Below are 144,179 nucleotides of genomic sequence, written 5' to 3'. Positions count from 1 at the left end.
TTAATTCCATAGAATCTTCAGGACCCAACGTTCCATCTGACAGCTTCCCTTTCCAGCTCTCTTTAAAAACCTTCAGATGCTGTTTAACCAGCAGGGAAAGGCAGAAAATATTATTCACATTCCCCCTCTTTTCTTTCCTTTCTATCTGTTCCTTCTTTTATTTAGTTATTTTATTTCTATCCTTGTTTTTCACTCTGGCTGCTAATGTAAGGGATACGAGAGTGGGGAAGATTTTCCTTAACTTTCAACAGGAGCCCATTGTAGGCACTTCCTCAGGGCAGGGACTACAGTAAAACAACCAAGTTTCATATTAAATTATGGTATGTCAACACTTTTCATTTAATGTTTTAAATATTAATAATGACTAATTATGAAGTTTTTTCCAATACAGATTTAGTAGTGGCAAATATGTATGTGGCAATACGATTTATGATGCTGAACTGGCTAGACAGGAGTGCAAACGTTTTAAAAACTGATAACATTCAGAATTAAATTGTCCTGTCATCTATAATTTTGCTGCCACAGTTTTCCATCATTTTGATACAACAAAGTGTGATCTAACGTCAGGGGTGAAAGTAAGTCTAGGGACTTACCGGCACGGGGCTGGGCTAGAGCCGGCTCTGCCAGGGCGGAGCCTCAGGCGGAAGGGGCGGGGCTGGGGAGGGTCAGAGCTCTGGCAGCGGTTTAAAGGGCCCGGGGCGGTAGCAGAGGCAGGAACCCTGGGCCCTTTAAATCGTCCCCAGAGCCCCACTGCTGCTTCTCCAGGGCTCCAGCAGCAGGGCTCTGGGGACGGGGCTCTGGCTGCCACTACTGCCTCGGGCCCTTTAAATCGTCCCCGGAGCCTACCGGAGCCCTGGGGAAACGGCGGTGGGGCTCTGTGGACGATTTAAAGGGCCCGGGGCTCGGCTGCCACTACCGCCCTGGGCCCTTTAAATTGCCGCCCCCAGCCCCGCTGCCGCTCCCCAGGTCTCTGGCAGCAATTTAAAGGGCCGGGGGCTCCAGCCGCTGCTGGGAGCCATAGGCCCCTTAAATTGCGCCTGGGGAAGCTGATCCACTCCGGTACAGTGCACCGGCTCTTGCCAGTACGCCATACTGGGGCATACTGGCTTACTTTCACCTCTGTCTAACGTCCTTCACAAACATAGCTTTGCAGCAGAAATCTAGATCTTTGGTTTAAATGTTAGAAGAGAAAGAAGGAACTCATGATTACGTTCCATCAGCCACATTTCAGCCTCTTCCTGTTCTGGGCTCAACCTATGACCTTTGCATTTGGGGTCAGTCATTTGGCTAAGAAATAGAAAAGATCCATTGCTCTCTTGAATGTTTTTTTATTTTGTCTTTGGTGGCATTAGTTTTTTGTTAAGAAGTTCAGAACAGTGTTCCACTGAGACTGTGACAGTAACGCACTTTGGTCAGTCTGGTACCTATCAGATTTCTCTTTCAATTTATATTAGTTTAGTGCATTATTGTAAAGCCCCCTTGTTGTGTAAAATACAATCTACGTTTTGCCCAAATTCCTCCTCGTGCTCACTGCAAATTTCAATATATAATTATTGCAGATGTAGAGGACCACTATTCTGTATAAACACAAGCTAATTATCTTTACTTTTAAGACCGTTCACTGCCTAGCTTTGCCTTGCCTATCCTCTCTTATATACTATTACTGACCTGGGCCTTGCCAATAATGCCAGCTCATTGCCCACTAGTCTAGTTTTCCCTTAGGAATCTTTATGCTGTTTCTCATGCTGTCCCTATGCGTGTGAGTTTTTCCTTTAACTTTTTTTTCTTTCTTCACGTGTAGTATCTAGTGTGAACCTGAGAAATTAAATCTTTCTGGAGCAGAATAGCCAGGACAGAGTGTTTCATCCATTTCTTTAAACTGCTCATTTTGTGCTACATTGAGGGGGGATGATATTAGTATAAAAGAATGTTTCAACTTTCTTATCAAGTTCAAATCTTTCTTTCACTGTTTAATGATATAATTAATTACTAATCTTTTCTATTTTTCTTATATAGAGGACAAACAGTTCCTGAATGAAGCTGAAATTGAAAAACTGCTGAAAGGCCTAGAAAAGGGACTTGAATTATCATTGTGGCTATTTTTTTATGATGATCAGAACATCAATAATGTCTCATTTGCAGGGTCAACAGACTTAGTGTTCTGCTTTTCCATTTCAGTACACAATTTCATTCAGTTGAGTTGCACTTTGAAGAATTCAAAGACAATGATTTTCTGCACAGTTGAGATGAGCACAAGTCCTCCCTATCTTGCTACTTAACAAATGTTTACATTTTATTTAGAAAAAATGGTTTTATTACATCAGTCAATTCACTTACTCGTTCCCTACCACTTCCTTCCACCCTACCCACGTTGAATCAGATAAATTATTACATTGATATTTGGTAATCACTGATCACCCATTTGCAACATTGACCAGTAGCTTTCACATTTACTACAGGTATGATGAAAAACAACCCTAGTGAATTCAACATTGTGAAGACGGAAAAAGAAGACAAGCTAGGCAGCTTTACATAGAACCACACTGGGCTTGTCTTCACTAGACTTTACCAATTAACTTGAGGTACCTTTCACATTTATAAAAGCTAATATGGACATCCCCCATGCATTTCATGCAGGCCAGAAACATTTGTTTCTTACCCTAGACTGACTCTAGGGAAAATCTGATGCCCTGCCCACCTTCCAGAAGTATCTAGATTCTAGCAAGTCAAGCCACTCTAGCACATCACAACTCAATGCATTCCCTTCTCTTTGGTATCCATTGCCAGCTGATTTTTATCTACTAGCCACACCTCTCTCCAATAACTAACAGTAGACTTTGTCATGCTTCTGTAATCTGTTTATTGTCACCTAATTTGTCTAAGAGGCATTATAAGAGCTTTGTTCACTTCCCTTTTAACTTTTTAGGATAATTAGTTTTAATTCACAGACTGAAAATGGAGTCTAATGCTTCAGTATAAAAAACTTTCAAATGCAGAAAGTATTTCAGAGTGACACAGATTTTTTTAAAAAATAGATAAAAGCTGGAAATACTAGAAAAAACCTGGGTGGGGAATCCCCCATTGGGCTGGGCTTTCAAGAGGAATAAAACATTCACAATGGGCTTTTCACATTCCTAGTTGACTGTTTTAATAGACCACATTGGATTTTCCATTTTTTTTAATAATGGGTGTTAAACCAAAATTTAAAACCTAATTTTAAAAAAGTTATATAATTTTATAGCCTACAGTGTATGCAAATAAGTTTTGTGTCTTTATTCTCATCTCCAAGGCATACTTTTTCCCAATCCTTTGGGTGCAATTCATTTTTTATTTCACACACAAAAGCAATTTTGTTAATAAAACACAAAGGCGAACACATAATAGTACAGTTATGTAAATAAAAGGACACATGGGCAATTAGGGTATGTGAAGCGTTTTTGAAATAGTTGTAAAGATATTTGTAAAACAGTTCAATCTTTTTACTCAGTAACAGTCACAATATCTGCTTAGTATGTTAATGCTTGATCACACCTTAAAACTTTAAATGTTTGGCAGTGGATTGAAATAGAACCTTTATTGCTTGAGGCTGCTGATACAAAATAAATATTTTTGCAATGTTAATCAACTGGAATGTTCACAGCATACACTATCAATGGGCAATTTTTGGCCAAAAATAATAAGGCTTTATTTATTTATTTGCAGTGTTCCAGTGGAAAAAAACTTCACCTAAAAATATTTGATTGAAAATGTTTCTTTTAAAGAATACTTTTTAAAAAAGTGTCATGTAGCATTATTGTGATTAAAATAAAAGGTGTTGCTGATGAACTCTTATATTGGTGATTTTTTAAAATTAAAATAAAGGATTACATGTAAACCATTCATACTTTAGTATCTTTGTTTCCATAACTTGGAAGAAAGGGTGAAGAAGCACAGAATTTTGATTTGGCTCGGTTGCTCTTTGACTTGAGGCCAGTTCTGATTACCATAGTGATGGAGAGCAGCAGTGGGAAGAAAGGAATCGGGATCTATTATTAAAAGTGGGGAATGACAAATCATGGGAAAGTACACAAAGAACGAAAGCTTTAAGAGAGGACAAAACTTACTTGGGAAAATAATGAAATGAAAAGCAGAAGAAGAGGAGGAAGAGAGGATCAGCTAAGAAGATAAATGTCTGAAATAATTAGATAAGAAGAAAACTTACCCTGAAGATGTCCACTGATGATACTTAACTCAAATTTTCTGATTGTGGTTGGTGCATATCCTCCATCAGCACATCGCAAATTAAATGTTTCCATGAATTTGCCCTTTTTAAAAATGCTTGCATCAAGTCCTGGGATTATATGTACAAAACTGGTTAATAAAGATAATATGAAACTGGAGACAGTACAATAGAAATTAACTAGTAATTCAAGGGTCCTTGGGTCTGATTCAACAAGTTATTTAGGTATTTAGCAAGGTGATGAGCATCTTCAAGTCTTATTCAAGAAAATAGGAGCTAAGGATGCTCAACAATGCACAGGATCAGGCCCTACAATTCGTGGATAAAACACATGAATAGTCCCATTGACTTAGATGAGAGTACACACGAGCTTAAAGTTACACAAGAAACTTGTTGAATTGGGGCCTTAGTAATTCAGTAGGGAAACTATGGGCCCAGGGCCAGCTCCAGGAACCAGCTTTCCAAGCAGGTGCTTGGGGCGGCATTTAGAATGGGGCGGCCATCCGTGTCCCGCAGTGGCAATTCGGCGGCAGCTCCACCACTCTTGCGGTGGCAGCAATTCGGCGGTGACTGCTTGGGGCGGCAAAATTGGTAGAGCCACCCCTGTATGGGCCAAAGTCAGTCCTGGCATAACTAGGCACAAATGCCTTTTACTTACATAGGAGTTACCCACCCATGTATATGAAGCCCGATTTAATGCTAAATATATGTTCTTTGAAGATTGGATGTGGGATTCACTAAAACAGCATTACAAAGAGTGTAGAAAAGAAATATACTATTCCATAGTAAATACAAGAATAGAAGGGATCATGAACTTAAGAAATCAAAGTAGATTTTTATTTACATAGAGGAAATATTAATATTAGAGATGGGCCTGCATCAAAATCCAAGACCAGGACACACCAAATGTTATGGAGAAGGAGTTCTCAGAATCCAAGATCAGATCTGAATCTGAATTTCCTGTCTCATTCCCATCACTATGAAAGGACAAACCTAAACACCTGAATTTTCGTGGGGCTCAAAATATGAATCTTGTTCTCACCTTGAGGTAACTCAGTGCACAGACTAAACTATTGAGGGCAGCATTAGATGCACCCACATACATTGATTTTAAAAATAGGAAGAATATGCTGATCTCATCTGGAATACTGTGTGAAATTCAAAAGGAGAGGCATGGCATAAAGAACTTTTTAACTAACATTTTCCAGCACAAAACATTCCCTCCACTACAGAATAGATATTGCCAGTTGTTTCTTGTCAGGACAGGCTTTGAACTGAACCAACAAGGAAACTGAATTACTTCACCGTTTTAAGTGTGAGATTGCTTTGGGGCAAAGAGTGGAATTTACATCAGTTCTATCACATCTTTTCTCTTTTGCTTGCATATGTAACCAAACACTGAAACCCAATTTTTTGCATAGTTTGTTTTAAGGAATGTTTTATCAGCATTTCACATTTGTTCTGCTTAATGTTTGTGAAGAAATTAGATGCCAAATTAAAAAACAAAGTATCATATTGATCTGTTGTAGTAGCCTGTAGGCAAATGCTAAGTGCCCAAATGCATCTGAGGCCACGTCGACACTACAAACTTTGGCTGACAAAAGTTACATCAGCTTAAAGCTGCTGCAGTTAATATATCACTCATACGCATGCATCCTTGGCTTTTTGTGTCAGTGATGCGCGTACTCACCAGAACTGCTTGAGTCAATGCACAGTGTGGTGCACCATAGGTAGGTATCCCCATGTGCAAATCGAAACCATCCAGAGTTCTATCTTTTGGGATGTTTTGGCAATGTGTGGGGGCAGAAATGAGTCACACGGGGTGACTGGGAGCAAGGGGTCAAGTTTCTAAAACAAATTTTGAAAGAGAAATGTGTTAAAGAGACATAGAGGTAAACGGTAACTAGGAAAAAATACAACATGGTTTTACAAAAGGTAGATTGTGCCAGACCAACCTGATCTCTTTCTTTGAGAAGGTAACTGATTTTTTAGACAAAGCAAATTCACGAGATCTAATCTAAGGATTTCAGTGAGGCATTTGATACAGTTCCACATGGGAAATTATTAGTCAAATTGAGGAAGATGGGGATTAATCTGAGACTTGAAAGGTAGATAAGGAACTGGTTAAAGGGGAGACTACAATGAGTCATACTGAAATGTGAACTGTCAAGCTGGAGGGAGGTTACTAGAGGAGTTCCTCAGGGCTCAATCTTGGGACCAACCTTATTTAACATGTCAATTAGTGACCTTGTCAGAAAAAGTGGGAGTATGCTAATAAAATTTGGAGATGACACAAAGTTGGGAGGTATTGCCAATACGGAGGAAGACCGGAAAATCATACAAGAAGATCTGGACGACGTTGAAAACTGGAGTAATAGAAATGGCATGAAATTTAATAGTGCAAAGTCATGCACTTAGGGACTAACGACAAGAACTTTTGTTATAAACTGGGGACTTAATCAGAGGAGAAGCAACTGAGCAGAAAAAAGACCTGGGTCAACTGGTTGATCAGAGGATGACTATGAGCCACCAATGTGATACGTTTGTGAAAAGGCTAATGCAGTCCTATGATGCATCAGGAGAAGTATTTCCAGTAGAGACAGGGAAATTTTAGTACCATTACACAAGATATTAGAGAGATCTCATTTGGAATACTGTGTGAAATTCTGATCTCCCATGTTTAAGCAAGATGAATTCAAATTGGAACAGAGAAGGGCTACTAGCATGATCAAATAATGGAAAACCTACCTTATAAGAGAAGACTCAAAGAGCTTGGCTTGTTAAGTCTAACCAAAGGAAGGCTGAGGGGAGATATGATTGCTCTCTATAAATACATCCTAGAGATAAATACAATGGAGGATGAAGAGTTATTTAAGTTAAGCACCAATGTTGACACTAGAACAAACGGCTATAAACTGGCCATCAACAAGTTTCGGCTTGAAATTAGACAAAGGTTTCTGACCATCAGAGGCGTGAAAGTCTGGAACAGCCTTCCAGTGGGACAAAAACCCTAACTGGTTTCAAGATTGAGCTTGATAAGTTTATGGAGGGGACGTTATGATGAGACTGCCTACAATCGTATATAGCTGATCTGCGACTGATAGTAGCAAATATCCCCGATGGGTGGTCATGGACACTAGATGGGGTGGGCTCTAAGTTACAACTGAGAATTCTTTCCCATGTGCCTGGCTGCTGGGTCTTGCCAAAATGCTCAGAGTCCAACTGACCTCCATATTTGGGGTTGGGAAGGAATTTTCCCAGGTCAAACTGGCCTGGGTTGTTTGTTTTTTTTCCCCCTTTTTCTGCTGCATGGGGCAGGGTCATGTACAGGTTTAAACTAGTGTAGATGGTGCATTCTCTGTAACTCAAAGTCTTTAAATCATGATTTGAGGACTTCAGTATCTCAGTCAGAGGTTATGGGTCTATTACAGGAGTAGGTGGATGATGTTCTGTGGCTTGCAATGTGCAGGAGGTCAAACTAGGTAAATGGCCTGTGTTACACTGAGGTGGGACATTTGACCAGCTGACTAAGGAAGAACAGGGACTCTGCCCTATTTAGATCTAAAGAATGCCTTTGTTCTCTGGTGAGTCCTTTGCATCCCTCCAGGCGGAATTCCTAGCCATACACTCATCAGCAACAACATAACTCTTCATAAATTATATATAAATGCTTCCTTAATTTACAGGATTAATAAATATTTTAATAGTGGTTAATCAATACTTATACTGTTAGAATCCAGCCAATCAATTGGTTGTTTGTATTCTACTGATGTGCTTACGACCATCTGTACCACAGTACTCATGTCTATAACATGCTTATTATCATCTAATAATATATTAACTCTTGTGATACAGGCGGGCCAGGGAGCTGTGGGACAGTGCTAGAGGGGAAATATATAAGCTCAAGGCTAATTAAGGTGTGGTTCCCTGTAGACTAGGGAAGGTGGCTGCAGGTTAATTGGAGCACCTGCAGTCAATTAAGGCCCTGTTAGGAACCTAATAAAACCCCATGCTTCAGGCAGACAAAGGAGAAGGAGGAGGAAGGAGAGAGGACTGGAGCTTGGAGGTGTGCTGTGAGACTTGGAAAATCAAAGAACTGAAGTAAGGGGGACCCTGCCCCAGTAGGGGAGGGAGACTCCCCTCTCCAGCATTTAAGGACTGCAGGTACCCCACCCAAGGAAGAAGAGGGTAAGAACCTGAAGGGGTTGAGAGGGGCTGGGGCTCAGAGTGAGGAGCAAACCCATACCCCTCCCCTGCTTCCCTCCTTTACCACCTTCCTGGGCCACTAGCGGGGCCATAGATGCCCCAAGAACAGGGGCAATGGGTGGCATCTTAGCTCCCTGCCAAGAAAAGTGCAGGACTCACCAGACTAACATCAGCCATCTTGTCACATGCTGTATAAACTATGTGACCTTTAATATAAATACTACTGAAATAAAAGAATTATAATAAGAAAAGGAGTACTTGTGGCACCTTAGAGACTAACAAATTTATTAGAGGATAAGCTTTCGTGAGCTACAGCTCACTTCATCACGAAAGCTTATGCTCTAATAAATTTGTTAGTCTCTAAGGTGCCACAAGTACTCCTTTTCTTTTTACTGATACAGACTAACATGGCTGCTACTCTGAAACCTAGAATTATAATAGTAACGTTAATATCTAAAATTTCCTGTGAACTCTAATATTGCATGGCTCGTTCACATAGTCGTATTCAGAAAACTACAAGCATGCAACATTCTTCCCCACACCACACACAGTGAATACATTTTTTATCTATAAAGCTCATTTCCAGCTCTTCCAGGAATGCAGCTCCCTTTAAATTAGGACTTTCCTTTCAGCAATATGGAAGTGAAAGCTATTAAAAAAGAAAAATGGTTAAAGCCATCAGAAAACTAGATGTGTAATGAACATAGCCTTGGGCAGTCTTATTAAGTTCCAGCAACATTTAGGACTGCCCAAGTTTATTTGATCTACTTCTTAACCCAAAATGGGTATTTTTGTACTCTTGCTTGATATTACACAGCCATTACTATATATATGTGAGTTCTTTCAACAAAAAGTTATGTAAGAGCTAAGTAGTATTGTTTATGTTTCTTGTTAGAAAATTCCATCCCTTTTCTTCACCATGACTTTCTTTTAATTTCCAAAAGCAGAACAAGATAAAAATGTTCTCCCCACCTTTTGCTTGTGATCTCTCCCTTTGTGTCTGATCATCCTGGAACTGACTAGTCATAGCTCTGAAGAGTACATGGTATCCTTTATGACGATAGATTTTTAGTAGAAAAAAAATCTGAAAGTGGGGATGAGGCTGAACAATTTTGCGTATTTTCTTCCTTTTGGAAATCTGAGAGTAGGATGCATAAAGTAGTAGAGACTTCCAGACCTCTTGGACTCTGAGGTGGATGTCAACATGGATAGATAATGAGACCCTGGCAGGGTGCTTAATTTTATTTATTTATTTTGGAAGTTGAAAAAGGTGGGGTTTGTTCTGGTTTAGATTATAACGTGACCTAGGTTGGATTACAAAGGATTATATCAATGTCACTTGTTGAGGTGACAACTATATTTTCCATTGATTTGAACGATATCCACTAGTGGCTACTGGTTTTTCCTTTTTAATGAAATACAGATAAAATATAACATCAAACAAGATAACACTACCAATCGGACATGTCTCAGATGGAGGTCAGGATAAACTACCCGAACTCTTCTGCCAGATGAGGAGATTATTTTGCCTCTTTTGGGACATCCGTCAATAGTCACTCTCTGAACCTTGGTTTTCTGTTCATACATATCCACTTCTTTTTTTTCAGAGCAATTCCTTCTGCAGTTGCCTGCTCAATCACTGAGGTGAGTTTGACACCCAGAGGGTTTGATTTCTAGTCCTAATGCTTTTCTCTCTCAGAGGGCATATGTTGGTTCTGTTTACCCAGGAGCACTGTCAGTGGCATTCTGGAGGTCCTCAAGAAACAAAGTCAGTGTCCTCCTTGGTTTTGGTTTCTGTTCCTCTTTTAGGTCTGCCTTTAATGGTGGTTATGATGTATGATGATAGCCAACCTCTTTGTTTGGAATTAAAGCAGATGGAGTTACGTCAGGAATGACCTTGACCCTGTATAATCACTAGCCCAACATATGTGGTTAGATATGGAAATGAAGCAGTGTGGTAATAAGCAGCTTGATGAAGAAGAAAAAATAAGTATACTAAATCTATAAGAAGTGATGCACTCAGATATTAAAAATGGTATTCCCTGAGGCCCCCAGGGGCACTGTGTGGTATGGAGGAACAGATCCCTTGAGCTCCAGAGCCATTTGCTGATAGCCACTTCCATCCTAAGCTGCCTCTTGATTCCTGCACCCTCCCCAAACAAAGAATCAGGTACCACAAAACCTTTTACATGCCAGTAAGTAGCTATTTGACCACTGCAGGCTCTCCAAGCGGCTGAAAGATGAGAACAGGCACCTCCCAAGCTCCTGAATGATACGGCTGACATCGAGGGAACTGAGTCTATGATGGCCCTGCTGAAAAGAGTTGCTGCAAACACTTTAGAAATCAAGACCATAATGGCCACTGTGCAATCCACTCTTATGTCAATTGATTCCTCTCTGCAATCACCAACAGGATGGCTGAAGCAAGATATAAGTAATGGAGGATCAGGTACAAGGCTCTCTGCCTAGGTGCAGAGAAGCCTTAAAGACATCTTCTGTAAAATCTAAATGGGCAGACCTCAAGGGGAGGTCTTGTCATCATAATCTGAGAATTGAAGGGGTACCTGAAGGAGCAGAGCAAGGCAAAATCCTATAATTTGTCCCCCAGCTCCTTAGAAGGGCTTAGACTACCAGATGGTTTTGAGAACGAGGAGTACTTGTGGCACCTTAGAGACTAACAAATTTATTTGAGCATAAGCTTTCGTGGGCTAAAACCCACTTCATTGGATGCATGCAGTGGAATATACAGTAGGAAGATAGATAGATGGGTGTTGCCATACACACTATAATGAGAGTGATCAATTAAGGAGAGTTTTGAGTTTCTGCTAGAAAAAGCACGTAAGTCCATGGCTCAAGCCCCAAATGCCAAACCTCATGCATTGATTGTCAAGTTTCTGAGTCATTCTTAAGAGCAGAAATAATGCAGCTAGCTCATGATTTAAAATGCTGTTGGGGGAACGCTATGTAATGAGAATTTTTCGGTGTTTAGCAAAAGATGTGGTAGAAGAGAGCCTTTAGCAGGGATAGAGAACTTGCCAAGCAACCAGGGCTCAAATATTTCATTATGTTTCCAGCTTGGTTCCATGTCCAGATCGGTGAGGATGTGCATCCATTCCAAAAGCCGCAAGAAGCAGAAAGTCTTTTTAACTAGCCTGCAGAAAACTTTATTATTAATGATGTTTATTACAGACAGTAGAGTCTAAAGGGCCAGCCAAGAACGGGGCCCCAGTGTGCTAGACACTTTACAAACAGAGTAGTAGACTATCCCTGCCCTGAAGAGTTTATAATCTAAATAGACAAGACATCACAGGAGTAGAAATACAAGCAGAGTGAACAATATGATGAAATCATGCCATTAGTGCCAGGATTTTATTTATCTATTGGGGTGGGTTTAGGTAGGAGGGGATAACCTACATGGAAAGAAAAGGGAAGGGGGGTGAAGGGGAGGGCAGAAGAGGGGCAAGTGTGGAGTGAAGCTGAAGTCAAGAGACTGGGAAGGAGGGAGAAGAGTTGGCTGTTTGCTACAATCAGCACAGGACCGAGAAAGTACAGTAAAAACTACAGAGAGTTCTCTGAATGTTTGAGTATTTGTTCTGCATTGTCAAATTCACTTCCCTTGAGATCAGTTGTTATGTCTGTCCTACTTGCAGATATGAACCTATCCAGTGACTGTGATAACTTTCTTTTCTGGGTTCTCTTCTGCTCCTAGTATAGCCTTTATTAGCTTTTGTGACATGTAATTCAGTTCTCTTCAGTGGCTGATTGTGAGGTGCCCCACTAGAGCAGTTAAGGGAAGGGTGAACACAAAATGAATATTCTGCCTAAGCTTCTCTATGTTCTAAGGCTAGGTAGCTGACCTCTATATATTCCTCCATACTGGAGCCTTCCCAGGTAGTCCTGGTCAACAGCCACAACTATTATTTGAAAGCAAACAAAACAAAACACACACCTCCCGATGGGCCAGGGAAGGATTTAGGTTCCCAGACCTACAAAATTACTGTTGTGCTTTTATCACAGCACAGTTGTCAAACTGTTTCCAGCATGCTACTACCTCCCCACCTGGGTGAAAGTTGAATGTGTACTAAACACCCGATTCCCCCTGTGGGTTTTGTCTGTGTTTGGACAGTGCCTACCACAGTGGGCTCTGCTTGGCTCTTCTTGTTCTTCAGTTGAGAACAAGAAGGTGCTTACAGTGGTGGCCGCACAAAGGGTGTGGACAGTCCTAGCTAAGAGGTACCAGCTTCATCCTCTCCTTCCTGCAGAGGTGCCTATGTGGGGCAACCCGGACTTCCACATTGGGAACAAACCTATAATTTTGAAGAATTTGCTGAGCAAGGGCAGCATACGGGTCTCCTAATTAGTCAGTGGTGAGAGCTTTGTCCCTTTTATGCTACAGCAGTGCTCCAACCTGCCCCCCTCAGCAGCATGGCATTACCTACAACTAAGACATTTACTAACATATCAGTTTGTCCCAGACTTACTAGGACGGTCAGAGGCCTCAAACTACTGGGAACTTTATAAATGCTTCATAAACTCCCCTGTCCACTATGTATGCTTATTAATAAAGAAAAACTGTTAGACTAGAGTACTTTGTGAAAGCCTGGGAAGGGGATTTATCACAGCCCTTAAAAGTATTCCCATGGCAGAGCATATTACACAATGTTACAAACGCTTCTGTTGCTCTCCGGCTATGCTACATACAACAAGAGATTTTATTCAAAATATATTGGATGCCATAAAGGTTGCACAAGATGAAGGCCTTTTCCTCGGTTTGCCGGTATTGTACTACAGACAGTGGGACACCTGCATATGCTATGGAACTGTCTAATGATCAGGCAGCTGTGAAAAAGAGAGAGATGACAGTTAAAATTGCACTTGATGTCAGCAGCCAAACCTCTGCTGAAAATTATATCCTAGGATACTTACCTGGTAAACTGGGTTTAACTCCTCCACAAAGACTTTGGTTCTTGAGGGCTGCAACGATCACCAAGTCCGTTTTACAAAGATGAAGGAGTAGGCTTATGCCCAGAGTAGCGCAGTGGCATTCAGACCTGTCTGAACCAGCAGCCAATGAAAGAATAGCTTCTCACTCTAGAGATCAGTTATATGACGTTTGGATACTGTTTCTAGGTACTGTATGTTTGGAGAGAAAAAAAACACAACACCTTGAGACTGTTAGAAGAATGCCAGACCTCCATTTCACTTAACCCCCTCCCTGTCTAGTCCCTTCCTTATGTATTCCCTTCCTCCTCTTTTATTATTGTAACCCCTGTCAAAGGGCATGCCTGTCCTGTAGCACCATCTGCTGGCCAAGGATCGCTCTGTTGAGGCCTATCTCTGTTTCCCCTTCACCCAGGGCCCCTCCAGAAGTTCACCCAGGCCAGATATTCAAAATATTGCCCCTTCTGGGGTCCAGTTTATTTAGCCCTGCACAAAGTCTTGAAAAAAAACCAACTCAAATTTCCAAAGTCTTCATCCCAGTTTCAGATGGGCCCAGCTTCTCACCTGACGGTCAGAGTTCTAACACTAGGTTTCAGAGTAGCAGCCGTGTTAGTCTGTATCCGCAAAAAGAAAAGGAGGACTCGTGGCACCTTAGAGACTAACCAATTTATTTGAGAATAAGCTTTCGTGAGCTACAGCTCACTTCATCAGATGCATCCGATGAAGTGAGCTGTAGCTCACGAAAGCTAATGCTCAAATAAATTGGTTAGTTCTAACACTAGTGACTCTTCTGCTCCAGTTCCAATCTGGACCCAGCCCTTCCTCACTGAGGGTCTGTCTTCCTGCTCTCCCAACACTTCTTGCCTGGAATTTGGCCTTCTCCACAGGCCTTCTCTGCTGGTGCCTTCCCCCTGCTGACTCAGTGCTCCATAGAAGCCTTCCTAGACCCTGCAGTGTTTGTAGGCATCTGCCAACCAGCTGCACCTGTCTCCCCCTTCATAAGGCCCAGGTACCTTCCCTTAAGCCCTAGTGGGCAGCGGGTGATCAGTCAGGTGCACTGAACCTCACTCCCTCTTAAAGGGGCCAGTCACCCTGTTGACACTCGCACACTGATGTGCTATGTTTATGTAGTATCATATTGTCTTGTATTTATGCAGCTTTGATGAGTTGTAAAATTGCATAATTCTGCTGGAGATCCCATGAAGTGTACAATAATCAGGCATATATACAAGCTGTAAGTCATCTTCTTTTGTACTTCTTATGGACTATTTCTTTATAAAAATCAGTACAAAATTAATTACACAGAAAATGCCTATACCTAGCTGCACTCATGGTTTTAATATGCTAATAAGAAGTTTGGGGCTAGGAATTAAGTAATAAATTAAAATCCAATTTGTGTTCCAAATCACTTAGAAACAAACCTGTACCGCACCTGTGTTTCACCTATATAGCTCTCCTCTACAGGGATGGGATTTAATATTGGGATAGGGTTGATGCATCCTGTGACTTTTCTGTAGTCATCTCAGTCACTATATGGTCATAATGTGATTAGCAATGAAAGTCCCAAAAATTGTTATAGCAGCTGCCTTTCAAAAAAAAGCTTGTAGTGGAAAAAGAAATAATCAGGGATACACGATTTTGACCATCTCATCCGCATGTACTCTACTGCACTTCACTCAATTTCTGTCTGGAGGCACACACAATATCCTCAGGGTCTTTCCATAGACTGTCAATTACGTTGCTTTCATTACGTTTTTTACAGGGCTGCCAGCAAAAATTACCCTGAAAGTCACCTGACTCTCAGTCTTGCTCTAATCTATGCCTCCGCTTGGTATGTGCTCTTTGGTTGCTGAATCACAGAGTGGTTGTAAATTGTAAATTGTAAATTGTAAATATTGTAAATCCTGATATCACTGAAGAGAAGGCCAACCCTTTCCACCAGAATGCAGCCAACTGAGTTGAGAGTTGAGGGTACACAGCACCTTGCAAGATCAAGGTCTTGGAGCAGAAGGACCAGAGTTCTGTTTTGTTATATAACAATGAAGTCCTTTGTGGCCACAGATGTGTTACAGAAGCACATGCGCCATTGTAGATAGATGATGTCATTCTGTGTTTGAAGAGTTCGGAAGGCATGTATTTTGGTTTTGCCTTTCATTTATTTAGTTTATTTGCTGATTATAAAATAAACTATACAATATTTGTACTCAAATTCAGTTTGAAATTTCTGAGTTCTTGAGTTACTACCTGGATGTCTCTAGAACATGGGAACTCTTATTACTCAGTTTCTGTTGGATGTATAGCTAACCATATCCTTTTTTTAGATTAAAATATTTTGTCTGGTTTCAGTATCAGAGCAGATAAGAAGAGGAAAACAATACAATTATATATCGTATAATCAGAAAATAAACAAAACTATTAGGTGAACTACACAAATAATAGACAGGTTTCAGAGTAGCAGCCGTGTTAGTCTGTATTCGCAAAAAGAAAAGGAGGACTTGTGGCACCTTAGAGACTAACCAATTTATTTGAGCATAACCTTTCGTGAGCATCCGACGAAGTGAGCTGTAGCTCACGAAAGCTTATGCTCAAATAAATTTGTTAGTCTCTAAGGTGCCACAAGTCCTCCTTTTCTTTTTACAAATAATAGAAGTACTGGTTTCTTTTGTTTTGTTATTTTGTGAATTATAGCACTTAAAATTGGACTATAGACAAAACTGGAACAATTAGCCACATTCCCACTAAGCAGAAAAAATATAAGTGAAAGTGTCCTCAGATTTTATCTTTTCCAGATTCTGCTCTGAAGGGAAACTTAAAAATATTAAGGCTGTATCTCATTCTTTCATAGAAAGAGGGTTGATATATTATTTTTGGTACATTACTAAAGTGAATTGTTAGCAACTCCATGGGTCAACAAAGAATTCAAGACTTTTTTCTTTGCATTGTATTGGCCATCTGAATTTGTGATATCATTCTGTTATATGATTCTGTTATATGATTAAATGTTACCATGGTTGCAGGATGGGAGGGTGAGAATGATAAAAATAATATCACATAAATGATTAACCATTTGGAGTTTACACTGTGAGGAAAGGAAGTTTTATACTTGTCTTCTTAAGGGCCTTATACTGATTTAATTGCACACCCCAAGCTTGAAATAAAATTAATGAAAGTTGCAATGTGCAAAGAATGGAGGATGACTGTCCTAAAAAAATAAGCTTTATATTGCAATCAAGGGTTTGTCTACACAGCTATAGGCTAAGATGTGAATTTAAACTGAGATAGGTTTCAGAGTAGCAGCCGTGTTAGTCTGTATCAAGAAAAGGAAAAGGAGTACTTGTGGCACCTTAGAGACTAACAAATTTATTTGAGTATAAGCTTCATCATCCAATGAAGTGAACTGTAGCTCACGAAAGCTTATGCTCAAATAAATTTGTTAGTCTCTAAGGTGCCACAAGTACTCCTTTTCTTTAAACTGAGATAGTTATACCATTATAACTCCATGTTGACACTCTTAGTACATGATCGTTGGTTTATCTTATGTTACTTCGGAGCTGTTTAAACTACCCCTCCCTCAATCACTCTGAATAAAAGTGTCTATGGGGAGTTATACTGGTATAACTATATAAATTTAAATATACCAGTATAATTGGTAAACCTACCCCTTGTAGACTAGCCCTGGGAGATGTTGGTCAACAGGTTAATAAAATAAAAGATGGATTTGAACTTAAGTTTTCCTGGGTCTTTACTCAGGGTTAATTCTTTTATAAGTCACTCTGTGCTTCTCTAGATTTAATTGATACAGAATTACAAAAGCCTTGAATGTAGAGCTGTTATTTTGACTTAAACTGTTTATAATATACCAATAAATTTACCTAGTGAGGTGTGTTAATTGTATGAATTTTGCTGAGTAGAAAAATATATGTATATTTAGTACAGATATTTATTAAAGGTTGGAGTTTCATGTTCCATTCAAACTGAGAAAATTACATTATTTCCCATAGGTACAATTTTTTAGTTTCTGCAGGAAAAAAAAAAGGGCTATATTAAACTTTTGGCTTCTGTTTTCAGCAGCTGCTGCTATAATTGCCCCCAGTTTCCCAGGCTTACATTTTTCCAGGTGCTGAAACACTGCCATGGCTATGCCAAAATGTTTTCAATCATGCACGTGATTTTAGAGGCTGTGCTGAGGACCCTTTCAACATTCATCGCTCACTGTATTAATTAATTTATTTCTGAATACGTGATCAAAAAGGAAATATGTGGAGGAATTAGGTGCTGAGTGAATACACTAGTGAGAGAATGGGGTTTAGGGAGCTGTATCTTCCCCCACCCTCCACAGCATCTGGGCAGGATTTCAAATTAATGTTCTATTCATCACTGGGGAGGGGGACTGGCTACCAGGATGGTCCGCACGCCACAGCCTCAAGGCAATGCAGTCTGCTTAGGAGGTGTACGGTCACCTGAAGTGTGTGCTGATACCTGCAGCACGTGATAGGAAAGGCAGCACACTGCTCCATTGGGACATGATCCAATGCGCATTGAAATCAGTGGGATTTCTTTCCATTGACTTCAATGAGTTTTGGCTCAGAACCTACAAAGGAGCAGCAGTGTGCAACTCACAGCATTGGTGCAGTTTCATGCTTGACCTGTACCAGCAAGATAGCTCTTGGACATAACATCTAGTTGGCATCATTTTGCTCCCCACCTGCAACACTTCTCCTATTCATGAGAGTAAACTTTTATCTAAATCCTAATGGCTATTAACGGCATGTAATAGAAGGTGTCATGAGATAAAAACGAATACAGCTTAAAACTTTGGACAGAGCTTTTCACCCCATCTAGAGTATACAGCATACATGTGAACATGCTAAGCATTTCATCCCAAACTCCAAAGCTAATGGAAAGCGCATGCTGTGGCTTTGCCAAATTAACGTAACAGATAAACCTAGTTTTGTATATGAGTATTTTATTAATCCATTTTTTTGCTGTGTCTTGGCTTTGACTGTAGACAGAATGATACACAGATTAGTGCAAAGAAGAGTAATGTGTTTAGTTCTGGCCTTGGATAGAAAATCAAATCCTCATGGAATATTCATAAAAGATCTGGAGAAAGGGGTAAACAAGTGTGGTGGCAAAGTTTGCAGATGATACTAAACTGCTCAAGATAGTTAAGACCAAAACAGACTGTGAAGAACTTCAAAAAAATCTCACAAAACTAAGTGATTGGGCAACAAAATGGCAAATGAAATGTGATGTGGATAGATGTAAAGTAATGCATATTGGAAAAAATAACCCCAACTATACATACAATATGATGGGGGCTAATTTAGCTACAACTAATCAGGAAACAGATCTTGGAGTCATCGTGGATAGTTCTCTGAAGACGTCCACGCAGTGTGCAGCGGCAGTCAAAAAAGCAAACGGGATGTTAGTAATCATTAAAAAAAGGATAGAGAATAAGATGGAGAATATCTTATTGCCCTTCTATAAATCCATGGTACGCCCTCATCTTGAATACTGCGTACAGATGTGGTCTCCTCATCTCAAAAAAGATAGACTGGTATTAGAAAAGGTTCAGAGAAGGGCAACTAAAATGATTAGGGGTTTGGAACGGGTCCCATATGAGGAGAGATTAAAGAGGCTAGGACTTTTCAGCTTGGAAAAGAGGAGACTAAGGGGGGATATGATAGAGGTATATAAAATCACCCTGATATCTGCTGGGAGAGCAATATAGCAGTGCACAGACAATTTCCAGGAAGTTTTTGGAAAGGGTAGGGGACAATTTCCTGGTGCAAGTGCTGGAGGAACCAACTAGGGGCAGAGCTCTTCTTGACCTGCTGCTCACAAACCGGGAAGAATTAGTAGGGGAAGCTAAAGTAGATGGGAACCTGGGAGGCAGTGACCATGAGATGGTCAAGTTCAGGATCCTGACACAGGGAAGAAAGGAGAGCAGCAGAATACGGACCTGGACTTCATAAAAGCAGACTTTGACTCCCTCTGGGAACTGATGGGCAGGATCCCCTGGGAGAATAACATGAGGGGGAATGGAGTCCAGGAGAGCTGGCTGTATTTTAAAGAATCCTTATTGAGGTTACAGGGACAAACCATCCCGATGTGTAGAAAGAATAATAAATATGGCAGGCAACCAGCTTGGCTTAACAGTGAAATCCTTGCTGATCTTGAACACAAAAAAGAAGCTTACAAGAAGTGGAAGATTGGACAAATGACCAGGGAAGAGTATAAAAATATTGCTCGGGGATGCAGAAGTGAAATCAGGAAGGACAAATCACACCTGGAGTTGCAGCTAGCAAGAGATGTTAAAAGTAACAAGAAGGGTTTCTTCAGGTATGTTAGCAAAAAGAAGAAAGTCAAGGAAAGCGTGGCCCCCCCCTTACTGAATGAGGGAGGCAACCTAGTGACAGAGGATGTGGAAAAAGCTAATGTACTCAATGCTTTTTTTGCCTCTGTCTTCACGAACAAGGTCAGCTCCCAGACGGCTGCACTGGGCAGCACAGCATGGGGAGGAGGTGACCAGCCCTCTGTGGAGAAAGAAGTGGTTCGGGACTTTTTAGAAAAGCTGGACGAGCACAAGTCCATGGGGCCGGATGCGCTGCATCAGAGAGTGCTAAAGGAGTTGGCGGATGTGATTGCAGAGCCATTGGCCATTATCTTTGAAAACTCATGGCGATCCGGGGAAGTCCTGGATGACTGGAAAAAGGCTTAATGTAGTGCCCATCTTTAAAAAAGGGAAGAAGGAGGATCCTGGGAACTACAGGCCAGTCAGCCTCACCTCAGTCCCTGGAAAAATCATGGAGCAGGTCCTCAAGGAATCAATTCTGAAGCACTTAGAGGAGAGGAAAGTGATCAGGAACAGTCAGCATGGATTCACCAAGGGAAAGTCATGCCTGACTAATCTAATTGCCTTCTATGATGAGATAACTGGCTCTGTGGATGAGGGGAAAGCGGTGGACGTGTTGTTCCTTGACTTTAGCAAAGCTTTTGACATGGTCTCCCACAGTATTCTTGCCAGCAAGTTAAAGAAGTATGGGCTAGATGAATGGACTATAAGGTGGATAGAAAGTTGGCTAGATTGTCGGGCTCAACAGGTAGTGATCAATGGCTCCATGTCTAGTTGGCAGCCGGTATCAAGTGGAGTGCACCAAGGGTCGGTCCTCGGGCCGGTTTTGTTCAATATCTTCATAAATGATCTGAAGGATGGTGTGGATTGCACCCTCAGCAAGTTTGCAGATTACACTAAACTGGGAGGAGAGGTAGATATGCTGGAGGGTAGGGATAGGATACAGAGGGACCTAGACAAATTAGAGGATTGGGCCAAAAGAAATCTGATGAGGTTCAACAAGGACAAGTGCAGAGTCCTGCACTTAGGTCGGAAGAATCCAATGCACCGCTATAGACTAGAGACCGAATGGCTCGGCAGCAGTTCTGCAGAAAAGGACCTGGGGGTTACAGTGGACGAGAAGCTGGATATGAGTCAACAGTGTGCCCTTGTTGCCAAGAAGGCCAATGGCATTTTGGGATGTATAAGTAGGGTCATTGCCAGCAGATCGAGAGACGTGATTGTTCCCCTCTATTCGACATTGGTGAGGCCTCATCTGGAGTACTGTGTCCAGTTTTGGGCCCCACACTACAAGAAGGATGTGGAAAAATTGGAAAGAGCCAGTGGAGGGCAACAAAAATGATTTGGGGACTGGAACACATGACTTATGAGGAGAGGCTGAGGGAACTGGGATTGTTTAGTCTGCGGAAGAGAAGAATGAGGGGGGATTTGATAGCTGCTTTCAACTACCTGAAAGGGGATTCCATAGAGGATGGATCTAGACTGTTCTCAGTGGTAGCTGATGACAGAACAAGGAGTAATGGTCTCAAGTTGCAGTGGGGGAGGTTTAAGTTGGATATTAGGAAAAACTTTTCCACTAGGAGGGTGGTGAAACACTGGAATGCGTTACCTAGGGAGGTGGTGGAATCTCCTTCCTTAGATATTTTTAAGGTCAGGCTTGAAAAAGCCCTGGCTGGGATGATTTAGTTGGGGATTGGTCCTGCTTTGAGCAGGGGGTTGGACAAGATGACCTGCTGAGGTCCCTTCCAACCCTGATATTCTATGATTCTATGACTCTATAAAAATCATGAGTGGTGTGGAGAAAGTGAATAAGGAAAAGATATTTACTTGTTCCCATAATATAAGAACTAGGGGCCACCAAATGAAATTAATGGGCAGCAGGTTTAACACAAATAAAAGGAAGTTCTTCTTCACATAGTGCACAGTCAACCTGTGGAACTCCTTGCCTGAGGAGGTTGTGAAGGCTAGGACTATAACAGGATTCAAAATAGAACTAGATAAATTCATGGAGGTTAAGTCCATTAATGGCTATTAGCCAGGATGGGTAAGGAATGGTGTTCCTAGCCTCTGTTTGTCAGAGGGTGGAGATGGATGGCAGGAGAGAGATCACTTGATCATTACCTGTTAGGTTCACTCCCTCTGGGGTACCTGGCATTGGCCAATGTGGTAGACAGGATACTGGGCTGGATGGAGCTTTGGTCTGACCCAGTATGGCCGTTCTTATGTTCTTATGGAATGCAAGTCCTTTTTCTTAGGACAAATAGTATGTTTTAATCACAGTTATGGAAGTATAAAAGTTATAGAAAAGTGAGTTAGAAATGAGAGAGAGACAGAAATGAGAATACACAGAAGATATATAAGCACATGTATGGCACGAATAAGCAGAAGAAAGAATGTTAGGTGTTCGGCTGCGTGTGTGTGTTCTCCCTGTGTCCTGCCCCAGCTTTGCGCAGACAGCCACACAGCAGACCTCGAGTGCACCACCTCATGACCACAAGATTCGTTAAGGTACGAAGGCACCAGGCCAGGTTTATTGTTGACAAAGCACAGTAATAGCACCTGGCAGACTTTACGAGGATACTAAAACGTGTATGCCCATGACAATGGACGGATCTCAGTGAATGGCGGGACTTTCCATTCCCCCCTCGGCTGGACCAAGATACTCCCTCTGAGTTACATCTTTATACCCTGATACAAACAAATTAGTACTGCCTCTGACATAGTTAGTTACTACCCTCTGACATGGCTAGTTATCACCCATCACCTTGTACATGTTGGTTCAATCAAAACATCTCTATTACGTACTGTCATCCTGACCTTATCTTTTAGGAGGGGTCAGTGTGTTCCTGTTATTCTAGGGGAATGCTTTTGTACCATCCTTGATATCAGGATGTTCTGGTATCACTTGATATCAGGATGTGTTTGCATGAATAATCTGTGCCTAGCACTTCTTAGGAATGTGTATTTCTGCAATATCAGCCCTGTTTTTGCCAGATTCTGTGAGCAAGTTCTGCCTCATACCAGGTCTCTGAGACAAGCGCTTATGTCTCAGGCTCTCTTCCTATTACATTCCCCTGCTTTTTGTCTTTTTATGGGGAGGATGTTTACCTGTCGAGGAAAAGCATAATGCATGGACTGAAGGTGGCCCAGTGGGCTAAACACTGTTATGTGGCCACCTTACTTTCCCATCCACACATTCTGCCCCATATGTCCCTTACTCTGCACATACCCTCATACGACTGATGGACAGATTTTATTTTCCAATTGTTTTTAGTCCCTTATAGTGGACCTGGGAATGTTAGGCCTAGGATCATGACAGAGGCGTAGGGTGTAGAGTTGTGCTTTGATAACCTATGGGTGACATGAGGAGGCCTTTATACTTAGTTGGTGGTTGGTGAGATGGGCTTTGGTCAGGATTATAATATACATATGTGTATATGTTTGTACCTTAAACATTTCTTACAGGACACACTTGGTTCAACACACCTCACAGAGTATCCAAGTATACAGATGTCCAACAGCCCTTACAAACTGTATAAGTACAAACATTTGCTTTTAAAACATTAATAAGCATTTGATTATTCCTTATAATGATTACTCATTACTATGGCAGTGTGGATAGCTAGTTCCATGCCCAAAGTAGGTGCAGTTGTTCCCTGGAGCTTGAGGAGGGAGAACTGGCCACCTTGCAGGAGGAAGAAAGTTAGCACCCTGGACAGAGCAGTGCTGGGCAGGATCAGGGAAGTGAGAGCGAGCTTCTGGCTGGCTGCTAAGACTGGCATGCTGAGGCCATGAGATAAGGGCAAAGAAGATGCTGGGGCGGCAGGGGAATGGCCCAGGGAAGTAGACTGAGAGGTTGGAGGGGATGCAGCATGTGCTGCCATCTATAGGTCTCTAGGCCAGGACCTGGGGTAGTGGAAGGGCCTGTGCCCCGCCCTCCCTCACCTTTGAGAAAGTGGCTGGCCCAGTGGACTGCAGTACTGTCCCCTAGAAGTGGGGAGCGCATAGTGTGGGCACAGATGGAAGGTTGTGTCCTGAAGAGGATGCCGCAGTTCTTGGATGCCGCAGTTCTTGGGTCCAGGAGCAGAAGTGATGGTGGGTGAGACACCATTGGGAGTCAGTGTACTGACCTGTGGAGCTAATCTGCAAGATGTTCAGCAGGAGGCACTAGCATGGTGAGTCCTACCCCATCACAGAGATACACATATTTTCCGGTGAAATTTGAAAAGGGATGGACAGTTTCTGAAGGGGAGAAATGCAAGAAGGCTGAAAAGCTTATATGCAAATACATGTTTTCATACATTTTCCTAAGAAAACAGTTTGATCTGAAAAATCCAAATTTTCAAGGTTAAAATGTGGACATAATCTGGATGTTTGCCAGATGCCTAATCCTGTAAACATTGTGAAGGGTCTTTAGTCACACCAAGAGTCCCAATGACTTCTGAACTAATCACAGAATTAAGTATTTGCTGCATCAAGCTTTAATGCACAATTCAAATGGTTTGGTTCATTTTGCTTAAATGATAGTGCCATCTAGTGTAATACCAGCATAAAACAATCCAGCAGTGTTACCAAATCCATTCTCCTCGATCTCATGTTCCAGCTAAGGACCTTTCTGCATTACACATACAATTAAATCCAGCCAAGCATTTAGTTTCAGACAAAATGTACTGAGTCATGTGTAGGTAGCCTGGACAATGCCTGTCATGCAGTCCAAAGAATGACAAAGATTAGTCAATAAGAGGAATCTTTTAAAAAATGTGAATGCAGTGGCCATGAAAAGCATCATATTGGCAGCCTGTGATGGGGTGCACGAGACCCACACTGGTGAACTATGGGTTAATGAGCAGCTCTGGGTCCAGAAGGCCCTGCCGAGTCACCCCTGCTGGGCATGCTCACATTGGAGGCTGAGCTCAAAAGGGAGCAGCTCAGTTCAGAGAAGGTGGACAGCGTAGTGGAGCAGTTGTGTGCTGCAAGCTTCTGCAGAGAAACTGCCAGGGCTCCACACAGCTGGGACCAGGTCCCACTGCCCAGCTGCTACAGGTCTGAGGGCCAGGACTGATAGGCTGTGACTGATAGAGGAAAATCCTCCAGAGCATGAACTCCAGGGGGAATCCAAATGCAGTCCAGTGGCGCCAGTGGAGGATCTGAAACCAGGGTAGGAAATGGCCCAGGGAGCCGGCATGGGGGCAGCCACCAATCTGGCAGCACAGTTAAAATATTACTCACATGGCCCAGGGTCAGAACCCAGTGGAACAGGGAGGGCCTGGGTTCCCCTACCCCTGGTCATTGTCTCCTGCCACTGGGTGGTGTTGCCAGGTTCAGACTTCAGTCCCCTGACAGAGCCTTAAATTAAAACAATGAGGAGTCCAGTGGCACCTGAAAGACTAACAGATTTACTTGGGCATAAGCTTTCGTGGGTAAAAAACCCACTTCTTCATCTGTTAGTCTTTAAGGTGCCACCGGACTCCTTGTTGTTTTTGTGGATATAGACTAACACGGCTACCCCTCTCAGCCTTAAATTAAGGTGCCTCATCTATCTAGGGGACAGCCACCGCTCATGTAATCCTTGACCTCTTTGCTCACAGTTGCCAACTGTGAGGCAGACATCCATCTGCTAGAAAACTGACCGAAATCACCAATTCTAGTAACATAGGTGACCAAACAGACATCAGATGGTAGCAATTTATAGCCCTTGCCAATCTAGCCTTGATTAGAACTGTAGATCTGGAGGTGAAAGGCTCTGGAACCCATTACTTATCCCCTGAGTCACAGATTCCCTTAGTTATAAATAAAAACTGAACAAAATGATATAATAATGTATAGTAAAGACCATACTATCAATATAACATTTCTACTTAAATAAAATCTCCTCAGGGATAGTTCTGCAGTCATCTGTTTTGAGTAGCTAGACAGTGCCAATATTATAATTTTGAACAGAGCATCAGAGGGGTAGCCATGTTAGTCTGTATCCACAAAAACAACGTGGAGTCTGGTGGCACCTTAAAGACGAACAGATTTATTTGGGCATAAGCTTCCATGGGTCAAAAACCCACTTTTTCAGATGCATGGAGTGAAAATAACAGATACAGGCATAGATATGTATTGGCACATGAAGAGAAGGGAGTTACCTTACAAGTGGAGAACCAATGTTGAAGGCCAATTTAGTTAGGGTGGATGTGGGGGAAGGGATAGCTCAGTGGTTTGAGCATTGGCCTGCTAAACCCAGGGTTGAGAGTTCAATCCTTGAGGGGGCCATTTAGGGATCTGGAGCAAAAATTGGGCATTGGTCCTGCTTTGAGCAGGGGGTTGGACTAGATGACCACGTGAGGTCCCTTCCAACCCTATGATTCTATGGTCCACTCCCAATAATTGATGAGGAGGTGTCAATACCAAGAGAGGGAAAATTGCTTTCGTAGTGAGCCAGCCACTCCCAGTCTCTATTCAAGCCCAAATTGATGTTAAGTTTGCAAATGAATTGTAGCTCTGCAGTTTCTCTTTGAAGTCTGTTTTTGAAGTTTTTTTGTTGAAGAATGGCTACTTTTAAATCTGTTATTGAGTGTCCAGAGAGATTGAAGTGTTCTCCTACTGGCTTTTGTGTATTACCATTCCTGATGTCTGATTTGTGACCATTTATCCTTTTACAGAGAGACTGTCTGGTTTGGCCAATGTACATGGCAGAGGGGCATTGCTGGCACATGATGGCATATATAACATTAGTAGATGTGCAGGTGAATGAGCCTCTGATGGTGTGGCTGGTGTGGCTGGGTCCTATGATGGTGTCGCTAGAGTAGATATGGGGACAGAGAAGGCAACAGGGTTTGTTACAGGGATTGGTTCCTAGGTTAGTGTTTCTGTGGTGTGGTGTGTAGTTGATGGTGAGTATCTGCTTCAGGTTGGGGGGCTTTCTGTAAGCAAGGATTGACCTGCCTCCCAAGGCCAGTGAGAGTGGGGGATTGTTTTCCAGGATAGGTTGTAGATCATTGATGATGTGCTGGAGAAGTTTTAGCTGGGGGCTGTACGTGATGGCCAGTGGTGTTCTGTTATTTTCCTTTTTGAGGCCTGTCCTGTAGTAGGTGACTTCTGAGTACCTGTCTTGCTCTGTCAATCTCTTTCCTCACTTCTCCAGGATCCCTGCCTGCTGTGGTTCTGTGTGGCTCCCAGAAGCAGTGGCATGTCCCCCTCTGGCTCCTACACGTAGGGGTAGCCAGAGGGCTCTGCACACTGCCCCGGCCCAAATGCCGGCTCTGCAGCTCCCATTGGCTGGGAACCACAGCCAATGGGAGATACGGGGGCGGCACCTGTTGACGGGGCAGTGCGCAGAGCTGTCTGGCCATGCCTCCACATAGGAGCCAGAGAGGGGACATTCTGTTGCTTCCGGGAGCTGCTTGACATAAGTGCCACCTGGAGCCTGCATCCCTGACCCCCTCCTGTGCCCCAACCACCTGCCCCAGCCCTGATCCCCCTCCTGCACTCCGAACCCGTCAACCCCAGCCTGGAACCTCCTCCTGCACCCTAAATCCCTCATCCCCAGCCCCACATCAGAGCCCGCACCCCCAGCCGGAGCTCTCCTGCTACTATGAATCAACCTCGCATTTCCTCTCATCTTCCTATGTAATCTCTAGTATCTACTCTTTCTCTTCCTCATCTAACGCTTCTGCTGCCAACTCTGCTTGGCCATCATGAACCGAGCAGCATAGTTTTCGCCGCCAACTCTGCTCTCCCACTCTTGCTGCGCTACCGACCTTCTCCATGTTGTCTGTCCTGAGCTCCCGCCTCTGTGAAAGCTACAGAAGACAACCATTCCCTACTGTTTTTCAGCTATCGTGAACAGAGCAGCACCTCTTCCGCTGCCACTCTGCTCTCCTACGTTTCGCGCCCTTTTTCCAGGATTACCCATGCAGGCACCATAGCCATGAAGCCCGCTCAGATCTCCGCTGCAGTTTTGACCATTGTAAATACCTCACGCATTATCCAGCAGTATGTGCAGTACCTGCAAAACCGGGGGAGAAAGCAATGACAGCACGATTACGATAGTGATGAGGTTATGGACACAGACGCTCCTAGAAGCACAGCATGTAGCGATTGGGAGATCATGGTGGTGTTGGGCCAGGTTCATGCTGTGGAACGCTGATTCTGGGCCCGGGAAACAAGCACAGACTGGTGGGACCGCATAGCGCTGCAGGTATGGGACGTTTCACCAACATCAACGTGGGATGGCCGGGAAAGATGCATGACGCTGGCATCTTCAGGAACTCTGGTCTGTTTGAACAGCTGCAGGAAGGGAGTTACTTCCCAGACCAGAAAATTACTGTTGGGGATGTTGAAATGCCTATAGTTATCCTTGGGGACCCAGCCTACCCCTTAATGCCATGGCTCATGAAGCCGTACACAGGCAAGCCTGGACAGTAGTAAGGAGCAGTTCACCTATAGGCTGAGCAAGTGCAGAATGCTGGTAGAATGTGCTTTTGGATGTTTGAAAGCGCGCTGGTGCAGTTTACTGACTCGGTTAGATCTCAGAGCAACCAATATTCCAATTGTAATTGCCGCTTGTTGTGTGCTCCACAATATCTGTGAGAGTAAGGGGGAGACATTTATAGTGGGGTGGGAGGTTGAGGCAACTCGTCTGGTGGCCAATTTTGCCCAGCCAGACAACAGGGCAATTAGAAGAGCGCAACAGGGCGTGCTGCACATCAGAGAGGCTTTGAAAGCCAGTTTCATGACTGGCCAGGGTATGGTTTGACAGTTGTGTTTGTTACTCTTAAAGTTACCGACCCCCTATATATATATGAAAGGAAATAAAGTCACAATTGTTTAAAAACCGATCTTTATTATTTGTTGCACAAAACATTGAGAGAAATCAGAAGCTAGATGTGGGAGGTGGGGTATTGGGTTAGGGGGGTGGAGGAGGAGGGAAGGACAAGTCCAGAAACCTAATCAAAATTTAGGATATGCCAGCTTTCTGCTGCTTGTGCAATCCTCTGGGGTTGACTGTGTGGGTCCCCGTAGCCTTCCCCTCTTTTCCCCCCCCCCCGTGTTCTTGGGCGTCTGGGTGAGGAGGTTATGGAACTTGGGGAGGAGGGAGGGTGGTTATACAGGGGCTGCAGCAGCAGTCTGTGGTCTTGCTGCCTTTCCCACATTAGATCCACCATAAAGCGGAGCATGTCAGTTTGCTCCTCCATGAGCTTGACCATAGCATCCTGCCTGCTCTCATCACACACGTCCCACCTCTCTTCGTATTCATGTAACGCTTTAAGCGACTCCGCAATTGTTTGCCTCCATGCATTCAGCTGGGCCCTATCAGTGCGGGAGGACTGCATGAGCTCGGCAAACATGTTGTCCTGAGTTCGTTTTTTCCACCTTCTAATCTGGACCAGCCTTTGGGACGGAGTAGATAGGGGCTGCATTGAAACATTTGCACCTGCTGTGGGAGGAGAAAAAGGGAAGGTAGTATTTTAAAAGATACATTTTAGAGAACAAAGGGGACACTCTTTCTCAGTGAAACAGGCAATTCATAGTACACAGCACATGTTCTTTCTGTACAAGGTCGCATTTTTCCTCTCATACTGAAGTGCCTGTCACTTTGGTGTGAGTAAGCCATCACACACGGCCAGGCAACAGAATTCAGCTTGCAGGCAGCCATAGTAAGCCCTAGGGGCACGTGGGATTCTGCTTCTTCCACATTCATTTCAATGCTTTCAAACTTCTGGGCCCCCTTTCCCATAGCAAGCAATGCCTGGTGGGTTTGCCATATAAAAGGAGGGCCTGCAGGCTCTCTGGGATGATCGCTTCACACAACACTCTCCCCCTCCCCGCACCCACCGCGTGGCTCTGATGAGGCTCTGAGCAGGGATGAGCCCTTTAAACTAAACGTGAACAGCCCAGCACGGCTGGGTTTCCCCCCCACCACATGGCTCCGATCAACCTCTCACTCACCAGAAGTGCCTTCTCCAGGATCATGGTCTGGGAGCATGCCTTGGGAGTGGGGGTAGGCTATTGGCTCCAGCGTTAAGAATAGTTCCTGGCTAGGGGAGAAAACGGATTTCCCACTTGCCGCCTGTGCACTGTCCTTCTCCTCTTCTTCGTCCTCCAAAAACTCATCCTCCTCGCTCTGTCCTACTCCCCCCTTGCAGGTGTCCATGGACAGTGGTGGGGTGACGGTGGCGTCACTCCCCATAATTGCATGCAGCTCACAATAGAAGCGGCATGTATGGGGCTGTGACCCAAAGCAACCGTTCACCTCCCTGGCTTTTTGGTACACTTGCCTGAGCTCCTTGATTTTTGTATGACACTGCTCTGTGTCCCTGGAGTAGCCTCTTTCCTTCATGGCCCTGGAGACTTTAGCGTACGTATTTGCGTTTCTTTCTTTGGAACGGAGTTCTGCCATAACAGATTTGTCTCCCCAACATGCAATGAGATCCAGTACCTCCTGTTCAGACCATGCTGGAGCTCGTCTGCGAATCTGGGACTGCGTGGTCTCTTGTGATGGTGGACTCTGCATGGTCACCTGTGATGGTGTACTGTGCTGATGGTCACCTGTGCTGATGGTGACCAAACAGGAAATTCAAAAGTTCCCAGGGCTTTTACTGCCTACCTGGCTAGTGCATCAGAGTTGAGAGTGTTGTCCATTGCGGTCACAAGGGAGCATTCTGGGATAGCTCCCGGAGGCCAATAACGTCGAATTGCGTCCACAGTACCTGTAACCTGGAACTGCGATCTCAATTTTAGTGCTACTCCACTTGCCGAGGTGGAGTTCAGAAATTGGATTAAAGAGCCCTTTAAATCGAAAAAACGCGTTTGGTCGTGTGGACGGAATCAGTTTTATTTCGAAGTAATTCGGCTAATTCCGAAATAACCGCGTACTGTAGACCAGGCCTTTGACTGATTTCTCTGATCACTTTGCTGTCCACATTTGCACTGCAAAGATACTGGTGGTTTATAGCTGGTTAATTATCTCTTCCCCACTCTTCTCACTGAATTGTAACTTTCTCTTTTTACTCTCGTATTGTAAATGAGTCCTCTGTTCATTTTACTGAGCAGTAAAATAAAGCTTAAAGAACCCCAAAGTTGTATAGGTCACTGTGAGGTCAATGAATAGACTATGAGATGAGACCATTGTGTCTCAGACTGGGAAGACTTCTTAAGAATTTCACATCACATCAGTCAGTTCAGTATGATGTTGGCTATCTTATTACATGATAAAAATTCTAGTATTAGAAGCCACTCTTCTCTTATAGCACTTTGTTCCGTTCTTATACATTGCATGTCTGAATAAAGCTGGATTTTTTTTTTTTTTTTGCTAAGTATAGCAGCAGAACTTCTAAAATACATTTAGTCTGATACTGCATTGCTTGCACTCTCATTTAAATGAATGGCAATTTAAGATCCCTACAGGAGGATTATAATTAGGGCCCTACTACATTCACGGTCCATTTTGGTCAATTTCATGGTCATAGGATTTTTAAAATCATAAATTTCATGATTTCAGCTATTTAAATCTGAAATTTCCAGAGAAATGCTGTAATTGTGTTGTAATTGTGGGGGTCCTGACCCAATTGGGTCGGGTCACAAGGGTTTTGGAGGGGTGTTTGTGGCACTGCTACCCTTACTTCTGTGCTGCTGTTGGTGACGGTGCTACCTTCAGAGCTGGGCAGCTGGAGAGCAGCAGCTGCTGGCCAGGAGCCCAGCTCTGAAGGCAGAGCCGCCACCAGCAGCAGCACAGAAGTAAGGATGGCCTGGTATGGTATTGCAACCCTTACCTCAGCGCTGCTACTGATGAGGCGCTACCTTCAGAGCTGGGCTGCAAGAGAATGGCAACTGTTGGCCGGGTGCCCAGAAGTAAGGGCAGCACAGAAGTAAGGGTGGCAATACCGTGATTCCCCTAAAATAACCTTGTGACCACCCTGCAACTCTCTTTTGGGTCAGGACCCCCAATTTGAGAAACACTGGCCTCCCCTGTGAAATCTGTATAGTATAGAGTAAAAACACACAAAAGACCAGATTTCATGTTCCATAACTCGTTTTTCATGGCTGTGAATTTGGTAGGGCCCTAATTATAATGTTGTTATGGAATAAATTGATCTTTGTGTGAGTGCAACTCCAATGAGTTACACAGAACTAAATTTGGCCTAAAGCATTTAGAAGAGGGACCTGTGGGTAAATGAAACTATCCTGTGGTAGTATTCAGTAATAATGTTGAGGCATATATTTCCAAGTAAGGACCTGGACCTCTTACCCATGTAAATAGTCCTACTGAGATCAATAAGTAAGGTCTGTAGGATCAGGCCGCAACGCTTAGAGATCCTTATGCTTAGAGTTTGAGGCAGAAAATATAATTTAATATATGTGCCAACAGATAGTGATGTTGATGTTCCTGCAGGGAGGGAATCTCTTGAAAGAGTTTTGCATGATCATTCTTCATTAGTTTCCATAGAAACATCCAGTGTAGATGTTTTCTTTGTGGTTGGCAAAACTGACATTTTCTGAAGGTGTTTTGCTGGTTTCTCTCATCTTTCTCATGTGCTCCTTTTTCCTTTATGTCTGGATTTTTTCTTCACTGCAAAATGACTGGCCAAGATACAAAAAAATCCTTAGGTTTGTCTTTTAATATATAGTATTACACTGAATTGCAGAGAAGGGAAGAAAGTAAGGTTACAATGGTATCCAGTACGTTGTGGTAACTCACTGTGAGAGAATTGTTTAAAGATAGTTATGTTCTGTCCTCCACAAAGTCAGAAGTACGCAGTTCTGGTTTTAGGTCTTTCATTATTATTGTACATCTGTTTAATTTATGTTCTTCTGCAATTTTCCATTACAAAATGTCAAAGAAACAAAATGATAACCTCACCTAAATAAAACATATATATATAGGTGTTAAAGAATTATTTTTCAACAAAATCTGTCCATTGCCCATGAAATATATTTGCTTTGTTCTGTATCATATAAAATGGCCACCACAGTCCTGATAAAATAATTTATTCCAATGTAAAAAAAAAAAAACCCAGGATTACAATTGTGGATAGCTTTTCTGTCTTTTGGCTAAAATAAAGTTAAGGTTCAGATGAATATCTGATATATCCTCTATGTGTGACTTGTTGTACCATAAAAGAGAAGTAAATTTGATCTAGTAGGCCATTTCTGTCCCTTTTATCCTATATTTGCTCATTCTACTGTATCATGACTGTGTTGTATGTGGAATTAGCATGTGCTGTGTATGATTTATATATACTTGGAACAGGCAGGTTCATGTTTACATCTCTGAATTGTTAAATTGTAGGATATTTTTTCATTATTTTCATTCATCCAGGAGTTCTTCCAAATACCTTCCAAGTATCCCTTGGAATTTCTGCCATTTTAGCTTTAGTCTTGGCACCCTCAGCTTCAGACCATACTTCAGGCCAAAGAAGGATGGACACTGTTCTCTCCAGTACCAACTATCATCAGACTAGAGTGAGCAATAGAACAAGACCCAAAAAATTTCAAAAGTGTCCACTAATTTGAGGTATCTGCATTTCTGGATGAGCATCTTGACCCTAATTTTCATAGGTCCAAAGCTCAAATGGCTCCCATTGTCTTCATCTGATGTTGTGGATATTCAACATTTCTGCAAATCAGGTCCTGGATGTCTCATGCTGGGCACCCAACATTAGTATACACTTTTGAAAATGATGGGTTAAAACTTCTCCTATTGTTTAAAATTTACCTACTTTATAAGGATGTTGTGACGATACATGAATGTATCATTCTAAAGTATGTAATCTCAGATTAAAAGTACTATAGATGTTCAAAGTAATAATGATTAATTAATTTCATGAATTGTCCATATTGCAAAACGAACTAGGACTCAAACTGATTCAGAATTAACCTAAGACCAGAAAGTAGCTACTAGCTATGTCTCAGTGCTAATTAGTCCTAAAATAACCAACTATCCCCTGATAAGAAAGTAAAACACCTGTCTTCCAATTAATAATTAAAAACATGAGTATAGAACATGAGTTCCATTTGGACAAATTAAGGTGGTTCTGAAGCATTCCAAGAGAATAGCCTTCAACAAAAAGAATTCATTATATAGCATATATCTTAATGAAAAACAAGATGGAGAGAGCAAGCTCATTATATAGGTTCTAAATTTATATACCATTTAGGGTTGGCCAAGACACTCACTTTTGCTGTCTTCAAAGAGAAACCCTCGTACCGCAGCAAACTTAATAACTGAGGGTCCAATTGTGACCCACGGTGCCTGCCTAGGCAATGGACTAAGGGAGAGGGCAGTAAGATTTTTCCCTGTCATTGGGTGGGCCACCTGCATTCGGAGTCATAGTGCAGTGAGAGGTAGACATCAAAGGTGGCATGTGGGCCATGAAAGATAAATGGGGCACTGAGCGAGAGCTCAGGAGATTTTGGTTCTACTGCTGGTTCTGCTACTGACCTATTGCATGACCTTGGGAAGTCTCTGTGCCTGTGTTTCCTTTCCCACCCTTTGCCAGTCTTGTCTATGTAGATTAAAATCTCATTGTGGTAGGAACTGTATGTCACTATGTGCTTATACAGTGTGTAGCACAATAATGGTTCCAGCCTATAGGTACTCCCATAATACATAATATTATAGAGGGAGACAAGTGGGTGGCCATGGGAAGGAATGGATGGAGCCTTGACTCTGCCTTCCCCACATGCCAGTGAATTCAGTTGTACCAGGTAAAGGGCTGCGATAGTGAACCTCCCCCGGGAGCAAAAGAGAATCAGAAATCAAATTGTGACTCTCTGAATTCCAATGCTTATTACAAATGTTAATGTCTGAGCAAGAGCTTTTCCTTCCCAATCTCAGTTTTTAATTCTGCTTATCCATTGTGATGTAATTAGAGATGTGCCTAACCAAAATCCCATATAGCCAAACATTTCTGATATTTGGAGTTTCAAAATCGAGGTCTGAATGGGACTTATCTGTTATAAGTGACCATATGGGGGATGGCTCAGGTTACTAGAAGTAGGAAATGAAGTCTTTCACCTATAGGGGGCTCGTGCCAGTTAGACTAAGGTTAATAATGACCAAAAGTTACTAATACATCTGATGAGCAAGCACCTCAACCAGGTTATGAAGAGAAAGCAGAAAGCCTTCAAGGAATGGGAGATAGGATGGATCTAGGGCCAGCCTTAGACCAAATGGCACCCCAGGCGACGAGCGTCTTTGGCACCCTCCCCCTCCATTTATTAAACTTTTGAATACCTTCTTTTTTTGCATTTGTAGCCTATTTAATTACTTTGATGCACGATTTGCATGCATGATTTATCCATGTCATATAAGACAATAAATTTGCATGATCTATATAAGCAAATAAAAATTTGTTTCCTTTAAGCTTATAGAAACTTTTTAATTTTTAGAATAACTGAAAAGTACTAACATCAAGAAATTGAACTGTGAACCAACATTGGGTGGACCAGTATTAAATAGTGTTACAGTCGCTGACAGCCTCAGAATGTTAACCCTGGTCCTTTAGTTCAAAAGGTGCTTTTCTTGCCTCTGTCCTCGCGAACTGAAGCACAGCGTCAGAGATCCAAAGACTGGCCAATGGCATTTTCAAGCGATAAAATAGCTAGAGATGTCAGTCTCTCGTTGGCTATCGTAGATTGAAGATATGTTTTAATGAGCCTGAGCTTCGAAAAGCTGCACTCACCATTCGTGATTGTGACCGGCGGCAGAATCCTCAAAGCTATCCACACATTAGGAAAAGTGTCCAAATGGAACAGAGTCTATAGTCTAGAGAGTGGAAATGTTATTGTGGCAAATGCAAATAGTGAGGAGGGTTTCCTGGCCGGTACAATAATGGTGATGTGTTGTTATATTCAAGATGAGGATTATATTCAGATTTGCTCCATTTCTAGCAGAACAGACTGGTGATTCAACCCACAAATCAATGGATCCCCGTGGATCTGTGAGAGGAAAGGAACTTTCATATAGAGGTCCCTGGCTTATACTCTGTGGCCAGCCTTCCTGCTTCTCCAAGGAGTTGTGCTACCAGGGGATCCTCTGACTGTTGCTGTACTTGAACCTCCTCGATGGGGTTGAGGGGATATTCCACAGTGGGCAGAAGAGGAACCCATGCAAGCTACTGCTTAGTTTTCAGCCGTCATTTGCTCTCACAGGGCAAACAAGTTTGGAGGAGGGAATATGCCATGTGGAACAGAACACCCCTTGCCCACCTTCTCCCTACCTGTGGAAATGGATTCCTTTGGAGAGTCTTCTATGGGGCTGAGGAGAATGGGAGAACACACAGGGGAGCCACTTTTCTGCCCTTCCCTGACTAGATCCACAGGTTTCAGCTCCACTCCAAATATAGTGTGCACAGGGGCTCTGAATTTTTATCAAGTTCAGTGAAATATTTAACTTTTAAAACTTTCCTGACTAAAAATTGATGGCAAGTGATTGCTGATTAGCAACTAGGAACACCCAAGTTCTAGTCCAAAGGCAGGCCACTAACTGACTTTGTTGCCTTGGGAAAATCAGTTTATCTCTCTGGGCCTCAGTTTCCAACTCTAGAAAACATGACCTTAATACTTACCTGTGTAACCCTTCTGCCAGGCCAAGTTGATAGCAGCAAGGGCCGGGTTCAGTACACAGGGGTTCCCTCTCATTAAAGCAAATGCAAAACTGGCTCGAGCCCCCACCCAGTGACCTGGGAAAATCTTACACACCCCCTGGGCGCCTCAAGGAGGCAATACTTCCCCTCTCGCAAGCACGGCGTCTCGGTGTAGTAGAGAATCTTTAATAACATGAGGTAAACAACATCAGCATTAAATTGGGGAAACACCACAACTAGTATTCATTAACCAAACCATGAACACCGACCCACCCCAGAAAAATTGGGCCACATCCTTTCCCTCAGGCTCTTGAGTCCCAGAACCCAAACGTCTTTTGAGTCCAGCAATCCACAAATCTCCCAAAGTCCAAAAAAAAAAAGTCCAGCCCCGGAGTTCAAAAGTTCATCTGCAGAGTGTTACTCCCCAGTCTGGCTAAAATGTGCCTGGGTGTGGGGGAAAGAGGTAAGGGGCACCGTACGTGTCCTGAAGCTGACTGCCCCACAGGGCTCTGCTCCGCTCCACCACGACCGGCTCCGCTCAGCTCGCCGTCTCACGAACACACCGCCGTCTCACGACCGGCTCCGCTCAGCTCGCCGTCTCACGAACACACCGCCGTCTCACGACCGGCTCCGCTCAGCTCGCCGTCTCACGAACACACCGCCGTCTCACGACCGGCTCCGCTCAGCTCGCCGTCTCACGAACACACCACCGTCTCACGCCCGGCTCCGCTCAGCTCGCCGTCTCACGAACACGCCGCCGTCTCACGACCGGCTCCGCTCAGCTCGCCGTCTCACGAACACACCGCCGTCTCACGACCGGCTCCGCTCAGCTCGCCGTCTCACGAACAAACCGCTGTCTCACAAACAGCTCTGCTCACCCCGCCGTCTCACAAATAGCTCCGCTGCACACTAGATCTTCCGGCTCCCCACTACTTGACACAGTGCTCAATGATTTCAGCTCATAGTAGTGGGAGCCTTAGTGCTGGTGCACCATGAGGCTGAAGTGAATTCAGCACAGTACCAGTAACAAAACTCTTAATAGACCCAAAATTAGCTCTGACATTCCACAGTGGAGAGAGACAGAGGTGCAATTGGTGCTTCAGGCCCTCACAAAGGGACCTACACCACCAGGCACTAATACCTGTCTCAAGTCTCTCTCAATTCACAGAGTTTTGGAACCCATGTCCCTTGCCTAGTGAGTGCTACTCAGTTGATGGTGAGTCCTCCATCATAACAAAAAGGCCAAGTACAGTTCCAAGCACAGTTCCCATAATCAGGGTACTAACATTTTATTCTTCCCGCCCCAATAACAGAGACACTGGGGATCCCACAGCAGCCAAAGTGACCATTTGGGCAGTTATGGCCTCATTCTAGGCGGGGTGGGTGTGCCTATGCAAATGAGATCAGCCCCTGAAGTTCTTTTCCACAACTTGCCACACCTCACCACCAGATGTCAGGGTGGAGCCTACCCTGTCTCTGCTTACACCTGCACCACAGCGGTGTATGAGGATTAATTAGTCAATATGTGTGCAGCATTATCAATTTATGAAGAGCGACATGAGCATTAAGTATTATTTGTAATAAACCAGTTTCTGAGCTTCATATTAATTTCTTTAAAAATGGATGTAGTAACAAAAGATGGTTGCAAAAAATTGGTATATTTGGTTGTATCACACACATGCTATTAATGAGGCACATGATCTCATTGGTGTGTGCTGTGGAATAAAGACATCTGCAGTAAATTATTTGAAAAAGAGGCAGCAATCCCCCTGTTGGGGTAACAAATGCCTATAGGGCATGGTCTTATCTGGGGAAACAATGTAGGAAGACGTGCTCATGAGTCCCACGCTATTAAAAAAAGGGGCATGATAAGAAACAAGTGTGGAGGAGTCTGTCACAAGGAGACATATGTTGTATGATCCTCCAGGAAAATCATGAGAATAGTAGAACTAACTTTACAAGTTTTGTGTGTGAAAGAAGCATAGCGGAAGAGGGAAAAGGCCTACTCAGTCACACCAGTGTGCAACACACATCACCAAAATAGAGGGAGCCAAGGAGAAGCTGCTGAGGAGGTCAAGTTAAGATGGTCCACAGAGTTTCAGTGGTATGAGTCTTTATGTGCATATAAAAATGGTGCTGTTGGATACAGTTATGTGGGCTTGCCTAGCCTTACAGAAAAGGCTGTAAGTGTATATTTTTAAAAAGTTACCATAGGGAAAATTACTCCAGCCAGGACAGATTACGCATTTTAGAGCTCACTATTCAAAGAGTTAAATTTAAGTGTAAGAGAGAAATAAAAATTATGAAATGCACAGACCAGTCAAAAAACTAAAATAACATACTTTGAAAGAATAAAATTACAGAGAATATATGTGCATTGCAGAAACTACAAAGAAGTACTAACAACAAACACCACCACCAGAAGTATGTGTTGGGAGGTGAGTGTGAAAGACTGTGTGTGTGTGTGTGAGAGAGAGAGAGAGAGAGATTGTGTGTGCTTGGGAAGTCTCTGAGAGACCGTGCGCTGTCTCTTTAAGGTAAAGCACTCACTCACCCAGCGTTCAGACTCAGACCCTCTCCTGCTCGGAGTCCTCCAGAGCTGGGCTATCCCATCTCCCTTGCTGGAGTACAGGGGCGGGGGGACACCCTGACAACAGCACTCCCCTCTCTGCAGGAGGGTTCCAGGAGCAGCAGGGACTCCAAGGCAGAGGGCAGGAGCAACGTGAAGCAGTGGTGAGGGAGGGGCACCTGAATACATGCTGTGGCTGGATGTGGGCGGCTCTGTTAATCAACTGCAGGGCACTACAAAACATTCCTGGGCAGCTGCCCCAGCGCGCAGCTTAGAGGGAACACAGCATAACATTTGGTGTTTTTCATAAAGCCCCAGCTCCTGGATACTTGCTGTTAACTCTCAGCTTTTTTTTTTTTAAGCTTTTTTAAAGTTTTTCATTCTCATGATTGCAGAGAAAGTCTTGAAAATGTGAATCTAGTATTGTCAGTCACAAACATCTAAGAATTGTGAGTCTGGCCCTCCAAATTATGAAATTGTCTTAAAAATCATGCGATTTTTTAAATGTAATAATAAATTTTAAACAAATAAATAATAAATTGTGTGTTCTTTTTATTTGCCTTCTGTTTTTTGAGCCTTTATTGTTCACTTGTCACACTTTCATGCTTTTCTTTGTAATCACAAGGGCTAGAAACTTGTTTTTTAATTGAAGTTGAGTCTTGCATAATCACACTTGTCTCCAGGAACATAGGGCTTTAACTAAGCAAGACTGATAATAAAATCATGAGAGCTGGCAATACCGGGAATCCTAATGCCTCAAAAACCAGAAGACAGAAGTACAAAGGCCCAGATCCTCTAAGGTATTTAGGCACCTAGTTCCTTCTGAAATCATTGGATTTAGGCACCTAAGTGCCTGTGAGGATCTGGGCCAAAATGTATTTTTTTTTAAATCTTATGTTATTTAACACAAACTCATGATTTTTTTGTATCTGACGTATGCTATGTTAGAATGGGAAAAGGTACTGAGAAGGGCAGCAAAAATTATGAGGGGTATGGAACAGTTTCCATACAAGGAGACATTAAAAAGACTGGGACTATTTAGCTTAGAAAAGAGACCACTAAGGTGATGGTATGGAGAACAGGGAAGTGTTATTTAGCCCTTCACATAAGAACTAGGGGTCACCCTATGAAATTAATAAGCATCAGATTTAAAACAAACATAAGGAAGTACTTCACACAATGTGGAACTCATTGCTGGAGATCTTGTGAAGGCCAAAAGTGTAACTGGGTTCAAAAAAGAATTAGTTAAATTCCTAGAGGATTGGTCCATCAATGGCTTAGCCAAGATAGTCGGCGAGGCAAATCCCATGCTCCAGGTGTCCCTGAATTTCCAACTGCCAGAAGCTGGGACTGGATGCATCTCTCAAAATTGCCCTGTTCTTTGCATTCCTTTGAAGCACCTGGATCACTGGTCTGATGCATGATGGCCATGCTTATGATTTTAGAATGCTGATCATGGGCAATTTTATTCCGCCACATGGAGGTTCTTGTACCAGGCCTCATCACCATAGTATCTGAGCACCATCCAGTAACACACTAAGCAATGCCAGGTTTCAGGATAGCAGCCCTGTTAGTCTGTATTCGCAAAAAGAAAAGAGTACTTGTGGCACCTTAGAGACTAACCAATTTATTTGAGCATAAGCTTTCATGAGCTACAGCTCACTTCATCGGATGCATTCAGTGGAAAATACAGTGAGGAGATTTATATACATAGAGAACATGAAACAATGGGAGTTATCAATGAGACTAATGTCTATGGCATTTGGTTCATTTGCTCTCTCATCTGCTTGCATACTCCTCCCCCCCCCCCGCCCATTTGTTTGACTGTAAGCACCATTAGCTTATGCTCAAATAAATTTGTTAGTCTCTAAGGTGCCACAAGTCCTCCTTTTCTTTTTGCGAATCCACATGGGCCCACCCTAATGCCCAGGGCTCCTTGCAGACACTGGGTCCTGCCTGCGCCCAACTAGTTACAGGATTAGGACCTGAGATTCAAAGCCCTTTGGGGCAGGATCTGCCCCTGACTTGCAGTCTGGGAAGCCCCTCACCCCAATGGGGCGCCAGGCTGGGGCCTGCGAGCACTGCAGTATGACGCAGAATTCTGGTTACAATGGTGGGTCCCCAATCCCGCCCCCAAGAGTGGGGGAGCCTGGTCAGAGAGCAAACCTCCAACCCGCGTCGGGAGAGGCTGCAAGGACCGCGGGTATCGCTGAGAGAAACTCCCCAGCCGGCCTGCGTGACACCCCCTCCCCCCTAGCCTGGGGCGGGCTCAGGCGCATCCTGTGGGGGCAGCAGCAAGAGCGGCTGCAGTAACCGGAAGTTCCTCGTCTCCTTCCGGAAGTGACGTTGGCTCCCCCTCCCCGGCGGCGGCTCTAGACCCGGGCGCGGCGGGCGGTGGAGGCGGCGACGGCGGCCCGAGGAGCGGGCGGGATCATGGCGGACGGTGTGGACCACATAGACATCTACGCCGATGTGGGCGAGGAGTTTAACCAGGTACGCGCGGGCGGGACCGATCCCTGCGCCGCCTGCAGGGCCGCGCGACGGGGAGGAGGAGGCGGCGCAGCAGCCTCCGCCGCCGCCATTGTTGGTGTAGGCGCCCGGCCGTGGGTTTCCCGCGGAACGCTAGGCCGCTAGCGCAGGCCGCATGCGCGGGGCCCGGCAGCAGGGGGCCGCGTGGGGGGGAGGGGAGGTCGCGCCGCTAGCTCTGAAGGGGGTAACGGGCCTCAGCTCGGAGAGCGAGAGCGGCCTGCACCGGGCATCTGCCACCGGCAGCCAGCCGACTCGCTCCCTCATGGCGCCGCCCCTCTCCGCCTTATGGGGGCGTGCGCAGGGGAGAGACCGTAACGCGCCCGGCAGCAACCCCCCCCCCCCATCTCCGTCTCCCCCGAGAGACCGTAACGCGCCCGGCAGCAAACCCCCCCCCCCATCTCCGTCTCCCCCGAGAGACCGTAACGCGCCCGGCAGCAACCCCCCCCCCATCTCCGTCTCCCCCGAGAGACCGTAACGCGCCCGGCAGCAACCCCCCCCCCCCATCTCCGTCTCCCCCGAGAGACCGTAACGCGCCCGGCAGCAACCCCCCCCCCCCATCTCCGTCTCCCCCGAGAGACCGTAACGCGCCCGGCAGCAACCTACACACCCTATTTCCGCCTGCCCCGAGAGACCGTAACGCGCCCGGCAGCAACCCCCCCCCCCATCTCCGTCTCCCCCGAGAGACCGTAACGCGCCCGGCAGCAACCCCCCCCCCCATCTCCGTCTCCCCCGAGAGACCGTAACGCGCCCGGCAGCAACCCCCCCCCATCTCCGTCTCCCCCGAGAGACTGTAACGCGCCTGGCAGCAACCTACACACCCTATTTCCGCCTGCCCCGAGAGACCGTAACACGCCCACCAGCAACCCCCACCCCCCCATTTCCGCCTCCCCCAAGAGACCGTAAGGCGCCCGGCAGCAACCTCCGCCTCCCCCGAGAGACCGTAACCGGCAGCAACCCCCCGCCCCCACGCCCCATCTCCTCCTCCCCCGAGAGACCGTAACATGCCGGGCAGCAACCCTCATCTCCGCCTCCCCCGAGAGACCGTAAGGCGCCTGGCAGCAACCCCCACCCCCACCATCTCCGCCTCCCCCGAGAGACTGTAACGCACCCACTAGCAACCCCACAACTCTGAGGGACTGTAGTGCACCAGCAACAATGCTTCATCTCCTCTCCCCCCCCCCCCCCCGACTGTAGCGCACACACAGCAACTGTTCCATATTCCTAAAGAGAGAAAGAGACTGTATTATACACCCAGCAACAAATCCCCTCCCTCATCTCTATATCCCCCCGAGACACTTACCCACACACAGCAACCGGGGTGGTGGGGCTCGGGCTTTGGCCCCCCTGCCTGGGGTGGTGGGGCTTGGGTGGCTCAGACTTCATCCCCCGCCCCCCCGTGTGTTTAGTGTAGGTTTTTTTTGTTGTCAGAAGGGGGTCATGGTGCAATGAAGTTTGAGAACCCCTGCTCTAGAGCAGTACCCAACTCCTTTATCCCCATGGAAAGAGAGCAACTGTAACACAGATACAGAGCAAATGTCTGCTCTTATCCCCATAGAGAGAGGTTGTAACACACACATAAACACAGCAATACCTTCTGTATGGAGAGAGAGAGCAACTGCAACTAACACACACACACACATACGCACCCTCCCCTGTCCTCTGGATATCCCCAGAAAGAGCAGTTTTAACACAAGCATAACAGACAGAGAGCAATGCCCCCATATTCCTGTAGAGCAGGGATTCCCAAACTTGGTTCTTGGCTTGTTCGGGGTAAGCCCCTGGCGGGCCACGAGACGCTTTGTTTACCTGAGCGTCTGCAGGTACGGCTGCTGGAAGCCCCCAGTGGCCGCGGTTTTCTGTTCCCGGCCAATGGGAGCTGTGGGAGCGGCCCCGGACCAGGCAACTGTTTCCCGCAGCTCCCATTGACCGGGAAAAGCAAACCGCGGCCGCTGGGGGCTGCGAGCGGCCGTACCTGCAGACGCTCAGGTAAACAAAGCGTCTCGTGGCCTGCCAGGGGCTTACCCTGAACAAACCGCAAACCAAATTTGGGAACCCCTGCGAGTGTAGAGTGTTATAAAACACAGAGTACCAGCCCTCTGGGTTATTGAGAGAGGAACTGTAACACATACAGTTGCGCTCTCTACAGGGATTGTTACTATATGTAACACACAGCACAATACCCCCCATCTCAATAAAGAGAGAGGCTGTAACAGACAGGAACACCCCGACCAACTCATAACCTGAGAGAGACTGTAATATCTACTTAGCAACAACTCCCATCTCCATATCCCCAGAGAGAGAGAGGGACGGATGGACGGACACACACACACACACACACAGTAACAGCCCATCCCCAGAGAGACTGTAACACATAGCACAATCTCTGCCATCTCCATGTTGGAAACCTCCTTATCCCTTGGAAGTCTGTAAAACACACGATTCCCACCAGCACCAAAGAGGGGATAGAGATACTGTAGCATATGCATGAAAATCCTTAATCTACAGATGGATAAAGAAACCATAAAGCAAGCACAATTTCTTGCCTTATCCAAGGCCTCCTAGTAGGAGAGACTAAAATGTGGCAAATTTATCATCCAGAGAGAAGGAAACTAAAATATGCACTGCATTTTCTTGCACACTGCAAAAATTAATAAATAAATATTAGGAGAGAGACTTGAACTGAGCAAAATTTGTCCAGTGAGTCTCCAGAAGGTGAGAGTTGGACCAGTCCTGAGACATGTAGGGTTGTTAAAATATATACTCCTTTTGCCTCCTAATGATAGAGCTTTGTGGAAACACATCTACTTTTTTCCTGTTTTACAGCCAGTTGATTTTTAGCTATTTACTCTTTTTCTCCTTTTTCATTCATCTCAAAAAGTCTACTTGCCCTTACCAAAATTAATGTCCTGTTCTTATCAGGTTTGCTGTAACCTAGTTACCATCTGTATTTACGTCAAATGGGCTCTGGCATTGTCCTAGGTCATCATACCCCAGATTGCATTGTTTCTGCCCCAGAGCGTGAGAAATTAAATAAAGCGGCCACCCTCCTGCAGACACTTCCAGTCCTGCAGAGCTACTAATGCTCTGCAGTTGGCATTTGAGCACATCTTTTTTAGCAGGGGGAGGTTGGTGTGTGTCAGAGAGAGAAATAAATAAAATGGGGGATGATGGGATGAGAGGGAGATAGGTGGTTGTGTTTGGGAAAAAGTTCTGTTTTATTTGGGTGGTGGATAGAAAAGGAACAGAAGAGTGATTATCACAAATGTTTATTTAAACATTTAGACATTTGCGATTTTTTTAAATTAATCAATTAATCATTTTGGTGAGACTGCATGTTACATAGTGACATACCATAAAGTAAGCAGGCAATGGAGAGGACTGGTTTGTTCTCTTAGGCCTTGTCTACATGGAAAAGTTGCACAGATATAACATAAGGTGTGAATTTAAACTGATATAATGCAATTGGTGCAAACTTTTGTAGAAACACTCCAATTCCAGCATAAGAGTGCTTTCTTTGGTGTAGTTTAAGTTGGTTTGGAACTGGTTTAAACTAAGCTGAAATACTCCTACGCCAAAAAAAGTGTCCACGCAGTATTTGCACTTAGTTAACTAAGTCAATTTAATGAAACCAGTGCAAGTGTGTGTGTAGAGAAGCCCTCAAAATGGGAACACTGTGGCTACAAATATGGTGCAGATACCTACTTCCTTCTTGAAGCCATTGTTGCAAACATGGCTGCCAAAGAGAAGATGACTGAGAATATGCTGTCTCTTGCGATATGGCATTGTGATCCGGAGCTACCCAGTGCTGGGCATTCTCTAAAATCATTTTGGTTGTCAGGACAATGGCACCGAAGAATATTTGTTCAAGCTTCTTGTTTAGATATCAGTTTGCCATACCACTTTTGTTAGACTTTGTCTATAGTAAAAAGAGTTTGCCAGTATAGCTATATCAGCAAACCTTCCTAGTGAAGATACAGCTCATACCAGCAAGAGTTCTTTTGCTGAGACTGCTTAGTCCAGTTCCCCAAACAAAATAAGCTATAACAGCAAAAGGACTTTTTTGTTGGTATAACTGCTTCTACAGTAGGCCTTTTGCCAGCATACTTGAAATGTGGGACTCCCCTCCCGCCCACCACTGATGTAGCTATTCTAACAAAACTTTTAAGGGTAGGCTAGGCATTAGTTTTGACTGTCATCTTTCTTTCTCTGGCAGATTATTTTACAACAAGGAAGAAAAAAAGCTATTTTCCCAGTGGTTTTACCCTTGGTGATGGTGTTTCCAAATGTCTCTAGAAAAGCACTTGAAGTTTGTGACATGTATAACATTTCAGTGAAGAACTTCATAGAAAGCAGACAAAACTTATCGAGCAGTTTCCACTGTGTGCCTCTGATCCCAATAAAGTGGCAAATGTCTAGAATCCCATTTGATTTTATTCTGTTTTTTCTGGATAGTACATATCCTCTCCTGTTAGGAAAAGGTTACATACTTAATTACGTCCTACCTTTCTTTCTTAGCATCTAATTGAGTCAACAGTGCACAAATAGACACTAGCTATAAACAAATCCTGCCAAATGAAAAGTATTAAAAAACAAAACAACCTTCTCTGTAAAGGCTGTGGTGTTTTTTTTTTTTAATGTGGTAGTAATGCTGAAAATTTCTGCTGTGACTAATTAGATGTGGCTCTCAGGCTTCTGGCAAGTTGCCACGTGGCCCAGGTTGTCTGCTTTTCTCTTTGCTTCAAAAATGCACACAAGCCATTGCTGTGCAATGGCTCATGTGCTTAGTAAATTTCAGAGATGTAGTGGGGTTCAGGTTGCTAACTCAAAGCTGACAAAGAAGGTCCCACCCACAGTGCACAACTCCTATAGCCAATTGATGATCCTGTTAAAGATCTGGTAAGTAGATGAAATTGAGATAATAAGGAGGTTCTCCCCAACAAAGTTTAGTTAACTTGTCTTATATTGACTACTTAGTATAAACACACTCCAGAACACTATGCCTTTCAATCGTTGTCTTTGTGTAATTTTCTCTAATCCCCATTTTTTTGGGCTTTGTTCATCTCATTACAACTTTTTAATTCATTCTTGTTTGCATTTTTTGACCTTGTCACAATGCTCATTTCACTTCCTCAGACTTTGCTTATTTTTATTACTTTTCAGACTGCTTTTCTTATAAGGTGGGCAGTGGTAGTAGAACAGTAATACTTTAAAATGGAAAGCTGCCAAGGAAAATACTGATCACCATCTTATTCACTTTTCCATTTCAGTTCTTCCAGATGTGAAGTACTTCTGATTATCCTTCTTACTTCTACTACAATAGTGCCTAGGTTGTCCTAATTGGGATTGTGACCTCATTGTGCTAGGTGCAGTAGAAATTTGTATGAGATGGTCTTTGTCCCAAAAATTGTACAAGATCAGGGTGATGACTGGAAAATCCATTGCAGCCTCAAAGTTGTTAGCATTAGTCAGTTCTCCTCTGTAGCAAGCATTTTACACAGGAGCCAACTGCAAAGGAAGCAGCTTGCTGTTATATAAAGTGCTATGCTGCTGCTGCCGTTGGTTTACATCACCCCGATGCTACAGGAGCCACTAGTTTAGGATGGGGAACCGAGAAATCCTGAAAGGGTTTGCAAATCCATTAAGTAAAGGGCAACTCAACTTGGATATAAGTAATTTCATTACATACCTCTCATTTGTATCAGAGACATTCCAAAACAGGTCTTTTAAGACTTCTGTTATGGTGAGCCACTATCACTTTCCCTTGTCCTCAGCTTCAGGATTCCATACTGCTCCTCCCAATGCTGGTTGTCAAGTCTCCTCTTCTACCCTAGGCTGCTTCCATTCTACATATACACTACAGTACAACTGCCAAAATCCTTGTCCAGATTGAGAGAGCCCCCTTGAGTGCATCTTCACTAGGGAAAAAGACGTATTCTTAACTCTTGTTGGCCAACACATGGTAACTGAGGCAAAATTCTATTGAAGACAAGGCAGTTTGTAGTTTTAACAAAAGGTAGCAGGGTTTATCTCAACCTAACCCACATAAGATAAGGCCCTTTAACTTTTACTCTGCCCCCTTCCATTCTAGTGGAACTCGCTCATCAGTTCCACCTGCTGATGGAATTATTTCCAGTTTCTCTCAAATCCCTTTATTAGCTTACCTTTGCTATATATGCATAGTACTCAAACTCCCTGCCCTTGCATGTAAGGCCCTTCCCAATATAGTTTGTATGATTTTTCTATCATCATCATGCCTATGAGGACCCCATAATGCCAGGCACTCTTCAAACCCAGAAGGAAAAGACTGTTGCTGCCACCAAATTGCTTAAAGTCTAAATATAAGACGAGACAGCAGATGGAAACAGACCAATTGTGGGGGACAACAAGGAAACAATGAAGATAATATTGCTCAGTATGATAGGCTGTGGTCTAGTTCCCATCAGTCTTTCTGCTCTTCTCTCCGTTCGGCCAAAACTGCCTGCACATGTCATTTTGTTCAACTCAGCGCGTCTTCTTAAATGTCATCCTCTATGCCTGACTCCATCCACCTTCAAGTTTCTCTTGAAAATGGATTTCTTCAAGAAGGCTTATTAAAGCCTAGCCTTCACCTCTAAATTAAAAAACAAAAGTGATCCACAAGAAGCATGCATTCACTTAATAAAGGCTCTAAAAAAGTTGTGAATTTTTGTTGTTCAGAAGTTGTGGCCACAGTTTAAGTTGCGGTTTTGATGCTTTCAGTTCAAGTACCATAATAAAACAAACAAGAAGAATGAAGAATAAAGACCTCCCATCTGAATACCCCCACAAGGAGTCCAGTCCTGGGTGTACACCCACACACAAGCTCCAGCCACTTTTGAATGAGTGGCTTTGCCACCTGTTGCACAAGGTTGCAACATCACTCAAATTTCGCCTTACTGCTTCTCTGTCATGATGAGCAGATGTAGGTGTTTGTAGAGATGTCCTCAAAGTAGCGTGCTGTAGGATTAGAAGGTAAAGGTGCCATTAGGACAGAGTTGTTTGTAGAGTCTTTTAATCTCCAACATAGGTTGGATACCCCCTCCTCCCGAAGCCTTCAGTCCAGGTTGTGTGTGGGGCCTGAGCCTCTGTGCCCTGAGCTGGCCCCAACTTGGAGACCCTTAGAAGCCCTGTGAGGGGGCTGGCACTGCCAGGGCATCAAGATCTTTGGGAGGCTTAAGTCTCAGCTCCCACCTAGCCCCTTTACTGGGGCCTCCCCAAATTGGTTCCTCAGCACAGTTGTGCTGCTGAAGAAGGCAAAGTCCTTGAGGTTGTCTTCCTCATGCACCACCATAGCCCCATCTCATGCACTAGGTTGCGTCGGTACTTACCCAGATTTTTCTTGGTTGCCAAGCAAGGTCTCAATGCTAGTCACTCAAACTTGCCCTGGCCGCCCCTCCATCATGATGGAGGAGGGGCACTAAAAGTTGCAGTGAGTATTACAAATTACAGTTTCTGCAACACAGTTACAGCTCACAATTTTGACAATGACTGAATGCGTCCAATGAAGTGAGCTGTAGCTCACGAAAGCTTATGCTCAAATAAATTTGTCAGTCTCTAAGGTGCCACAAGTACTCCTTTTTCTTTTTGCGAATTTTGTTACTGTCTTACTTATAGTCAACCTTGTCTGACCTTCTGCGTTCCTGCAAACTTGTGGTTCGCTCCGTTCTCTTGATGTTAAAACTGGCCATGGAGAGAGACCTGCACTGTTAGTAAGAACTGTTGTAATGTTTTTTCCTGCAAAAAAGGTTTAAAAAAAGATTTGAGAAAGTAAGGAAACTGTTTTTGTGTTTGTTTCATTAAATTGATGGTTAAAAGTAACATTTTTCTTCTGCAGAGTAAAGTTTCAAAGCTGTACTAAGTCAGTGTTCAGGTGTGAACTTTTTGAAAGAAGAGCCATAACATTTTGTTCAGAGTTATGAACATTTACGAACCACCTCCATTTCCAAGGTGTTTGTAACGCTGAGATTTTGCTGTACATGGATAATGCTGTTATTATCATCAACCTTTTTGATAAAATCTTCTCTAAAAAGCTTTGGGTAGCCTTACTAGAGTGCCATCATTTTGCCTTCAGGGTGCTCAATTCAGACTCTTTCCTGGCAGTTTTGGAAAACTCATTTATACTTTCTGACATTCTTTACTGCATTTCTTCACCTTGTTTCTGCCAGAATGATTCCTTTTGAGAGTTCTTTTACACCCTAAAACCTATCTTGAAGAGTTTTCTGTAGTGCAATGTGTTGGGCTATTTGGGAGTGAGAGTACCTATAAAACAGGGGACAACTGTGGTTGAGAGACAATTGGGCACTAAAAATCTAATCAGAGTTGCATATTTACTAAATAAAAGATGTTTTACAATGCCAACTAACATATCTGGTAAACTTTTCTGTTGGTGTGAACATTGTTTAAGATTTTATTGCTAAGTTATGACTACGGTGGGCACATAGAAGTTCCTTTATGCTCTCAGTAGGTTAAATTCATTGTTGTTCTTATTCAGCTGACATTTTTCCAAAAGCTGAATTATGAAATTAAAGCAGGAAGCTGAGCTTCATCTTTAGGAGAGGAAGTTATGGTCCTTCCTATTGTAGAGATGAGATTTCCAGGTAAGTTGGAGAGCATGAGATTGTCTTTGTGTTCTTTAGTGCCTCAAATTGGAGGAACTGCTAAGGGGAAAGGAAAGGGGAGAAAACCTCAGTAGTCTGTGTTCTCATTTTCTCTTTGACCTTGATTCTGCAGTGTCTGGGTTGGTGGATGCAGCAGGTCACTATCACAGTTTTTTCTACAGCAGAGCCTGGTGGCATATGTACCTTTTTTGCATTTTGTGTCTGAAAATATACTGATGACTCTAGTCTTTTAGAGAAGTAATTAGAAGATAAACTTGAAAACAAGAAATAGTTTTGAGACATACACACAGTTGAATAATAAAAGTAAACAAACAGGGTAGCCAACTTATGCTAACCGTACAAGAGACTACTATAGTGTTATGAAGTAGGTGTTGAGCCAGCTGGTATTTACATAGTCCCAGGCCCCTTGTAGTTATGTAGTCCATGGGAACATGAACTTTTTTAAAAGAAAAAACACCCTACTCTCTTCCGAAATCGGCTGTCTATCACGTGACAGCACACCATAGCTTTGCCTAACAACTTGCTGCAACTTTTTGGACTTCCTCCAGAGAGTACAGTGGAAACTGAAATAGAGAAAAAGAATGTGGTAAATTCTGTACACTTTTTAAGGATTTAGATTGGTTTACAGGTAAAGATGTTTGCTTTAATATTAAGATAAGGCTGTGTAAATCAAATATGGCTTATTGGAAAATAATTTCTTTGAATTTGGAGGGCAATTCACCATGTTATTAAGGTTTTGCCCTTGCTTGTAAGGTCTTGGGCACAGACTGCCTGTTACTGAGTGTATGTATAGTACCTATCACAATGGGGCCTCAGTCCCTGTTGGGCCATCTAGAGTAGATGCTACCATAATACAAACAAGATGATAATCACATAAGCTCTTAGCTACATGTGGATTTTTCTTAGTTATTCCACTTGTACATTGTTTTTGGCCACTTTCTCAATTTTGTAATGTAATATTCTCCATTGTATACTGTGAGCTGAAACAGTTGGATGTGTGATGTAAACTGCAAGAACCTACAAGTTGTGCAGGATCCACAAAATCTTGTCCACCATCTTGGATGGTTCTCCTTGAGGAGGGAGTCATCGACTACTGTATTTTAGTAGCATCAGAAGGCCTTTTCTTTTGTTAAAGCTTGCTTGAGTATAGGTACGCTAGTACGTGAAGCTATTTCAGAAGCTTTAACATTTGAGGATTCATTCCCTCCCCTGAAAAAAGGTTGATGACACTGTATTGGTTGTAAAGGACTACACAGATCTTTCTATTTGTGATCTTTTAGGACCTGCAAATCTTTTCCACAACACTGTGTGTGCATCAATAGTTTGTATACACAGCAGGATGAGTTAGAAGAAACAAAAACAATAGTGGAAACTTAGACATTTGCCTCTTTCCCCCCGCCCCCCCCGAAAAAACTGCAGCACATTTTCTTATGGGGGGGTGTCACTTTTTTGTGTGAATGATTTTTCTATTATGCATTTTTCTGTTAACTTGATGTATGACTATGGGTAACAAATGTGCACAAAAATAGTAAATCCCACAGCTCTTCATACAACCTACAGTAATTGGCCAGTGGTAGTTCAAAAAAATCTGTAAAGACTGTTGTCAAGGTTCCTCCCCCACTCTGAACTCTAGGGTACAGATGTGGGGACCTGCATGAAAAACCTCCTAAGCTTTACCAGCTTAGGTCAAAACTTCCCCAAGGTACAAAATATTACACCCGTTATCCTTGGAATGGCCGCTACCACCACCAAACTAATACTGGTTACTGGGGAAGAGCTGTTTGGACGCGTCTTTCCCCCCAAAATACTTCCCAAAACCTTGCACCCCACTTCCTGGACAAGGTTTGGTAAAAAGCCTCACCAATTTGCCTAGGTGACTACAGACCCAGACCCTTGGATCTTAAGAACAATGAACAATCCTCCCAACACTTGCACCCCCCCCCCTCCTGGGAAATGTTGGATAAAAAGCCTTACCAATTTGCATAGGTGACCACAGACCCAAACCCTTGGATCTGAGAACAATGAAAAAGCATTCAGTTTTTTTCAAGAAGACTTTTAATAAAAAATAGCAGTAAATAGAAATAAAGAAATCCCCCCTGTAAAATCAGGATGGTAGATATCTTACAGGGTAATTAGATTCAAAAACATAGAGAACCCCTCTAGGCAAACCCTTAAGTTACAAAAAAGATATACAGACAGAAATAGTTATTCTATTCAGCACAATTCTTTTCTCAGCCATTTAAAGAAATCATAATCTAACACATACCTAGCTAGATTACTTACTAAAAGTTCTAAGCCTCCATTCCTGTTCTGTCCCTGGCCAAGACGACTACAGACAGACACAGACCCCCCTTGTTTCTCTCCCTCCTCCCAGCTTTTGAAAGTATCTTGTCTCCTCATTGGTCATTTTGGTCAGGTGCCAGCAAGGTTACCTTTAGCTTCTTAACCCTTTACAGGTGAGAGGAGCTTTCCCCTGGCCAGGAGGGATTTCAAAGGGGTTTACCCTTCCCTTTATATTTATGACACGCCCCCCAAATCTCAGCTAGGGTGAAACACTGACTGGGATTTCTTCCTGGAGCTCTAGGAAAACAGAGTTAATAAGACACATGCATCTCTAAATATACTACCAAGTACATAAAGACTAACAATATTTTCCACATCTCAAGGACGATTTTAACCAGTTGATTCTGGGAAACTTTCACGGGAGAGTGCATCAGCCACTTTGTTAGAAGCTCCTGAGATGTGTTGGATGTTGAAATCAAAATCTTGGAGAGCTAAACTCCACCGAAGAAGTTTTTTGTTAGTTTCCTTGACGGTGTGAAGCCACTTTAGTGCAGCATGGTTGGTTTGCAGGTGGAAACGCCGTCCCCAAACATATGGGCGTAGCTTTTCCAGAGCGTAGACAATGGCATAACATTCTTTTTCAGTGACTGACCAGTTGCTTTCCCTCTCAGACAGTTTTTTGCTGAGAAACACTACAGGGTGGAATTCTTGATCAGGTCCTTTCTGCATTAAAACTGCTCCCACACCACGCTCGGACGCATCTGTGGTTACTAGGAACGGTTTGTCAAAGTCTGGGGCCCTTAGTACAGGGTCAGACATGAGTGTCGCTTTAAGCTTGTTAAAGGCCTTCTGACACTTTCCGGTCCACTGAACAGCATTTGGCTGTTTCTTTTTGGTTAGGTCTGTCAGTGGGGCAGCGATTTGGCTGTAGTGCGGTACAAATCGTCTGTAATAACCGGCCAAGCCTAAGAAGGATTGAACCTGTTTCTTTGACTTTGGGACAGGCCACTTTTGGATAGCATCCACTTTGGCCTGTAGGGGGCTGATAGTTCCTTGACCCACCTGGTGTCCAAGGTAAGTCACTCTGTTTAGGCCTATTTGACACTTCTTAGCCTTAACAGTTAGTCCTGCCTCCCTTATGCGCTCAAGGACTTTTTGTAGATGTTCCAGGTGGTCTGCCCAGGAATCCGAAAATATGGCCACATCGTCAAGGTAGGCGACTGCATATTCTCCTAATCCCGCTAGGAGACCATCTACAAGTCTTTGGAAAGTGGCGGGTGCATTTCGCAGCCCGAAAGGGAGTACATTAAATTCATACAGCCCGAGATGTGTGATGAAGGCTGACCTTTCCTTGGCAGATTCATCTAGCGGTACCTGCCAGTACCCCTTGGTTAAGTCCAAGGTAGAGATGAACTGGGCCCGTCCCAGTTTCTCTAATAGTTCATCTGTGCGTGGCATGGGATAGTTGTCTGGGCGAGTTACAGCATTTAGCTTACGGTAGTCCACGCAAAAACGTATTTCCCCATCTGGTTTGGGAACTAGAACCACTGGAGATGCCCATGCACTTTCAGAGGGGCGGATTACACCCATCTGTAACATATCCTGGATCTCCCGTTCTATAGCAGTTTTAGCTTGAGGAGACACCCGGTAAGGTTGGACCCTAATTGGGTGAGCATTACCTGTGTCAATGGAGTGGTATGCCCATTCAGTCAGTCCTGGGGTGGCTGAGAACGTTGGCGCGTAGCTAGTGCACAGCTCCTGGATCTGCTGTCGCTGCATACGCCCAAGGATCATGGAGAGGTTCACCTCTTCCACACCACCACCACATTTCCCTTCGTAGTAGACACCTTCGGGCCACTCAGCATCGTCTCCTCCCTGGGCTGTAAACTGACAAACCTTTAATTCTCTGGAATAAAAGGGCTTAAGAGAATTAATATGGTACACCTTAGGCTTTCGGTTGGAGGTGGGGAATGCTATGAGATAATTAACAGCTCCCAGGCGCTCCTGGACCGTGAATGGCCCTTCCCACGATGCTTCCATTTTATGGGCCTGGAGCGCCTTTAAGACCATGACCTGGTCTTCTACTTTGAAGGAACGCTCTCTGGCATGTTTATCATACCAGGCTTTTTGCTCTTTTTGAGGATCCTGTAAGTTTTCTCTAGCAAGGTCTAAAGAGGTTCGGAGGGTGTTTTGTAGGTTGGTTACAAAGTCCAGAATGTTAGTTCCTGGAGAAGGTGTAAATCCCTCCCATTGCTGCTTCACCAACTGCAATGGCCCCTTAAACTCACGGCCATATACAAGTTCAAATGGGGAAAACCCTAAACTGGGATGTGGTACAGCTCTGTAGGCAAAGAGCAACTGCTGCAACACTAGGTCCCAATCATTGGAGTGCTCATTTACAAATTTACCTATCATGGCCCCCAAAGTTCCATTAAACTTCTCCACCATGCCATTTGTTTGATGGTGGTAAGGAGTGGCAACCAAGTGATTTACCCCATGAGCTTCACAAAGGTTTTTCATAGTTCCTGCCAGGAAATTAGTCCCTGCATCTGTGAGGATGTCGGAGGGCCAACCTACCCTGGCAAAAATGTCTGCTAGTGCCTGGCATACACTTTTAGCCCTGGTGTTGCTTAGAGCTATGCTTCCGGCCATCGGGTGGCAAAATCCATGAAAGTCAGTATGTACTGCTTTCCTCTGGGTGTCTTTTTCGGAAAAGGACCCAGAATATCCACAGCTACTCGCTGAAATGGAACTTCAATGATGGGGAGTGGCTGGAGAGGGGCTTTGAGCTGGTCTTGGGGTTTTCCCACTCTTTGGCACACCTCACAAGACTGGACATAGGTAGAAACATCCTTGCCCATTCCCTCCCAGTGGAATGATCCCCCCAAACGGTCTTTGGTCCTGTTCACCCCAGCATGGCCACTAGGGTGATCGTGGGCTAAGCTCAAGAGCTTGGCCCGGTATTTAGTTGGAACTACCAACTGTTTCTGAGGATGCCAGTCTTCCTGGTGTCCACCAGAAAGAGTTTCCTTGTATAAAAGTCCTCTTTCTATAACAAACCTGGATCGATTAGAAGAGCTGAGAGGCGGTGGGTTGCTCCGTGCCGCCGTCCAAGCTCTCTGGAGGCTTTCATCTGCTTCCTGTTCGGTCTGGAACTGTTCCCTTGATGCTGGAGACATCAGTTCCTCATGGGATTGTGGACCTAGGCTTGGTCCCTCTGGAAGCGATATAGGGGATGGAGCTGTTTCTGTTGACTGTGAACCGCTCTCCGCTGGTGCACTATGTTGGGATTCAGGCTCCGGCTGAGCCTCTTGGGTCGGGTTATCGGCTGCTGCCAGTTCAGGTTCGGTGGGGCCCTCTGGTGTTGAGGTTGCAAGTACTGGATTCAGTGCCGACACGGGGTCTGGTGTTGGTTGTTCGGCTGGTTCCGGTTCTGGGACTGGTTCCGTCTGGGTCTCTGGGACTGGATCCACTACTGCTGTTGCAGACATTGGCCTGGGGTCCAGGTCCATCACCTCTGACTGGGTCCTGATAGAAGTTTCCGGAACAGAGCTAGGCCTCACGGCTTGTTTAGCCTGGCTGCGGGTGACCATTCCCACCCTCTTGGCCTGCTTCACATGATTGGCCAAGTCTTCCCCCAACAGCATGGGGATGGGATAATCATCATAGACTGCAAAAGTCCACATTCCTGACCAGCCCTTGTACTGGACAGGCAACTTGGCTGTAGGCAAATTGAAAGAGTTGGACTTGAACGGTTGAATCGTCACTTGGATCTCTGGGTTGATTAAATTGGGGTCCACTAAGGAAGCATGGATAGCTGACACTTGTGCTCCGGTGTCCCTCCACGCGGTGACCTTCTTCCCGCCCACACTCACAGTTTCCCTCCGCTCCAAGGGTATCTGGGAGGTATCTGGGCCTGTGGACCTCTGGTGTGATTCCGGTGCAATGAACTGTAATCTGTTGGGGTTCTTGGGGCAGTTGGCCTTTACATGCCCCAGCTCGTTACACTTAAAACATTGTCCAGCTGACGGGTCACCGGGGCGAGGAGGGTTGCTGGAGAACGGGGTGGTGGGACGATAAGGGGTCTGGAGGGTTCTTTGGGAGGTAGGTGGGGCTTTGGGCGGCCCCCGGTAATAGGGTGTGGTCTGGGGTGGTCCCTTCTGGTCTCCGCTCCAACTGCGACCAGTTTTCTTCTTCTCTGCCACTTCCACCCATCTGGCTCCAATCTCTCCTGCCTCAATTACAGTTTTGGGTTTCCCATCTAGGATGTATCTTTCTATTTCCTCAGGAACACCCTCTAAGAATTGTTCCATTTGCATTAGGAAGGGCAAATTTACTGGAGATTCAACACTTGCTCCTGATATCCAGGCATCCCAATGTTTTACAATGTGTTAGGCATGTCGGGTAAATGACATGTCTGGTTTCCACCTTAGGGCTCTGAACCTCCGACGAGACTGCTCGGGTGTTATCCCCATTCTGACTCTCGCCTTGGATTTAAACAGTTCATACTTGTTCATGTGTTCTTTAGGCATTTCAGCTGCCACCTCAGCTAAGGGTCCACTGAGCTGCGGCCTCAGCTCTACCATGTATTGGTCAGTAGAGATGTTGTACCCAAGGCAGGCCCTTTCGAAGTTTTCTAAGAAGGCCTCAGTATCATCACCTGCCTTGTAGGTGGGGAACTTTCTGGGATGGGAAGTGGTACCCGGAGAAGGATTGCTAGGGTTCGTTGGTATATTCTGCTGGGCCTTTATCCTCTCCATCTCCTCCACATGCTTCCTCTCTTTTTCCTTCTCCTCCTCCACTTGCTTCCTCTCTTTTTCCCTCTCCTCCTCCACATGCTTCCTTGCCTCCATTTCCCTCTTGTGGGCAGCCTCTTGGTGTTGTTCTGCCTCCCTTTCTTGTTCCTTCTTCAGCTGCATGAGTTCTATCTGTCTTTCATGTTCCCTTTGTCTTTCCTCAGCCTGAAATTTGGCTAATTCGAGCTGTAGTCGAGCCGCGGATTTTGCCATTCTAACCTCTCTGTTTTTACTAACTTTACACCCGAGGTTTAGAAATAAACAAACAAAACTTGGCTGTAAAATTTTGCTGTGCTAGAATAGAATACCTATTCTCTGATAGTGATTGTCAGCCTACAGAAAAAGACAATTCCCTTGTCTCTGCTCTGGGCCCAAATTAAAGCAAAAAACCTCCAACTACTTGGAAACCTGCTTACCCAGCCCAAAGGAAAGAAAAAAAAAATTTCTTTTCAAACCTGTGCTCCTTGTAAAACAAAACAAAAAAATCAAAATCCTAAAAAAAACCCTGCCACTTCTGTCTCCAGGCAAATGGGTAGAGCACACCCCCCCTATTTACTTTTAGGAAGAAAAGAAAAAAAAAAACCTCTGGGTTGGAAGACTGAATTTCCCTGCAGGAGTTAAGTACCCTGCCTCCAGGCAAAGAAAACCTGCAATTCACAAGATAATCCCCTTTTGTCTCTGCTTGGCCACAAAGCAGAGAGAAACCAAGCTGCTTTCAGTTTCAAAGCTGCTTTCTGGACTTTCTTTCCAAAGGAAAAAAAAATTTCCTTTTTAAAATCTGTATTTCTAGTTCAAAAAATCTCAACTGGATCTCAAATGATTTCAGGTTAATCCCACCACTGTGCCACCATGTCAAGGTTCCTCCCCCACTCTGAACTCTAGGGTACAGATGTGGGGACCTGCATGAAAAACCTCCTAAGCTTTACCAGCTTAGGTCAAAACTTCCCCAAGGTACAAAATATTACACCCGTTATCCTTGGAATGGCCGCTACCACCACCAAACTAATACTGGTTACTGGGGAAGAGCTGTTTGGACGCGTCTTTCCCCCCAAAATACTTCCCAAAACCTTGCACCCCACTTCCTGGACAAGGTTTGGTAAAAAGCCTCACCAATTTGCCTAGGTGACTACAGACCCAGACCCTTGGATCTTAAGAACAATGAACAATCCTCCCAACACTTGCACCCCCCCCCCCTCCTGGGAAATGTTGGATAAAAAGCCTCACCAATTTGCATAGGTGACCACAGACCCAAACCCTTGGATCTGAGAACAATGAAAAAGCATTCAGTTTTTTTCAAGAAGACTTTTAATAAAAAATAGCAGTAAATAGAAATAAAGAAATCCCCCCTGTAAAATCAGGATGGTAGATATCTTACAGGGTAATTAGATTCAAAAACATAGAGAACCCCTCTAGGCAAACCCTTAAGTTACAAAAAAGATATACAGACAGAAATAGTTATTCTATTCAGCACAATTCTTTTCTCAGCCATTTAAAGAAATCATAATCTAACACATACCTAGCTAGATTACTTACTAAAAGTTCTAAGCCTCCATTCCTGTTCTGTCCCTGGCCAAGACGACTACAGACAGACACAGACCCCCCTTGTTTCTCTCCCTCCTCCCAGCTTTTGAAAGTATCTTGTCTCCTCATTGGTCATTTTGGTCAGGTGCCAGCGAGGTTACCTTTAGCTTCTTAACCCTTTACAGGTGAGAGGAGCTTTCCCCTGGCCAGGAGGGATTTCAAAGGGGTTTACCCTTCCCTTTATATTTATGACAACTGTCATCCAGCCGGCTCTTCCATGTGGATCCATAACAAAGTCCTTGTAATTCTGGATGGGCATAGGGGTCTGTCTGCATAAAGTAACTTGCAGCCTTGAGTCCTAAAATGAGACACATTGAGCAAGGGCATGTGAAATGGCAGGTTTAGAAAATATTAAATGAAATAATGTCTTGCTTGTTGTCCTGCATGGAGGCTAAACCACTCTGCCACGTCTACACAGGAGAACAGATTTTTCTTTGCCTGTCCAGCTCATTCTTGTTTTTGCCCTTATTTCTTCCTTCTCTGTTCAGTCAAGTGAATGTGGTGGTAAAGTCCTACTCTGGAAAATAAGTGGGGAGAGAAAAAGCTGTTTTGTTTGGAAAAAATGGAGAGGGGATGGTATGTTAAAAATGGTAAAGCAGGAAAAAATCCTAGATTTTGTCAAGCATTTCTTAGATTATTTTATTTAATATCTAAAAAGTCCCAGTTATTATGTGAAATTAACATATAATTGAGTTGAAGGGAGAAGGATGGAATTTCATATCTCTGTTGCTACTGGTTTGGTGGGCTGAAATGTTTTCCACAAAACTGATTTAAGGGGGCAACATTGTGTTTGATTTGTTGACTATTGGGGCAAGAAAATGTTAAAATTTTAATTTGACATTTTAGATTTTTGATGAGGAAAGGAAAAATGTGATATAGAGTTGCAGCATCTGATTGGCTTTATCATCCTGTCTGTCATGAAATACAGCAGTCATGCCTTAGAGATGTTTTAGGGGTGAATGGGAATGCACTGAGACTACTCTAATTAATTTCAGTTCCAAGACCAAAGTGCTTAGGTGAACAACAGCTGTCACCTCTAGGACCATCTCTTCTGGAGTTCCAGGAGACTTAATTCTTCTTTCACCCTGTTTAACATGCAAAGTTCTTCTTTGAGTGATTGCACAGGTGTGTGTGGTCCCAGTGTACTGGAGCCCAGAGTTTTCTGCAGCAGTACCCATAGGGATGGCACATCTTCATGGCCCCTCCTGAAGCTGTATAAGTTGTTGCTGCCCCAACCCCCTCAGTTCCTTCTTGCTCCCAGTGGTCTGAGCTCCCGGGGCAGTTTGCTGCACGATTCTTCTTCTGTGTAGTCAGTGAGTTTAGCTCTACCTTTTCTGTAAATAGAGACACAAGGTGAGTGACATAATATTGAACCATCTTCTGTTTGTGAGAGAGACAAGCTTTAGTGGTTACTATCCAATAGTTGTTTCTTTTCTTTTGTTTTATTTTATTTGTTATTTTAGTAATTAGTCTTTGATTCTAGGGACTGGTGGCATGCAGTGCTCACTGGGCCTTTAGCACTGCCTGTTGTGTGGGTTGTCTGTCCTGATGGAGACCTCCGCATGGGTTGTCTTTTGTGTCTCAGCAAGAGACACATTAAGAAAAGCAGTATCTGGCATTATTTCAAGAAAAGAATGCAGATTTCCAGAGATCTGCAACTCAGATTACTCATGGAGCAGGCGATGAGTGCTTTCTCAGCCTCCGAGCCCTCGACCACACACCCTGCCACCTGCCTGCAGTTTGCTACTGAGGCTGCAGTGATCTCTGGATTCAGATTTCTTTCCATGAAGAAAGAGGGTTGGTCTTGCTCTCCAGAGCTTCCCTGAAAGGAGATAGGCTGGAGCTACTTGAAGTTGAAAAAAGACTCTTCTTCTTCAAAGGACATGGAACATAACTGGGATTGTTCAGGTACTCAAGGTAGGGTTGGCCATTGACCTGCCTCCCTGCATAGTACTGGGGAGAAGATGTTGGTGCTGTACCATCAACTCCACTCCTGTTCATGGAACAGCCATTGAGTCTAATACCAATGGATTATGTTTTGGTGCCAACATTATTGATACCAATGACCCCACAAGCTTATGAGGCAGCAAACAGTTAGAAAAGGTAGGTAACCGTTTTTTCGAAGTCCTCCAGCACTTTGCCATCCCATTCTAGGCACAGTTTGTCTAGAAAATGTTTTAGTCTGCCCCCAAAAGGAGAGCGCCAGTACCAGGAGTGGGATTGGTTATACAGCAAAGAAAGCATTGTGGACTGGTACCTACTGGCTTCCCATGCCTTATGCTTTCCTGCATTGGCATTTTTGGAACATGTATCCCTATCCCCCAGGTCTCAATCACTGGCCCAGTTGAAAGGAACATTGCCATACCATAAGCAAAGCAGCTTCCAGAGCCACTTTGGTTGAAAGCTGGACACTGAGCAGCTAGTGCTGCAGGAGGAATCAATGCAGGAAGAATGGGTTTTACCTCAGGAGGATCCATCAGCTCCTGTTGGCCTGTCTTCCTTCTCACTTGATGATTCAATGATTCTGGACTCCTCTTCTCTCGTTCCAGAAGATTTTAAGTCTTACATCACCAAGTCCCTTTTGAGGATTCCTTTAGTCATGCAAGTTGATCTAGTACAATTGAACACTCACAGGCTTTTGGACTTCCTTGAGATGACTCCTTTGGGGAGGGATGCCCTCCCATTTAATGACGATCTTCTAGAACTGGAAAATGCTTTATGGTACATGCTAGCCTCCTTAGCTCCTAAGTGTACAAATAAACATCATATTCCAATAAGTTGGTTCAAGTGCTTTTATTCCCTAAACTCTCTTATAATTATGGCTGCCAATGAGAGAGCATGTCGGGAGATTTAAATCAGCTCCCAAAGAAAAAGAGCCCAAGAGATTGGATTAGTTTGAGAGTGAAATGTACTATACCTCTTCTCTCCAGATGCGTATAGCGAACTAACAGGCACTGTTAGCTGGATATGACTTTGTAAATAGGAGTTAATGTCCAGGTTTTACTCGTAAACTACCAAAGGATGCAAGGGAGGACAAGACCTCACCCAGCCTGCTCCTGACATCATGGGCCCTTGTTCTAGGGCAGTGATTCCCAAACTGGGGTTCGCAAAATGTTACAGGGGATTCTTGGGTGGGAAAATTCCCTAATGGTAGATAGAGATGTCCCTAGGAACCCCGGACACCCTGGGGCCAGCAGCCCGGAGCTCCTAGACTTCCAAGAGCTAAGCAGATCAAAACAAGCATATCTATCACACTAAGGAGATTTAAACTTCAAGACTCCTTATAAAAAAAATGGAAAGGGAGATGGATATTTTTTGCTGTTTTTAAAATTAAATAGGCAGCTACTATTGTTTTTAAAATTATGATGAAGAACAAGTTTAAGCTTTGTTGTAACATGAGTTGTTTGCCTGGACTGCTCAAGACCTGAATGCTTGTGCAGGAGGAACTCTTTGGGTTGGCTTCTTAAATACCTTCATGCTGTTTCACATCTGATACTCCTTGATGAAACATAGGAGCCTTGTCTTACAACAGGCTTATTCAAACTGATACAAGCTACGAAATTGAGATCTTGGAAGAGTGTTGCCGTTTTCATAATGTAATAAAAATACTGTAATGATTAATAATAATAAGAGCAGTGATCTTGGAAATATAAAATTTATTTTTGTGACATGCTTATTTATACTCGGGTAAAGGAGAAAATATTTTTAAGAGGGGATTTGCGAGACTTGACATTTTAGTGAAAGGGGTTCACAGGTTGTTAAAGTTTGGGAACCACTGTTCTAGGGTGATGCCTTCTGCAATAACAATGAGACTCCCCTGGTTACATAGCTTTGGACATCCAACAAACTATAGAGAACCTTCTGTTTGATTTGGTGTTGCCTGAAAACAAGAACTGACAATGAAACTACTTTCATTTAAAGACTCTTGTGCTACCCTTTTTGTCAGTATAGACCCTCAACAGTAATATCCCTGTCAATTTTTATATGCAGTCTTGATATCCACCAAGGCAACATGATTTTTTGAGAGGGAAGCACAAACATCAGAGACAGAGGTCCTTCAACTTCACTTTGAGTCAGCCAGCTTATCCTCAGTCAGCTGTGTGGAAGCCGCCCATTTGAGGACAGCGATGCAATTGTCAGCGATCTTCCTCTCATCTCCTCACCCTCTCATTTAGGGAAAGATTGTCCCATTTTCTCAGTGCTGGGAAGCCATAATGAGAGCCAACTGGATCCTAAACACTACAAAATTGGGATATTCTATCTATTTCCTCTCCATCCACCTACCCTTTTCAGGGACTCATCTCACGAGTTACTGCTTCTTCAAAAAATGCAGGTTTTAGAGTGGTAGCCGTGTTAGTCTGTATCAACAAAAGTACTCCTCATTTTTTCAAAAAGTTCAGACTCTGTTCACTTTAAGGGCCATACAAGAAGTTCCCCATCAACACTGGGGAAAGAAGTTTTACTTATGATATTTTCTGATCCTCAAGTTGAAGAAAAGTTTGAGACCCATATTGTACTTTTGAAATCTCAAAAAGTTCGTGTACGTGGTTTCCCTGGCATCAATCCTAGATCACAGTTACTGGTTTGCTTTCCTTGTTCTTCCATGCGATGATAGTGCCAAGTAATGGGAAGTTTCTGGGATCTGTAGTAGCAGGCCAACACTATCAATACACAGTACTTCCGTTTGACCTGTCAGTGCCACATATGTGCACCAAGTTCATTGTAGTGGTGGTGGACTACTTGAGAACAGGAATGCACGTTTTCCCTTACCTAGGCAACTGTTAGTGTGAGGGAGATCTGAGTATCAGGTTCTCCACCACATTGTTTATCGTTTTGTCTCTTTGACTATGTGGGACTCAGCCTGGAAAAAAAGGAAAATCCAGATTAATCCTAACATAGAAAGTAGAATTCATCTGAGCCCTTCTCAGTTCTATAGCTCACACCTCTCCTCTACAACGACAGTCAGCCCATTCAACTCAAGCAACTTCATTAGCTTTTCTATGGGATGTCCCCATGCTAGACATTTGTAGGGCTGCTACTTGGTCCTCTGTGCATACCTTCATTCCTTATGCCATCATGACTGCTTCACGATCTAAAGCAAATTTTGGGAAAACAGTATTGCAGTTCCTATTTAAATAGACTCTGCGCCGCACCTCCTAATGGTACTGCTGAGAGTCATCTGAGTGGAACACACGTACATTCACTCAAAGAAGGAAAAAATGGTTACTTACCCATCTTGTAACCACTCTGCACCGGAATCCCGAGTCACCATATTCTGGTGCAAAGGAACTCTAGGGGATTGGGGCACCATTTCCCTTATATAGCCTTGAGAGGAGCCATGAAGATGTGCAGTGTGTGTGTCTCCTTGACAGGTACAGCTACAGAAAACTCTCTGGCTCTGACATATTGGGTGCACTCTCCTCTGTGGAATATGTATGTGCAACCACATCTCAAAGAACATCAGTTACAATATAGTGGAGTCACATCTTATGCGGGGTTTAGGTTCTAAAGTCAGTGCATAAGGCAACAATGGCGTATAGTCAAAATGACCCTTGAAAATCTCTTAATTGCCCATAAAGTACAGTATACTGTACATGGTTTTGTGTATACGAGCCAGTACAGTAATATGTATACAGTAATGTACAGTATAAATAAGTACATATGCAAAATATAATTTTACAGTACTGTATTTTTAATTACAGGGGTAATTACAGGGGGTCGTCAGGGCTTGATGTCGATCCAGGAGACGGAGGTGACGGAGAGCTTGGGTAACGGAGCGGGAGTCGTAGACGAAGTGGTTGGCTCTGGTTCAGCTCGAGAAGTTGATTGCGTAGGCTCATCTGCTGCTGGTCGTTTTTCCTTGAAAAACGTGGTGATCAGCAACTGTTGCTGTTGTCTCTTGAGCTGCTCAAACCTTTCTTGATACAGTCTCAAATAGTCCGTAATACTACATGTGATTTTGAGGCTTCATTCCACGGAGGGATGATATTCAGAAATTAAATCATTGAAGTGTTTCGCTGCCTGGAATACTTCAGCAAATTTATAAAGATTCCAACTTGCTGGCTCTTCCTGTTCGTTGTCGTCATCTTCGTCTTCTGTAGGCGATTTTATCAGTTCCTCTAACTTTCGTTAGTCCATGTTTCTCTATGGCTCTCAATTATTCAATTTCTTCCTCAAGGATGTCGACAAAGCCATCACCACCCACTTGCCTGGCCACCTGAACAATGCATTTCACTTCTTTGTCACTGGTTGGGAAACCCTTAAAATCATTCACACATTCTTTCCATAGGTTTCGCCAACATGCATTGACTATTTCAGGCTTGATTGCATACATTGCCTGTTTAATATAAGTGATGCAATTGGCAATGTTGAAGGACTTCCAGCACTCCATCCCATTAAGATTGGGATCAGCATCTATAGCGCTACGTATCCATGAGAATGTAAGCCTCATGTACGTGGCCTTGAAACAGCGAATCACGCCTTGGTCGAGAGGTTGGAGGATGGAGGTGGTATTGGTGGGGGAGAAAGACGTCTTCAGTGTCGTTATGCGCAAAGTGGAGTGCCGCAAGGTGACCAGGAGCATTATCTATGATCAGCAACACTTTAAAGTCAAGTCCTTTCTCTTCGAGGTACCACTTGACCTCCGGAATGAAACACTTGTGGAACCAATCCAGAAATAATACTGCCGTCACCCAAGCCTTTTTATTTGATTGCCAGAACACAGGCAGGAGATTTTTTTTCTTGCCTTTTAGGGCACGGGGATTTGCAGCCCTGTAGAGCAAGCCTGGATTTATTAAATGTCCAGCTGCATTGCCACAAAACAACACAGTATTTAGCTGCTTTGAAGCCAGGGGCTTGTCTTTCTGACTTTGAAATGTAAGTGCGGTTGGGCATTTTTTTCCAGAAGAGCCCAGTCTCGTCAGCATTAAAAACTTGTTCTGGAAGATAGCCCTTTTCTTTTTTGATTTTCTTTAGTTGTTCAGTGTACGCTTTTGCTGCCTTTTCATTGGCAGATGCAGCTTCACCAGTAGTCTGCACTTTTTTGAGGTTGAAGCGGTTCCTAAAACTGTTAAGCCAACCTTGGCTGGCTTTGAATTCCTTCTCATCAGAAGGCTGTCCCTCTTCTGCTGGAGGTTTGAACAGCACGTAGAGGCTAAGAGCCTTTTCTTGTAACATGTTGCCATCGATAAGCACACATTTACAGTTCATGTCTTCCAGCCATTAGTGAAGACTAAAAAGGCATTAAACTTAAGTCTTATCATGCACCTGGCTCATCACCGTAGCAGTTATTGGATGCCACGGTTGACGAATTTCTCTCTCTCGAATCTTGATAGCACAGATGCTAGATTTGTTGCAGCCATATTTACGCACCACATTGGAGACTGACATACCGTCTCTCAATAAGTCCAACACAGCAAGTTTTTCCTCCAGCCTTGGAACGGATCGCTGTTTCTTCGGTTGAGCACCAGATGAAGTAGTTGGCTTGCGTTTAGGAGCCATGTTATATGAAAAATACGTGTCTTTAAACACTAGAATCACAGTCGGCATGGCGAGATGCTCACACTGAGAGGCACGTGGAAACTGAGACCGACTGAGGGAACAGCAGATTCATGTCTCCCATCTCACGCTCACTCCAGGGCATACACTTATTGAGTGGAATGGTGGGCAGAATTGCCCGCACTATTTCCAGGTATCTTGTTTTTCTTTTTCTCTTTTTTTTTTTTTTTGCACCAAGTGTGTATATTTGAATTTGCGTAAGTTAAATGATGCGACTCACCTGTACAGATAAGTAATCTTTTTTTCCTGGGGAAGATCTTGAGACAACACACAGATTCATATGCCAGTAATACATGGACAACACCATTATGTCAGATACAAAGAATACCATCCCTTAGCTGTTTTAGGGTATATCTGCATAGCAAAAATTGTGCAAAGACCAGCCTACTAGATCTAGCTTGAATCTAGCTAGCACAGGTAATATAGCAGTGAAGGTAGTGCACTCTGGGCTTCAGTACATGTAGTACAAGCCTGGCATGGATCCTGGGTTTGTACTTGGCTTGTTAGCCCATTCAGAAGCTCATGTTGCTTCATCGCTATTGTTACCCACACTAGCTGGATTTAAGCTAGCTTGGGTAGGCTAGTCCATACACATCACTAGCTCAGGTATGTTTGTCAGCGCGCAGCTTTTGCTGTGTAGACATACCACTAGTGTCAGCGAAGAGCAGATGACTGATACTAAATGTGAGCAATACAGGGTGATGCTGGTGGAGAGAAGATAATGCTTCAAAGAACTCAGAACCACATTAACACCCTCCCTGGGGTGGGGCCAGCTGGAATCTTCATTGTTACTGGATGCCCAATAAATATGGCTGCTGGAAAAGAGCTCTTCTACCTGAAGCTGGCCAGGAGACTGCACCCCATGGTCTCAGTTTTGGACTAGGCCACAATGATCCATGCATTAATGACTTTCTGCATTTATTCTTGCAACACATTGTACGTGATTGTGGAGCACTGATGCATGTTGGTACCTCCTGTTCTCTGCCTGTGACACATAATCTAGTTTCCAGTGGGTTATAATATTTTGGTCTAATTTCAGTTGTGTTTAGTGTGCAGGTGCTGGGTAGCGTACGTGGCATATTAAGTACAGGAGGTCCCTTCTGGCCTAAAACTCTTGACTCTCCGATTGTACCACATTGTCCAATTAGTTAAAAGTGAAACAGCTTACCTACTTAATAACATAGATTGCTTACAGCGTATCACCCCAATGTTCTGCTCATTTCACCGGCTACCCAGTGAACCGAGTCAAACTTGGGGTTACAGTACTGATCCTCAAAGCCTCTCATGACATTGGCATGAGCTGGTTTAAAAGCTGCTTCTCAGTAATTATAAACTTCCATGTCAGCTGCATTCCTCAGGAACTGTGGAACTACTAAAACATGTGAAGGCTTATAAATGCAGGTGACAGAACTGAAAGCTGCTGGCCTAGAAATGTGAAACTTGTTTCTGCAGGAATTTAAAATGATCTTGAACCCAATTTTCAGAACAAAGTGCAAAATTCACCACTTTGATTTAGCTTTCCTGCAATTTAAAATAGCAATCAGGAGGGAAAGAAACAGACTCTTTGACTTTTAGAATTTGTAAGACCGTTAATACTGTGGTGGTGCATGCAGCCTTCATATATTTACTGACTCAATATGTGGGTGAAGTAAATATTTAAAAACAAAAGTTAAGATACAACAGAATTTTACATAGTAGAAAGGGGTTTATGTGGGGGGGATCTTGTTGTAAAATACAGAACTTCGGGTAGATGGAGATTTGTTTTGCCAAGAGAATTTTGGAGGTTGATTTCACAAGGGAGAATATGGGTGTTATAACTTGGTATTTTTAGTAGTTGTGCAACTGACTCCTTTACAGAACACCTGGAGTTTCCATAAACCTGGAAATCCTGGACGCCCCATCATCTCAGGCATTGGCACCTTGACAGCAGGATTGTCTGGCTACGTAGGCTCCCTCCTCAGGGCCAACCTACCAGCACTCCTAGCTATCTTGGAGACACCACTGACTTCCTGAGGAAACTAGAATCCGTCGGTGATCTTTCTGAAAACACCATCCTGGCCACTGTGGATGTAGAAGCCCTCTACACCAACATTCCACACAAAGATGGACTACAAGCCATCAGGAACAGTATTCCCGATAATGTCACGGCAAACCTGGTGGCTGAACTTTGTGACTTTGTCCTCACCCATAACTATATTTCACATTTGGGGACAATGTATACCTTCAAATCAGCGGCACTGCTATGGGTACCCGCGTGGCCCCACAGTATGCCAACATTTTTATGGCTGACTTAGAACAATGCTTCCTCAGCTCTTGTCCCCTAATGCCCATACTTTACTTGCGCTATATTGATGACATCTTCATCATCTGGACCCATGGAAAAGAAGCCCTTGAGGAATTCCACCATGATTTCAACAATTTCCATCCCACCATCAACCTCAGCTTGGACCAGTCCACACAAGAGATCCACTTCCTGGACACTACAGTGCTAATAAGCGATGGTCACACAAACACCACCCCATACCGGAAACCTGTGGACTGCTATACTTATGTACATTCCTTTAGCTTTCATCCAGACCACACCACACGATCCATTGTCTACAGCTAAGCTCTACAGTTCAACTGCATTTGCTCCAACCCCTCAGACAGAGACAAACACCTACAAGATCTCTATCAAGCGTTCTTACAACTGCAATACCCACCTGCTGAAGTGAAGAAACAGATTGATAGAGCCAGAAGAGTACCCAGAAGTCACCTACTACAGGACAGGCCCAACAAAGAGAATAACAGAACGCCACTAGCCATCACCTTCAGCCCCCAACTGAAACCTCTCCAACGCATCATCAAGGATCTACGACCTATCCTGAAGGACGACCCATCACTCTCACAGATCTTGGGAGACAGGCCAGTCCTTGCTTACAGACAGCCCCGTAACCTGAAGCAAATACTCACCAGCAACCACACAACAAAACCACTAACCCAGGAATCTATCCTTGCAACAAAGCCCGTTGTCAACTGTGTCCACATATCTATTCGGGGACACAATCATAGGGCCACACTATCAGCCACACAGAGGCTCATTCACCTGCACATCTACCAATGTGATCACATCTATCAATGCCATCATGTGCCAGCAATGCCATGTACATTGGCCAAACCGGACAGTCTTTACGTAAAAACACAAATCAGACGTGAAGAATTATAACATTCAAAAACCAGTCGGAGAACACTTCAATTTCTCTGGTCACTCAATTACAGACCTAAAAGTGGCAATATTACAACAAAAAGACTTCAAAACCAGACTCCAATGAGAGACTGCTGAATTGGAATTAATTTGCAAACTGGACACCATTAAATTAGTCTTGAATAAAGACTGGGAGTGGATATGTCATTACACAAAGTAAAACTATTTCCCCATGTTTGTTTTTCCCCTCTACTGTTCCTTACACGTTCTTGTCAACTGCTGGAAATGGCCCACCTTGATTATTGCTACAAAAGGTTTTTTGTTTTTTTTTCCTCCTGTTGGTAATAGCTCACCTTACCTGATCACTCTCTTTACAGTGTGTATGGTAACACCCATTGTTTCATGTTCTCTGTGTATATGAAATCCCCCTACTGTATTTTTCACTGCATGCATCAGATGAAGTGAGCTGTAGCTCACGAAAGCTTATGCTCAAATAAATTTGTGAGTCTCTAAGGTGCCACAAGTACTCCTTTTCTTTTTGAGAACATCTGGAAACACTGTCCTCTTATGAAGTGTATGTAACCAGCTTTTCCTGCCCTGTGGTCTAGAATCCTGAAGTGGGGGAAAGCATCATGGGGAGTGGTTTAAGGGGAGCGGACGTGTTATGCGAGGGTATGAGGGGAGTTTGTTATGGCAGGGCCCTAAGGCAGTGGTCTAGTCCCTTTTAAAATAATAATAATTGTAGCACAGGTAATGCCAGTGTGTTGTCACTCTGATTTTGCAGGTGAGGGACCAGTAAGTCAGATGCTAACTTCATTTGCCAAGTTGTCCATTTATACGACTGTAAATGGAGATTAAAAAATGTAAATGGCTGCATCAAGAGGAGTCTTCAATTTAGATAAAATACTCTGGGTTAAATCTTTTCATAAATTTATTACTAGAGCTATAGCTAGGAATTTTTTTTAATATATGCTCGCTAATTGCAAAGAAGAGTATATTGCCCATTTTAATGTTAAAATGTCTAAACTTAAAGTGGACTGATAACGCAATTAAAAATGGATTTGGTTTTGCTCCTCTTACTCATTTCCCATTTCAACTCCTATTGTGATGACACCGTGATACCAGAAAGTGGGATATAGCTGTCTTTGGAAACAGACAGCGTTTCTCTTTTATATTAAGTAGGATCATTAGAGTATGAAGTTCTCCCTTCCTGACCCTGTATTCGAGAATCAGGGATCAAGTTTAAGATCCAATCTCTGAAAAATTTAGCTGCGTGTTGTGTTCATTGCCAGGACTCTTGTAAAAGCTCAAACCACTTTCCATACCTGTTCCTTTTAATATAGGAAAATATTTACTTTTGTTTTTGCATAAGACCTGACGTTAACATGCTGCTATTTTGCTTACCAGCATCATTAATGTCAGCAACATTCTCAGAATAAGATTTGTGTTCTCTTGTTTGTCTCTATCAGTAGAACAAAATCATTGTAGGATTAAGCAGTAACTGTAGGCTTTTTGTTAGTTTTCTGTCTGTTTGGTGGAATTTTTTTTAAAGTAGAAAGCAGAAGTCGTAACATTCAGATTTATATACATTCGAATGTAGATCAAATTGGGACGTAAACTGTTTCACAAGGGAGGGGATATACTGTTGCACTTCAGGTTCAAATGTGTCTGTCTTACCTCGTGTGATTAATTCTCTGGGACATTTTAGAGCAGTATTTGTTTTGAATAAATATTAAAAGTATTTTAGGTAATATGTAATCTACGGCATATTTTTTTGTGTTTTAGGAAGCTGAATATGGTGGACATGATCAGATAGATTTGTATGATGACGTCATCTCTCCATCTGCAAATAATGGCGATGCCCCAGAGGACCGTGATTATATGGACTCTCTCCCACCATCAGTTGGAGATGACGTAGGTAAAGGAGCAGCACCAAATGTTGTCTATACATATACTGGAAAGAGAATTGCGTTGTACATTGGAAATCTTACTTGGGTAAGTGTTGGAATTCAGCTACACACATGCTTTTTTATTATGGGCAATCTTACACTGATCAAATAAACTTATTGTAGTTGACAGAATTTTACTAAAATATTTAACTTTTTGGCACATAATACAAGAAAAATAATTTATAGATTCATAGATACTAAGGTCAGAAGGGACCATTATGATCATCTAGTCCGACCTCCTGCACAACCCAGGCCACAGAATCTCACCCACCCACTCCTGCCAAAAACCTCTCACCTACGTCTGAGCTAATGAAGTCCTCAAATCATGGTTTAAAGACTTCAAGGAGCAGAGGATCCTCCAGCAAGTGACCCATGCCACAGAGGAAGGCGAAAAACAGAAAAAATTGGAAGAGGCCCTAGAGGACAATTCCTTCCCGACCCCAAATATGGCAATCAGCTAAACCCTGAGCATATGGGCAAGATTCACCAGCCAGATACCCAGGAAAGAATTTTCTGTAGTAACTCAGATCCCACCCCATCTAACATCCCAACACAGCCATGAGGCCTATTTACCATGAATATTTAAGGATCAATTAATTACCAAAATCCTGTTATCCCATTGTACCATCTCCTCCATAAACTTATCAAGTTTAATCTTAAAGCCAGATAGATCTTTTGCCCCCACTGCTTCCCTTGGAAGGCTATTCCAAAACTTCACTCCTCCGATGGTTAGAAACCTTCATCTAATTTCAAGTCTAAACTTCCCAATGACCAGTTTATATCCGTTTGTTCTTGTGTCCACATTGGTACTGAGCTTAAATAATTACTCTCCCTCGCCGGTATTTATCCCTCTGATATATTTATAGAGAGCAATCATATCTCCCCTCAACCTTCTTTTAGTTAGGCTAAACAAGCCAAGCTCCTTGAGTCTCCTTTCATAAGACAAGTTTTCCATTCCTCGGATCATCCTAGTAGTCCTTCTTTGTACCTGTTTCAGTTTGAATTCATCCTTCTTAAACATGGGAGACCGGAACTGCACACAGTATTCCAGGTGAGGTCTCACCAGTGCCTTGTATAACGGTACTAAAACCTCCTTATCTCTACTGGAAATACCTCGCCTGACACATCCCAAGACCACATTAGCTTTTTTCACGGCAATGTCACATTGGCGGCTCATAGTCATCCTGGGATCAACCAATACTCCAAGGTCCTTCTCCTCCTCTGTTACTTCTAATTGATGCGTCCCCAGCTTATAACTAAAATTCTTGTTGTTAATCCCTAAATGCATAACCTTACACTTCTCACTATTAAATTTCATCCTATTACTATTACTCTAGTTTACAAGGTCATCCAGATCTTCCTGTATGATATCCCGGTCCTTCTCTAAATTGGCAATACTTCCCAGCTTTGTATCATCCACAAACTTTATTAGCACTCCCACTTTTTGTGCTGAGTTCAGTAATAAAAAGATTAGATAAGATTGATCCCAAAACTGATCCCTGAGGAACTCCACTGGTAACCTCCCTCCAGCCTGACAGTTCACCTTCCAGTAGGACCCGCTGTAGTCTCCCTGTTAATCAATTCCTTATCCACCTTTCAATTTTCACAATTGATCCCCATTTTTTCCAATATAACTAATAATTCCCCATGTGGCACGGTATCAAACGCCTTACTGAAATCGAGATAAATTAGATCCACTGTGTTTCCTTTGTCTAAAAAATCTGTTACTTTCTCAAAGAAGGAGATCAGGTTGGTTTGGCACGATCTACCTTTTTGTAAAACCATGTTGTATTTTGTCCCATTTACCATTGACCTCAATGTCCTTAACTATTTTCTCCTTCAAAATTTTTTCCAAGACCTTGCATACTACATATGTCAAACTAACAGGCCTGTAGTTACCTGGATCACATTTTTTTTTTCCTTTCTTAAAAATAGGAACTGTGTTAGCAATTCTCCAATCATACGGTACAACCCCTGAGTTTACAGATTCATGAAAAATTCTTGCTAATGGGTTTGCAATTTCATGTGCCAATTCCTTTAATATTCTTGGATGAAGATTTGCCTGCTCCACCCCAGCCCCCCTGCGCGCACGCAGTTTAGTCCTATTAAGCTGTTCGAATTTCTCTTCTACCTCAGATATGGAAATATCTACCTCTCATATCCTCATTCCCATTTGTCATGCTACCATTATCCCTAAGATCCTCTTTAGCCTTATTAAAGACTGAGGCAAAGTATTTGTTTAGATATTGGGCCATGCCTAGATTATCCTTGACCTCCACTCCATCCTCAGTGTTTAGCAGTCCCACTTTTTCTTTCTTCGTTTTTTTCTTATTTATATGGCTATAGAACCTTTTTACTATTGGTTCTAATTCCCTTTGCAAGGTCCAACTCTACTTGACTTTTAGCCTGTCTGACTTTATCCCTACTTGTTCTGACCTCAATAAGGTAGCTTTCCTTGATGATCCCTCCCATCTTCCACTCCCTGTATGCTTTCTGCTTTTTCTTAATCAGCTCTCTGAGATGCTTGTTCATCCAGCTTGGTCTACAACTCCTGCCTATGATTTTTTTTTTTCCCCTTTCTTGGGATGCAGAATTCTGATTGCTTCTGCAGCTTTGATTTAAAGTAATCCCAGGCCTTCTCTGCCTTTAGATCCATAAATTCTTCAGTCCAATCCACTTCCCTAACTAATTCCTTAATTTCTGAAATTCAGCCCTTTTGAAATCAGAAACCCTAGTCGCAGATTTATTTTTGTTTAATCCTTCCGTTCAGTTTGAACTGAATTAGCTCATGACCACTTGAACCAAGATTATCCCCTACAACCATTTCTTCTAGGAGGTCCTCACTACTCACCAAAACCAAATCTAAAATGGCATCCCCTCTAGTCAGTTCAGCAAATACTTGATGAAGGAATCCATCAGCTATCGCATCCAGGAAAATCTGAGCCCTATTATCATTACTAGCTCTTGTCCTCCAGTCTATATCTGGGAAGTTAAAGTCTCCCATGATCACACAATTCCCATTAGCATTTACTTCATTAAAAAGGGCTCTATCCAAATTAGATCCCGGAGGTCTATAGCACACCCCAAGCACTATCCCAGGGGAGACTCTAATAGTTTTCTTCCCAAATGTAATTTTTGCCCAGACGGACTCTGTCTTATCCATTCCATCGCTTCTTATTTCTTTACATTCAACCTCATCATTGATATACAATGCTACTCCACCACCTTTGCCTTTATTTTGGTCTTTCCTAAACAGCACATACCCCTCAATACCTGTAGTCCAGTCATGACTGCTATTCCACCATGTTTCTGTTATCCCTATAATATCTGGTTTCACTTCCTGCACCATTAGCTCTAGTTCCTCCATTTTGTTACCTCGGCTCCTCGCATTGGTGTACAAACATCTTAATTTTTGCTGTTTGGCCTCGCTCACATTCTTTACCTGATTAGGCACAGACATTCTTCTGCCAGTATCACCTATTAGACTGGTATGTATACTACCCTTCCTCCTTATGTCCATTCTCCTACCACGGCTGTATCCTTTCTTACTTCGTTTTCTTCCCTCTCAATGCTAAAATCCAGCGTGGAGATTACCTGGACATCTCCCCCAAATTCCTAGTTTAAAGCTCTCTTGATAAGTTGTGCCATCCTCCATCCTAGAAGTCTATTTCCTTCCCTACTCAGATGAAGTCCATCCCGAGAGAACTGTCCTCCTAGTGGCCATACATCCCCAAAGCCCTCCTTATAGCACCACTGCCTGAGCCATCTGTTGAGCATCATAATCTTGTCATACCTTTTGTTGCCCTTCTCTAGGAACAGACAGAATCCCACTGAAGATCACCTGAGCCTCGATTTCCTTAAGCGTCTTCCCCAGCATAACATAGTCTCCCTTAATACTTTCCAGGGAGAATCTAGCTGTATCATTTGTTCCCACATGAAGGATAATTAGGGGATTCTTTCCTGCTCCCTTTTAGGATCCTTTTAAACCTCAGGTCTACATCCCGTATTTTAGCACCTGGAAGACAGCATACCCTTCTGTTCTCTGGATCAGCTCTTATTACAGGCCTGTCTATTCTTCTCAGTAACGAGTCCCCGATCACATAGACCTGCCTTTTCCTGGTGACGGTGCTATTCTCTAGTCTATTCCCTGTTCCTTCTGGCTGCAAGTTCTTTCCATTCCTATTCTCCCTTGTAATCCTCTTCAACCCATCCTGTATCCTTCTGGGGCTCATATTTGGTGTAGTCTCCATTGACTCTTCCCCTTTTATATAGGACTAGCCTCTCTTCTCTTCTTCAGTGACTACCTGCTGAGCCCCTTTATTTTCCAGCTCTGTAAACCTGTTCTTGAGGTCTGTTTCTCCTTCACTAGCCCGTCTTTTCCTCTTCCTTTTAGTCACATGCTTCCACTGACCACTTTCCTCACCCAGTCCCCCCATAGAATTCCTCAGTCCTACTTCCATCAGCAAACAGAGAAGCAGGTTTTCTGAGCATTTTAGTGAAAATCTTGGGGGAAGAATATAGTTTTGAGATGTTCATTAAAATGGAGGATATTTACAATATAAACGTTCAGTTGTGTCTTGTAGAATAAATTAAAGGTGAAAGGGGAAGCTTTCTGGGAAAGCATGGTAAGTTTGCCACCCTATTAGGGCTTTGGGGAAACTCCGAAGAGAAGTAACAGAATAAATTTATTACTATCCTAGTGCCTTATGCCTATAAACTGATCTATTTTGAATAATCCGTTGTTGAAGCTTTTACTTTTAAAAGAGAACTGTAATGTTCTTCGAGGTTTTTTTGAGAATTAATCCTCAAAGACTGTGACTTGCAGTGACTTCCCAGGCAAAACTGTTCCAAGCCTCTGTTTTAAGAGTATTTTCAGGTACTGCAGATCTAGGAACCAAAATACAACCGGGGAAATACATATTGTTGACCTTCAGTATGCTTTTTAAAAATAAAAATGTGTAAAATGCTAAATCAGTAGCTGAACTAATTAGCCTTTACTGTGACAGTTAATCTGAAAACCATTTTCTCACCCCCTTCCATGCAAAATTTTGAGTTCATGGTTGCTTCCTCTGCTAAAACCTATACTAGTACCAAACATGCAGGAAAATGCTTCATACTTTAAGTGTTTGATGTCGTTAAGTGTTGCAGTATCCTGATTTCAGGCACTTTCCAGGTAAGTAAAGTAAAGGAGATACTGATTTATCAAACACTTCATTTAAAAACTTATTTCTAGAGATTGGATTTTCAAAACACAGTGCTTCCATTGAAGTCAATGGCCAATTGGCCAATGCTGAATGTTTTGAAAGTCCATATGTAACTTTTAAATCTGTATCGTTACTACTGACGTGGCATCTTAAACAGAACTATCTACAAAATTTTGTGTTTACCTTCTTAAGGATTGTCAAATTTCACTTTTTTAAGTGACATGAGATTCAGCAATGTATACTCAAGCTGGTATGGGTGGGGGGAATGGTATATAGGGAATTTTAAAACTTGCACACCCAGTTTCCCCTCTCTCCTGAAATTTAGGGGGGTTCTGGAGTTAAAGGTTTTCTTCTTACGCCAGCTCCTTTAGTACCAGTACATACTTATGATCAGGGTGAAAGTGTTTAACTTCAGAAATGGATAATGTTCGACTTAGACGTTTGCTTATAGCACAGTCAGATGTTGATGGATGTCACGTATCCATGGGCCACTGAAGTGGCTGATAAACTCTGCTTTTTTTTACTCTTTCTGTTTTTTTCCTCTGCCATCAGTAAGTAAAACAATACTACTAAGAATCTTGCTGTCTAAAGCTTAAAAAAACCAGCAGTTCATGGTTTGGGATTTTAGTAAATTAAATTTCACTTGGGCCAGTTTTGGCACTAGTGTAGAGCGCCATGGATAAGGGGTACAAGCGTGCTAACACATCTGAAAGTAAAGCACACTATTGAAATGGTCTCGAAATTTGACCTTGTTCAGAGCTGTAGGATTTTGGGCTAATAGAAACTGAGTAGTAATCTGTTTTAAATAGGAAAAAATTGCAATCCCTGAGGTATCAAACAAACAAAAGTGACTACTGAAATTGGTCAGATTAAGCCTTGCAGCCTTGAAAGTATGCTTTTGTTTTTCATAAAAACAAAACTTCTTCAAACATAGCTTTCTTTAAGATCGTGCATTATGTAGTAAGGGTAGTAATACATCATGTCAGGTGCTGTTAGTGCCATATGTGTTGTATTACACATCATTTGTCTGTTCATATATTTTAGCAATGATCTTTTTGAGAAGTAACTGTAAAGTGTCACTTAAAATACTTGCTACAAACCACCACAGAAAACATCCAGTGAGATGTACTGGATCATTTTCACAATAAAGTAAAAAGCAATAGTACAAACATACAGGATTAGACTGCTGTATTCATAGTGAAAATTGGCATCTTAATGTGTTTTGACATTTGAATATAAAAATATTTTGCAGTGGACAACAGATGAAGACTTAACTGAAGCAGTGCATTCACTGGGAGTAAATGATATTTTGGAGATAAAATTTTTTGAAAACCGTGCTAATGGCCAGTCAAAGGGGTAAGAATTTGTAATCCACGTTTTCTGCTGTTGGTCATTGATCTGCTACAGTGAGGGTGAGTGGTCCATGTTTTCCACAGCTAGCAATGAGATGTTTACTTTTGTTGGACAGCTAACTTCTAGCAAGGGTTTTGTACCCTATTGTTTCACATTGACTACTAATTCAATCGCAGAAATAAGCTATAAAGACAATACTATAGGTTTCACTACTCCCTGAATAGGATTGCGATATTGACATTCCTTATACATTCATTTTCCTAAATTTCAGACGGTTTACTCTTTAATTTTTTTAACCTCTCATCAGTGTGAATGCCTTCTTATTCTGCCTTTTGTCAAATCCCTTTTTCAAAACTTGATTTGTTAGCCTTTTATTTCTCCATTTTTATTTTGCATAGCTCTGCCAGTGCCTCTCAGTCCCTACTAATAACACCTCTCAGAATCCAGTAAATGGTTTTTTGTTTACTATAAATTGTCAATTGTGTGAATTTTGTGATATGGACAAACGGACTATTTCAATTGTGATTTAAACTATATTTGATTTAAGGTCTTCATGAGTGCCAGATTAACCCCCCGCCACCCCACCCCATGCGGGAGGGGTGTGTGTGTGTGTGTGTATATTGGTTAGTTTATTTCTCACAAAAAAAACCCAACCAACCAACATTCAGAATGCAGTTTTGATTCATTTATAATAGAAAAGAAGAATCAGTTGCCTTATGCCAGTTTTATCAAATACAGCTCAATGGTGGAAGATCACATCCTTCGGTAAAATATGGATTTTTTTTTTTAAAAAAAAAATCCTTTTAAGCTTGACTAAATTTGAATTAGCTTGTTATAGTCTAGTTTAGTTATCTAAAGCCTAAAATAAGTTTCCTTAAGAAATCCTAATTTGTAGAGGAGGAAATATTCATTCTTTACCTTTGAGCTGCTTTGAAAGTCTCTATATGAGAGACAACTTTCCTTAATCCATTTAAGTTTATCTTTGCAGTGATTCTTTCCTCAATGAGGCTTTTTAGTTACTAGAAATGTGTTCAAAAATTGGAAATTGAAGTAAAGGGTTGTAATTTTGTGGACATGCCAGCTAAACGGGCATTTCAAATTGAATGGTGAGAAAATTGTAATTCTCATGTTCATATTTACATTTTATCATTCTTTTCTCATATCTTTAGAGTTTGCGTTATGATTTTTTAAGTATCTTTAAGACTGAATTAACCAAGTTTGTGGGGAGGTTTTTTGTCAAATGTTCTTTTGCTTATCCTGTATTTATCCTTTCTCTGGAAGGCCATCAGATTTTTCTGGTGCAAGAAGTTGATGCAGCTTCCCCCCCTTCTTTTTAGGTTTGCCCTTGTAGGTGTGGGATCTGAAGCATCCTCCAAAAAGTTGATGGATCTCTTGCCTAAAAGAGAACTGCATGGGCAAAATCCTGTTGTAACTCCATGCAATAAGCAGTTCCTGAGTCAGTTTGAAATGCAGTCAAGGAAAAGTAAGTTTTCTCTTCTTAGTTGCATCGTAACTTTAAAAAACAAAGGTCCATTTCAGGAAAGGTATTGCAGTGGGCACTCAGCCCATGATAATGTGTATGGCTCCAAATAGTTATGAAATGTTTACGGTTAGAGAAACTTGTCAAAAGATGTCTGGGGCTAATACCTTTATGGATCTTTTCCCTATAGTTCTTCGAAAAATACTATGTGCGTGAAAACATTCATACAACCATATTGAACAAAATGAATACATTAACAACTTGGACATTTGAAGACAAAATGGACTAGATTCTGATATCTGACTGAGCTCTGCTTGTTGCAGGACCTGGAATGAGATGGATGTCACTGCTCTGTCCTTCGCACAGCAGTTGGGCCATGGCATAGCTTTGAGCTGTCTGAGGGCTACTATAACTGGCTTCTGAATGCAGTGAACCCAAGGGTCTCTTCCATAGCATGAAATACTTCTTTGTTCTAGCCAAACCCCTTTCCTCAGCTGAACTCCCTATGATGGAAAATGGAAGGGAAAGAAGGTTTGATGTGCGGCTGGCTATGCCAGTCTGATCACACCAGGGGAATTCTTGAATAAGTGAGCTTTGCTGGGGCTTTGTTCTGGTGGACCAATGTAATGCAACCAGAGCAGGGGCCAGGATTTGACCCATTATATCCACTTCACTCCTTTTGAAAGGATGGAAATTATCAAGAAATAAAAACTGCACAATGGCAAACACATTTTTACATGTAATGAAATTATAAAAAATTATCAATGAACTTCTGATGTGAGTAAAAATATGAATGAACTTTTTTGTATTGTACTTTTTATTCAGATTCTATGCTTGGTTCCCTTCTCCACATGCAGGAAGAAAGGGAAAAAGGAACCAAGCATAGAGGCAGAATAAAAACAGGTATGATTCACTCCCTGGTCTTCTGGTCTGGACATGCCTCTCACTGGTGGCTGACAGCTCAAATTCACTTGTGGCTCTGGCCCAGAGAATGGCTTCTGTTTTCTCTTCTCCTTTATTATGTAGCAGCGAGTCCCTAAAAGAGTTAGTTCGGCAGGCGCCTCCATGTTTCCAGGCTTCCAGGCGCTCGCTCTCTCTCTCACCCTCACCCTCCCCCCTTCCCTTTTTATCTGTTTAATGGAGAGTGTAGATATCTGTTGTAGAAGCAGCTAGACATAAGAATAGCACCATGTGATCATCCACTTCTTTGTCTGTGGACCTCTAGTTGTCTGCAGACCACATTTAGGAATCTTTGGTTTAGTGGCCTGAGCATGGGACAGATGGTTAAGAGATTGAAATACAGTTGCCAACTCCTTCTACTGATTTGCTGAAAGAATTTGGACTAGTCACTTAACTTCTCCATGACTCTTTCCCTAGCCCTTAAAATAGGGAGAAGGATGCTTTATAAAGCACTTTGAGAACGGTGCATGACAAGTTCTACATAAATACGAAGGGTTAGTACTCAGCATTGCTGCAGTAACTATTGAAGAGCACACAGCAATGCTACCCCCTCACCTCAAAAAAACAAAACAAAAATGAACTCGCTCTGTCACGAATTGGGGGGGGGGGGGGAACCCAAATCTTAATGTTATGGAATGATGATATACTTTTGCTTCCCCATTGCAGCTACACAATCAGGCCAGATGTCTGGAGAAGGTAAAGCCGGTCCTCCAGGAGGTGGCTCACGTGCAGCGTTTCCACCAAATAACAGAGGACGAGGCCGTTTTCCAGGTGGCATACCAGGTGGGGACAGATTTCCTGGACCTGCAGGACCAGGAGGACCACCACCTCCTTTCCCAGGTAAAGACACTAAAACCGATGTTTAATTTCCGAGCTCACCACTTTCAGTTTTTAATATAGCCAAATATTAATATAGCACACTTTCTAATTTGTTTTGGGAATTACGGAGACCCAGGGAATTGGACTTGTTTACAATATGTCTTTACTATGTCACCGGAATGTAGGATTCTATGGGAGCTCTGTGTCAGTGTTCAGCATAAGGAAATCCAACTTCTCTGGAGCCTGAAAACGCCCCTTTGATATCAGAAGTGGGAGCATGAGTATAAACAAACTTGATAATATTATAACAAAAATCATTAAAGTGATAATTTTGTTTAGTATCACAATGTATATTTTAAAACAATAGTTACACTGGCTCACCACTCTGAGCAGGCTTGTCTTCGCTGATACGTTGAGTTCAAGATGTCCGGTTAGCCTAGTTTGAGTGAGAGCAATAATTGCAAAGCAACACTCAAGCAGCAGCAGAGCGATTGTATTAGCAGCACAGTGTAGCTGTGGTGTTCTTCGAGTGCTTGCTCATGTGCTTTCCGTGTTAGGTGTGTGCACATTGCATGCACCATTGCCAGAGATTTTACCCTCAGTGGTATCCTTTAGGGCCGGCCCTAGTGCCCTCTATAGCTGCCTGCTTATATGCCAGTATAAGGGGCACTGCTGCCACGCACCCTCTGTCCCTTCTTACCACTTGTGACGGTTGCTGGAACGACTCCTCTTGCTCCAGCAAGGCCGCCTTCCCTGTGATTTTTGGACTCTAACTTCTTTCTTAGTTATGATAATTCAGTGTGTGTATATATAGTTTTTGTAATTAGTGTTAGTGTACATAGCCTAAATAGATAGTTCCTGTCATCGATGGCCTCCTTTGCCCCAGGGGCTGGGCATGCCCCAGGCTTCAAGCCTTGTGCCTCCTGTGGCTAACCTATGCCTGTGAGTGACCTGTACTCCAACTGCTTGAAGTGCTTGGGGGAGACTCATGTGAAAGACAGTTGCCAGATTTGTCAGGACTACTCTGCGCTAAAAAGACAGAGACATTAGGCTATCCTCATGGAAGCCACTTTCAGACTAACCTCGGAGCAGAGCTGCTCCACTTTGGCGCTATGCACTTCGGCGTTGGTGCAAAACCCTCCCCCGAGCTCTTCCCAGGGGCATTCATCATCTCCAGTTCTGAGGAAGAAGGACTAAAAGCAACTCTCCGACAGAGGGCACTCGCCAGTGCAGAACAAATACAAGCAGGGAGAAGGTAGCACAGTGAGATCTGTGCTGGGCCACTCTTCCACTCCTGGGCCCGTGGTGGCACTGTCAACTCTGCCTAGAGCGTTGAGTCCAGTGCAGGACCTGACACCCAGAAGCCACCGTAGTACCAGTGATCTGACTGTTCCATTGTCCCAGGAGGGGTTCCAAGTGGCTAGGGACTTACTTTCGCTCCCAGTCCCTCGAACTCTAGGGGGATACCTATCAGCTCTGGTGACCAGAAGCAGGAGAGAACAAGGAGCATCAGGCTGCTGCCCAGCACCTTCTAGGGGTAAACTGTCCCTAATCTCGTCATCCCGATTACTTTCGGTCCACTGCTGGTCCCCAGAATTCTGGCACCACATGGAGGCAGAAGCGAGTACTGCTCCACCAGGGTCTCTGAGAGAAGACTCCTCTTCTGAGTCTAAAGAGGAGCCGTACGTCCAACCTAAAGCCAGTCACCGGTACCTAGCCTATGTGCCACCGGACTTTGGTGCTGGTCCCCCTGTTTGCACCTGGCCAGCAGGTCACTGGCCTATGCAGTGGCCTTACTGGAACCCCTGGGGGTTTCCGTTGGTACCAGCTCCTCCCTCCCATTGCTCTTCGGTGGTTTCTGAGAGACGGGCTGCTGCTCCTTCCCACTTGGCACCGGACCCCGACTTCAGTACTGACATTCAGGAAATGGCTCCAGATGTAGTTGAGGAAGAGGAAGGAGCCCATCCTCCGGTGCAAGCCGCCTCCTCCTCCCCAGACAAGGTTGTCATGGGACCCCGTAGCCTGCTTCCGCATGATGATTTCAGGACCCATCAGGACCTTCTGAAGTGGGTAGCTGCAAACCTGGGTCTTGAAACTGAGCAGCTCAAAGAGACATCACACAACCTTATTGGTATCCTGGCTGCAGCAGCTCCCTTAAAGGTGGCCTTACCCATCAATGAATTGGTGATGGGACTGGTCAAGGTCCTGTTGCAAACTCCTTCTCTGCCCCCCACCTCAGAGGACAAAGTATTATGTGCCAGTGAGGGGGGTTCAGATACTTGTATTTGCACTAGACTCCTGGTCCCTGGTGGTGTCTGCAGCAAATGAGAGGGACAGACAAAGCCAGTCAAGTGCAACCCCCAAACAAAAAGATGCTAAGAGACTGAACCTTTTGGGAAGAAAGATTTATTTGATGGGTAACCTTTAACTACATATCTCCAATCAGCAAGCTTTGCTGGGGAGATACATTTATAATCTATGGGACTCCTTGGCTAAATTTAAGGAATCCGTGCCCCAAGATTCAAGGCAGGAGTTCACTGCTCTCATGGAGGAGGTTAGGAACATGGCCAGGACCTCTCTCCAGGTGGCTCTGGATGCTGCCGACTCTGCAGCCAGGACAATGGCCTCTGCTTGTCACTATCAGACATGGTTCTTGACTCCAGTCCTCCAGGCTTCCTCATGAGGTCTAACAGTCTATTCAAGACCTCCCATTCAAAAGCTTCTCTTTTCTGGGAGTTGTCTGACACGAGACTTCATCGCCTGAAGGACTCAAGGGCCACCCTGTGATCCTTAGGCCTTTGCTTTCTGTCAGCTTCCAAGGAGCACTTCAGGCCCCAGCAGCCACGTCAGTTCTCAGTGCCTCCAAGACAAGAGACCTTTCAAAGAAAAGGGAGAGGTGAAAAACTCCAGTCCATCTTCAGCCTCTCACTTGGGTTTTCAGAGGTACTCCGGAGGGCCCAACCAAGCCTTTTAAAGGTGTGCCCGAGGGCGCTGTATCAGTCACCATTTCAGATCTGCTTCCCCTTTATTGTTTTTGGACCTCTGTCCCTCTTCAGCCTAGCATGGTCATACATAACATTGGACTCCTGGGTGCTGAGTACATGAGCAACTCCTCATCTAGGAGGTACAGTCCATCCTGCGAATGGGGGTTGTGAAGGAAGGAGGTGTCACAAGACTTGAGAGGGAAGGGGTTTTACTCCTGGTATTGCCTAATGCCAAAGGCCAAAGTGGACTTCTGGCCCATCTTGGACCTGCATCGCCTCAACAGATATCTCAAGAAACTGAGGTTATGCATGGTTTCCCTGGCCTCCATCATTCTCTCCCTGGATCCATATGGTTGGTACATTGCCCTTGACTTAAAGAACATATACTTTCACATTTCTATCTTCCATGTTCACAGAAGATTTATTAGGTTTATAGTGGGTCAACACCACTAATAATTGCCCTCCAAGTTTTCAAGAAGTGTATGGCAGTAGTAGCAGCCTTCTTCAGATGGCGAGGCCTCCAGGTCTACCCGAACCTCAACAACTGGCTAATCAAGGTTGCAGGCTCACTTACAGAACAGCATCAGTTTGGTCCGAGCCACCGGGCCTGCTGATAAATGAGCAGAAGTCAACTTTTGTCCTGGTTCCGAGAATAGAATTTATTGAGGCAGTTCTCGACTCAACCCAAGCCAGGGGTTTCCTGCCCAAACCTGATTCCAGACCATATCAGACCTGATACCCAGTGTCATGGTCCACCCAATCATGACTGCTCAGGCTTGCCTCAAGCTATTGGGACGCATGGCTGCATGTACACTTGGTCCAGCACGCAAGGCTGCACCTCAGATCCCTTCGTATGTGGCTAACATCAGTATGCTCCCCGAGCAGACACCACTTGGACTCAGTGCTCACAGTCCCTCTCGTGGTCCTCGCCTCCCTGGACTGGTGGAAATGGGTAATGATGGGGGTTCCCTTTGTTACTCCTCAATAGTCGGTAGCTTTAGTCTTGGATGTGTCAGACCTAGGGTAGAGAGCCCACCACAACAACCTGAGAACTCAGGGCCTCTGGTCCCAAGAAGAACTCTCCCTGCATATAAACATCAGGGCGGTATGCTTAGCATGCCAAGTATTCCTTCTACAGATCTCAGATGAGCTGCTGCAAGTCCTGACAGATAGTACTGCAGCCACGTTCTGTATCAGTAAACAGGGAGGGGCCTGATCTTCGGCCCTGTGTCAGGAGGCCATCTGTTTGTGGGACTTCTGCACAAAGCACTCTATTCATCTCTAGGTGTCACATCTCCCTGGAGCCTGGAATGTACTGGCGGATCCCTTCAGCAGATCCTTTTTCTCTCACAAGTGATCCCTTCACCTAGAGATCATCAAGTTAATCTTCCAAAGATGGGAGCTCCCTAGGTGGACCTGTTCACTACCAGGTAGAACAGGAAGTGCCATCAGTTTTGTTCCCTGCCCAGGCACAGCCCCAGGATACCTCTCCGACACTTTCATAGAATCATAGAATGTCAGGGTTGGAAGGGACCTCAGGAGGTCATCCAGTCCAACCCCCTGCTCAAAGCAGGACCGATCCCCAATTAAATCATCCCAGCCAGGGCTTTGTCAAGCCTGACCTTAAAAACTTTTAAGGAAGGAGATTCCACCACCTCCCTAGGTAACGCATTCCAGTGTTTCACCACCCTCCTAGTGAAAAAGTTTTTCCTAATATCCAACCTAAATCTCCCCCACTGCAACTTGAGACCATTACTACTTGTTCTGTCATCCGCTACCACTGAGAATAGTCTAGATCCATCCTCTTTGGAACCACCTTTCAGGTAGTTGAAAGCAGCTATCCAATCTCCCTTCATTCTTCTCTTCTGTAGACTAAACAATCCCAGTTCCCTCAGCCTCTCCTCGTAAGTCATGTGTTCCAGTCCCCTAATAATTTTTGTTGCCCTCTGCTGGACTCTCTCCAATTTCTCCACATCCTTCTTGTAGTGTGGGGCCCAAAACTGGACACAGTACTCCAGATGAGACCTCACCAATGTCGAATAGAGGGGAATGATCATGTCCCTCGATCTGCTGGCTATGCCCCTACTTATACATCCCAAAATGCCATTGGCCTTCTTGCCTACAAGGGCACACTGTTGACTCATATCCAGCTTCTCGTCCACTGTAACCCCTAGGTCCTTTTCTGCAGAACTGCTGCCTAGCCATTCAGTCCCTAGTCTGTAGCGGTGCCTGGGATTCTTCCTTCCTAAGTGCAGGACTCTGCACTTGTCCTTGTTGAACCTCATCAGATTTCTTTTGGCCCAGTCCTCCAATTTGTCTAGGTCCCTCTGTATCCTATCCCTACCCTCCATCGTATCTACCCCTCCTCCCAGTTTAGTGTCGTCTGCAAACTTGCTGAGGGTGCAATCTACACCATCCTCCAGATCATTAATGAAGATATTGAACAAAACCGGCCCCAGGACCGACCCTTGGGGCACTCCGCTTGATACTGGCTGCCAACTAGACATAGAGCCATTGATCACTACCCGTTGAGCCCGACAATCTAGCCAATTTTCTACTCACCTTATAGTCCATTCATCCAGCTCATACTTCTTTAACTTGCTGGCAAGAATACTGTGGGAGACTGTGTCAAAAGCTTTGCTAAAGTCAAGGAACAACACGTCCACTGCTTTCCCTTCATCCACAGAACCAGTTATCTCGTCATAGAAGGCAATTAGATTAGTCAGGCGTGACTTGCCTTGGTGAATCCATGCTGACTGTTCCTGATCACTTTCCTCTCCTCTAAGTGCTTCAGAATTGATTCCTTGAGGACCTGCTCCTTGATTTTTCCAGGGACTGAGGTGAGGCTGACTGGCCTGTAGTTCCCAGGATCCTCCTCCTTCCCTTTTTTAAAGATGGGCACTACATTAGTCTTTTTCCAGTCGTCCGGGACTTCCCTGGATTGCCATGAGTTTTCAAAGAGAATGACCAATGGCTCTGCAATCACATCCACCAACTCCTTTAGCACTCTCGGATGCAGCGCGTCCGGCCCCATGGACTTGTGCACATCCAGCTTTTCTAAATAATCCCGAACCACTTCTTTCTCCACAGAGGCCTGGTCACCTCCTCCCCATGCTGTGCTGCCCAGTGCAGTAGTCTGGGAGCTGACCTTGTTCTTGAAGACAAAGGCAAAAAAGCACTGAGTACATTTGCTTTTTCCATATCCTGTGGCCAGATCTACTTTATGCCTTTCCTCCGATCCCCATGGTTCACAAGGTCCTCCTAAAAATCAAACGGGACAAGGTGAGTGTTATTCTGATAGTCCGGTGTGGTCACATCAGCACTGGTTTGGCATGCTCCTGGATCTGTCGGTAGCAACTCCACTCCCACTCCATCTGGACCTAATTTCAGAAAACCACGGGTGGTTGCTTCATCCATACCTCACCTGCCTGCACCGAACTGCATGAATGCTGCATGGCTGAACCCAGAAGAACAGGCTTGCTTGGAACAGGTCCGGCAGATCTTGCTGGATAGTAGAAAGCCTTTCACCAGGGCTACCAACCTGGCCAAATGGATGCGCGTCTCCATTTGGGCTTCTCAGGGTGTGCTCTCTCCATCTCGATCTTCCCTCCAATCTGTCTTGGACTGTTTGTTCCACATAATGGAGCAGGACCTGGCCCTCGCGTCTATCAGGGTGAACTTAGCAGCCATCTCAGCCTTCCACCCTCCAGTGAACAGCAGGTCATCGTTCTCTCACAAAATGACAGTACTGTTTATCCAGGGGCTGGAGAGGCTCTAGCCTCAGCCCTGAACCACCCCCCTCCATCCCCCTGGGACTTAAACCTGGTTCTGTCAAGACTCGGTTTTTCTCTCCCCCCCTTCCCCCCTTTTGCTCTTTTAGCATCATGCCCCCTGCTACTTCTCTCTTGGAAGGTCGCCTTCCTGATGGCAATCACCTTGGCGAGAGGGATCTCTGAAATCAAGGCCTTTTACATTGGAACTGCCTTATGCGGTGTTCTTTAAGGACAAGGTCCAACTGCGCTCCCATCCAACCTTCCTACCAAAGGTAGTGTCACAATTCCATAACAACCAAGCCATTTTCCTACCGGTCATCTTCCCGAAACTTCACAAGAACTCTGAGGAATGGCAGCTTCACTTGTTGGATATTAGATGTGTCCTCACTTTTTATGATGAGGGGACTAAACCCTTTTACAAGTCCACACAACTCTATTGCAATAGCGGAAAGGATGAGAGAGCTTCCTGTGTCAGCTCAGAGGATCTCATCCTGTATAACCACCTGTATTTGGGCTTGCTCTGGCCACCTTAACCGCTCACTCCACAAGAGCCAAGGCTTTGTAAGTAGCATTTCTCGTGCAGGTCCCAATCCAGGACATCTGCAGAGATGCAACCTGCTTGTCGATGCATACCTTTGTATCCCACTACACCATCACCCAACGGGCCTGAGGTGATGATAGTTTTGGAACAGCAGTGTTGCAGTCAGTATGTCCGTGAACTCCGAGCCCACCTCCTTGGGTACTGTTTGTGAGTCATCTAACATGAAATGGACATGAGCGAGCACTAAAAGAAAAAAATGGTTACTAACCTTTCGTAACTGTTGTTCAGGATGTGTTGCTCATATCCATTCCATGATCCACCCCCTTATCCCTCTGTTGGAGTTAACCTGCAAGACGGAACTCAGAGGGATGTGCTTGGTGGCACCCCTGATACCGACACACAAGCTCGTGACTTTTGAGGGCGTTTGAATGAGCCCACCGGATACCACTGAGGGAAAAATCTCCAGCAATGGTGTATGCGGCACATGCACACCTAACATGGAGTGGACATGAGCAACACATCTCGAAGTCAAGTACTTGTTTGAACTTTATCAAATGATGATTTGCTTTTTCCAAAGTTGGGTATGCATAATGTCTCATGCACATCAAAATTGTTCAGTGAGACTTGCAAAAATTTAGTTAAAATGATATAATTATGGAAATAACTTTATTTTCCCATTTTTCTTTCAGCTGGACAAACTCCACCACGTCCACCTCTAGGTCCTCCAGGTCCCCCCGGACCACCAGGTCCTCCACCTCCTGGTCAAGTTCTTCCTCCTCCATTAGCTGGGCCTCCTAATCGTGGTGACCGTCCACCACCACCAGTTCTGTTTCCTGGACAACCCTTTGGTCAGCCTCCACTGGGTCCACTTCCTCCTGGCCCTCCACCTCCAGTTCCAGGCTATGGCCCCCCTCCAGGTCCACCACCACCACAGCAGGGTCCACCTCCGCCTCCCGGTCCTTTTCCCCCTCGTCCACCTGGTCCACTTGGGCCTCCCCTGACACTTGCTCCTCCTCCACATCTTCCTGGGCCACCTCCAGGTGCTCCCCCACCTGCTCCACACGTGAATCCAGCTTTCTTCCCCCCACCAGCCAATAGTGGCATACCTACTTCAGACAGTCGTGGTCCACCACCAACAGATCCATATGGCCGACCTCCACCTTATGACAGGGGTGACTATGGTCCACCTGGCAGGTGAGTGCTTTTAGTGTAGTGTACTTCGTAGCACATTTATTCCATGTAGGAGACATCAGATTCTTTTTGGCTTTTAAGTAGCTTCTTTTCCACTTTCTTCACTAAAACATCTGTCAGTGTTTTTCTAGGTGTGGAAGCATCCTCAGATGCAGTGTCCATCTCGTCGTCTTTTTCCCCTCTTTAACTCAGACCTCTGTCTACCTTCACTTTTTGTAATTTTGGTGTCATTATTGACCTCCAACATTTTCTATTTCTATCTGGCATTACCTCTGCAGTGGTTTATTTATGCTTTTGCCGCAGCTCTGCCTCTAGAAATCTTCACCTTCATCTTCTTTTACTCTGACTATTTGGCAACTGTCTTCTCATGGCCTTTCCAAGTCCCACCCAGCTCTGCAGACTCCATGCTGTGCAAAATGCTGCTGTCCTTTTTCTTAACATTTATATAGTGCAGTATTTGTAAGAACAGTGTAGTACAAAGAACCATAACTGTATCGCCCTCATCTTCATGCAGTGCCACTGGCCCCCATTCTTGTCAGGATCAGTATCCTTGTCACAAAAATCCTCCATGGATTTTCTCTGCCTCTTTACCTTTTTCTCTCCCACCTCCATCTGTTTATCTAGTACCAATCTTGCTATAGGTGGTGCAAATCCTTCTTTTCAACTCCTGCTATCTGGAATAGCCTTCATGATTCTCAAATCTTATCTGAAATATCTCTTCTCCTTTGCCAATACCCCTTAGTTTCTTTATACCTCCACTGTTGTTTGTTTATTCATTGTACTTGTGTTAAACTCTGTAAAGCATTTGGGGACAGTATGTAAGAAAGGCACCGTACAAAATGAAGTTTTATTGTATTTACATGTAGATCTTATGAGTTATATTGGTCATGCTTCCAGTGTGAGGAAGACATGCGTATTCTGTCCTTTTAATATTTTTTTTTTCTGTTTCTGTTTGGACATTGGTTCTGGTTCTTCCCATTATGGAATTCAAAAGTAAAAATCAATTATTTATAAATGTAATGTTCATATAGAATTGTATGGAAATTTAGAGCATTTGATATAATTACCTTTATATATAATCATAATAAACACCAGGTCTTTTCTGGTATCCAAGATTGAGGTTGTCCACAGTTTGTAGAAGGATGGGGGAGGAAAAGGGTGGGAGAACAGGACAGAACCACTGCACTTGCTGTCCAATATTTTCATTATAATAATTTCAAAATTACAATCCATAACTATTTAAATTGTCATTAATTATATATCATAGGCGTTTCACTGGAAATAACATGTCCATAAGAGAACAATTACATATTCCATTGTATTGGAGGCATACGAAAAATAATACTCAAAACGCAGGGAGGTATGAATTTTTAGACATTTCCTCTTATGCTAAACTGGCTATAGGATCTTGTTCCACTTCTTGCTCTTAAGAGGATAGCATTGCTTATCATTCTGCATTTTCTTTCTACCAGAATAACTAACACTATTTTAGTAATATTATCCAGCAGTGAGCCAGTTTAACAGTCTCATTAACATCATCCTACAGATACTCTGTATAACAGAGACTGGCTGATAGAACACTGCAGAATTGGATGGGAAATTTTTTATCCCCATTTTGTATAGGTTAATTTCCATTTCTATGGAAACCAAATACATGTGATCAATAAAATATTATTTACAGCATTCAGCGAGAATACTAGAATTCCCTTTTACTACCCTAAGTGTAAGCTTGACACTTTCTCCTTAAAATTTCTTGTTAAAACAGTAAATTGGAGCACCCTTGAACTTGACCAGAAAAATATTGGAAATTAAAGCAGAAATAAAATCTTTGAAATGTTATTCAGGAGGTGGAGCATTAATAGTGCTAGACCATATTTACTTCATCTGCTGCATAACTTAAAGTCCTGATGTGATAGTTAGAGCAGGGGACTGGGAGCCAGGAATTTATAAGTTCTAATCCCATTTTTGATATAAATTCCATCTCTGACTGTGGGCAAATCACCGGAGTCCCCTGCCTCAGTTTCCCCATCTATACAATAGGGATAATACCTGCTGGTGTTATAGGGATGTTGTGAAGATTAGTTAAAATTTTGTAAAGCATTTTGAAGATGGAAAGCACAATATAACTGCTTCTAAATCTTCAGTATAAAAGGATGATCAAAGATAATTTAAGCACGTTTACACAGCAGATGTTTTAATGGTATTGTACTTTTTTTGCCTGCAAGTTTTGTACCACAAAACTTTTTTTAAAACAAAAACAAACAAAAAAACCAAAAACCTGCTTTCTGTCCTGTTTGTCACTTTGCTTAAAGTTGCAGACTTGAGTTGTTGATAACTGCAATGCTATCTTCACAAGCTTTGGGTTACTTTTTTAAACTTTAGTTTTATTAATTGCAGAGAAATGGATGCTGCAAGAACACCTTTAAGTGAAGCAGAGTTTGAAGAAATCATGAATAGAAATAGGGCCATCTCAAGCAGTGCCATTTCAAGAGCTGTGTCAGATGCCAGTGCTGGTCAGTAAATCTTTAGTGTCCCTCCTGTTCCATCCCACTAAAAGCAATTTTATATAATTTCCCCAGGGAAATCTTGGAGATGTGAATCCACTATTTCTTTCTTTCTTTCTTTTTTAAAAACATCAGAGTGCCGTCCTGATTGTAGATATTTCTTGTGACTGACTTGAACTGTGCTCAAATTAGATTTATATGGACACTTGCTGGGTACAAATATATACCATGTTTTTAATAGCTGGTCCACAGAAGTGGCTTCAATAGCTGTTGCAGAGAAGACCAGCTGTCAAAGGATAATAGTTTTACAGAGAGATTTTTATTACATTTTAATCTCTTTAATCCACTAACATCAAATTTACTTTCTTCTTTTCAGGGGACTATGGAAGTGCTATAGAGACCTTAGTAACTGCTATTTCCTTAATTAAACAATCCAAAGTATCTGCTGATGATCGTTGTAAAGTACTTATTAGCTCTCTGCAGGATTGCCTTCATGGAATTGAGTCCAAGTCTTATGGTTCTGGATCAAGGTAAAGCTTTCCTGTTTCATTCACTAGCTGCACTCTAAATAAACAAGACCTATAAAGGATAGGAGAAAGGTATTTTATCCTCATTTTACAGATGGGGAACTGAGGCACAGAGTAATTAAGTGACTTGCGTAAAGTCACACAGGAAGTCTGTGGGAGAGCTAGAAATTGGTCCTAGATCTCCTGAAACCCAGTCAATTGTCCTAAACACAAGGCCATCTTTCCTCCCCAAACTGACCTCTGCAGCCTCATTTTAAATCTAATTTTAATTAGAATTATATTTCTTTACATGCTGCAATAATAGCATGTAAACATCAAAACAAAATTAATTACAAACTTATGAGCAGATTGATATATCATGACTATGAATGTAGTTATTAAAATTACTCTTATAAATTATACGAAATCAGTTTTCATTTTTATGATAGTTATCTGTATTCTTGTCTAGATAATTATGAATTTTAAATGCCAAGAAAATTGGATAATGTTCTTCTGTTATTATAATTGTGTTGAGGCTACTAAGAGAAGACATGAGGGAGAGAGGCAGTCAACTGCAGTGGCACAGGAGCTAGCAAACAGAACTGTAAACAGAGGCCTTTGAGTGGGAGTTTGTAAGGGGAGTTTGTGGGGAAGACTAAGAGAGCCAGGCAAAGGAACAGACAGGCTAGTGAAGGAAGTGTGTGGTGGTCTGGCAGTGTTTTGGTGCTCGTTGAGGGTTTGTTTTGCTGTGCGTGGTGGTGGTTTGGTTTGGCTTGTTTCCCCCAGACTAACAGGACTTAGGTGAGACGGCTATGACAGATACAGAGGCAGCAGTGGTAATGACCCAAGCAGTGGAGGACACAATGAAGATGACTTGATGTAGAAGCTGCGGCATGTACGTGATCCTGGAGGGGGTACCTGAAAAGAATTTCGTCTGCATGAAGTGCCGCCTGATAGAGCTGATGGGAAGAAAAGATCAGAGGATTGGAGATGCAGGAGGAAACTCTGGTTGAGTTTAGAAGGGGGTTTGAGCGGATGATGGAGCAAAGACATGAGGCGGCTGAAGGGAAAAGCTCAGACTTGCAGATGGAAGCAGGACCAAAGAACTGTGAGTGGAGACTGCTGGGTGAGGAAAGTGGACAGTGGAACCATGTGACTAAGAGAACCAGGCAGAGGAAAAGATGGGCTAGTGAAGGAGAAACCGAGCTCAGGAACAGGTTTGTGGAGTTGGAAAATGAAGAAGGGGCACAGCAGGTGGTCACTGAATGTGAGAGGGCAAGGAAGAAGAGAAGAGCAACTAGTCCTATAGGAAGAGGGCAATAGTCAATGGAGATAACATCAAATATGAACCCCAGGATACGGGGTGGGTTGCAGAAGATTGCAAGGGACGATAGGAATCGAGAGGACTTGCAGCCAGAGGGAACAGGGGATAGATTGGAGAATCTCACCATCGCCAGGAAAAGGCAGGTCTACGTGATTGGGGACTCGTTACTGAGAAGACTAGACAGGCTTGTAACAAGAGCTGATCCAGAGAACAGAAGAGTGTGCTGTCTGCTGGGTGCTAAGATACGGGATGTGGACCTGAGGCTGAAGAGGATCCTAACGGGAGCGGGAAAGAATCCACTGATTGTCCTTCTTGTGGGAACAAATGATACGGCTAGATTCTCTCTGGATCGTATCAAGGGAGACTATGCCAGGCTGGGAAAGAAACTTAAGGAAATCGAGGCTCAGGTGCTCTTCAGTGGGATTCTGCCTGTTCCTAGAGAAGGGCAACAAAGATGTGACAAGATTATGATGCTCAACAGATGGCTCAGGAAGTGGTGCTATAAGGAGGGCTTTGGGATATATGGCCACTAGGAGGCATTTATGGATAGAGGACTGTTCTCTCGGGATGGACTTCACCTGAGTAAGGAGGGAAATAGACTTCTAGGATGGAGGATGGCACAACTTATCAAGAGAGCTTTAAACTAGGAGTTTGGGGGAGATGGGTGGGAGATGTCCAGGTAATCTCCACGCTGGATTTTAACATTGAGAGGGAAGAAAACGAAGTAAGAGAGGATACAGCCGTGGTAGGAGAATGGACATAAGGAGGAAGGGTAGTATACATACCAGTCTAATAGGTGATACTGGCAGAAGAATGTCTGTGCCTAATCGGGTAAAGAATGTGAGCGAGGCCAAACAGCAAAAATTAAGATGTTTGTACACCAATGCGAGGAGCCTAGGTAACAAAATGGAGGAACTAGAGCTAATGGTGCAGGAATTGAAACCAGATATTATAGGGATAACAGAAACATGGTGGAATAGCAGTCATGACTGGACTACAGGTATTGAGGGGTATGTGCTGTTTAGGAAAGACCGAAATAAAGGCAAAGGTGGTGGAGTAGCATTGTATATCAATGATGAGGTTGAATGTAAAGAAATAAGAAGCGATGGAATGGATAAGACAGAGTCCGTCTGGGCAAAAATTACATTTGGGAAGAAAACTATTAGAGTCTCCCCTGGGATAGTGCTTGGGATGTGCTATAGACCTCCGGGATCTAATTTGGATAGAGCCCTTTTTAATGAAGTAAATGCTAATGGGAATTGTGTGATCATGGGAGACTTTAGCTTCCCAGATATAGACTGGAGGACAAGAGCTAGTAATAATAATAGGGCTCAGATTTTCCTGGGTGCGATAGCTGTTGGATTCCTTCACCAAGTAGCTGCTGAACCAACAAGGCGGGATGCCATTTTAGATTTGGTTTTGGTGAGTAGTGAGGACCTCCTAGAAGAAATGGTTGTAGGGGAGAACCTTGGTTGGAGCGATCATGAGCTAATTCAGTTCAAACTAAATAGAAGGATAAACGAAAATAGATCTGTGACGAGGGTTTTTGATTTCAAAAGAGCTAACTTTTTTAAAAAATTAAGAAAATTAGATCCACAAGTTCTTCAGTCCAATCCACTTCCCTAACTAAAGGCGGAGGAGGCCTGGAATTACTTCAAGTCAAAGTTGCAGAAACTATCAGAAACCTGCATCCCAAGAAAGGGGAAAAAATTCATAGGCAGGAGTTGTAGACCAAGTTGGATGAGCAAGCATCTCAGAGAGATGATTAAGAAAAAGCAGAAAGCCTACAAGGAGCAGAAGATGGGAGGGATCAGGAAGGAAAGCTGCCTTATTGAGGTCAGAAGTGAGAGAGGCCAAAATCCATGTAGAGTTGGATCTTGCAAAGGGAACTAAAACCAATAGTAAAAGGTTCTATAGCCATATAAATAAGAAGAAAACAAAGAAAGAAGTGGGACCGCTAAACCCTGAGAATGGAGTGGAGGTTAAGGATAATCTAGGCATGGCCCAATATCTAAATAAATACTTTTCCTCCATCTTTAGTTAGGAGCTTAGGGATAATGTAGGACAACAAATGGGAAGGAGGCTATGGAGGTAGATATTACCACATCCGAGGTAGAAGCCAAGCTTGAACAGCTTAATGGGACTAACTCGGGGCGGGGGAGAGGGCAGATAATCTTCATCCAAGAATATTGAAGGAACTGGCACATAAAATTGCAAGCCCATTAGCAAAAATTTTTAATGAATCTGTAAACTCAGGGGTTGTACCATACGATTGGAGAATTGCTAACATAGTTCCTATTTTTAAGAAAGCGGGGGGGAAAAAAGTGATCCGGGTAACTACAGGCCTGTTAGTTTGACATATGTAGTATGCAAGGTCTTGGAAAAAAAATATGAAGGAGAAAGTTAAGGACATTGAGATCAATGGTAAATGGGACAAAATACAACATGGTTTTACAAAAGGTAGATCGTGCCAAACCAACCTGATCTCCTTCTTTGAGAAAGTAACAGATTTTTTAGACAAAGGAAACGCAGTGGATCTAATTTACCTCGATTTCAGTAAGGCATTCGATACGGTTCCACATGGAGAATTATTACGGAAATTGGAAAAGATGGGGATCAGTATGAAAATTGAAAGGTGGATAAGGAACTGGTTAAAGGAGAGACTACACTGGGTCACACTGAAAGGTGAACTGTCAGGTTGGAAGGAGGTTACTAGTGGAGTTCCTTAGGGATCGGTTTTGGGACCAATCTTATTTAATCTTTTTATTACTGACCTTGGCACAAAAAGAGGGAATGTGCTAATAAAGTTTGTGGATGACACAAAGCTGGGAGGTATTGCTAGTACAGAGAAGGACTGGGATATCATACAGGAAGATCTGGATGACCTTGTAAACTGGAGTAATAGGAATAGGATGGAATTTAATAGTGAAAAGTGCAAGGTCATGGATTTAGGGATTAATAACAAGAATTTTTGTGTTAAACTGGGGACGCATCACTTGGAAGTAACAGAGGAGGAGATGGACCTCGGAGTATTAGTTGATCCCAGGATGACTATGAGCCGCCAATGTGATACTGCCGTGAAAAAAGCTAATGCGGTCTTGGGATGCATCAGAAGAGCTATTTCCAGTAGAGATAAGGAGGTGTTAGTACCGTTATACAAGGCACTGGTGAGATCTCACCTGGAATACTGTGTGCAGTTCTGGTCTCCCATGTTTAAGAAAGATGAATTCAAACTGAAACAGGTACAGAGAAGGACTACTAGGATGATCCGAGGCATGGAAAAACCTGTCTTATGAAAGGAGACTCAAAGAGCTTGGCTTGTTTAGCCTAACCAAGAGAAGGCTGAGAGGAGATACGATTGCTCTCTATAAATATATCAGAGGGATAAATACCAGAGAGGGAGAAGAGTTATTTAAGCTCAGTACCAATGTGGACACAAGAACAAATGGATATAAACTGGCCGTCAAGAAGTTTAGACTTGAAATTAGACGAAGGTTTCTAACCATCAGAGGAGTAAAGTTCTGGAACAGCCTTCTAAGGGAAGCAGTGGGGGCAAAAGACATATCTGGCTTCAAGATTAAACTCGATAAGTTTATGGAGGAGATGGTATGATGGGATAACATAATTTTGGCAATTAATTGACCTTTAACTATTCATGGTAAATAGGCCCAATGGCCTGTGATGGGATGTTAGATGGGGTGGGATCTGAGTTACTACAGAGAATTCTTTCCTGGGTGTCTGGCTGGTTAGTCTTGCCCATATGCTCAGGGTTTAACTGATCGCTATATTTGGGGTCAGGAAGGAATTTTTCCTCCGGGGCAGACTGGCAGAGGCCCTGGGGTTTTTCGCCTTTCTCTGCAGCGTGGGGCATAGGTCACTTGTTGGAGGATTCTCTGCACCATGGTCTTTAAACCATGATTTGAGGACTTCAGTAGCTCAGATATAGGTTAGGGGTTTGTTACAGGAGTGGGTGGGTGAGATTCTGGGGCCTGCGTTGTGCAGGGGGTCGGACTGGACAATTGTAATGGTCCCTTCTGACCTTTAAAGTCTGTGATTCTATGATTGAAGTCCATCAGGCTTCACTCAATACTAACCGGAGATATTCATATTTCTTCTAGAATTAACTCCATATGGAGTTTGGACAGATATTCAGTTTGTAGTCAGTCCAGATACAGTACTGATATTCATAGTCAAATTCAATACCACTGTCCCCACAAACTTTCAATACCTAAAATGGCTGCCACAGTTGCAGCAGCCATTTTAGGTTGGATGCATTCCCATGAGCAGCTGTCTTGTCATCGTCTCCTCAGTTTTCTCTACCTCTTCCTTTCTCCTTTCAGTCCCCAGTACTAGCGTATCTTTTCAAATGGTAAGACCAGGAAATAGATAATATTGTGCTGGGTCTGCTGCTGGAATCCTGAAAAGTGAAGAAGAAATGGGTTAATTTGGAAGAGTGGGAGCAGGGTACATATTCAATATTCTCTGAATACCAAGTCTGCATTATTAAGTATTTGGTGGCTGCTTGAAATAAACAGATTCACCCCCTCTGTGCAGTATACGCACATGCATCTCTGTATCAAAACAAACATGTCGTTTTGTTTTGTTCTCAACATTCTTGTTTGAGCATTTTCATTTTATTAAACAGGCAGAGCTTAATACATCTTAATTTTCTGGTGTTGTGTGTGTATTTTGAGTAAAAATTAATGAAGTAATTTCTTTTAGAAGACGTGAACGGTCAAGAGAGAGGGACCACAGCAGGTCAAGAGAAAAAAGCAGGCGTCACAAGTCCCGGAGCAGAGATCGCCATGATGACTATTACCGGGAAAGAAGCCGTGAACGAGAGAGACATCGTGATCGTGACAGAGATCGTGATCGAGAACGTGACAGAGAACGAGAGTATCGCCATCGTTAGAGAAGGTGGGCATTTCAGTTTTATGTTGTGTAGGGTTGATGGTTACTTGAATTAACAGTAACTACTTTGGCCTTGGGATTATTTATACAGTAAATGTGTACACTTAAGTATGGTCCAGCAGTATGTATTGAATCCTTTCCTTCTTGTAGAATCTGAAGAGAACTTTGGTAAGTAATGACAGGTAACTATCTTGACTTGATGTGGGTTTTTTCTTTTGCTAATTGCATGAATATGTAATTTCTGTGGCGTGGTGTTTATCTTCTCAGTTTTTATGGATGGGAGGATTAAATATGTTACTGAAAAAGCAGTAGTAAATCAGACTAATCAAAAGGAGTATGTTCTTTGCTTATCTAAACTCTGAAGATTAGAATACCCACAACTCTTAATCACATTTTGCAATGTCATTTAAAGATTTTAGAAATGTTTAAAATGCGATTATTTCATTGTAGGCAGTACTTGCATATATAAAATCCGAAGGCCTAAGTCCTAGAGAATAAGCTAAGTTTTTACACAGGTGAATTTTCTGTTGGTTGCAATGAAGGTTTTGCTCAAGTAAGGACTGAAAGAGGATATAGGGCTTTGTTATAAAATGTGACCTCTTAATATTTCCTGGTCCGTGAACTAAATTCAGGTGGTGTCCCTTTTCAGTTTTCTGTGCTGCAAAATTGGTGATAGAATTTCTGCCTATAATCTAAAGATTGGTGAACAAATGTACAACACCGGGAATGGGTGGTTTTTTTGGTTATTTTACACTCACTAAATGTTTCAGATAAACACAGTCCTTTTTATGGATTAAACTTTATTTTTTAAAAAAAAAACAACCCACCACCAACCATGTAATTAGCTGTAGAGTAGCACTTTGGGTAGACACTTGAACTCTGGCTAGCCACTGAAAAAATGTCAGTGTAAATAGTCATTGCATATGTAACTTAGTTATATACACAGTTTGAGGATCTTGAATTGAAATTGCTTGATTTTGACAATTGAAACCAAAACCTCTCTGTCTCTGTCATTTGGAAGTCGTAATCTTTTCCTATCCTTGTGTATTTAGAACAGTTCTTTAATATACTGTGTTAAAAGTCACATGCAGAAGAAATGTCTCCTGACAATACTTTATTTTTACATTTACCTTACAAATTTGAGAAATGACGTTTTAATGTGGCATTTAGTCATAGAAATTCATTCAAAAGACATTAATATAGTTGGAGCAAAACTATTTTGAGAATCATGAAAATCTTAGTAAGCCTTAAGTAAAAGGCGTTCTATCAGCCACTTAAAGTGAATGTCTGTTTTTCTTGGCATGGCTTGTAGCATTTCTATGCAGTAGGGACAGAAGTCTGACCTTAGAACATCTGATCCCACTTAATATTGGGACAATATGTATTGTCCTTGGTTCATGCATTCCTTAGTAGCTGATCCATATAGTAATGGCCTATGGAAGGGGAATCAAAGGCGTAAAAGAGGCTGAAAAGAGGCAGCTGAAGTGAAGTTGGCAGTCATATACCTTAATTGCTTAAGTGACAGTGGCCAGTGTTTTACTTTGTACTGTGTGCTATTTTAGTACAAACATTCCTGGAATTGTAGAAAAATTATTCACGTGCTTCCTAAGCATAAAATGTCAGAACAAAAAGTCTCAGATTTACATGATTGAATGTGGTTTCTTTCATTAAAGTGGATTTTCCATAGTTACCACGAATTTGTTTTTAAATGTACAGTAGAACCTCAGAGTTACGAACACCTTGGGAATGGAGGTTGTTCGTAACTCTGAACAAAACATTGTAGTGGTTCTTCCAGTAATTTACAACTGAACATTGAGTTAATACAGTTTTGAAACTTTACTATGCAGAAAAAAAAGCTGCTTTCCCTTTATTTTTTTAGTAGTTTTCGTTTAACACAATATTGTACTGTATTTGCTGCTGCTTCTTTTTTTTTTTTTTTTTTTTTTGTGGCCTCTGCTGCTGTCTCTGGTACTTCCGTTTCCAAATAAAGTGTGAGGTTAACTGGTCAGTTTGTAACTCTGGTGTTCCTAACTCTGAGGTTCTGCTGTATTTAAGTACTACATGTAGATAGTATTGTATAGGAGGTAACCCAGTTGAGCTGAATGATGGTTGCTTTTCCAAGGCTTTCACTTCTTCAGGAGAAGATGAATAAATGTCATTAAATACTGTTAATTTGAAGTTCCATAAATTAAAATTAAGGTGGGAAGTTACTTTGGATGCACTTGATTATTGAAGCTTTATATTTTCATGTATTCAGACGAGGTGTCTGTATCGTGGAACTTCTATACGAAGTATAGATATATTTTCTCCCACAAAGTGTCTGAGGAAACATGGTTGCATTTAATATTTACCATAACACTGTTTTGTTTTATTTATTTATATGCTCACACATTTTAAGCATGCTGTGTGAGATTATCTGAATTATTGTTTTATTCAACTCAGTACACGTGGGATTTTTACATATGCAGCCTCCCTTTAAATTTGTGTGTTGTGCACCAGGACTTCCATTAGGATTAAGAGGAGTTGAGTAGATAAATTCCCCTTAATGAAGAGGAAAATAGACTGCAATAACTTTATTTAAAGGACAGATTTAGTGAATACATGCAAATGAGAAGTTGGTATTTTAAAAGATAACTTGTAAACAGTTTGTCTTGTTATTGTCCTATTAAAGAAGGCCAGGCCAATAAACTTTTTGTAGTTTTTATACAGTACTTAATTTCAGTAATCTTCTGGTGTGTGTTTCATTTTCACCAGGATATATGTTTTCATACTTCTGGGGGGGGGAGGGGGTGTTACATTAGATTTGTTTATGAACAGTAACCAAAGGTTTCCAGTCACTTCTAAAATAATAGAAATACTGAGAGGAACATTTTTTCACCCTTTATGCCAGTGTTTTACCAGATAATGCGAGTTTCTGTGCCTAAAAGATATGAATGACAGTGGTTTTCCTCTCTTTATTCCCATGTAAATTTAGTAGTGCTGTGATACCCTACTTGCATATTTTAACAAAAATGTTAAACATGCTCATCTTAGAAGGGTTTTAAAAGTTCATTGTAAAGTTTTTTATGCTGTGAAACATTAATCAGTTTTTTATTACTCATTTTGTCATTTGTATCTACTTGCATTCATATAGCTGGATTAAATTTGAATAATTTAATAAATGTTTTATAAAATTTTATTGACAAAAACCTCAAATGTACCATATCAAATTTTCACACTTCTGTTTGTACATTTAGTGATCAAAAACTAAGTTGTCGAGTTGACTTACACGCTTTCAGTTGGGCAGTTGGTCCTTATGTGCATTGCCAGTGTAATCTTGGCAAATAGTTATTTAATTTGAATGTTTTCCTGAAGTCTGTAACTTTTTCTAGAGTAGTGGTATAATTATTAATGTAAAAGTGCAGAACGGTGGTTGATTTTAAAAAAAAAAGTACAACTTTCTGATGTAAAGTAATATTCTAGAAAATCAAGAACCTATGTGTTAATAATCAGAGGAATCCAATTTAGAGGAGGAGTAACACCAAAATGAACATGTACAAACAGAAAAGTAATGTAACTTCATCAACATTAGCCCCTGATTTTTAGAAAGGTTTTAGTTTAACTGGTGGTTCAATTATGTATTTCAGCTATTACTGTCCCATCTTAATCTCACTGTCTGGATTTTAATAACTTCTGAATGTTACACATTATTTCATTTTATGTTTTTGTTATTGGGACAGCTGTTTTCTAATTGTATAATTTTTTTTTGCACAATTAAACTGAATTTGGAATGAACTGCAAAGAGAAAAGTACATGAACATTGTAATATTCAATATGTATGTAGACTTTGTGCTCCATTTTTCATAACTTATTTCTCTTCCTGTTCTCATACCACTGTAAGCAAAATCCTTAAGCCTTCTAGTGTACTTCTGGAGTATACAGTCCAAAAATAAAGTATTTGTGTCCATCTGTGGTAAAATAATCTTGAGCAGGGGTTCTCAAACTTCATCGTACCACGGCCCCCTTCTGACAACAAAAGTTACTGCATGACCCAGGAGGGGGACCAAAGCCTGAGTCTACCGCCACAGGCAGGGAGGCCAACGCCCAAAGGTTTTAGCCCCAGGCGGGGGCCTGTAATGTGAGCCCCATCACCCAGGGCTGAAGCCCTTGGGCTTTGGCTTTGGCCCTGGGTGATGGGGCTTGGGCTTCGGTCTTGGGCCCCAGCAAGTCTAATGCCAGCCCTGGCGACCCATTAAAAAGGGGTTGCGACCCACTTTGGGGTCCTGACCCACAGTTTGAGAACCGCTGATCTTGAGTATTAGTGTCGCTTATATTAAAAAAAAAAAAAAAAATATCACAAACTTGTCCTTTCTGTGTTTGTAGAAGAATATTGTACTTGATAATACATTGTTAAAGGTAGATTCCTGTTTTCCATGGAAAATAAAGTTGAATGCTCATAAGACTGACAACCACTTCACTTGTTAAATGTCAGATAAATGAGCCTGTTTTTGAGAACTTGCAATTAATGGAAATATGTTTTATTTTGCATATTGATTGTTCTTTAATTAAAGCTAATATCTATTAGCATATCTCAGACAATACAGTAGTACTGTTCAGTGCCTAACTGTACTAAGCTTTTTGGCATTGTTTCAGTGATAGTTAATCTTGGAGATATTGCTACCATTTTTCTCAGATACACCTAGACTCTTATTTTAAAAAATATTGTACTTGGGGAAACATGATGTTAATTTGGAAACTGAAAAAGATGGCAACAGCTATAGAATGTGCAATATTATGTCTTTCTCTTTTTTTGTTATTCTATGAACATCAGTAGGCCCTTTTTTGTGGAGCTAGCATTTCTCATAAGAGGTATCATACTTTTTGTACGTTTGGTTGAATTCATGAAACTCATTCTGGAGGAGAGAGTGTAAAAGAGCAGCTGTACCTCAGTGGTATGCTCTGCCTTTTTGCTGTATAAAATTTATTTTGTATTTGCGACTGCCTCTATCGTTTAAAAGTTTACAGTGCCTTTGCAGAATTTCTGCACTTTCATCATCTCCTTCGGGGATGCTCTGATAAAATCCATGTTCGATTTTTTTTTTTTAAAAGCAAAACTAAAATCTTGCCTTCTAACTGTTTTCAAATGTATAATTTTGTATACTGTTTCTTAATCCTATTGGTATCTGATATTTTTGTCTGCACACATTACTGTAATTTTCCTGCCAATCTTATGTTGACTACTAATGGGCCTGGAATTCATTATATTTCCATCTTCCCTACACCTTGCATTCTCTCTTTTTCACTCAGTTGTACAGTCAATATCTATGACTGAAATTTGCATTGTGAAGCAGTTCCACAAGAAATGTATCTTTAAGGTGGCTGCTTTACATTTGAAAACTGTGAAAGGGTTGGCTGGATTCAGTATTGTTCAATGAATGAATAAATTGGGTTAGGTTTTTTCCTTTTGCTTACTGTGGTTTGAGAACTAAATTGTTTGTTTAAAAAATCCAACATATATTTCCCTTTTTATGTTTCTCTGTGGCAGTTTGCTCTGCCTTTCTGTGTCTTCCTCATACCTGAATGTGAAAGATACTTGCCTAACAGCTTTTTAATTTGTAAACTAAAACCTAGTTTCTTCTTTCCAAAGAGAGAAATTGCATTTTATTTTTTAATGAAACCTTATGAAAATTTTCTGTATTCTGTAAAAGGGTATATCTTTCAATATATTGATGTCATATTTTTAGTAGTCTGTTTTATTGTAGGTAAAACACTGCAACATTAAAAATCTAATTTGTTAGGCAAATTTGTTAGAAAATGCAAATCTCTCTGCTGAACACATTCATGAACTAAGTTACCAGTTACTTTCAAAGAACAGACAAGCTGGGATAATAGAAAAGGTTTATAGTGACATGAAACTGGAGTTTGGGAATATATTTTCCTTTCATAATAGTTATTTTTGTAGGGTGGGGGTGGTTTTGGTGTTAACCTTAAAGTATACATTAAGGTTGAGCAAAGGTGTAAGGTAAGTACAGTAGTAATAGGTGAAGAAGCATATGTAAAAGGGTAGTGAAAGAATAATAGCATTTACACTAATGATAAACAGAACTGAATTCATAGAATTTCTTCTGGCTTAAATACAGAAGAGCAAATGAATTTAGAGTCATGGTTGAAACTGTTCTCTGCTCACCCTGTCGCATGTAAGTGTTACTGGAAAATATAACCTCACTTTTGGGAGGCATTTAATATTATGGACACTGGGTTGAGTTGGGGAATGAATTTCAGCCTTGAAACTGAATTTTTGTAAGATTTGACCTTTGTGTAATTACTTTTTTTTTTTTGTTTGTGTATAAAATAAGATAAAAGGAGAATTTTATTGCAGTACATGAACACGTTAGGAACTATTCGTATGTGGAATAAATCTGTAGTTTACACACACAGCCCTCCCCCGCCCCAAATGTGAATATACTGTGATAGACTGTAATTGTTCCTTGAAATGGATACATTTGTTTAGGGTATTGCATTTATTTAAAGGGCATATGCACATAAAACCTTTTAAATATTATGATAGAAGTTCTCAGACTTTCATTTCATAGCTGTTAAAATACTTATGTGGACATGCAGAAGTTTTTAAAAATATATGTATATATTTCAAGCTGCTACTGCAAGCTCCACAAAAAAAAAATAAAAAAAAATAAAAAAGGACCTGTTGATCCACGTTAAAAAAATGTATATTAGAAAATGAAGATATCTTATTCTGTATATGAAAAACAAAAAAAGCCCCACACTGGCAATTTAAATAAATAAATAAATAAATAAATAAAAAATACCTTAAGAGGTGAGCAAAGTTCTTGAGATTAAGATATTTAAAATGTTAGGGAAAAAATCAGTTTTTATTAACAGGAACACTGGAAAGCTCTTTATGGTATGGAAATAAGCAGTTCTTAGACAAGGAAAGAAGTGGTATTGCCAAAAGGTGTCAACAAAAAAGAAATTTCAATATGTAACCTTTTGCATTTTACCCTATTTATAAGCTGTTTTGTACTTCATTATTCTACTAAGTAGAACGTTGAAATGTTAATGCATACAGATTTATTTCCTACTGTAGGAAGTATTAAATCTAAGTTTGCTAATTAGCCAGAATATGTTGACAGGTTTTTTTTTTTTTTTTTTGAACGAGAATTTATAACTGTTTTGGGAATTTTAGTGTTTTATGTTTCATAATTTGTAATTTAGCTTCAGTATAATCTTGACAGTCTCTTAAAATCTGCATAGAGCCCTAAATAAAAAAGTGGTGATCCGGTACAGGTTCTTCAAAAGTACCTGTGATTCTTTATGAAATCTAGAAAATCTAGCAAACTCTCCCATTGGGCTCAAACTTTTTATGCTAGTATTGTAAATCAAATTTATGCTTTTGGATCTGTTAACTGTCACTGTAGCAGTGCTGTGAAAGATCCACTATTCCTACATAGCATTGTACTGCAAGAGCAGCAAATTCTGACATGCAGTCTCGCAGCTGTCATTTATTTATTTGCTCCTCTGAAACATTGAGATCCCTTGTTTGCATTAATAACTTGGCTTTCAATTGCAAATGTTTGTTTTGCATGCACGTGACACCTTAGTACTATTTTTGCTATTGAAAAATCAAGTTTTAAAAGCAGCTGTGGGGATCTGATCTCTTTTGGAGGAGAGAATCCCCAAAGGAAGTCACTAGTCAATACATTTGTCACTTGATAGCAAAGTTCATGGATTTGAAAAGGTAGTTCAAATTTCAGTGATTCTGCTATATGCAGACTGTAGCGTATAGATAATAACTTGTTTTTGTTTTTAAAAATTAAACACTACCAGTCATTGTGGGGGAAGGAAGGACAACTAATTAATTATTATCCATCCAACACAAGTTTGTCTCCTAATTATCTTGAACCATTTTAGTAGTACAAGAATCCTTATGACAGCTGTGCATTGGTGTGTGTTCATGAAATTGCTTCTCTAAATGTCTGGTTTTTTTTAAATGACCGATTAATGTGTTGGGTTCTTTTAAGCAACTTGATTTAAATTCTCATGAAGTTGTTGAATGTGGAAATTGTGACCTACTGATAACGTACAGTTATCTAGTTGTTTTGTAATGGAATTTTAAATGAAGCATCAGTGAATGGAATTATACCATCCAAGTATTATGTGAACGCTACAATTATATTTAAATGGTTGTTCTGGTTCCTTTATTAGATAGATTGATTGCTGAAATAATTTAATCTAACTAGGACATAGGGTGTTTTGTTTTTTGTTTTGTTTTTGTGTGGGGAAACCTGAATTCTCATCTGTATTGTATTTTTTTTTAAACAAAGTGGGTTTTTGTAATTTTGTGACGGTACTTTTTAAAAAAAAAAAAAATCCGGAGCCCCTATTAATTTTAGTTTCCAAATTTTGTAACATTGGCATCAAGCTGATAAATTGCAGAAAATATTGTGCACTGTTAAATATATTACTAATCTGTAAAACACCCACTTCATTAAACATTTAGTGTAGTATTTAATTGTGAAAGAGCTAGTTTAGAATTGCTGTAAATGGGTGGGTAAAAATGTAAAGAACAAATCTGGTTTTGGCAGCATCATCCAAGTACTTACTGACTCTTGCAGTATGAATACTTCAGGATATGTTCTATATAAATGTTTCCATCATTCACCGAAACAGTAGCTATTTGTTTCTTATGGTTTGGTATTTTAGTTAAATTGCATTTTTTTCAACTTTCTTGTACAACTATTAATATTTATTAAAAATAGATGTTCTAGAACAATTACTGTACACTTTGAGAATTCTCAGCCAAACAAGTAGCTACTGCTTCAATATCTTTTATTTGTGTTAGATTACATTATGGTGAAGTAGGTGCACGACTTGTGTATGTATAGTTAAGCCAACATTTTTCTGTGTATTATGGGGACTAGCAAAATCTACATCACAAATTTTGACACATTACAGCTGAAGGAAGAGGAACACCTTGCAAAGACAAGAAACATTCTTCATGGAAAGATGCTTATCCAGCGGTTTGCTTCTTGTGATTGAACTGAGCCTGTAAGGATTCATGGATAAAATGAACAGGAATAGATCTGAATAAAGCAAATCTGCATACATGGTAACCAGTAGCTATTTTACTTTTTTATGTTGCTTAACTGTTTTATTTGAGGGAAACCTGTGTGATTTAAAACTTCTAGCTTTTGCAACTTTATTACTGGTTATATACATTTGGCAATTATAATGTGCAAGCAATTGGAAAAAAGTCAAGTAAATCCTTGTTTTTATAGTAGTTTGTTCTTGTTAAAAATGTTCATATGATAATGTCTGTATACAGCACCACTTTGATTACAGTAGATGTAGTGTTGTAATAAACTCTTTAATGGGGCTGATGTGTAAAGCTGTTCAAGTTATTTGATGTTTACACCTCAGGGAAAGTCTTGTGTTCAGCAATATTTAAAGATAATGATTCTATGAAAACATTTATACTGTCTTTAAAAAGCATTGCAATAGAGTTTTTGCATATGCATCAACCTGATCTTGCGTTCAGTGACTTAAAAATACTAATGCCACTCTTTCACACTTGATTTTGATATACAAATAGGTGATTACACAAAGGCTTTAATAATTTGCTTTTCTAGCAGTTTTTACATAGATGGCCTGTGAATTTGCTGAAAGGCATGTAAAATTGTAAAAACTGCAGTTTGATTGACATAGTTTGTCATTGTTTTGGGGAGAGGAAATCCTAGGTTGATGATTGTAGTAAACTGAAAACTGTCTCCTACAACATGCAGTTGGACTAAGATGCTACAGTTTACATTAGTTTCATTTAAACTGTTAATGTTGGGAAAATGCTGGCCTTTTTGAAATACAGCTGCAGTTGTTTACGGTTTTGTGTTTGTGTGTGTTTAGGTTTTTCCAACGCCATAGGCAATCTGTACATAGCTGTATATTAGAAAAATGTGACCGATGAAACCAGTCATGATGTTTCCATTTTTTCAGATAATATGGATTCCAGTGGGCTTGGTATTTTCTTAACACTGGGGTTTATCCACACATCTGTGTAAAGGGGGGAAGGTACGCTTGTACATCCCATGTGCACTAGTGGGGAATGCTTTACTGCCTTAACAAAAAGTGAAATAGATTTAGTCATGAGGTTTTGCAAACTTGTCTAAAAACAATTTATTGGAAGTTGGAATTCAAACATTTTAATATCAGAGCTTGAACTAAAGAATTAAAGCAAATTTCAAATGACTAGAATTTGTTCTAAATTTTATGAAGGATATAAATTAGAACAATAGGAAGTGTGTATAACACTGAGCAAATTTACAGTTTGCTTTTCCAGACTGGTGTGGATGTTCATTCTTTAAAATATACTTTGAGTCCCTTTAATAGATTAGTCTGAGAAGTTTTCCACTTCTTCTTATACAGATAGCTTGCAGGGCATGTTTTAATGTTTTAAGCTAAGTTTCAAAACCTCAGTGGCTTCAAAAGGTAATCTTTAAAACAAATCATTGGTTTGTTTTATAACTTAATTTTATGTTAAGTATTAAGATCCTGTTCAGGAAAACACATGCTTACGTGCTTTATTGAACTGGGGCCTCTATCCTGTGCGACTGCAAAAGCTTTACATAACACTGAGACTCTTAATTTAATTTTTGTCATCTACCATCACCCTAGATTTGCTGCAGCTAGGCTGATACTATTGGACTTGCCCACATGCCTCTGCACGTTTTTATTGCTTAAATTCTGTACCTCAGGTTCTCATGCATGGGATTATTGGTGTTTGTCCAACTACTTGCTTTTGAATTTCAGATGTTTAACCCTGTTTAAAAATGAAAACTGACTTTTAAAACGTTGTATAGTGAACATTGTATCAAACAAGTCACATGACTTTTCCCTGTTTTTGTGAATAGGTGGTGGTTTTAACTAGTTTTGATGTAATTTCTTAGCTTTGTTGACAAACATTGTTTACTGTTACTTGTGATACATTTAAGGAAAGAAATAACCTGCATATACCTATTACATGGGAAATAGCTAATACCGAAGGGGCAGCAGGTAAGTAATGTATCCACATGGCTAGAAAGCTTAAACCCAGAAAAGAAGTATTTTTTAATTTCATGACTAAAATTAAAAAAAAATTAAGCAGGAACCAAGATTTGCTCAATTTAGTTATTTGAAACTGATGAATGATACTGTTACTCTTTCCACATTAGGTATCATTTCTTTCGGTTTCTCATCCTTCTGTAGAGACATCCATTGATAGCAATGGAGATACCAAAATATCCAATATAAGAGTTAAACTTTTAATAGAAATCTGTCTGGCTTGTTGGTAAGGTCCTAATAGATGAGGCCCCTAATTTCTATCTAGTCTCAATATGTATATAGTTTGAGTGGTTAGATAGTGCTCTGATGTGTCTTGTGATTAGATGGATTATCTTTTCATTGTGGGTTTACTTTTGTAAAATCTGTTTTGGTTTAAAGTGAAAAGATCATGTGTATATAAAAATAATCCAAAAACCCTTACAGACACCAAAAAGGAATATGTCCCCTTTTACGTTTCATGTGTGTAATTAGATCTGCAATGGAATTTGTATCATGCGTCAGTTTATTAAGCAGTACTGAAAATGTTCTGTGCTCTCTCAGGAGTTGTCAGTTTGTTAGTTTACCAGCAGGTGATGTTGCACCTGGATGATGCGTTGATTGCTATTGAAGCATTCTTTGGTATCCAATTGTATTTAATCTGCTTCTGTTTGTGAAAGGACAAAATAGTCTGTTAGGAAGTACTTCCTATTTTGTATGTGGGCATTCATAAGTAACGTTTTAAATTAACATCATATGGCTCTTGTCCAAAGGATTAAACAGTTACCTGAAATAATGGATTTTTTTTTTTAAAGCAACAAAAATAAGATTATAGTCAGGTTAGCTAAGAAAGTTAGTCTGCTTTCGAAAAAGGTGTTTTTACAGACCGAAAAACAGTGGAATATATTGGGGAAACATGCACCTTTTGTTCTCATTCCCTTTCTGTTCTTTAATGTGCCAACAACCTAAATTCAGATTGTATTACACAAGACAGGCATTTGTCAATTTTTTTTTTTAATTACATATAATTCGGCTCTCAAATGGCTATTGCATTTGTATGTGTAAGACAAAAGATACATTATTAAATTTAGGCTTTAAGTTGATTATGCGTGGATATTCTGATTTAGTTTCTTTGTTGAGCGTATTGAGGTTTGTAGGTTTTTTTAATGCTGTATTTTTTTTCAATCTCATTATGCTTAGTTGCATACCCAAGTCCTTGTAAATGTTTTCCCTAGCTGCATGTGGTTAATTTAAATGTGTATATTTGTCATTTGTGTTTCTAGTAAAAATACATGGCATTCTTTTTAGAAATACCTTATTTCTTTTTTCCTTTCCTTACTCATATTTCTGTCAATGTACAATGTACTGACTTTTTTTAATGCTATTTTTATTTGTGGAATCTTAGGCCCCTTGCATAAATTTTTTATCACTGTTTTGTGTAAACTAGGTTATGGCCTTAAAACCCTGGCTTTATGCTAGTTAAGGTACACTGTGTCATATAGCATTATATAAAAAAATGTATGTTTAATATTTCATTTACACTTGAAAGACTTAAGACCCTAAATTCCTTTGCACTGAAATTCAGAAATAAAAACCTCATATTCTCATAGAAGAAAAATAGTGATCAGAATATACAGATTTTCCTGTAGCAGGCAGCATTCCTTATAATACGTGTCTTTTGACTTTGGAAAGAAACAGCATTAATTTTTAGGATGATCAAAATTATTCAGGTAGTAGGTGATATTATATGTCTTTTAGTGTAGTAAAATGATTTTAGCATACAAGGCAAGATTGAATGTGCATTATTCAGAACCTTTAATCTCCTACAATTTAGGGGGTTGTTTTTTACAGTGGGATAACTCCTGGTGAAAAGTTCCATATTAAAGATGCTATAATGTTTACAATATTGATAAAATGCTCTTTTTTTAAAAAAAATAGGGATGGTCTAAAGGGTCATCTTAGATCCAGATCATTTTAGGCTCTGCTTAGAGGCTGAACGAAAGCTAAGTTTGTTTTTTTATGGAAATATCCATGGTCATATGTTCTCTCAGGATTTTTCCTGTGTCGGATCAGACATGATAAAGGGCCCCTCTAGGTTTTGAACCTTTGAGGCCAGTTGAGATTTGGAGGTTTGAGTCCTTTCTTTACCCCGAGTTATTAAGTGTGGATATTTGTGTTCTGGTGTAGATCCAACTATGTTTTAAAGTTTTTCTATCCATCTTCTGAAACATAACTAGTTTTGTTACAGGTGCTAACCTGAAGGTAGTCAAATTTATAGTTTATCTCATTGAAATAAGGAGAAATTTAATTTGAAATTTCCCAACCAAACATGATGGTAAAATAGAATAATCTTAAATGTATAGAATTCATCATTAATAGAATTGTAATATAACCAATTAATAGAGCTTGTTGACACCACAGCCCCTTGTTTAGTGTATTTTGTGTAAAGAAGATTTTGAACTGTTCATGTTGTTGCCACATGTTATGTTATTAAATATATACATTCCCATGACATCCTATAAAGCTGAGAAAATAAGGGGTATGCATTCTGAATACAAGTGATGTCAAATTCAGTTTGCTTACTATTATTGATGTCTTGAAAAAAAATAGGTAGTGTTTGAAAGGAGAATAAATTCCTTTTTGGGAAATTTACAAAGGGTAACTAGCACTGATGACTCCTTCAGCCTTATATGGTCTTCCTGTACTGTTGTTCTCCCTGATCTCCATTCTACTCAAAGGTGCAATTGTTCAAGACATAATTTTAAAGTGTGACCTTGGAAATTTTTGTATTAATAGAAATGCAGAATTATTACATTGCAAATTGTAAACTGATCTAGTATCTGTATGAATGCCTGACTCAAAAAGGGTTTTTATGAATAGCAACAGCTTCCTAATACCAGCAGGCCAAAGAGTGTCATAAGGTATTGAGTTTCTGGAGTCCTAGATTTCTCAGCAAGGTAAGGTGCATTTCTGAATACATTTTCAATTAAGGCACCTAGGATTCTAAATTAACTTTAAAACTCATTCCTTTTTCATGTTATGCTTAGAATTTTGCATTAATTTTCACTTTTCACTGGTTTTCTTTTTTAATTACCTTTCTTCCAGCCTTTAGAAGACTATTTAGCAATTTGCTGTCCAACCTTTTTGTTGGTCTTAAACTGCAATGCTAGTTTACCTTGTAATGAAGAAATAAAATTCAATTTTATTAAAAAAAAAACCCCTTTGTCATTTTTATTTCGTCTAACATTCTTACAGCATTCTGCATGTCAGATTCTATCCAGCTGAGAGATTCAGACAAATATAAACAGTAATATTGTGTGTGGAAATTGACGAAATTCTTGTCTAGAAATATTTTTATTCCTTGGCCAACAGTTGCCCTTTTAATTTTGTCATCTTATTTTTAAAATAGCAAACACTTTTCTGCTCAACTTCGGAAGAAGAAAAGTGAGAGAAACATTCATTAGCTTAAGTAGGACAATTTGATATTGGTAATTTCTAATACTGGAAAGCACCCATTTTCTCACCATTTAAAAAACCTGTGGTTCACTGCGTTTCAGATGATGAAGAAAGGAGAACTTCAAAGCAAGCTATGCAAATCTTTGTCAGTGTGTTCATTTTCTTCCTTAAATTAGCGTACATTATTCAAAAGCAAAAATTGTGTGTGCCATATACTGTAGTTTGGAGCAAAAATCTCTGCTACCTGGCATACTCTAAACAAACTAAACCCTGTCCTTTGTAATGCTGAGGATCTGTTCACCAGTTTGTCAACCCAGGAAAGATTGAAAGGGGAAGAATTGCTGTTCCCTGTGTATAGTTTTTGCTGTTGGACAGTAAAGCTGTTATTAAAATTGAGATTGAGTCTATTGCTTGCAGTGGTTGCTCTGAAAGTGGTGTTTGACATGGTTCAATTAATATAGCACTCTCGTAAAGTTGCACTTTGCAGCATTGCCAACTTTCATGATTTTATGTTTAGTCTCATGATACCTGGGTTTTTTTTCTTAAAACCCCCTCTCCTGCAATCATATGTGAGAATCTCAGCTTTCGTTTAGAAAAAACAAAAATTCCAGCTCTCATGGTTGCAGAGAAAAGGTTAAAAATGTGACCTGAATGTACCCCAAAGGCTCAGAAGGCAAATAAAATGAGCTCCACGGTTTTTTTTGTTTTGTTCTGATTGAATGCCTGAGGTTGGCAATACTGTGATGCCATGTACAGGAAAGAAACATTCAGAAACACATGAGTTACTTAACTTTATTCATGCTTACAGCTCCACATAGGTCATAATGAAATGAATGAACATAACTCTTCTGACTGCAGAGGTCCAAGTATAATGGGTCATCTGGTCGCAAAAGCCAAATTGAAACATTCAAGCTAGCTCTGCTAGGAGTAGGCTTGTGCTACTTCTGTTTGATTTATATAAGAGAATCCAATGGGAGGCAAGCAGTTCAAGGAGGATGTTTCTCCTCCTAACCTGCATCTAGAGAAACAATTAGTTTAAACCAGAAGTATCAAACATAAGGCCCAGAAGATCTTTTCCTCCCGTCTGCAGCTCCCTCCTCCTCTAAGGCATCCATCCTGCAGGTGCTACACTTCAAAAGGGCCAGAGCCTGGGAGGAGCAAGATTGCACCTGACTGGTCACAGTCAACTGAGCTCTCACCACATCTCAAACAGGAGATTCCTTCCCCACTTGTTGCCACTGTTGAGCCATGCAGCACCAGGCCCAGAAGAGCAATTGCCTCTCACTTCCTCTTGTCTCTTCCTGCTGCTCTAAGCAGCTCAGCCTTGGGGAAGAGAGCTGCTTCCAGTGCTGTGTGAGGGAGGGTCTCTTCACCCCACATTTCCTATCCTCCTGCCCAACAGTTAATTCTCTCCCATTTAAACCAATCCTGTCCCCCAACCCTGCCATCAGTTCTGCCCCTGGTCCCAGCCTTGTCTCTGCAGCTTCTGGGGTTCTTCCCTCTCTGGTCTATTTTTGGAGTGGGTAAGGGGGCTGCAGCAGGTCTCTCCCCCTTCTCAGACCAGTGTTGCAGAGGGAGGGGGAAGCAGGGAAAGAATACATCCCTCCCATTGCTCACAAGAGCAGAGGAGGAGGAAGTGGAGCAGCTGCCCTGAGTTGCTGGGCTCTTTTTGCTCCCTCCTGCCATGAGCTTGATGTGAGCTCCTGTGGAGATGGAGAGCAGCGCTACGTCTGCAGCTATCCTGATTTGGCTACTCTTTCCTAGGTAGAAGGCAAGTGGGGAAAGCAGCCAATGAGAGGGGGTTTTCCCTGAGGCAGTACTAAAAATGTGTGCCTCCGCAATGTGGCTGGCTGAGAAATTTTATTTTCTGGGTCTGTGAAGAAGAGCTGTGTGTGGCTCAAAAGCTTGTCTGTCTCTCACCAATAGAAGTTGGTCCAATAAAAGATGCTACCTCACCCAATTTATTTCTCTAATCTATGGAATCCAATCAAAAGGGTAAATGGCCCTCACCACAGAATAAGTTTTGACACCCCTGGTTTAAACCATGCATATTTAACCATCAGCATTGTCATGCATAGAGTACTGTGGAATGAAGTTCACACAGCAACATTGTGAGCATGAATTGCTGTATAATCACATTTGCAATCAGGAATTGATAGTACTGATTAACAACAAAAGATGAACTGGACAAAGAGAGATTCCAAATAATACTTTAAACAGGGAAGGGAGGAGCCCAGTAGTTTTCTTGGGTCTTTTTTCAATGGTGCACAGACAGGGCTTTAAGGATTGGCATGGGACAGAAGGCAGCTGTTGCATGGCTGCTGTAAGATTAAAACTTCAGGCTTGACCCCTATAACTAATGTAGTTCAGAATCTGTTAATTTCACAGTTAAAGGCAGAATAATATCGTCAGCAGCTCTGGATTGCCACCCACTTGGCTTCTGTAACTAAAATGCAGATATTTCTCTGATGCTGCCACATGGTGGAATTACTCAGACTATGAGGTCAGATAGGACCATCTTGATCATTTAGTCTGACTTTCTGCACGTTGCAGGCCACAGAACCTCACCCGCCCACTCATGTAATAGACCCCTAACCTCTGATTGAGTTACTGAAGTCCTCAAATCATGATTTAAAGACTTCAAGTTACAGAGAATCCACCATTTACACTAGTTTAAATCTGCAAGTGACCTATCCCCATGCTGCTGAGGAAGGCAAAAAAAACCCAAAACAAACCCAGGGTCTCTATTAAACTGACCTGGGGCAAAATTCCTTCCCGACCCCAGATATAAACAATCATTTGGACCCTGGGCATGTGGGCAAGACTCACCAGATAGACACCTGGGAAAGAATTCTCTAGTAACTCAGAGCCTTCTCCATCTAGTGTTCCATCACCGGCCATTGGAGATACTGCTGCTTGCAGTCGCAGATCGGCTATATACCATAGTAGACAGTCTCATCATACCATCTGCTTCATAAATTTATCAAGCTCAGTCTTGAAGCCAGTTAGGTTTTTGCCCCCACTGCTCCCCTTAAAAAGCTGTTCCAGAGGGAATTGAGGGCCTTTCAGGCAAAAGCAGAATTGAGAGAGAAAGCTTCTTGTTTTCTGATTAAAGCTTTGCTGGACATGAAGAAATTTAACTTTCACATTTCTGTGCTGAATCTCAGAGTTGGAATTATTACTAGGATATCACTGTACCAATTTAACCATACATTCCTTTATTTAATCTAAAGGCTGAATGGTATACAGTTGTGCTAAACATGTCTAAAAGCTCAATTAATAAACAGTTACTATATCCATAAAGTAACAAACATTGATAAGTATTTGATCGCTACTTACAAGAGGATTAGACCCAGGGGTGTTCAAACCCATGTTGGCTGGCTCCAGCTCGGTGAAGCAGGCACTAGTAATGAACTCTTTCAGAGTGTACACTTCTATACCTTTTAACAAAAAAGCATTGTCATTACCAATAGCTAAGAATCAGTTTGGGGAAGTTTAAGGCTGGACCCTTTTCTTCGGCCTGGAGTAGACAAGATTTACAACTAGGCTCCCTTTCTGCAAGGCTTTTTCTCTTATCTTCCAAGTCCAGTTTTTACAATTAAGCCACATTCTACAACAGGGGTGGGCAAACCCACATCTGGGTATGGAAATTGTGTGGCAGGCCATGAATGCTCAAGAAATTGGGGGTTGGGGTTCAGGAGGGGGTGAGGGCTCTGGCTTGGGTTATAGGCTCTGGGGTGGGGTTGGGGTGCAGGAGGGTGCTCTGGGCTGGGACCTAGGGGTTTGAGGGTAGGAGGGGGGATTAGGGCTGGGGCAGGGGATAGGGGTGCATGAGGGGGGTCAGGGCTGCAGGCTCCAGGCAGCGCTTACCTTAAGCAGCTCCCAGAAGCAGCGGCATGTTCCTCCTCCAGCTCCTATGCAGTGGCTCTGCGTACTGTCCTGTCTGCAGGTGCCGCCCCTGCGGCTCCCATTGGCCACGGTTCCAGGCTGATGGGAGCTGCAGGGGTGGCACTTGGGGCAGGGTGCAGAGCCCCCTGGTTGCCCCTACGCATAGGAGCCAGAAAGGGGACATGCCATTGCTTCTGGGAGCCACATGGCGCCACGGCATGTACAGAGCGGGGCAAGACCCCGCTCCTGAGCTGGAGTGCTGGAGCAGGGCAAGCCCTGGACCCTGCTTCCCAGCGGGAGCTTGAGGGCTCGATTAAAACATATGAAGGGCCGGATGCAGCCTCCCCGGGCCGCAGTTTGCCCACCCCTGTTCTATAAGGCCTTCCCACAACTGCTAACAGAATGTTCACTTCATACAAACGGCAAGGTGTATTTTTTTTTAACCCAAGTTGTTTAACCCTTTATGTACCTATCTAAGCCTTTATTCACTTTTCTAGAAAAAAAGGGGACTCGGTGCAGAAAAGGAGGGCTTCAAGAGGGATGATGGGACCCTACTTCCTTTGAAAGTGAGAAAACTCCCTTACCCTGCTTTAGTAGTTCTTTTAGCAGCAATGGCTGTTGGAAGCTGGCTACTTTTGAAGACAGGATGCTGGAATAGATGAACCATTTACCAATATAGCAATTTATATGCTCTTGTGGAGATGACCTGTCACTCTGTTTTCTAACACAAATATAGAGTAGTGGCCCCCCACAAAACCTCTGGCAGCCTGTTTGCAGAGGCAAAATCATCTCTCCTCCTCCTGATGACCTCTGTCAGCTTCAGTGAAACCACTTTGAACTCCCTCTTCCGGAGCAGCTCTCCTCCTGCCTCACTTGTCACTGGAAGAGCAGTGCAGGGAAGTCAGAGGGAGCTTCAAAACCCACTAAATAGAAGCAGGCCCTAGATTTTATCAGAAGTTCCCTTACCTGCACCCTTTGATGCATGTGAGGCTTAATTTTTTTCTAGGTGGTGTCCCTCAGGCTCCCAGCTGTTCCGTGGAGGTGGGGAGGAGGGGGAAAGAGTACTTGTGTTCCTCTGTCCACCTTCCCACAGAGCCTCTCAGGGCTGTTGCTATCAGAAGGGAACACGTGGTGTTTGAAGCAGTATTGCAGTTTGGCCTTATCCACCCCACAGGACGCAGGGAAACTGTGCAGAGGGCCAAGGCCTCAGCCTGCAAAAGGGAAGAAAAAAAGTGGAAAATTAATCAAGGACCCTCAAATTGGATTGATCTCTGGTTGAAATGATTTAAAAGGATGAGTGCATGGACACTCATCAGGAGCCCTGCTCTGACAAAATGAATCCAGCCGTTTCTAGAGCGCACAACTCATGTGGGGTCTGTACAAAGCTGACAGTTCAGTTTGTTTCTTGCAGGGTAAATGAAGATGTGGTTTCTGGCAGACCACTGGAAATGTTTTAATCAAGATTAAATGTTTGGTTTGTTTTTTTTAAAGAGATGCTTTAGCACAAGAACAATTATTGGGCTTGATGCAGGACTTATATAAGAAAGTCCAATGGCCTGTGTTATGCAAGAAGGCACACTGGACTATCACAATGGTCCCCTTTTGGCCTTTCATAGATTTTTTTTTTTTTTAATCAGCTTGGCTTTGCAAATACCTTTCTCTTAATAGTCTATCCAAACTTTGGTATTAATAAAGTAGGTGGGTCTTACATTTTCTAAGGCATGATAAATTGTTTATTTTATTTCTCACATATATTTTGGCTACATAGAAGTTACCTGAAAACATAGCTAGGGAATTGGTGGTTTTTTATTTTTATATTTATTTATTTATTTTAGAAATCGTGTTCTGTGCTGTACAAGAATCAGCTACTGGGACAGTCTGCCAAGGAGTAGTAACAGTGTGGGAAACAGACACAGAACAATAAGCACTGGGGGAAGATAATTTTGTCAGACACTTGGACAGCTTGGAGGGATGGTTGTTTTGGTGATAAAGGTATCAGAATGGCAACAGAGGGTTGGTAAGAGTGCCTGAGGTGGGAGATCAGGTTGGGAACAAGTTTTAACTGTCGGGTGGAAAGGAAAAGTCAGATCTCCAAAATGGGGAGAAGTATCATGATTTAATGACAGCCTGGAGCGGTAGTGAGGAGTTGTCAGAGAAGGTACAGAATGTAAACCTGAGAGATGAGGAGGATGGTTGAAGGAGGAAGAGTGGAGGGCTGAGGAGGAAAGAATAGAGTTCTCTTTCGATCAGGTTGAGTTGCAGCAGATACTGAGCCATAAAAATCCCCCCTACCACCTCCTTATACACAGCCTGGTGTGTGCCCGATTAGAAAAACAGCTCCATTAAGCAGGTGTTAATCTGGGTGCGTTTATATTGGTGCAGCAAAGGTTGAGCAGACCCAGACCTCCAGAATCTGTCCAAAGACATTTTTCCCAATGTACTTACAGAAGCTTTCTGCTGCTGTTGGAGTAAAGCTAAAGAGTAGTTGCAGACGGTTTCCAAATGTAGTTCTTCCCTTCACCCATTGATGGGAACTTGCTGCCGTTTTATTTGCTGGTTCTGTTCATCACTGCTGAATAAGTCACAGGAAAACACTACATTCCTTACTGCTTCCCTTCAGACTGCATTCATTGCACGTCTTGCACTTCTGCATCTGTTCAAAGGGACACTCCAGTTGGGGAAACTTGGAAGAGAGAAGCTCCCCATCAGGAGGGTTTGTCTACTTTACAGAGAGTGACCCATTGTGAATGATGGATGTTAACAGTGGGTGTACTGAACCTATGCTGAGGACTATTCAGCAGCAACTGTACACAAGGTCAAACCACGTGAAGCACCAGTTCCAAAAACTTTGTTCAGCAGTAGTTCTGCCACGCTAAGCACCAGGTCACTTTTGTAACAAAGATAATCCCCTAATAATATTCAGAACAAAAAAAATGCAGTCCAAATATTCCCCTACTTTCTGACTATTTTAAAATAACAGCCTCCTGCTGCCATCTAGTGGCTAAAATAGTTTGCTTTTAAAGAACAATAAATAGCTCTGCACCACAATGATACTTGCTTTTATAGAATTAAGATCACTGAGTTGCAGAGGGGGAGCATTGAACTTGTGCCCACTTTTCCTCTCATGCACTCCCCTTATTTTTCTTGGGGGTTTTATTACATAGAAAGGAGACCTATATGATTTTTTTTAAACCTGCATTTTTGCAATTAAATTCAAGTCTTTTCTGCTTTAAAAGCCATTATATTGATGAGACGAGTGAAAATGTGGCTTCAGAAGAGACAAAGTTGAGCACCGAGAGGGAAGGGATTTTTAATTGGACTTTTTGAAATTGTTAACACCTGTCAGACTTTAGTCAGTGTTTTGGAGAAATGTTGTCATTGTTACACGTTTGACACTCATCTGTAAAGTCCCAAGAGCTACTCCAGCAAAAACCAGGCTTGGACCTGTTCTATACTTAAAAATTAGGTTGACATAGCTACCATGCTCAGAGGTGTGAGAAATTGACTGCCCTGAGCGCTGTAGTTAAGCCGACTTAGATACCGCTAGGTCGACAAAAGAATTCTTCCATTGACCTAGCTACTGTGACTTGGGGATGTGGATTACCACAGCAATGGAACAATCCCATTTCTCATTGTAGGGAGCACCTACTCTAAGGCTCTACAGTGGCATAGCTGCAGTGCTCTAACTGTAACTACTGCTGTAATGCCCGCAGTGGAGGCATGGCCTTGGTACTCCTGATCTATCCCAGTTTTAAGAAGTCAACCTGACCGTCACCTCCTCTTCTCTCTCCTTCCCACTCACCTTCGAAAACCCAAAACAAGAGTAAAACCTTTTCATGCCTTTATAAAGCATACAAAGTTCTTATTTCTTAGCCTACCTTGTAAAAAGCAGCTGTCACCTTTTGAGCACTAGGTTCATTCAGGTTTATCTGCATAATGTTTCAGAGTATGTTTATAGTATCTTTCATGCTGAAATGATGTGCAAACTAGATACAAACAAGCATCACTTTGCCCCTGAATTATGCTTTCCAAGGTACAGAACTGCATAGACAGCAGGAAATGAAGTTTTTGGCTAAGGCTACTGTGGCAAACACTTTTACAGAAGATGACATGGGATCGGTAGACGTGTGTAGAGGAGACAGTTTGAAAGAGTTGGCCCTCTAGGGATACATACTTGTGGTTTGAGAGTCTATATGTTTCAAACCTGATGCTTAGAACACTGAGGCATCCCCTTTTTTGGTTTACCATCTGCTCACTAGTGACAGAAACAGAACTAGCCACCATCACCTTTTACAAATTTCAGATTGTGCTTCACTGAAATGTGTGGCTTTACCTGGATGTGTTACAGCTCTTCACCCTGCAGAAAGGGGGATAAAACAGGGACCATTTATGGGTCAAGCTGTACAAGTCTCGGACTCCCACCTCAAAAGGCTAATTGGTGCCTGTACGTGATTAAAACTGCAGTCTCACCTTTGTGAATTGGTCTTCCTGGAATCTTTACAACACAGGAGTTGACAGCTACCTCTACAGTACATGCTTTTGAAACGAATGGGTAACAGAAACGGGTGATCAAGACAAAACAGCCAACTTAGTGTCTTAGAATAAACTTTTGGAAATAACATGTGAACTAATGTTTTTAAAAGTGCTTGGAAGTGCTTATTCTTGCATGAAAGAATGTCTTATTACTGGCATTAAAATAAATGGAATCTCCCATCTACACCAATTTTCTCTATGAACAAAGTTCTGTCTTCTCCTTCTGGAGCTGGAAGCATTGCTTCCATGGATTGGCAGTAATTGTACTGTATTTTGGAGACCAGAGAAAATCATATTGTGTATGACTGATCCCCAATATGAGCCCCTACTTTTTAACTACTGGCCCCATTTAATGAAGTTACTTGAAAAACTAATTATGCTTTTTATTCCAAATGAATCTGGAAATAAAACTTAATTACAGCCAGGTTGTTGTTTTAATTCAGCATTTATTAACAAGTTTGGCTTAGTATTTGTGAGCAGCTCTGATACCTCATTGAAGAGCCAGGCAAGGCTTAGGTAAAATCGCTTTATTTAAAGAGAGACCATTGGCATGGCACCAAAACAAAAAGCCCTCCCATCCCTAAGTAATAATCTGCTGAAGTGTATCACAGCCTATCAGAAAAGCTGGCAGCCTGAAGTTCAGTACCGGAGCCATACTTGTGGTATCTCTAACTGTGCATAAGCCTTGCTTTGAGAGGGCTCTGCACCTGTTCCGATTGGTTCTCTTTCTGTGGCCCTGATCCTGCAGTGAGCTATGCTGGGGTCTACCCACATGGAGCTCATCATGCAAGACCAACATCTGGGAAATTATTCATAATCCCCCCCACACAAATGAATTAAAATCTTCCTCCTTTATTTAAGAAAAACCAACTCCAATTACCTCTCATTAAGCAAGTACACTTAAGTTAATGTAAAAATAATTCTGAAACCCACTGTCTTCAGTTTTCCTATTTATAAGCGAAGATACAACAAAATGATAGGCCAACTCCTGAACGTCAGAACCCAACAAGTGTAGGGTTAGGGTTGATATTGCCTTCTTAGTTGTAGAACTTTTCAGCCTCTGTCTGCATCTCTGTTACAGGGAGCTCCTAAACACAAAGAGGACTGCCAGAGCAAGAAACTATTGTTCTAGCTCTTAAGGGTAATGCTATGACACAAACAAACATTCAGTCAAACAACACGATGCAGTAGCTTTTAATAATCAATCTGTAGTTCACCATCCCTCTCTGGATTGTATCATCCTAGTGCATGACTGACCTCTTAATATTTACTTTTCCCTAGAAATAAGTCTTTCATATTCAAAATTCCCTTTAAGAGTACAGAGCTTTAAAATTATCCTTCTTTCGCCACTACAGTCCCTGTCTCAGGGTAGGAGTTGTGTGTTTCATGATTACCCTGGGTCACAGCAAACAAAGAGCGTACTGGACAACAAATGAACAGAGCCACCCACACGTTCCTACTTGTATACCGAACAGACTAGCCTTGTCCAGGAGAATTGCCCATTGTGATGCCTAGTATCAGTAACTGAGCAGCTGAATTGCTGCTGAACACGGTTTAACTGCACTGTATAACGGAGACCTGTGTGCTTCTTGTTCCATGTATCTCTACTGCTCTCCCCGGGAGTCATTGGGCATATTATTTACACTATGCCTTTAAATCAAACACAAAATACCAAGCCACTTGCCAGTTTGTACCTGTGACAAAGTTCTTCCTCTGCATTGGTGGGTCCTGCGCTTTTTGGCAGATTTGCTCACCTCAGATGTTCACGGCAGCCCTCAGTTTGGCCGCTTCTGCTACAGGCTCAAACCTGCTGTTCACTCAGCTAACCTCATCACCGGCCAGTATGGGGGAAATGGAGAACAATCTCCACAGTCTCTGTTGTCCAACCTAGTGGGTCGGGGACAGGCCAGATCCCTTTCCAAATTAGACCTTCCCTTCTGGTGTTGCTCACAGACCTGGTCAACCTTGTGTCGATCAGGAGTTGGGGGCATGGGGAGAACCCTGGCCCGCCCTCTACACCGGGTTCCAGCCCAGGGCCCTGTGGATAGCAGCTGTCTACATCTTCTGTATCAGCTGCGTGACAGCTACAACTCCAACTCCCTGGGCTACTTCCCCCGGCCTCCCCCCAGCACCTTCTTTATCCTCACCGCAGGATCTTCCTCCTGAGGCCTGATCATGCTTGTAATCCTCAGTCCTCCAGCAGCACGCCTTCTTATTCCTTGCATTATGCCCCACCTAACTGATGGGAGGTCCTTTTTAAACCAGGTGTCCTACTTAGTCTGCCTGCCATAATTGATTCTAGCAGGTGCCTGATTGCTCTAGTGCAGCCCCTGCTCTGGTCACTCAAGGATCAGAAAACTATTCATCCGGTGGCCAGTATATCTGCCTTCGACCAGACTCCTGACCCCACTGATCTGGGTCTGTCACAGTACCTCATATTTGCTTTATACACAGAAAGGCCTACTGGATCATTAAAATCAAGCCTGGGGGGCTGAGGGCCTTGGTTTTTTACAAGTAAATGTAGATGGATGAGTTCACTCAAACTATTTGCAGATCTTAGAGTTTTTTCTAAATCAGCTGCTAGGGGCTGGAGAGTGCCTAACTGCTGTACAAGGGTGGGAGATCATGTGCAGCAGCCCAGAAGGGGCTCAAGTCCATTGGCCTGTTTTCTCCTGCCCTTCCCCCTGCCTGCTGATAAACTAATCTGCCCAGCTGCAGCAAGAGTATGCTAATCCTGCCTGTGGAGTGGGGCATATATTCCCCCTCCATGCCAGGGAGGCCAATAGGATTGCCAACTTTGGTTGGATGAATTCCTGGAGGTTTCATCACGATTTTGTCTTTAATTCAAGTTTAATCTTTAATTCCTGGAGACTCTAGGACTTTCCTGGAGGGCTGGCAACCCGAGAGGCCCAAGCACCACCTGCTATTCTCCCTGATGCAGTGCTGCTCTGTCCCACCTCCCACCATGGAGCTGTGCATATGAGACGCAGTCTGGTCCGTAGCGGTTACAGAATCACATCCTGCTGCAGCGTGCACCGGCCAGCAGCACTTTTCAGTCTCATTGTGCAGAAGTTCCGTTTAATTAAGGCCTTGTTTCTCTACAGAGTCCTTTTTTTCCCCTCTCTTTTCATCAGCCCAATGCTAGTATCTCCATCAGTTCCTGACACTTATTGCTGAGCGGTCCGTCACTTTTCATGTGATCTTGCCATTTTTAATCCCAGTCCGCACTGAACAAGGTGTGGTTCAAATACTACATTTCAGTAGCTTTTACGAGGAGCTTTCATGCTGGAGGTAGCATTCAAACCTACCAATACATCCATTTCATGCATTGTATCTCTTAATTATCAAAGTTTTTTGAGTAGCTTAAAAAAAAAAAATTGAGTCTCTCTCCCCAATCTTCTCCCGATGCCCTCATCCCACAGCAATGTGATAATACGGCTGTGACCTGGCTTTTCTGTCTAAGGTAGCGTGCTGATGGTAGAAGGGGAGGAACGTGATCACTTTACTGTGGGGCCAAAGGAGAAGCTGAGCTTCCCTGAATTGCATAGAACCAAAGAATCTCAGGGTTGGAAGAGACCTCAGAAGGTCATCTAGTCCAACCCCCTGCTCAAAGCAGAACCAATCCCCAACTAAATCATCCCAGCCAGGGCATTTTCAAGCCGGGCCTTAAAAACCTCTAAGGAAGGAGATTCCACCACCTCCCTAGGTAACCCATTCCAGTGCTTCACCACCCTCCTAGTGAAATAGTGTTTCCTAATATCCAACCTAGACCTCCCTCACTGCAACTTGAGACCATTGCTCCTTGTTCTGTCATCTGCCATCACTGAATTTAATACTTATTTTGCAAAGGTTTGGAGAAATGACTGTTCCGTGCACTGAAGCATGCGTGAACCCCCCTTCGCTCACAGCTGAGCATGAGGAACTAGAAGGAGAAGTGGTGCACTTTTTAACCGAAGTCTTAAATAGCCAGGCCATGCACAGGCAATTGTGGGGAGAAATTCTCCCCTCTCTGCTACTCAGTGGCAATTACTGCAGCTCAATGGCTGGAAGAGCCTCCCCGCCTTTATATTCTCCTTGTCCCTGTTGTGGGGAGGATCCTGTGATGCACATCAGTGGATGCTGTGGTCCTATCCCTGCAGAGCAGGGCTTTGCGCTGGGCATGAAGTGCACCTCTCAAATCCTCTTCCTTCCCATGCAGTTGAACTGCATCAGTTCTGCTGCCGGAGGATCCCTCCATTGCCAGAGAAGCTGGGATTGTCCCGGAGTCTGCAAAACAAGGTCTATGGACAAACCTGCTGTAATGCACCACGTTGACCCCATGGTTCAAGGATAGTCTGTGGATCCGGGGTGGCTGAGGAATTTACCTACCACTCAGCTTATGCAACAGATTTTATCTGCTACTGTGGTTATTCTGAAATTGCACATGCACATTAAGCCATTCTACTGAATGCTGCTGCAGTTCCCCCTGGGGCTGACCGGCCTCCACAAAGCTGACCAAACTGGGTTAGCTCCCATAGAGATGCTTAATGGTGTGACAGCTGGTTCATGTGGCCATTGTGAGATGAATTGATCTTTCTCACATCCTTCTTTTAGTCAATAAATGAGATCACCCGGTAGCTGAGTGGCAACATTTTTGGCACAAAGCAACAGGGAGGTGGGGTGAGCATGATGTTATTTAGACTAGGCAAGCCAGAGCAAAGAGCAGTAACTTCACAGTAAATGCTCTGCGTGGCAGACTCCGATATCAGTGAAAATAATAGGGGGGAATGGAACCACAGCTGCAGCAGCATGTTGGTGTGATGCTGCTGCTCCTGTTGGGCCATCAGAGCAATAGCCTTACTTGCACTAATGCAGCTTTTGTCCTGGAGCATGGCGTAGTGTCCACCTGTAGTCTTTTCACGGGTACTAATGTTTGGCTGCCACTCCTCATCGGTGTGCGCCGGTCTATCATGATCGCCATGGGGGAGGGAGGAGCTTGTTTATGTGTAGATGAATTAACGTGTCAGAAGAATCCTTCTTTCCCAGTCTGAAAGAAAGCAGCATCTTTTACGTGCACCACCAGCCCCACCTTCTGGTTCGGAGAGCCTCCCAGATGCTTGGTCTTCCTATTATGTTTGGTAAATTACATCTATGTCTGTGGGCAGCCACATTCTGAGGTTTGGATGTGGAATGGCCACGCTGGAAGGGAGCCAATACTGAGGAATTTATCCTGTAGCCCCCTAGGCCAAGCCTTCTGGCTATGGTCCTTTGGTGATAGTGCTCAGACAGAGGCACATTCTTCTTTTGGGAATGCAGAATTGTCCTTGCTGCTCTTCACTTTCTTCATGTTATGAGGACTGTTTCTCATGCCACATCTGATCAAGAGAGACCTTTTCAGGAGGTCGTCTCTCTCTCCCCTCTCCCCCCCCAGGGGACACCGTGATCAGTGTGAGTCACCAATAGTAGTAGAAGTAGTATGAAAATTCTACAGAGCAGTAGCCTCAGGGCCATACGGAGAGTGACTATGCCTATAATATGAGGCTTCTTTAGACTCTCAACTGCTGGGGAGGAAAAAGCTGCTCCCAGGCCATGAAATTACAATCTAGAATCTCAAAACATGGGAGACTAATAGGCACTAATTATTTTCTGACTATTTCAGAGAGAGAGAGAAATGAAATGCACTCTCCTTCCAGAGAAATGTGAATTGAAATGGCTCTGATCAAAGGGTAGCTGAAGAAATACCATCTAACTATTGCCAAACAATCCACTTAAGGAAAAGAAAAAGTGCCTTGAAATGTTTGTTGCTAGCAAACACTTCCAAGAAATTCACATGCTCAACTTTGACATTAACACGTTTCATGTATACAGAAGCTTCAGTTTAGCTTGAAAAAAAGATGTTTCGGGTATTATTAATTTTTGAGTTCAATATTTGGTACAACTCTACAGAAAACTCAAGGTGACAGGTGGAGATTAGTCTGTTTTCTCAGGGGTCATTTATGCTTTTTTGTCTGCTTGGCTATAACCATATTTATTATTTCTAATCCACACCTTGCTGCAGAACCATGCGTCAAAATCCTGACCTTTCAGAAAACAACCAAGAAAAACAACCAAAAAAAAACTAACAACCACCCCCTTTCCAGCTTTCACGGCAGTAAAAATACCTTAAAAGTATGCACAGTGGGAATCAATTCAGTGGTGCCTTCCGGAATCTGCACACAACCAGAAACAGTAGCTCAGAGGGGTGTGAACAGCTCCATTGTTCTTAATATTACATTAATTCTGAAGCCTTAAGATGACGTTTGAAGCATTAACATTGTAAATTATTTTAATGAGGATCATTTTAATAGAAACCTCCAGCCTATTTCCTTACCCCACATTTCCAACGTGTTACTGCCCAAGCTGCAAAAAGCACCCAGCTGCCTATCCCTCCAGTTTTCTCCTGCCCGAAGCTCCTGTTTCCCTCTTGATAACTTCTACAATGCAGTTGTGATGAGCAGGAGGGGATCTGCAGGGGCTTGTGGGAGCCCTTTGTTAAAAGCATGTGGCTTTGCAGGTCCAGGAGGGAGAATTTTGGCTTTTGTTTAAAATAAAAAGTGAGTCTTTAGGCCTTCTAATTGCACAAATAACCTGGAGACTATAAATTGATGTACAGTAATTGCTAGGGTAGAAAGGAATAAACAGCTTGGTTCATCTCTAAAGATCCTCTCCTGTCCCCCATACACACACTTTACTGACGTAAAATGAATAAATAAAGTATAAGTGGGTGGATGGATGGGGTGTACCTGAATAGTCATCTTACTAATTCTTCCCAAAATCCTTACATCATCCCTGCTGGTGTGCTCATAATGAAGATAACTCAGTGACCCGGGAGGGCATTTATTTCACTGGTCCTCCAGAATGATACAGCTGCTTGTTAAAATGTTTAGCCCCCTTTGAAGCTAGGAGCCAGCCAGCTGATTGATGATGCTCACTCAGGAAGCTCCTGCACCTGAAGTTGGGTGACATTTTTCAGCCAAAACTTTTTTCAGGGAAAAATGCGGATTCAGTGACACCAAAGTGTTTTGCGAATTCGTGTGGATTTCACCAAATTGTTCATTTTGAATAAAAACAAACAAAAAATCGAAAAGACTCTTAAATGTTTCATTTTTGTTTCAAAAATTCCTTTAATTTTAGCTAAAAAATTCAAGAACATTTTAAAAGAGTTAAAATCAAAACAAAACATTTTGTTTGGTCAGAAATGAATTTTGTTTTACTTTTTCATTTGCTGGAAATTTTCATTTTCTGTCTGACCCAAAACCAACTTTTTTTTCCATTTTTCAAAATTGGCAACAAACCAAAAAATCCATTCTTTATCCTGTGCTAGCCACACCCAAATGCCTGGTGTGAGCGCTGTTCAGGGGAATTCCCCCCCCTGCATCCTCTAGCATTTTGCTAAGTCCTCGCATCCCACAATCCTTGCTGGCCACTGTGCTAGGGTGGGAGGTAAACTGGTACACCAGAGTAGTGCAGCTGCACAGCATGGGCGTCTAGAAACCCTCCCCTTTCCCCCTAACGCCTGAATAGGAAGAGCTGGTATGGGAAGGGCTTGGAGCCCTACTCCCCTCCATCACCACACAAAGAACATCCACTCTCTAATCTGACTCCCATCACAGGCAGGAGATACCCCCTTCCTGACCCCAAACAGCCACCGGAGACCCACTCCCACACCTCCCCCTCATGTCAGAGAAGAGCCATCTACTTTTAAGAAACAAAGGGGACTCAATTCCCAACCAACCATCAACACAGAAGGGACAACTCCCAGGCTGCAGGACATCACCCCTACCTACCAGAATTGCTGCCATCAGAGGCCACAGGACAACCACCTGCCATCATTGCTACTTCTGTCAGGAAGAGCTGCCAGGTAGGGGAACCACCTCAAGGAGCCTTCTATGAGATGGCGGGTTGGGGAAAACGTAGTGAGTCAAGAGGTGATGGGCCAGGAAAAGGGTGGTGGTGGCGTTTTCTGTCGTTGAGGATTATTTGTTGGGGGAAAGGGTGTAGAAATGAAGTTTTATGTTTGAGGGCATGGGGAGGGTAAGGGGGAGTATTTTACCCTGGGAATGGCACACTTTTGAGGGAGCCCACTGTTAAAAATGGCAGCACAGCCCTGCTTCTGAAGACTTAAGAAGAGTTAGCAAGAATGGTTTAAACTCCAGTCAGATTCCAGTGGGGTGATTCCATTCTGGCTGTCTACGTTCAGCGAGAACTTGCAACGAACACAGAATTCTTCACTGTCGTGCTGCTGTACAGTGTTTAAAGGTTGCATTCAACAGTGAATGCAATGTTCTCTGATTACAGTTTTGTAACTAGTCTGGTGCTTTGGCTTTTTGGAGAAAAACACAATATAAATGTCTATCACATACAAAGACTCAAAGGTCAGACTATAAATACCCCCCAAATCAACATTTAAAATGACAGGGTTGGGGTATTATCTTCACTAAATTGCCATGGTTGACATGTTTCATACTTCATGAAGTTAGGAATTCCTGAACAACATTGTTTAGGGCTCTCCTGGCTGGCCATACTTCGTATGGAAAAGAACTCTCCAACTTCAGGCCAGATCATCAGCAGATGTAAATTGGTGTAGCACCATTGAAGTCACGGATTTGTTCCAGCTCAGCATCTGGCCCTTGGTCTTCAGTGTTTCAGCCAGCCTGGGAAAGGAATAGCACTGCATAGCAATGCTGTGCAGAACATGTGCTTAGCCCCCACTGCCAGGGACTTAAGGAAAGGGGAAGCATCTTGAACCAGTAATCCCTTTGGTTGCACTGGTGTTGATGGCCTCTGGGGAGAGCCCCATAGCTATCAATGGGAGTTAAGCACTTAAATACCATACAGGATCTGGGCCTAGGGCTCCCAAGTCTTTAGAATAGTAGGTAGAAGAAAAAATGTGAAAGGAAAGATCTTGTTGGTCCAAAAATGGCTTGAAGGATCCTGTCCTCTCCCCATCCAGGAATAACCTGTGATTTATACTGAAGACAAGGAGTACTTGTGGCACCTTAGAGACTAAGGTGCCACAAGTACTCCTTGTCTTTTTGCGGATTCAGACTAACACGGCTACTACTCTGAAACCTGTCATACTGAAGACAGTATTGGACCTGATATTACACTGGCACAAATGGGACTACAGACATATATTTTTACACCCAGCTTGACAAACTTCACAGTGCTCTGTTAAAATCAAACTGTTGACAGATGAATGAGGAAATGAAACAATGTATGTTTTTCTTTCTTACTGTAAAAGGAGTTAGAAATACCAATTTAGGATTTCCGAACAGGGCTTTCTTCATAGTGTTGTTCTCTTCCCTGCCCATATTTGCACAATTCTCCTGATTAAGATGAAAAACAATACAGTAGTGTTCTGGGGTGGGTTTTGTTTTCCTATCATGTATAAATTTAGTAAGGTACAAATCTAGGCCTGGAGGCTAAGAATGGAGCATTTTAGCTGTGTTTATGTGGAAACTGTAGCACATATAATCCATCTATGGCATTTAAATGGCTCTCATCATCGAAGTATGTGAGCACTGCATGCCACCCCCACAAGGTAGGGAGCGAAAGCACACAGAGACCAAACGACAGAGGAAATCTGTGGCAGAATGGGGAATTGAACCCCGTCTCCCCAAGCCAATGCCCCAACCACTGGGCCATCCTTGCTTTCATAATAATAAAGAACAAACCCTAAGTGAAGGAGTCTCTAGTCCATTTGAATATAGTTTTTAGCTTTAGATGTTGGGATGTTACAACATCTGATCAGAGTTCATAATCCCCTCATTTGAAAGGATTATTCTAGGGAAAAATATGTTCAGGTGAAGTTAATGCTGACGGTACATTTCAGCAACTCCAGTGCAATAAATCCCTACAAGCACCTTATCACTAGCCAAAAGAAATAGATAAACTCGTGAAATTCAGGGAAATTCATACACTGGGAAGTGTGGAAAATCATAGTTGAGGTGCCCAAACTAGATTCAACTCTGGCTAGCACACGATGTACTCAGTCACCTAAATGTGATCTCCAAATTATTTTTACTTCAGAGTGACAAATATATATACACCCTCCCCCGAATAATGTTTGTTTCTGAACTTCTGCGTTTAAGATGTCCAATTCATTTCAGGGTTTTTTTAATAAAGTCTTCCCTCTCGGGCCTATTTTATCAGTTTCGAAGCTGACATTCCTGGGGTGGGGCACACTAGCTGGAGTGGCCAAATCAGGCTTGTGATGGAAATAGAGTGACAACATTAACTATAGCGTGGCTACTGGCGTTCTACAGTGTTACAGAAACAGAAATCTCAGGGACTGAGACTGTATACAGACAAAATTCCCATTCATGCATGTTTTTTTTAAATTTACAGATCAGAGTCTCCAAAGTACTAGAGGGATTTTAGATGTGCTATGCAGGCCCTGTTGGTATCAGTGTAAAGAATGTTAGTGCCCTAATTTAGCACACATCCCTGTAATAAAGGTGGTCTCCCACCACTGGAAAAAATTATATATTATAAACTGTTCCTTTAGGGTATAGAAAGCCAGTCATTAGTGAGACTTATTATTGTAAGTCACAAAATAGCTCTTGATCAGAATAGTAATACCTAACAATTATACAGAGCATGTCATCTGTAGTTCACAAAAGAGGTAAGTATAAATATGCCCTTTCTGTGTATGGGGAAACTGAGGCGGGGTGAAGTAACTTGCCTGCAGCCCAATGGCAGAGTTTGAACTAGACTGTAGATCTCCTGGATCTCAGCCCAGTCCTCTGTCCACTAGACCACACTGCAGATCGAAATACATAGCAGAATTTGCAAATGCCACAGTAAATGATGAGATAATCTTTTAACCCAGCTATCAAAGTATTTGTAGTTTGTCATGCAAAGCTGCTGAAACAAAACATTTTGAAGGTAACAGGATTTTTAGAAACATGCAGATTTATATTGGCTCTTGCTTGTTCGTTCTTCCATGAACTCCATACGCTAATCCTGAATTACAAAAGCCAGTCAGAGTTAACCAACAGGAACTGGTCTCTGATCATTAACTCTTTATAAGCCACTGTAACAGCCATCAAATGGTAACCACGTTTGGCCTGTAGGTCCTGAGTCAGAATTGTAGCAGGGATCTAGCAATAAAACACCAGGTGAGTGAGCTAGCCCGTTCCCCATAGCTAAGCGATTTTAACTTCTGGGCAGTGAGCCCAAGAGTATTGAGAAACGTCCAGGCTGCTCATGGCCTGTTTCCACATCGCTCAGGAAATGGAGAGTTCAAGTGTGGCGGAGAGGAGATTAGTCTCACCAGCATCTCTCTTTCCTTTTAGTCTCAGTGGTAGGAGCCTGGGTTTGCTACGCTGCCAGCATGAAGGTTTTACTAATCCTGGGGCTTTTCCTCCTGCCCCTGGCTGCTCGTGGGAAGATCTGCAAAAGGTGCGAGCTGGCAAGAGCAATGAAAAGGCTTGGGCTGGATGGGTACCAGGGCTACAGCCTGGGACACAGTCAGTCTGCTGCCTTGGAGGAGATGTCCATGTGGTTCAGAGGGTGGGCAGGTGATTTACCCATTGAATTGATCCTAGACATTAGAGATGGAAAACCCTCCTAGGTTATCTAGTCTGTCCTTCTCAGCACAGGCTGGTTCCCTGCAGTGTATCGCCTACAGCTGTGCTCAGTCTTGTTTAAAATGTCCCAAGCAATGGGAATACCACTTCTTCCCTGAAACCCTCCCACAGTTTAACAGATTGCACTGTCAGGAACCTTTTCTGACACCAGTCTGAGAGACCCTTCCCCCCATTCCGTTGCATTATTCCTAGTTATAGCCTTTGTACAATCCCACGTTTGATGTCTGCACCCTTCTCACGCTCTGCTCTTTGATCCTCACTGCAGCAGAGCAGGGAAACAGGACTTGGGATGCAGACCACAGCACAAGGCCAGGGTGGGAGGATCACCAGCAGCATCTCAAAACCCCAATTCAAACGGGAGAGAGAAGGGTGAGGGCCGTTCTTAATTTCGTATCATCCTTGCTAATCAATGATGATTCAACCAGTTTGTTTTTAAGGTTTGTTTACCTGTGTTCTGAGCCACAATCCAGAGAGTTAAACACACATGATGTTTATGCATCCCTGAATATCTCAAAGAATCCTTCTTTCTAACCTGACTAATTCAGATCCACTTACTGTAAATGAGGAAAGAATAAGGGTGCTTTGGTTAAAGTTTACCATCATTGCTAATATTTATGCAGTACCACCCCTGGAAACAAAGGTGAGGGCACTAGTGTAGATAAAACTTCAGCCGGTGCTGTGGTTTAGACCTATTTTCAGCAGGACTGGCCAACACAGTATTAATATGCTAATGGCCACTTGGAGCCCTCTCTGCAGTTGGTCTTTCACCATTGATCCTCCCCCTGTTGGAAACAGCGGGAAAGAAATGTTCCAACTCACTTAACTGCATTTTATGAGCGTTAAGGCAAAAGGCAACCTTTATTCATTACATGCAGAGCCATTCCCTGCCAGAGAAAAGTTGACATTTCCCCATGTCTTTCCTTAGTAATATTTGTTGGTTTTGATTTGCATGTTAATAATATTTTCTTTAGAAAGATGTTTCTATCTCTATAGCATTTTACCCCAAATCACTGGTGTTTCCTTCAAAAATATAGGCCCCATGCAGTGTTCAGATGACAATCAATGGTAGAATGTAGAATGGTTTTTCTTACTCATCAAATTTAATAAGGATGTGAATCTCATCAGTATAAAAGGAATAACAACTGGCTGTGTGTACTTTGTATAAAATAATCATTTGCATCATCTACAAACCAGTGATATGGGGTGTTCAGATCCATATTTCTGTAAAATATCAAGCTATGAGGAGTTTTTATCGGCGGATAGACTACATCAATCTGTGTGTGGTTATTTATTTTTTTTTTTTAACGGAACCTTCACAGGGGTGTGCGCAGCAAGATACGAGAGCAGCCTTAACACACGTGCCACGCATTCTAACAAACCTTCCAGAAGCACGGACTATGGGATTTTTCAAATCAACAGCCGCTGGTGGTGTAATGATGGCAAGACTCCAAGAGCCAAGAACGGCTGTGGAATCCAGTGTCATGGTAGGTGCAAAGTAATGTGCTTGACACAGTCACATTGTTCACTCTGTGTGTGTGTTATATCCCTTTCTCCCACCATGGGTCTGTCTCTCTTTTGTATTGGAAGCTCTTCAAAAAAAGGACCATCTGCTCATCTGTGCTTGCACAGTGCCTAACGCCACAGGCCCCATTCTTGGTTGGTCCTTAGATGCCACAGCAATGAAGTTGATTGATTAATAAATAATAATAATAATAATAAAAACTAATTTCTGTATCAGTTTTAAGATGACTGATTCAAAAAAATGAAGAGGAAAATGTTTTTTTTTTCTCCCACTGTTTTTACCACTATATTTCTTTTTTAGCCTTACTGGCAGCAGACATTACAGCACGTGTAAACTGTACAAAGAGAATTGTTTGCGCTTCCAATGGCATGAGTGCATGGTGTGTTTAAAACTATTACAAGAACTAATAATAGTGACATACTTGTATGGGTCTATGTGTAAACTTAGGGGGAGACTACTTAGAGCAATGTATTTCTTGAACATGTGAGGTTCCCAGGTGTTCAAATCCCAGTTCAAACACCAAGGGAACAAATCGATAACTACCAAGAGCCTCAAGATTATGTCTCTGTGACGCAGCAGTGGGGAGAGAATGTACATCATCTGAGCCTCCTCCAGCTGGAGCTAAAAGGGAATGTGTGTTAGTTCTATTTAGCAGGATAGAGCTTATGGCACAAAACAGAGTAAATTTGATTCCATCCAGTAGAGAGCAGTGGTACAAATACACCAATCTTCTGCGGCAGGAATAGCAGCTCCTAAGTGGGCCTTTGACAACCATGTGGCAACCTTTTAGGAAGTGTTGGCAGACTCAGGATTGAATAAGGCATGCATAGCTCCAGGACCCAGTGGGGCCATGCAAAGTAGTCAGGCGCTGTGCCAGGATTGGGCCAGTAGCAAATTACTTGTATATTAGCTTGGCTCGCTGCAGAAAAGTTAAAAGTACATAAATTTAAAGTGTTGTTTTTTCTGGGGGGCGAAGGGGCTCTGCACTAATGGATGAACTTGCCATAATCAGTTAACATGATTTTTAACTCCCACAGGGTGGTGTGGAAAAAGTACTGCAGAGGACGAGATGTCTCCTGGTGGATCAAGGGCTGCAAGCTGTAAAATGTTGGGATTTATAGCGGCTTGGTTCCCTTGCAAATAAGCAGCTTTTCACATAGAGCAAAACGTTCCCTCTGCTTGCTTCCCTTTTACAATTAATCATGTTCAAAAGAAAACAAACTCAGGAGAGAGGTTTGCAGGGGAACTGACTAGTGAAATGCAAATATTTTACTCCTTGCTGGTAAGACTGTGGATCTTTCTGTGTAACGAGCTATGGTAACTTATTTTGTGTTATACAAAGTTCAAAAGATGTATGATTATATATATTATATAGACACATCAAGGTAAGTCAGATCTGTTTTTCCTCTGAGATCCTGCTACTATTTTATTGTGCTAATTAGTAGTATTATGTCATCTTGCTGGAGAGCTCACATTCATTACACTCAATACAATTACTTACTTTGCACATAGTTGTTGTGATTATTGGTTAATATACAAGAGAAACTGAATATGAGATTGGGCCCTTGAAGAACTGGCCCTGGCATGATGAAAGAAAGAATGTGAGAGAATCATGTCGTTAGGGAGACCTACATGGTTTATCTCTTGAGTATCATAGTTTGTAAAAATATGGTGGGGAATTGTAATGTGTTATATATTATTATATTCCAAAAACACACACATGGATTTTAAAAAAATCTGTTAAGGTTGTTAAGCAAATACACTCGTGTCACTCATCATATGGTTTACATAACCCAACCACTTAATAGCAAAGCAGTGAATAGTTAAGAACACTGGACCTCTTACACTGGCCACATCACAAACACACACGCTGGTCCCAGTTTAACAAGGTATGGAAGCACATGAGTCCTCCACTCATGAGGGACACCCAGCACTCCTGCAAACCCCAGCGAGCAGATGCTCCCTCAGAGACTGTTACCAGCTGGCAGAGTTAGCTCTCCACTGGAGTTGGGGCACAACAGACAAGAGAAATCAGGGAGCTGTAATCTCTGTCTGATGGCTCCCTCCTCTTCTCTGCTGTGACAAGTGCAGTTCTGATGCACCAGAAAATCTGGCCCGGAATACCTTCCCTGCCTTCGCCTTTTTTTTTAAAAAAAAAGTGTTCTTAAATGGCACAGTCAAATTCATCAACATCTCTCTGAATTCTTTAGTTCTATTCCACACACTTTTGAAGTCGTTCTGAAATTGTATAAATAGGCTGAATAGGCTGTTACTACAAGACCTTTCAGTTTGAAAAGGATATTTCAGCTTGACGGGGAATCTCTGGGCCTTTACCCTACAAGCTTTACTACGGAGGGGAACTTAAAATGTTACTTCAAAACTTCCTATGCTGCTGCTGATGCCAAAATGCCATATTATTATCGCTGCTCAGCCTCATCCTAATGGGTGCAGATTTTCCCCATAACATTTGCAGTATTGATCATTTTTATTACAATTTTACACAAGGATTATCATTAGAAAAATCATATATTAATGTATCCATATCTCTAGCTGGTACATGCAAATATGCAAAGACAAAATTTTCATGCCAATAGATGTCACTAATACACTTTTTAAAAGCCTGGTTTGATGACACGATACAAGTTTGTGTTAATATCTATTGGTAAAATGCACTTTCTGCTCCAAGAATATCCTATGCTGATAAACTAAAACATTTCTGGGTTTTCTGAACTGGTAAATTATTATTCTGAACTGGGTTTTCTGAACTGGTAAATTATTTCATAGAAAATCTTTTGTTTGTTTCATTTTGTTCTGCTCTAAACTGAAAGGGCAACCACAGATCATAATAAATCACAGGGAAGGATGTGTTGAAAATACTAGATCCTGATCTTGCTCCATAATTAGAGAAATGCCTAAGAAAAACAAAAACAAACAAACAAACAACCACCATCACCACCCCCTTTCTAGCTTTCATGGCAGTAAAAATGCCTTAAAAGTATGCACAGTGGGAATCAGTTCAGTGGTGCCTTCCAGAATCTGCACACAACCAGAAACAATAGCTCTGAGAGGTGTGAACGTCTCCATTGTTCTCAATGGGTTGTTAATTCTGAAGCCTTAAGATGACATTTAAAGTATTAACATTGTATACAGATATCTTGTGGGCCAGGATCTTAAGTAATTCACACAGCTCTTTTATCAGCTTGAATGAGAAATTGGACCCCCTGTCCAACAGAATTTCTTTTGGGATCCCAACCCTGGCAAATACCTTCATGAGCTCACCTGCTATGGTGGGCACTTTCATCATACCCAGTGGGATGGCCTCAGGATACCAGGTGATGTAGTCTACAATCACCAGTATGTACTAGAACCTGGATGAACTTTTCTCCAGGGGTCCCACCAGATCCATCCCTATCCGTTCAAACAGTACTCCCACTGCAGGGATCAGGATGTGGGCCTTCAGCACCACTTTGAGTCCTGTGAGTTGACACTCAGGGAATGAGGCACAAAACTCACACATTTCTTGGTGGATGCATGACCCAAAAAAATATGAGGGCCATCCATTGTAGTGTTCTCGTGCCCCAGGTGTCCAGTGCAGCACTGAGTGGGTCAGGCACAGTATCTCCCGTAGAAATCTCTTAGGCACAAGTAGCTGACGCAGTGTTTCCTGCGTTTGCGGGGGTGGGGGGGTTGTCTCTCACTATCCAGTACAGCTGCTTGTTCTGGACTTCAAAGTGAGGCCCTTGTGGTGTCCATGGGCCTCCTTTCCTTTCTCCTTCAGGGGTGACTATTTGTTCCCAAGCATGGCTCAGGGTCTGGTCTTCCCATTGCTCCCACACAAAGTCCCCATCTTCCATCAATCAGTTATTGCCCGTCTTGTTCAAAGCCTCCGTAGTCGCACGTTGGATCACCGGCACCTCTGCCAGGTTTGAGGGGCCCTCATCTGGGTCCTCTGTCTCATCTTGATCCATAAGCCTCCTCGCTTTTGGGCGTGGGTTGGTCTCCACATGGTGTTTGCTGCTCCATCACTTCAGGATCTCCCCAGATCACCTCCAGTCCCATCCCAGGGCTACCAGGGTTCTCAGGACAAATTTTTTGGTGGCCTTAGAGTGCGGTCTAATACTTGATTAGCTTTAGGAAAACCAACTAAATATGGACATATACACATCCAAATCATTGTAATTTATTTATTGCTAGCTAGTAAGTCTGTTGTGAAAAGTGATATTAACAAACATACAGGTATCACTTTTCACAGCAGACTTACTCAGCCCTAGCAAGCCTGGGGACAAATTAAGCCCGTGGGGGATTGGGGGAGGCAGTGGGGGTTCGGGGTGATGGGGTGAGTGGGTAGGGGGCTGGGGGAGGCAGCAGGGAGTTGGAACCCGAAGCCCTGTGGCCAGATCCCAACATCCCACAGCTGGGGGATGGGGCCCGGGATGGAGTCCGAAGCCGGGTGGCTGGAGCCTAGGGTCGGCTGTTGCACAGCTGGAGCCCAGGGCTGGAGCCTGAAGTCTTGTGGTAAGAGCCTGCTGCCCCACCACCCCTGGGCTGAAGCCCAAAGCCTGAGCCCCATCACCCCTGGGAAGGTGGGGAACTCACTGTCTGCTAGCTCCTCCAGCACTGTGCCCCAGATGTCTCCAGAGTGGGCCTAACCCCTGCGAGCAGCCCCAGTAACCAACACCAAGGTAATGCATCCAGAAGCAACAGGGAGGGGCCACTACTTTGCCACTTCCCTCCCCCCCGCCCCGCCTCCACAGCCCAGGAGGCTGTGGCAGCAAGAAAAGCCCCTGGTTGCTGCATGCCGCACAGTGGCCGCATTTGAGAAACACTGGGCCAAGGTGTCCACTAGGCCGACTGGGCATGTCACCATATCGCCCTTCACTTCGAGGCATACCTTGGTTGCCAGGTAGGGTCACACATCCCTGTGGATACACTGGAGGTAGATGGGTATCCCTGCCTTGTCGGGGGATTCTATGAGACTGGTCCAGATAATAGCCTGACTGAACCTGGAGTCCACCAGGCCCATTGCCTGGGTACCATTGAGCCTCACTGGGAGCAGAAGATTGCCCAGACCTCTCTTCCAAGCTTGGGGGCTTGCAGTCCATAGCTACAATCCATAAAAAGGCACTCTCACCTGAAATGCCCTTCTTGTCCACATTCAAAGCATGGGCCTTTCGGGGTCCCTGCTGGCGGGTTCTTTTCTGTAGTCATGGGACCTCCAGTTGGCACATACCCCTCTCCCTGCAGCTCTTGGACTCTCCTTCATGATGCGTCAGGGCTCAGGTTCCTCCCTCTGGCCAGGGGTATTTCCTTCGGAGTCGGCCTGACTAGTGGTCCCGTCTTCTTTCCTAGCCCAGCTGCCTCCAGGATTTGGGGGCTTACTCCCAGGGTTTCTGGATCTCAGCACTCGAGTTGTCAGGTCTTACATGTAAGTGCTGGGCCAGGTAATCTTCCATGAGTGTCACCGCGTCCAACAGTGTCAATAGCTGATGGCATTTCATTCACTCTCTTCCCCTGGTCGTGAGAATCTGGGTGAATTGTTCTATCATTATCATCTCTGCCACTTGAACCTCCATCTCTTTCTCTGGGTTCAGCCAGCACCAGCAATGGTCGCGTAGATGTTGGGTCACCACTCATGGCCAGGGTCTGGGAGGTTCCTCCTTTCGAAACCTCTGTCTGTATGTCTTGGAGTTGATTCCCAGTTGGTTGACTATGACCTCCTTCACTCTGGCGTAGGTTAGCATGTCCATGGGGTCCAGGCTTCGGTATGCTGCTTGCATGGAGCCAGTCAAGTATAGGGCCATCCAGGTAGCCCAGTGCTCTGTTGATCAGCATGCCACATTGGCTACCCACTCAAAGGTAACCAGGAAGGCCTAAGGGTCATTCCCAGGGCCCACCTTCATAAGCCTTATGGATAGTCCTGCAGGGAAGTTGTCTCTGCCTGGCCCAAGCGCTGTGGTATTAGATGCCCTATGGGCTTTATTAGTGCTGCCAGCTGTAGGACCAGATGCTTCTGTTGTGCTTGGTGCTGGACTGCCAGTTCTCATATCTGCAACTGCTGCTGTTCTTGCTTCTGCTGGACTGCAATCTGCTGCAGCATCTGCTCCTGTTGCAGCTGATGTTGGACGACCCACTGTTGCTTGCTCTCCAACACCCACTTTAACAGTTTTTATGTATCCATGATTCCTTGTCTTTATAATATTCTTAGTTCACTGTTGGTCCTTTTAACAGAATGTTGGATCATATTAAAGAAGTTCTGAATTAAAATCACAAACGAGTTTGATTCCCCATAGTTTAAATTCCAGGGTATTACTAATTAAGACGTCTCTTGGTTTTTGGTACTGTTTCTTTCCCTCTATGCCCTGGTCTACACTAGGACTTTAGGTCGAATTTAGCAGCGTTAAATCGATGTAAACCTGCACCCGTCCACACGATGAAGCCCTTTATTTCGACTTAAAGGGCTCTTAAAATCGATTTCCGTACTCCACCCCTGACAAGTGGATTAGCGCTTAAATCGGCCTTGCCGGCTCAAATTTGGGGTAGTGTGGACACAATTCGACGGTATTGGCCTCCGGGAGCTATCCCAGAGTGCTCCATTGTGACCACTGTGGACAGCACTCTCAACTCAGATGCACTGGCCAGGTAGACAGGAAAAGAACTGCGAACGTTTGAATCTCATTTCCTGTTTGGCCAGCGTGGCAAGCTGCAGGTGACCATGCAGAGCTCATCAGCAGAGGTGACCATGATGGAGTCCCAGAATCGCAAAAGAGCTCCAGCATGGACCGAACGGGAGGTATGGGATCTGATCGCTGTTTGGGGAGAGGAATCCGTGCTATCAGAACTCCGTTCCAGTTTTCGAAATGCCAAAACCTTTGTCAAAATCTCCCAGGGCATGAAGGACAGAGGCCATAACAGGGACCCGAAGCAGTGCCACGTGAAACTGAAGGAGCTGAGGCAAGACTACCAGAAAACCAGAGAGGCGAACGGCCGCTCCGGGTCAGAGCCCCAAACATGCCGCTTCTATGATGAGCTGCATGCCATTTTAGGGGGTTCAGCCACCACTACCCCAGCCGTGTTGTTTGACTCCTTCAATGGAGATGGAGGCAACACGGAAGCAGGTTTTGGGGACGAAGAAGATGATGATGATTGATGAGATAGCTCACAGCAAGCAAGCGGAGAAACCGGTTTTCCTGACAGCCAGGAAGTGTTTCTCACCCTGGACCTGGAGCCAGTACCCCCTGAACCCACCCAAGGCTGCTTCCTGGACCCAGCAGGCGGAGAAGGGACCTCCGGTGGGTGTACCTTTTAAAATACTATACATGGTTTAAAAGCAAGCATGTGAAAGGATTAATTTGCCCTGGCATTCGCGGCTCTCCTGGATGTACTCCCAAAGCCTTTGCAAAAGGTTTCTGGGGAGGGCAGCCTTATTGCGTCCTCCATGGTAGGACACTTTACCACACCAGGCCAGTAGCACGTACTCGGGAATCATTCTACAACAAGTTTCAGAGTAACAGCCGTGTTAGTCTGTATTCGCAAAAAGAAAAGGAGTACTTGTGGCACCTTAGAGACTAACCAATTTATTTGAGCATAAGCTTTCGTGAGCTACAGCTCACTTCATCGGATGCATACCGTGGAAACTGCAGGAGACTTTATATATACACAGAGAATATGAAACAATACCTCCTATGAATATGAAACAATACCTGCCAGGACAGTGGGGTGGGAGGAGGTATTGTTTCATATTCTTTGTGTATATATAAAGTCTGCTGCAGTTTCCACGGTATGCATCCGATGAAGTGAGCTGTAGCTCACGAAAGCTTATGCTCAAATAAATTGGTTAGTCTCTAAGGTGCCACAAGTACTCCTTTTCATTCTACAACAAAGCATTGCAGTGTATGTTTACTGGCATTCAAACAACATCCGTTTTTTATCTCTCTGTGTTATCCTCAGGAGAGTGAGAGATCATTCATGGTCACCTGCTTGAAATAGAGTGCTTTTCTTCAGGGGACACTCAGAGGAGCCCATTCCTGCTGGGCTGTTTGCCTGTGGCTAAACAGAAATGTTCCCCACTGTTAGCCACGGGGAGGGGGGAGGGTAGAGGGGGTAGCCACGCGGTGGGGGGAGGCAAAATGTGACCTTGTAATGAAAGCACATGTGCTATGTATGTAATGTTAACAGCAAGGTTTACCCTGAAAGAGTGTAGCCACTGTTTTATAAAATGTGTCTTTTTAAATACCGCTGTCCCTTTTTTTTTCTCCACCAGCTGCATGTGTTTCAGTGATCACAGGATCTTCTCTTTCCCAGAGGCTAGTGAAGATTAGAAAGAAAAAAAAACACACTCGAGATGAAATGTTCTCCGAGCTCATGCTGTCCTCCCGCACTGACAGAGCACAGACGAATGCATGGAGGCAAATAATGTCAGAGTGCAGGAAAGCACAAAATGACCGGAAGGAGAGGTGGCGGGCTGAAGAGAGTAAGTGGCGGGCTAAAGACAGGGCTGAAGCTCAAATGTGGCGGCAGCGTGATGAGAGGAGGCAGGATTCAATGCTGAGGCTGCTGGAGGACCAAACCAGTATGCTCCAGTGTATGGCTGAGCTGCAGCAAAGGCAGCTGGAGCACAGACTGCCACTACAGCCCCTGTGTAACCAACTACCCTCCTCCCCAAGTTCCATAACCTCCACACCCAGACACCCAAGAACGCGGTGGGGGGGCCACCGGCCAACTAGCCACTCTGCCACAGAGGATAGCCCCAAAAAAAGAAGGCTGGCATTCAATAAATTTTAAAGTTGTAAACTTTTAAAGTGCTGTGTGGCATTTTCCTTCCCTCCTCCACCACCCCTCCTGGGCTACCCTGGTAGTCATCCCCCTATTTGTGTGATGAATGTATGAATGTGAAGCAACAATGACTTTATTGCCTCTGCAAGCGGTGATCGAAGGGAGGAGGGGAAGGGTGGTTAGTTTACAGGGAAGTAGAGTGAACTAAGGGGTGGGGGTTTCATCAAGGAGAAACAAACAGAATTTTCACACCGTAGCCTGGCCAGTCATGAAACTGGTTTTCAAAGCTTCTCTGATGCGTACCGCACCCTCCTGTGCTCTTCTAACCGCCCTGGTATCTGGCTGCGCGTAACCAGCAGCCAGGCGATTTGCCTCAACCTCCCACCCCGCCATAAAC

At 42.8% G+C, this 144,179-nt stretch overlaps 2 protein-coding genes and 1 long non-coding RNA gene across 8 annotated transcripts; 2 read left to right on the top strand and 1 right to left on the bottom strand.

Moving 5' to 3' along the window:
• Window positions 1-41,204: 41,204 nt before the first annotated feature.
• On the top strand, window positions 41,205-129,634 carry CPSF6 (cleavage and polyadenylation specific factor 6). 6 transcript variants are annotated; one of them, XM_048835818.2, is made up of 11 exons: window positions 41,205-41,360; window positions 71,219-71,428; window positions 77,839-77,942; window positions 79,277-79,422; window positions 81,046-81,219; window positions 89,186-89,690; window positions 90,955-91,047; window positions 92,085-92,200; window positions 92,568-92,721; window positions 98,744-98,938; window positions 129,508-129,634. In XM_048835818.2, the coding sequence occupies exons 1-10, from the start codon at window positions 41,301-41,303 to the stop codon at window positions 98,931-98,933; spliced, it is 1,752 nt and encodes a 583-aa protein (XP_048691775.1). In that variant the 5' UTR covers window positions 41,205-41,300; the 3' UTR covers window positions 98,934-98,938; window positions 129,508-129,634. The 6 variants fall into 6 exon arrangements, with proteins under 6 accessions (XP_048691775.1, XP_048691776.1, XP_048691772.1 ...); XM_048835819.1 differs by lacking the exon at window positions 129,508-129,634 and adding an exon at window positions 107,885-108,305 and having other exon boundaries at window positions 98,747-98,938; XM_048835815.1 differs by lacking the exon at window positions 129,508-129,634 and adding an exon at window positions 107,885-108,305.
• LOC125630207 (uncharacterized) lies at window positions 59,904-116,846 on the bottom strand. Its single transcript, XR_007354591.2, has 3 exons — window positions 116,795-116,846; window positions 63,463-63,553; window positions 59,904-60,026 (listed from the first exon to the last, which is right to left on the bottom strand). It is a non-coding gene; the product is annotated as an uncharacterized LOC125630207 (long non-coding RNA).
• On the top strand, window positions 126,643-143,791 carry LOC142071491 (uncharacterized). Its single transcript, XM_075126291.1, has 5 exons — window positions 126,643-126,750; window positions 129,508-129,755; window positions 133,754-133,857; window positions 134,808-134,972; window positions 143,271-143,791. Exons 1-5 carry the CDS (start codon window positions 126,643-126,645, stop codon window positions 143,789-143,791), a joined length of 1,146 nt encoding a protein of 381 aa, XP_074982392.1.
• The last annotated feature ends 388 nt before the right edge of the window (window positions 143,792-144,179 follow it).

The sequence above is a fragment of the Caretta caretta genome, chromosome 1 (assembly GCF_965140235.1).
Source record: "Caretta caretta isolate rCarCar2 chromosome 1, rCarCar1.hap1, whole genome shotgun sequence".
Classification (NCBI taxonomy): Eukaryota; Metazoa; Chordata; order Testudines; family Cheloniidae; genus Caretta; species Caretta caretta.
The sequence above is the reverse complement of the archived record's forward strand: the minus strand, read 5'-3'. Positions and strand labels throughout refer to the sequence as shown.

Bases quoted from the DNA above. Each gene is read 5' to 3' on its own strand.
- CPSF6 (XM_048835818.2), top strand. From the start codon at position 41,301: ATGGCGGACGGTGTGGACCACATAGACATCTACGCCGATGTGGGCGAG. The intron at 41,361-71,218 runs GTACGCGCGGGC...TTTGTGTTTTAG, and splicing joins TGGGCGAGGAGTTTAACCAG to GAAGCTGAATATGGTGGACA. The intron at 92,201-92,567 runs GTCAGTAAATCT...TCTTCTTTTCAG, and splicing joins TGTGTCAGATGCCAGTGCTG to GGGACTATGGAAGTGCTATA.
- LOC142071491 (XM_075126291.1), top strand. From the start codon at position 126,643: ATGGAACCACAGCTGCAGCAGCATGTTGGTGTGATGCTGCTGCTCCTG. The intron at 126,751-129,507 runs GTAGTGTCCACC...CTCCCATCACAG, and splicing joins CTTTTGTCCTGGAGCATGGC to GCAGGAGATACCCCCTTCCT. The intron at 134,973-143,270 runs GTAGGTGCAAAG...TTTCTCCACCAG, and splicing joins CTGTGGAATCCAGTGTCATG to CTGCATGTGTTTCAGTGATC.